The sequence below is a fragment of the Salmo salar genome, chromosome ssa09 (assembly GCF_905237065.1).
Source record: "Salmo salar chromosome ssa09, Ssal_v3.1, whole genome shotgun sequence".
In the NCBI taxonomy this organism is placed as follows: Eukaryota; Metazoa; Chordata; class Actinopteri; order Salmoniformes; family Salmonidae; genus Salmo; species Salmo salar.
The window spans coordinates 124,539,807-124,655,441 of NC_059450.1; the positions used below are offsets into that span (position 1 = coordinate 124,539,807).

At 42.1% G+C, this 115,635-nt stretch overlaps 3 protein-coding genes across 5 annotated transcripts; 2 read left to right on the forward strand and 1 right to left on the reverse strand.

Moving 5' to 3' along the window:
- Window positions 1-18,762: 18,762 nt before the first annotated feature.
- LOC106612539 (A disintegrin and metalloproteinase with thrombospondin motifs 15) lies at window positions 18,763-44,656 on the reverse strand. The gene is made up of 8 exons (XM_014213770.2): window positions 43,358-44,656; window positions 41,518-41,650; window positions 35,392-35,559; window positions 34,657-34,940; window positions 34,243-34,420; window positions 33,592-33,767; window positions 22,019-22,194; window positions 18,763-21,631 (listed from the first exon to the last, which is right to left on the reverse strand). The coding sequence occupies exons 1-8, from the start codon at window positions 44,333-44,335 to the stop codon at window positions 20,854-20,856; spliced, it is 2,871 nt and encodes a 956-aa protein (XP_014069245.2). The 5' UTR covers window positions 44,336-44,656; the 3' UTR covers window positions 18,763-20,853.
- A 1,405-nt stretch (window positions 44,657-46,061) lies between these two features.
- LOC106612541 (A disintegrin and metalloproteinase with thrombospondin motifs 8) lies at window positions 46,062-56,322 on the forward strand. Its single transcript, XM_014213774.2, has 9 exons — window positions 46,062-47,146; window positions 47,754-47,993; window positions 48,817-48,949; window positions 50,890-51,057; window positions 52,156-52,448; window positions 53,062-53,248; window positions 53,413-53,585; window positions 53,716-53,891; window positions 54,082-56,322. The coding sequence occupies exons 1-9, from the start codon at window positions 46,391-46,393 to the stop codon at window positions 54,812-54,814; spliced, it is 2,859 nt and encodes a 952-aa protein (XP_014069249.1). The 5' UTR covers window positions 46,062-46,390; the 3' UTR covers window positions 54,815-56,322.
- A 6,965-nt stretch (window positions 56,323-63,287) lies between these two features.
- On the forward strand, window positions 63,288-82,994 carry LOC106612543 (zinc finger and BTB domain-containing protein 44). 3 transcript variants are annotated; one of them, XM_014213776.2, is made up of 6 exons: window positions 63,288-63,561; window positions 66,233-67,278; window positions 68,077-68,161; window positions 73,061-73,212; window positions 78,655-78,955; window positions 79,901-82,994. In XM_014213776.2, the coding sequence occupies exons 1-6, from the start codon at window positions 63,458-63,460 to the stop codon at window positions 80,193-80,195; spliced, it is 1,983 nt and encodes a 660-aa protein (XP_014069251.2). In that variant the 5' UTR covers window positions 63,288-63,457; the 3' UTR covers window positions 80,196-82,994. The 3 variants fall into 3 exon arrangements, with proteins under 3 accessions (XP_014069251.2, XP_014069253.2, XP_014069252.2); XM_014213778.2 differs by having other exon boundaries at window positions 78,655-78,738; XM_014213777.2 differs by lacking the exon at window positions 63,288-63,561 and adding an exon at window positions 63,653-64,315.
- Window positions 82,995-115,635: the final 32,641 nt, after the last annotated feature.

Sequence of the window (115,635 nt, forward strand, 5' to 3'; positions counted from 1 at the left end):
AGCAAAATACTACTTGTATGTAGTGGTTTGTCTCTGATTTAAATACATTTGATGAAAGGCTGGATTAAATTGACAGTGATATATTACAGAATCCATTTGGAATGATGAGGGAGCTGGGAATCTGAGCCACCGCCATGACCCCACATACACATCGAATTCAAACTGTCTGCCTCCATGTTTATTTAGTGTGTAAACCTCTCTGCTGTTTTAATACATCAAGGATTGAATAATCTAGAATTACCGTCCTCACCATGCCCACTGTGGTCCAGGCCGCCACATAAACGTTGGTAGAGCATATTAACAACCATGTCAGTCGCAGCATTATGTTAGCACCAAGCTAAGGAAGCTTGTGCTAAGGAAGTTGTGCTAAGGACGCTTGAGCTCATTTACTATTGGCCAACTGATGAGGGGTTCTGTACACCTGAGAGGGGACAGTATATCTTCTGGAGAGGAACTTGACACCGCTTGTGGTATTTTGTATTAAGTACCTGTTGAAAGACAGGGATATACTGTACTGGACACGAGTCACTCCAAGATATTTAGCCACAGGCGATAGTTTTAGCTAATCTATCACTTGCTTTCTCTACCTTCTAATAAAACAGGTGACATGAAACTTTAATTTCACATTATTTGTCGAAAACACAAAATGAAAAATGGCCATTCTGTTTAAACCTACAGGCTTGAGCGGAATAAGGATATGCTCAGACGTAACACATTCATTGCAGCTTTGGTTCTTTGTCTTTGATCAGCCATTTGTAGCAAAGTGTGTAGGAGGGACCAGATGTTCTCTCTCTATCTGGTTCTACTGTCCAGCGAGAGAGAACATGCAGCTGATCTAAATCTGCAGGTTACCAAGAGTGAAGGACTCTCAAACAAAGGAAAGGCTATATGAAAATAACTTCAACTGTTTCCATTGAGCCAGGCATTTCTCAAGGTTTTACATGTTTGATGTTCCTAAAGAGTAGGTACATTTAGACAAAATGCTTTGAAAAAGTCGACATAGAAATGTTAATATTTCAAACCAAAAAGTCAATATTTGCCAGTGAACAGTATTGCAACACCAACGTCAGCAATATTGGGATTTGAAAGCTACAACCAATTCGTGACAAATTGAGATCAAAAGGACTAGGTATGTCATTGAACAGCATAGACATAATTGGCCCCTATCTTGGAAAATAATAGATAGCTAATTAATGCATGAATTCAAATATATCCCAATAGTCATCATTTTGTTATGATCTTTCTTTGGAGCCGTTCTTTACAAACCCTCAGTGTATAAGAAATGGTACAGTGTATGGCATGTGGATACTTTTAAGACTGACAATGATGGATGGGGTGTGTTGGCTGTATTCGAAGTCGGCTGTTATATAACATCGTTCTCTCATCATGTGAAATCCAATACCTTGTCAAACCTAAGATCAGGTCACCAGTATGACTGTATAGTGTTTCATATATTTTGAACTCAAGTCTTTTATCCAATGTCGTCACTTTGAAGACAAACAGATGAATAGCATGAGAACACCCATTATTTAAAACCGTTTTACTGCCCCTTGGGAATATGATTGACCACATATTTTCTCCAATGAAAACAATTTAGAAATATTTAAGAATACGTTGAAAGTGCAGCGCAGTACTATTATGTACATGGTGCATTACCATAACCTTGTACCGTAAAAAAAGGTACAAATGATGTAAAAATCCTTGCAATTCCTTAATCAGAAGTTTATATTTTGTTTTTGCATACAGTGATCAAATGCAGCATTATCACTTCACCATTACACCACAGAACTATATGAATGAACTGTATATTCATTCAGACACTTTGTATGTTTTACTGAGCCTACCTGGAGCTCCAGGTTGGTGGCATTTGCACTTTTGGGACCGTCGCACCAGACAAGCTGAATCAAGCACAACTAAAGTATATGAAATATTTCAAACACTATTTGGACCCAGGTTTGCAGAACACCATATGCGTCCAGTGTGATTCAGTGGACAGAGAGAACGGGGTGAACCAGTGGGCAGAGAGAACTGGGTGAACCAGTGGACAGAGAGAACGGGGTGAACCAGTGGGCAGAGAGAACGGGGTGTCCCAGTGGGCAGAGAGAACGGGGTGAACCAGTGGACAAAGAGAACGGGGTGAACCAGTGGACAGAGAGAACGGGGTGAACCAGTGGACAGAGAGAACGGGGTGAACCAGTGGGCAGAGAGAACGGAGTGAACCAGTGGACAGAGAGAACGGGGTGAACCAGTGGGCAGAGAACGGGGTGAACCAGTGGGCAGAGAGAACGGGGTGAACCAGTGGACAGAAAGAACGGGGTGAACCAGTGGGCAGAGACAGTTCACTGCACATCCCTCAGCCTACTTCATTAAGCCCCCACAGGCAGATACATTGTTAAAATCACTCCGAGGGTGAAAACAGCATTGAAGATGTCATTACTTTCATCCTAGCACAACAGAGTAGATGTCCTTCCAAATTGCTTCCATTCTGCCTGGCTGACTGTCTGTAAAACCATCCTTCCCCGAACAGAGCTTCCCTCTGAGTGGCCCAGTGAATGCGGAGGAGGGGAGAGAAATCACTCTACCATAAACTCATTAAGCAAACACAGCAAATTAAGATTAAACCCATGCTGTCTCCCTCTGCTGTGATTCACCGATAATAACCGAGCAGATCAACAGGCCTTGATAGGGCTGAAACATCTCTCTCTCTCTCCCTCCCCCTCCAGCAACCGGAGGAAGTTTGAGATACCTTGTGTGTACTCATTATTGAAAATAGGATGTGTGTGAGTGTCTGTGAGTGGAGTGTATTTTGTTTTTAAACGAGGACATGCTACAGCCAAGCATCACAGAGGGCATTTGAAATGATCAAAGTCCTTTGGCATGGCTGGTGGATTCCTGCCATTCATCGATTCCATCCCCTTAAGATAACAAAAGGCAGGCTTTGTTATGTGAGGGCAAGCAAGCGTTGAAATTGGGCAAAGTCTCGCAGGCAAGTGAAACTCTCATTGTTCACGTCTTCAGCATGGCCACATCAAATGGCAGTACTCACGTGATTGTGGACACCCTGAACTTTTGTAGCCAACTCCTATAACTGCCAGTTCATCTTATCAGAATACATGAATCTATATCAAGACTATATCAAGACCATCCTCAACATAAATCCCAAATGGCACTATCTAGTGCACTACTTTCCCCCCTTCTTTTCTACCATAGGGCCCTGGTCAAAAGTAATGCACTTTACTGTATAGGGAACAGGGTGCTATTTGGGATGCAACCAATGTCTTTCTAAGGTCCATGTACAAATCATGTTTATTTCAGAGCTAAATAAAAGGCATGGGAAGCGTCAGAGACATGTGAGACGACACTTATAAGTCACCTTATAATATGTTAATGGTGTGTGTCTTCGTACATAGCAGTGGTGACCAGTTCAAACTTGCATAAGAATACAGTAAAGTCTGTTGAATGAAAATTGGAATGAGCTTTTTTTTCTGTTTGTATAGGCCTATGTGTGCTCAGTGATGTAATTGTGTACATTGCTGTCTGATCCCTCTTTATAAAATCGTAATGTTCTGTCTGGTTTAAATCATATCAGTTTCAACAGTTTGGCATATCAAAGTTTTTCTTCTGTTTTGTTGTTTCTTTGATGTTGTAGAATTGAATGGATAGATACATGTCATGTGAATCATCAGCAAGTACCCCTTCTACTGACAGATTGGTTGGAACAATTAAGGGGAAATGTTGCATAACATAACCACAGACACTCACTGGAAAACCAGGTGAAAATATAGATATCTTGTTTCTTCTTCTTCATTCTAATTGGTTTGGAGGCGGACAGTGGAAACTGGGGAAATAAGTCACTTTCACACACAATGGCTCTGTTACAATTCATCTTGACTTCATTGTTACCCATTTGGAAAGAATGCCGACCGAAAATCTATTCGTCATGTCACTTGTAGGGTCGTGTGAGTGTAGTATGTAAAGATCCTTGCCAAAGCACTACCATCAACATATGTTCCTTGGTAGGTATTCAGCCTTTATGTGTCACGTCCTGACCAGTATAATGGTTATTTGTTATTGTAGTTTGGTCAGGACGTCGCAGAGGGTATTTGTTTTATGTGGTTCGGGGTGGTGGTTTATTTTAGTAGGGCGTTTGATTTATTATTTCCGGGTTTTGGTTTATGTTCTATGTTTTGTACTTCTATGTTCTTTCTGTGTTGGTATATTTCTATGTTTAGGTTAATGGGGGGTTGGACTCTCAATTGGAGGCAGGTGCTTTCTCGTTGCCTCTGATTGAGAGTCCTATATATGGGTAATTGTTTGGTTTAGTGTTTGTGGGAGATTGTTTCTTGTTTTGCTGTGTGTGCCTGACAAGACTGTTTCGTTGTTCGTTTTGTTTTTGGTGTTCTTGTTATTTAAATAAATATACAAGATGCGCATCCACATTCCTGCTGCGTTTTGGTCCTCCATTCCAGACGACAACCGTGACATTATGCAATCTCAAACATTTATTTTCTAACAATAGTATGTATATAGGCAAGTTATCGTTACTCATTGTGTATTTATTCCAACTGTTATCATTTTTTCTATATTTTTTATTTATTTTTCTCTCTGCATTGTTGGGAAGGGCCTGTAAGTAAGCATTTCACTGTTAGTCTACAACTGTTGTTTACGAAGCACGTGACAAATAACATTAGACAAATAACAATAGTCAATGACTATTGGTTTAGACTTCTAAGGTATTATACACATGCTGGTTGACTTTATGGAAGTAGCTGTCATCTTTCAACCAATCAGAGTAGGAGCATAAGAGATCCTTCAGATAGATAGTCACCGGGCAAAAATATGTTGAACTAACGTTTCAACTCAAATATCAACCACAAATTGACATTGGTTTTACGTTACATCATCTTTTTTATGTTACGTCAGGGTACAGTCCGATTATTTCAGATGACAAGGTCACCATGGAGATGAGAGAGCCAGTGACCTCACCACTTGTAGCCCACTGCTTTTCATTACACCCTGGTGCTGCTTTGCCTTCTAGGGTTCCCAACGCTGCAGTTTAGCCCTTATTTTGATGGGCACCATACATTTTCACCATAGCAACCTAAATCTACTTTAACCTTGGAAAATCCCTAATGATGTCCTCATTAACAGTTTTTTTCCCCCAGAGGAATAAGAAGGCAATGTGAGACTGTTCCTTCTCCCTAATGCTGAGCTGTAGGTCTCCTCTGTGGTAATGAAACTACTCAAGGGGAACTCACAGTAGTAGAGGAGTATTGTACTTATGAATGTGCATATCTAAATAGTGGAGTTGAACAGTTGCTTTTAAAATGGGGGTGTAAGTGTGTGTGTGTGGAGGGGGTGAGTGTGTGTGTGGAGGGGGTGAGTGTGAAAGAGCTAGACTGGTTTACTCATTCCTGCGATTGGAAAAACAACAAACCGGCAGCCCCACCACTTGTTTTGGTAAACAGCTGATGATTGGCTATACTGCATTTCATTCATTTAATAGTCCAAAAATGGATGTACCAAGCGAACAATGCCGTTTTAAGCAGAAAAGTTGTGGAATTTATTTTAGACAATACATTTTCAGAATAACAGCTAATCTCTAAACTTCAAAGGTCCGGCAGCTTTTCTTTTGGATACATGCCCTCCGATGCTGGCTCAACATACAATGCAGAAATGTTCAGCTCAGTTCAACTCAGGACAGGCTTTTCTGTGACGTGTATTTAGCCAGAGACAATGGTAAATGAGGGCTGTCATTTTGACTGCAGTGCCACAATTACGAGAGCAAAGCTGCTTTAGCTGTGCTGCACGATTTTCCTATTTTTTGGGAGAGTCTCAAGATTTCTGAGGACCGAATTTAGCCCAGCTGGGTGTTGTTTACGGGCCCTGTCATGAACACAGCAATATGCCTGCAAGTTGTGTTTCCTGCTTCTGTCATTGAGCTTTTCAAATAAAATGTCAGGCTTTGGTTTGCATGGGTAGCCAACATTATTAATTGGTATTATGTGCAATTACATTAAAGGAGAAGTTCACTTTATTTGAACAAAATCTCAATTTGTTATGTAAGTGGCATATTATAGAAGTGTTCAGACACTTTTTTTAAGATCTCACTTGTTTTTGAGAAACTTAGCCCACCAATGATAGACTTCCTCATGCTCGTTTAGCAGTTATAGGGGCAGAGATTAAACATGAACATAGGCTCCAAAAACACAATATGTCCTTTTGGAAACGACAACGCTCTCAGTATAGTGATGCAGGTCTTTAGATGGTGTACACATGAAATTGTGTCATTCCAAACTTTATTCGCAACACTATATTCCATTTTGTGGGACTCTAAAGATACGTCTCTGTGTAAGCCCAGGATACTTTTCCATGTGCGTATGAGCGGGCGACACCGAGAAAAACGGTACAAAATGGAATATAATGTTGCAGGTAATGTTTGGAATGGCAGAATGCTGTTGTTTCTAGTGGTACACCATCTGTTAGTTAATGAACTTCAAAGCAAGATCACTGCCGGGTGAGGTAGCACACAGTTCTACGCACTCAAGTGTGTCATCCAATGAGTTATTGACTCTCTGAATGTTTTAACCACAAAGTCTTTGATTCAACCAAAGTGGTCCTCCATTTTGGCAACACGTTGACCCAAGTCAAGATGTGGAGCTGATGACACAGACGCCAGTGAGATGAACTGCAGTTGTTAATGTCCCCTTTGAACACGGCACATTCTGTATCTGGCCCAGGGGCTTATGATATTAAAGTAAACAAATAAATACATCTCTCTCTCTCTCTCTCTCTCTCTCTCTCTCTCTCTCTCTCTCTCTCTAATTAAATTCAAAGGGCTTTATTGGCATGGGAAACATAATGTTTCCATTGCCAAAGCATGTGAAATAGATAATAAACAACAACAAAAAAGAACAGTAAACATTACACTCACAAAAGTTCCAAGCAATTTCAAATGTCATATTATGGCTTTATACAGTGCTGTAACGATGTGCAAATAGTTAAAGTCCAAAATAGAAAATAAATAAACATAAATATGGGTTGTATTTAGAATGGTGTTTGTTCTTCACTGGTTGCTCTTTTCTTGTGGCAACAGGTCACAAATCTTGCTGCTGTGATGGCACACTGGTATTTCACCAAATAGATATGGGAGTTTATCAAAATTGGATTTGTTTTCGAATTCTTTGTGGGTCTGTGTAATCTGAGGGAAATATGTGTCTAATATGGTCATACATTTGGCAGGAGGTTAGGAAGTGCAGCTCAGTTTCCACCTCTCTCTCTCTATCTCTCTAATGTTTCTCTCCAATTGAGTTCATGTAGTATTTTATCATGATTGTGGCAAATGGTCCATTCCAACATCCATTTGTCAAGTGTAACAACTTTTCTGGTGCCCCTGACCTTTTCAAAGCTAAAGCCTCCAATAACGGGGGTCGACAGTACAGAAACATATCACACTGTTAAGAGGTAATTCTTCAGAGCAGAGTTGTTTGTGTTTATTTTAGCCTGGGATTTCAACCGCTGTGTTTTTAGCTTATTGCCCTCGCTAGTCTCCTTACCCAAGCAGAATGACCAGTTTGAGTCCCACATGTCCGTGATTGAGGCATTACAGACACTTCCAAACAAATTAGCACCAACAGAAGATACATGTGTACTCAGAATGCACACAGCCATTTTTCAGACAGACACCCTTTCTATGGGGCTGTTTTTCATGCTCTGACTTTTCAACAGCACAATGGTCCCTCCCTACAAAACACTTCTGGGTAACAATGAGTCAAAAGCTAACTATTGGAATTTAAATGGTTTCTGGTGGACTGGTGGGCTGCCCTGAAGGTTTAGGTCGGTAGCTATAGTATGACTTGATCCAGCCTGCAGAACAGGTTTTCAGTAGTGAGGCCTAGTGCAAGGACAAGTTCACCCTATTACTATGTAACTACACATTAATAACTGTAGCAGCGACATAGTAGTTGCATAGGTGTTACTACGTAATTACATGGTAACAAGGTTGTGGCACTATCAGTTAATCTGAATCTTTGTCAAATCCATTAAAGGGAAGTCATACTGAAAAATATTATCCTGTCTCCTTATTTCTCCTGGTCAGCCTATTGTCTGCAAAGGTTGTTACATTGTAACTACATAGTAATTATAAAGGTTATAACCAAATGGGTTTCACTTTACATGAAGTTGCTTGCTCCTGGGTAGGTACATGATAACTACAAGTATATCCTATGTAACTACATTGTTCTTCCATTACACTTGATTCGGTATAGCGTTTGAGCCAGGTCATAACATAGAAATAAACAAATTGAAAATGACCGGTAGTTAATGACAGGGTGTGCCTTGTTGCAATTGTTCTTACCAGGTCCTAGCCTACTTATCAAGCCTGGTATTACATATGGATTCGATGGTAGTGGCACCTTGTAGTTACATGTAACAAGGTTAGATATTGGTTAGAGTTATTAACATGGTAATTCACAGGTGACTTTCAAACATGTAATTACAAAACATCAGTTACATAGTGGAACAAGAACATAATAGCATCAGTAATTACACATGTGGAATAACCTTCAGCAAGTGGATGTGTAATTACACATTCCTTGTTCAAATTGTGCAATAACTGATAGTGCTACAACCTTATTACCATGTAATTACATAGTAACACCTATGTAACTACTGTTGTTACTACAGTTATTACTGTGTAGTTACATAGTAATAGGAGCAAAAATATAAAGTGTTACCTAAAATATATCAAACCGTTTTTCCTACATCTATGAGCTGAAATGACCTCGCTTGAAACTTGATACATTCTTAGATTTGCTAATCTGTCTGTTGTACATGGACTTCTAAATGCATTTAATTCTGCAACGCTGGTCATATTGATTTTCAAGGTTATCTAAGTGGCCCAGCCATTGCAAAGACCAACTTAGTAAGGGCTCAATGGTTCCAAAGGACCGGAAAATATTTACCCTTTGAGGATGTTTGCTCCATCAGAAGAGAGTGAAGGGGCACACAGCCATCCACGTAGAGAAAAGGGGGAAATGAGTAGGGGAGTCTTTTCTGCTACTTGTTGTGTCCATGTGTCATCCATTGCACCGTTATGTCAAGCGCATAACGGGATTTCCGGACAGAAATTATCCTCACACATTGTGCGGTAGTACTGGGGGTAATACTCTTTCAGCTGAACTCAAAGCCAGAAAATAAATAATAAATAAAAACTAAACTGGTGGCATGTCTAGATGTCTTTCCTTTTTTAAAACCTGTGCAACAAGCACCAAAAACACATCCCAATACATCAAACTTACTTCAACAGGTTTCTGTGGAGGATGGAAAATGTCATTACTTTGTGATCCACTTGTTTTGTTTTGAGTTAAAAGCAAAGAAACAGTTTAAACAGAGCTCGGTGACTGTGGGTTGCTACTCACCATGTAATTCTGGATAGGGGACCTTTTATTAGTTAAACCTTTATTGAAATGGAAACAATTAGCTGATCACAGTGGCTCAACCTTGACATTTAAACACACATGAAGGAGCAAACTGGACAAGAGCCAGGAGAGATCTGAGACCAGTTTATTTTGTAAATGCGGTTATATACAGTATGTGTAAATATATTCTTCTTACAAGCTCAGTTTTAGTATTCCACAAAGTCAAACATCACAGAGCTGGCCAGTTTGGGTGATGGAAACGAGAGGGAAATGCTTAATAGGAATTTCTCTCTTAACAACTGAGATGATCCATGATCCACCTCTACGCAGACGACATCATTCTGTATACTTCTGGCCCTTCTTTGGACACTGTGTTAACAACCCTCCAGACGAGCTTCAATGCCATACAACTCTCCTTCCGTGGCCTCCAACTGCTCTTAAATACAAGTAAAACTAAATGCATGCTCTTCAACCGATCGCTGCCCGCTCCTGCCCGCCCGTCCAGCATCACTACTCTGGACGGCTCTGACTTAGAATACGTGGACAACTACAAATACCTAGGTGTCTGGTTAGATTGTAAACTCTCCTTCCAGACTCACATCAAACATCTCCAATCCAAAGTTAAATCTAGAATTGTCTTCCTATTTTGCAACAAAGCATCCTTCACTCATGCTGCCAAACATACCCTCATAAAACTGACCATCCTACCGATCCTCGACTTCGGCGATGTCATTTACAAAATAGCCTCCAATACCCTACTCAATAAACTGGATGCAGTCTATCACAGTGCCATCCGTTTTGTCACCAAAGCCCCATATACTACCCACCACTGCGACCTGTACGCTCTCGTTGGCTGGCCCTCGCTTCATACTCGTCGCCAAACCCACTGGTTCCAGGTCATCTACAAGACCCTGCTAGGTTAAGTCCCCCCTTATCTCAGCTCACTGGTCACCATAGCAGCACCCACCTGTAGCACGCGCTCCAGCAGGTATATCTCTCTGGTCACATGTCTATAAGCCGCAGGTGCCTACCGGTACATTGAAACAAATGAACTTTACACAGGCTTTAACGAAACCCGGCTTGTAACAAAAATAAATAGGCTTTAACGAAACACGGCTTGTAACAAAAATAAATAGGCTTTAACGAAACACGGCTTGTAACAAAAATTTTTAAATGAGCAGTAAGCTTTAGTTGTCTTTTTGCACTGAGTCAATTTCTCACGCTGCTGTTTCCAACGTCTTATCATCGACTCATTAAGACCAAGCTCCCGTGCAGCAGCTCTATTTCCTTTTCCAACAGCCAGATCAATCGCCTTCAATTTGAAAGCTGCATCATATGCATTTCTCCCTGTCTTTGCCATGATGAGGGTGACAAAATGACTACTGTAATCAGAATGACGGGAAGTTTGAGAGCGCTCGATTTAATCTAAACAGTAAAAAAAAGTTGTTTGACCTTAACCCGTTCGGCAATTTCATTGGTCTAATGAAAGCTTCATGCCGCCAGAAAACTGAGCACGTCACAGAATGTGTTTTTTTGGGGAGACAAAAAATTGAAAGCGGGGAAAATCCATATATTAGCCGCGTCATTGTTTAAGCCACGAGGTTCAAAGCGTGGGGAAAAAGTTGCGGCTTATAGTCCGGAAATTACGGTACCTCTTCCCCTATTGTATTTATTTATTTTGCTCCTTTGCACCCCATTATTTCTATTTCTACTTTGCACTTTCTTCTACTACAAATCTACCATTCCACTGTTTTACTTGCTATATTGTATTTACTTTGCCACCATGGCCTTTTTTGCCTTTACCTCCCTTATCTCACCTCATTTGCTCACATTGTATATAGACTTATTTTTCTACTGTATTATTGACTGTAAGTTTGTTTTACTCCATGTGTAACTCTGTGTTGTTGTATGTGTCGAACTGCTTTGCTTTATCTTGGCCAGGTCGCAATTGTAAATGAGAACTTGTTAAAAAATATAAATATAAAAAATAATATATTTGTGTATTTTTCACATGTACGGAATAGAAGACCTTTTGCAATTCTACAACCGGCCTTTTTATCCATTTTTCAGAAACAAACTGTGATGTGGTAGTAACAATTAAAGGGATAGTACAGCAATTTTACATATTCTAATATGGATTGCAGTCACTCCTTGTCCATAGACTGCATTCAATGTAAAGAAACACATTTCTAAATATGTCAAATCGCTTAACTATGACTTTAGAAGTAAGGTAGAGTAAGTATAACATTACATTTTAACATTTGAATGTCGGAGAAGGAGGTGTGGTGCACTGAAGAAGCACTCCAGGCCTGTTTGTCAGACTCTTTGTTTCTCCCTGGCTGTACCATCACTGCCCCCTCCACTCAAGCTGCTGTATACTGCCTTTCTAGCCCACTGCCTCAACTCCCTTTCCATCGACCGGAACCAACTACTAGAGAGACTTTTCAACCTCCATCTCCATCAAATACTTTTCTATTGCCATTGTCACGCCCTGATCTGTCACACCACACTGGATTATTGACCTCTGCTTGCCCTGACCCTGAGACTGCATGCCGTTCTGTACCTTTTGGACTCTGATCTGGATTACTGACCTCTGCCTGCCCTTCAACTGTCGTTTTGCCTGCCCCCTGTTCTAGTAATAAACTTTTGTTACTTCGACACTGTCTGCATTAGGGTCTTCCCTAAAACGTGATAGACATTTTGTTTTTTGAACAATAAATACGTCTCTGACTTTCTTGTGATATCCCTGTCACGTATTTAAAATGTATGTACTGTGTGTATGTGTATTTTTAACTGTTAAATAAAATCAATAAAATCAAAATTACAATCAAGTAATATCTGAGAGGTCGTGTTTAGGGTTTCTGCATTGCCAAGACTAGGGGGAGTTGTAAGGGGTGATATGTTAGCCAGGACCAGAAGTATACATTGTATAATTAAGCAATAAGGCCCGAGGCGGTGTGATATGTGGCCCACAGTATATACCATGGCTAAGGGTTGTTCTTACGCATGACGCATCACGGAGTGCCTGGATACTGCCCTTAGCCATGGTATATAGGCCATATACCACTAACCCCCGAGGTGCCTTATTGCTTTTATAAACCGGTTGCCAACACAGTAAGGCAACGAACTACACATCTAAATAGAAAATGTTGCTTTAATAAATAAATTCTTAATAATTACATTCCGCCAGAAAAAGTAGTCCGGACAAAAGTCTCATTGCTTGACTGGTTGCTATGCAACAACCACAGGCTATCTAGCAAGCTCACATTAAATGTATGGAAAAGCAACGCATTAGAGACACTTCTAGAGTGACTAACCCCTTCAAATTATTTATTCATGTTGATCTGAATGTTGCCATTTATTGTGCACAAATGAATTTTTTTTCTCCATGTTGTTGGCTTGCCCATGCCATGTTGTCGTTTGTTGTTGGCTTGTCCATGCCATGTTGTCGTTTGTTGTTGGCTTGCCCATGCCATGTTGTCGTTTGTTGTTGGCTTGTCCATGCCATGTTGTCGTTTGTTGTTGGCTTGCCCATGCCATGTTGTCGTTTGTTGTTGGCTTGCCCATGCCATGTTGTCGTTTGTTGGTTCTAAGCTGCTGGAAATGCAAGCCGTTCTTTTAGCTCGGGGAGCTGCTGCTGTGTTGTCAGAGAACAGTAGTCCACCGCTTCCAGATTTGGCCTCCTGTAACTTTGAAGAGAGGTTTTGAATGTGTGTCCTGTGACAGACAGTATTTCTCGCCTCTAGTCAAGCATCCGACAGTTTCTGGATCATGGTGGACCGGAGGCAGTGGTTTGTGTAAATCTGGGACGGGCCAGCTATTTTGCAGGATTTAGCCTTAGGCAACATTGTTGTGAGCGTGGTTACTCCCATCAGCTCTTCTGAAACATATAAGACAAAATAATGTTAACTAATAGTTTGTCCTAAAACACTACTGGTTATATTGTCAGGGTACATTAGAATGATTTAACTAGCTAGCTAACAGTTACATACCATATGTAACGTTATCCATTCACTGGTGGGCAGCTTTGTCGCGCCCCTCTTCCTCAACTTTTTAATTACGCCGACAGACACTTTGTTGCTCGTTGCGAATTCAGTGTCCTTCTGTATACTCCATGTCAGACTGAGAGGGGGGTCGTTGATATGTCGGTTCAAACCAGCTCTGAGTCCAGAGTAGCTGCTAATCCCATATTCTTCGCCATTCATGTTTCTCACTGAACAATAAAAGTCCCATAGAATGGTGTTCAGCTCCGTTTTTGTTTTATTCCCAAACTCACAGTGTATCCCTTTTTCTGCACACCAGTCAGTGAAGCAGGTAAGTGTCCACCTTGTTTGTTTCACAATGTTCTTTTCTTTTTGGTGTCATGTCCTGACCAGTAAAGGGGTTATTTGTTATTATAGTTTGGTCAGGACGCGGCAGGGAGTATTTGTTTTATATGGTTCGGGGTGTGTCTGTATGTAGAGGGGTGTTTGGTTTATGTATTCCGGGGTTTTTGTCATTGTTCTATGTTAGTGTATTTCTATGTTCTGTCTAGTCATTTCTATTTCTATGTGTAGGTAATTGGGGTTGGGGCCTTCAATTGGAGGCAGCTGTCTTTCGTTGCCTCTGATTGAAGGTCCTATAAATATGAATGTGTTTGTCATGGGATTTGTGGGAGGTTGTTCTTTGCATAGCTGTGTGTTGCATGCAAGACTGTTTTGTCGTCTGTTCATCGGTTTTCTTGTTTTGTTTATTAAAACCTGTTGAAGCACCCGTCCCGCATGCGGGATCAACATCCAGCGTAAAATCATTTCGCCATGTTCATAACCGAACAATAGAAAAATAAAAAACTTTTTTTTTTTTCAAATATAGGACTATTTTATATCGTTTTATAGATACACCTCTCCTGAATCGAACCACGTTGTCCGATTTCAAAAAGGCTTTACAGAAAAAGCAAAACATTAGATAATGTTAGAGGAGTATATCGTCAAAGTATTCACATAGCCATTTTCCGACCAACCACATGCATCACAAATAACCCAAAAACAGCTAAATGCAGCACTAATCTTCGACAATCTTCATCAGATGACACACCTAGGACATCATGTTACACAATACATGCATTCTTTTGTTCGATAAAGTTCATATTTATATATAAAAACAGCATTTTACATCGGCGCGTGACGTTGAGAAACTATTTTTGTTCAAATGCATCCGGTGAAACAGCGCTACAATTTACTAAATTACTATTCGAAAACATTTTTTAAATATAATATTGTCATTCTAAGAATTATAGATTAACATCTCGTGAAAGCACCCGCAATGCCAGATTTTAAAATAACTTTACTGGGTAATCACACTTTGCGATAAAAGGGGATGCGATACTCAGAAAAATAGGCTACCGTTACAGGTCAGCGCCATCTTGGAGCAATCGCATATCAAATCTACTCTTGTATACTATTGTAAATAATCCCTTACCTTTGATTATCTTCATCAGAAGGCACTTCAAGGAATCCCAGGTCCACAACAAATGTATTTTCGTTCGAAAAGGTTAATCATTTATGTCCCAATAGCTTCTTGTTGTTAGCGCGTTCTGAAGGCTGCACCAAATGTACCGTCGTGCGCGGGACTTCTCTCTCACCAAAATGCAAAAAATAAATATTTAAGTTCGTTCAAACATGTCAAACGTTGTATAACATAAATCTTTAGGGCCTTTTTCAACCAGAGCTCCAATAATATTCAAGGGGGACGGTTGCATTGTCTTTCAAAACGTTTCGAAAGGGGAAGGTAGCCAGGGGCGCCGGCGTCATAATGGTGATGGCCCTCCCCATGTGACCAAGATCAACAGCCTCTCATTCAGTCAGTTTTCACAGTATAAGACTCAAACCACTTTGTAAAGACTGGGGACATCTAGTGAAAGCAATAGGAAGTGCTCAATGAACCATAGCTCACGGTGTGATTTATAGGCAAAGTGCTGAAGTTGAGTCCGCAATTCAGAATTCCACATCCTGTTACGATCTGTCTCGGGGTTTTGACTGCCATATGAGTTCTGTTATACTCACAGACACCATTCAAACAGTTTTAGAAACTTTAGGGTGTTTTCTATCCACATATATTAATTATATGCATATCCTAGCTTCTGAGTTTGAGTAGGAGGCCGTTTAAAATGGGCACATATTTTTTTCAAAAATCGCTGTAGCGCCCCCTATCCTGGGCGTGCGTCAAGTTAAGTGTTCACATTAAAAGTTAAATATGAGCACTCAACCCACTACGCCTTGGTCCATTCACTACGACGACCGTTACAGAACCTCCCACCAAACACGGACCAAGCAGCGGGCCCAGGAGGAGGAAGGATCCTGGGCTAGGGAGAAAAGGGAGTGGAGGACATCGTGGACATGGGAGGAGATAATGGCAGGGGACAAGACCCTGCCATGGAGACAGGTGGAGACAGCAAGAGAGGAACGGAAAAAGTGGAACGAAGATCGGGACTGTTACAGGGGTACAAGGTTGGCATTTAAGCCTGAGAGGCAGCCCCAATATTTTTTTTTTGGGGGGCACACAGGTAGTTTGGCGGGGCCAGGATTGAGGCGCAAGCCAACTCCCCGTGCTTATTGGAGGCAGCCTATTACTGGTCGGGTCCCATGCATTGGAGTGATGCGCACGGCATCGAGGCCAAGTATTTACAGGCCGGTGTGCGCAGTGCCAGTGCCCCGCATTTGCCAGGGAGAAGCGGGCATCCAGCCAGTAAGGGTGGAGCCAGTACTGCGCTCGAGACCGGCAGTGCGCCTTCACGGTCCAGTGTATCTTGTTCCCGCTCCTCGCACTAGCCGTGAGGTGCGTGTCTCCAGTCTGGCACATCCGAAGCCAGCACCACGCACCAGGCTTCCAGTGCGACAGCGCAGTCCAGTACGTCCTGTTCCCGCTCCTCGCACTAGCCTTGAGGTGCGTGTCTCCAGTCTGATACCTCCAGTACCAGCCCCACGCACCAGGCTCCAGTGCGTCAGCCCAGTCCAGCTCGTCCTGTCCCTGCTCCTCATACTAGCCCTGTGGTGCGTGTCCTTAGTCTGGCGCGTCCTAAGCCAGCCCCACGCACCTGGCCTTCCGGCAACAGTGCCTCGTCCAGAACTTCCGGCAACAGTGCCTCGTCCAGAACTTCCGGCAACAGTGCCCCATCCAGATCTTCCGGCAACAGTGCCTCGTCCAGAGTGTCCGGCAACAGTGCCTCGTCCAGAGCCTCCGGCGACAGTTCCCCGTAGAGAGACAGCCCACTGTCCGGAACCAAGAGAGGCGGCCCACTGTCCGGAACCAAGAGAGACGGCCCACTGTCCGGAACCGAGTGAGTCGGCCTACAGTCCGGAACCGAGTGAGTCGGCCTACAGTCCGGAACCGAGTGAGTCGGCCTACAGTCCGGAACCGAGTGAGTCGGCCTACAGTCCGGAGCTCCCAGAGTCGGCCTACAGTCCGGAGCTCCCAGAGTCGGCCTACAGTCCGGAGCTCCCAGAGTCGGCCTACAGTCCGGAGTTCCCAGAGTTGCCCTACAGTCCGGAGCTCCCAGAGTCCAGTCCAGGGTCTACAGTGACAGGCTTCAGGCCGAGGTGGTCAGTGGGGGTGGACTGGTCAGGTAGGGGACTAAGGCCGAAGCCTAAGCCACGTCTACTGTAGGAGGTTTGGGGAGGGGTGGGGGTATAGCACGGGAGCCGTCGTGACGGCAGCCACCCTCCCTTCCCTCCCTTTAGTTTAAGGGGTTTATTTTTGTACGATTTATTTTTTGTTAGGTGCATCCGGGGTCTGCACCTTTGGGCGGGATACTGTCATGTCCTGACCAGTAAAGGGGTTATTTGTTATTATAGTTTGGTCAGGACGTGGCAGGGGGTATTTGTTTTATATGGTTCGGGTGTGTGTGTATGTAGAGGGGTGTTTGGTTTATGTATTCCGGGGTTTTTGTCATTGTTCTATGTTAGTGTATTTCTATGTTCTGTCTAGTCATTTCTATTTCTATGTGTAGGTAATTGGGGTTGGGGCCTTCAATTGGAGGCAGCTGTCTTTCGTTGCCTCTGATTGAAGGTCCTATAAGTAGGAATGTGTTTGTCATGGGATTTGTGGGAGGTTGTTCTTTGCATAGCTGTGTGTTGCCTGCAAGACTGTTTTGTCATCTGTTCATCGATTTTCTTGTTTTGTTTATTAAGTATTCACATTAAAAGTTAAATATGAGCACTCAACCCGCTGCGCCTTGGTCCATTCACTACGACGACCGTTACATTTGGTTTCTCTCAAGTTAATCTGAACGCTTCTTTTCTACATCGGCATGTCGAACTATTGTTGATGTAGCCATTTTATCGAGGTGAAAAGGCACAGTGATATCAAGGTGAAAAGCCTGAACACCATAGTCATGGTATACATTCTCACATACACACGGCTAAATGATGTTTTAGCCAATCAGCATACAGTACCCAAACTACCCGGTTGATAATGACAACCAAATGCATATGATAACATTTGTGAAAGTTACTCGGTCAGTGTTTTTGGGTAACGACAGTGTTCAGGACCTGTCGTCGGAAGTCTTCTCAAAATACCCAGCTGCCCCAATGCTCAGTGAGACTAAATTAATGTGGGAGACTGCCTAGCTCTCTCCAACAATAGGCGTGGATTACACGGCATGATGTAGTGGGTCTGTGAGTGTTGTTTCAGGGAAGCCAGAACACTTGAATCAGCAAATTCCACAGTGACTGAATGAGGTGGATGTGTTGGAGATAGGCTGTGGTCGTGAGCCTCTTTGACTGCATCATCACTTGGGGATCTAGACTGAAAAGCACAGCAGTTTGTGCCTCGTCATGTTTATCTTTGGCATTCTAAACAGTTAAGTTAAAGTGATAGTTCAGTGATTTTACATATTTAGATATGACTGCTTTCAAGGTAGGGAAACAAATATCTACATGTGTAAAATTACTTAACTAGCCCTTTAAGATTACTGAACTATCCCTTTAATATGACTGAACTATCCCTTTAAGATAGTGGTCATAGGAGTATGCGTTATTACAGTTAAAGAGCCAACAACTTCCACACATCTGTCAACGTTTTGGCAAATCTAAGAAAGTTTGCAGGCTGACATACAGTAGCTAGCCAGCAAATACATCACTACCACACAACATTGTTCAATGTTGACTCAAAGTTGCGGGCCTCAACATTCCATTGCTACTTTGTAACAACCATTGGACAACTTTTGTGTTGCGCTGCATGAAAATTGGTCATTGGTTGCTACTGCTCCCTACTGTATGTAATTCCCGGAAAGGGAGAGTGGGAGTCATCTGACTACTTGTCTCCACATCATTGACATAAAACACAAGTGATGAGAACACAAAGAACACAATATTCATGTGTTATTTATTTGTGCACAGATGAATGTATACATAGTATACAAATGCAGCTGATGAAAGAACAAGTCTTTTGCTGCACATAATGCAAAAAAAATGAAATAATTACAATTCCAAAGAATACAGGAACCATCTTTTAGATGGAAGATGTGGTTCCTCCGAACCAAGACTGTCAAAATAAACAACAGAGTTGTATCATGGGAGTGGATTCTATGCTAGGAAAGTACCTTTTCATTGGAATGTAGAGCAAAACAAAATGCCTTTTGTCACTTTCCTATGCATTGTAATAAAACAATTATTATGACATAATAATGTAACACAGGCTTTATTAGAAAAGTCAGTAGAGAGGACAAAGTTTCAGAAATTGCATTGCTGATGATGTGACATGGTCTTGTAAAGTTCCTATGATAATTTACCAGCATTGCATTGAAATAGCTGAACTGAACACACTGTAACTAATAGTATTTACTTGAAACTCAAATTCTCAAATGACCATCATGCAAAAGGGGACAAGGAAGAATATCAGCATCCACTCTACTGCAAGAGGTAAGAAAGCTATGCTATATCAAGTTCACGTAGTGAATCTGAGATTTGTCTCTTGCAGTACAAAGTCTTTCCTCATATTCAGTATCCAAGTATCTTTGGCGAAAACATGAATACAATCGGAGCTTTGTGAAATTTGCACTGTTCAAGACACAACATTAAGAGGAAAATTATGCATTGCACAATACAAGTACATTATTTCTTGAAACAAATCATTAGTACATACAGTGCGTTTGATTCTCTATGTCTATATATACATATATAGTTTCTTTCTCTTAAAATATTTAATTGTTTGGCCAAATTTGCACTGCTTTATTGCATCACTGGATTGATTAAAATCCGATTCATAATTGCTTTTATAATTGCCAATTGCTGATAATCTTTTCAAGTGTATAGGATATTTCATTAACAATTTTTAATTATCATATGAGAAATATTACTATCAACTGTTTAATCATGGAAACTGATAAAGGTATATTGTAGGGTTTTAACAAGACTTTAGCAAATTGTTCAGATTACAATTGTAATTTTTATTTTATTTTTTAAAATGATATTTAATTTATGTCAATGTACCTAATAGATTAACAATTAACAATATTAATAAAATTCCATTGTAAATACAAAAATATCATTTGAAACTAGTGCATGGACCAAACAGGTCTTATATTTTGCAGATACAGTACTGCATTTCACATTTCATTAAGATTATTACTGGAAAAATGGGGGTGGTGAATCACAGATGAAAGATGTTCACTGTTCCAGATTTCAATAAATCAAGATAGCAAACATACTGCTCCATAATCCAGTGGCTGATTTGAAGTTCATTGAGTCTCTTGTGTCAAATACAGTAAGTCTATAGACCTGTGTGCATGTGTGTTTTACTCTGTCTCACTAGAGGTAGAATGGCTGTGGCTGTGTCCAAAAATCATTCCTGCCTATTGCCCACTAAAAGAATAAACGATGTATTAACCTTACTACATACTGTTTAGAACACACTGTTTTGTTAAAAATATTTGCAGTAAGCAACAGATATCAACATACTAGGCTCCTCCCTCTTGAGAGGGTGTCATCTAATGGGTTGTTCCCTGCCTTTCGTTCATTTTGGTACAGCCCTTCCCCTTTTCTGATTAGCAGCTGTTGTCAAACTCACGTGGATCTAATAAACACGATAATCTTACTCAATAGTGTACAGCGAATTCATATTAGATTAAAAGCCAAAAGAAGTCCTGGCATTAAAAACACTCAATATTAGAAATTTCCCATACAATAAAACATTATATTTTCGCATACTCAAAAACCCTACTACTTAGGACACAAGTACGAGTATTCGGGCACTGCCAGTAACTCAAACTCAACTGAAATGGTCCCACAGTTTGTACCTCTACCACTTTCTTTCCCTTAGCTGTTTCAAATACCATTTTGTCATCACAACAATGCCATGCACTATGGGAGTTTGTCAGAACCCAATAGGACAGCGAATGGGTTTTCTTTTCAAGAGCATCACTGGAACAACACAAAGAATCAGCAGACATAGAACTTCTCTAACACGGCTGCACTGTGCAGAAATCTAGTTCCTGTGGCTTCTTCATGCCAGAGCAGTGCTGTCTGGGTAGGTGCATGCCAGTCTGAGTGGTGCAACGCAGCGGCCGCCGTTTGAAGCCCCTCCCACATGTCTTGGAGCACAAAGACCACTGGCCTATGTCCCACATGGGACAGGGGTCCCCACATACCCTGGTGGCACCCGGCCTCTGTAAGCTGTCACAGTCCGTGGCTGTTTTGCCCTCTGGGTCCGTACACTGAACCAGTCTACTCTGGAGCCCGTTCCCACAAGTCACGGTGCACTCTTCCCATGCCCCTGTCGACCAGATGTTCGGGGGCATGGACTTGTGCGACGACTCCTTCAGCTTCACCTTGTTGCTGTTCATCAGGACGCTGTTCTGCGAGTGGCTCCTCTCCATTTTCTTCAGGATGTTCTCCTCCTTGTGGTTCTCCCGGGCCAGGTAGAAGGAGTAGCGGACCCGGGGAGGGGTCATCTTCCCCACCGAGAGGACCTCTACGGTAAGTGCTTCCTGGAGAGGCCTGGTGGCCTGGAGGATCTCCACAGCACTAGTAGTGCCGCTGTAGCGCAGCAGGCTGCCCTTCACAATGATGTCCCGCTCCACCGCTGACACCACGTAGTTCCCGTTCAGAAGGTATTTGCCATGTCGGTTCTTCACCGCTAGGTAGTTGTCGTCGTTAACCAAGCCTCTGTAGCCACGCTGCCGGATGTCGATGTTGGACGCTCCCACAGGCAACATCACCACAAAGTTGTAGCCATGTCTGAAAAAATTATGGCGACATAAAGTATGGTGACATAAAGTATGATGGCATAAAATATGGTGACATAAAGTATGATGACATAAAGTATTATGACATAAAGTATGGTGACATAAAGTATGGTGACAAAGTATGATGACATAAAGTATAATGACATAAAGTATGGTGATAAAGTATGATGACATAAAGTATGGTAAAATAAAGTATGATGACATAAAGTATGGTGACATAAAGTATGGTGACATAAAGTATGATGACAAAGTATGATGACATAAAGTATAATGACATAAAGTATGGTGACAAAGCATGATGACATAAAGTATGGTGACATAAAGTATGGTACAATAAAGTAGTAGATTCTTGCATGCACTGTAAGTGCTGGTCACTTACATGGGTTTGGTGAACAATCCGGACACTTTCTTGCATCTTTGGTTGTCCCCTCCACACACACCACACTTGTCATACCTCTTATTGGAGCTGAGCTTGCCGTCACAGCCCGCCTTGATACATTTCCCTTGGACACACACTGCAGAGGTGTCAGGAGAACAGGGTGTTCCGTCAACCACCTGTAGGTGTGAATAGGGAAATATATTTGTGAGAGAAAAAGGAAGCGAGAGAAAGAGTGCATGTGTGCGTGTGTGTGTGTGTGTGTGTGTGTGTGTGTGTGTGTGTGTGTGTGTGTGTGTGTGTGTGTGTGTGTGTGTGTGTGTGTGTGTGTGTGTGTGTGTGTGTGTGTGTGTGTGTGTGTGTGTGTGTGTGTGTGTGTGTGTGTGTGTGTGTGTGTGAGAGAGAGCGTGTGAGTGTGAGCTTGACACTAACTTTTCCTTCGGAAAAGTAGGACACATTTTTTACTTGTCCGAAAGCTCAAGTCACTTGGTCTGTAACACAATGCGCCAAAAAGGTAACTGGAAATAGTGTAGTATGACGCAAGGAACCACTTTACAAAATGAAATGTATTATTATCATTATTATGCCTATTAGCATACAGAAAATCAGACAAAAATGAAGGCTACCCTCTGCCTTTTGGCTTCTTTGCAGATTCAAGACTGTCTCAAAATACAACACTGCCCCTTTAAAGGCCCAATGCAGCCATTTTATATCAATATCAAATCATTTCTGTGTAACAATTAAGGACCTTACTGTAATAGATTTCCATTAAAATGGGCAAAAGCTGCTTTTTAGCAATAAACAATATTTCAAGCAAGAATTTTGCTAGGACTATCTGGGAGTGGTCTGAATGGTGATGGGAAAACTGAAAACTAGCTGTTATTGGCAGAGAGTTTTAGAACTCTTTTTGTTACTTTTCTATTAACCAATGAATCGCATGGTGATGTCACCATGGAAAGCCGATACTCCCGCCAAAGAAAACCTGCTTATTAGAAGGTCCTGTGTAGAGTGTATTTTCAACCAGCAACTATCAGGAAATAACACTGATCCATTTTCCACACTTTTACAGTGCTAGTTTCATCAGCAGTTCTACAATATGATATAAAACACAGGAAAACAGAATTTTGACTGCACTGGCCTTTAAGTCTCTCCTTGAGGATGATTGCAACACTGGCCTACATTTACAACCAAATACTTTTTATGTCTTTATAAAATAATTTCCTCATTCAATGAATCAGGTGGCAAATGGCTAAATTAGGCTACTTCAAAGCAAGGTAACTAACTAAGACATGTTTATCTATAAACCTAAGGCAAAAACATTCAAGTTACAGGGGATATCTATTGACTGCATGGGAGATATTTGTTAATTCTAAGAATATATTTTAAAGTTGTCAGAATGACATGGCCAATGTTGAATAGATGGGAATCCCAGCATTCCAATGGTGTCAGTGTCACGTCCTGACCAGTTGTAACGCCCTGGCCATAGAGAGGGGTTTTTGTTCTTTATTTTGGTTAGGCCAGGGTGTTACATTGGGTGGGCGTTCTATGTTCATTTTCTATGTTGTCTGTTTCATTGATTTTGGCCATGTGGCTTCCAATCAGGCACAGCTGTTGTTGGTTGTTGCTGATTGGGAGTCACACATAAGTGCCTGTTTTTCCGTTGGGGTTTTGTGGGTAATTGTTTCTGTTTAGATCATTTCCGAACAGGACTGTTTTGCTGTCGGTTATCTTGTTTTTGTATAGTGTTCTTACGTTAATTAAATACAATCATGATGAACACTAACTCCGCTGCGCCTTGGCCTACTCTCTCTTCCGACAGCCGTTACACCAGTAAAGGGGTTATTTGTTATTTGAGTTTGGTCAGGACGTGGCAGGGGGTATTTGTTTTATATGGTTCGGGGTGGTTAGTTATGTAGAGGGGTGTTAGATTTATGTATTCTGGGGTTTTTGGTTATTGTTCTATGTTAGTGTATTTCTATGTTCTGTCTAGTCGTTTGTATTTCTATGTTTTGCTAATTGGTGTTGGGGCCTTCAGTTGGAGGCAGCTGTCTATGGTTGCCTCTGATTGAAGGTCCTATAATTAGGAGTATGTTTGTTTTGGGGTTTGTGGGAGATTGTTCTTTGTACTGCTGTGTGAGCCTACGAGGCTGTTTGTCATCCGTTTTTCGTGTTAAATAAAATGAGCATTCACATATCCGCTGCGCCTTGGTCCATCCATTACGACGACCGTGACAGTCAGATAACTTTTTTTCAGCTCCCAATACTCAGCGCTGTAGAGATGGTTTTACAGCCGGAGTATGAAGCATTGGTTTATTAAGTCACTCATTCATCAACTGCATGTCGGCCATTTGCAGTGTGCCAGTGGAAAGTTTTTAGGGACATCGGACAAGACAAAGACATAATACCTGCTAATAGCTAAATAGTTAACTATCAACATAACTAGCCAGGCTACACGATATGTGGTGAATTGGCTATCTAGTTAGACTACAGGCTATCATTATTTTATAGGCTAGTGTCACAGTATCCACAGAAGGTGGCGCCCCTCCTTGGTCGGGTGGCGCTCGGCGGTCGTCGTCGCCGGCCTACTAGCTGCCACCGATCCATGTTTCTGTGTCTTTTGGTTTTGTCTGTCTTTTCCGCACCTGTTTCTTGTCTGTCATTAGTGGGGGTGGTATTTAGTGTGTCTTTTCAGTTCAGGATTTTGTGCGGGATTGTTTTATGTCATTTCAGTATAGACGTTAGTGAGCACTGCTCCCTATTTTCTATTATTGACCGGGCTGCGCCCCGTGCGTAATTTGTTTTGGGAACATGTTTCCCTCTTTGATTATTGTGTGCGCCCTGTGCCTTTCGGCTTCTTGTGTTTTCCAGATTGTTATTAAACACTACGATCGACCGGACCTCTGTCTCCTGCAATTGACTCTGCCTCTCTACTGATCCTGGTAACTCGTGACAGAATCCCGCACCTCCGATGGAGTCAGCAGGAGCAGAAGCGCCGTCCGTGGCTGAGCAGGTGTCACAACACGCCAGCCTCCTCCACCGCATGGGCTCGGCCATGGACCAGGTGCTAGCCTGGTTGGAGAGCTGGGAGAGAGGTGCGACCCCAGCCGGACCAGCTCTGGTTCCTCATCCTGCGCCCCTACCAACACCCACTGAAGCGGGCTCAAGTGGTATCCGAATTACACCTCCCAGGGAATTCGATGGGACGGCCGCTGGGTGTAAGGGGTTTTTGCTCCAGTTAGAGCTGTATCTGGCGACCGTCTGGCCCCCTCCCGCTGACGAAGAGAAAGTGAGCGTCCTCGTCTCGTGTCTCACAGGTCGAGCCCTGGAGTGGGCCAACGCGGTCTGGGATGGCCCAGACTCGGCTCGGGGCGACTACCCAGAGTTCACCCGCCGCTTCCGGGCGGTATTCGATCATCCCCCGGAGGGCAGGGCGGCGGGTGAGCGGTTATTCCACTTGAGACAGGAGACGAGGAGCGCTCAGGATTTCGCCCTGGAATTCCGGACTCTCGCCGCTGGATCGGGGTGGAATGAGCAGGCCCTGATAGATCACTATAGGTGCAGTCTCCGTGAGGACGTCCGCCGGGAGCTGGTGTGTAGGGACAACACCACCACCCTAGACCAGCTGGTGGATTTGTCCATCAGACTGGACAACCTACTGGCTGCCCGGGGACGTTCCAGTCGGGGCCTGTTCGTTCCGCCTCCCAGCCCTCCTGCTCCACAGCCCATGGAGATAGGAGGAGCTGCTTCGAGGAGGACCGGAGGGGGGGGCACTCCTGCACCCACTGTGGGTGCAGAGGACACACTGTGGACCGGTGCTGGAGAGGTCCACCCGGGAGTTCGGATGGCAGGCAGAGCACTACATCGACCCCCCAGGTGAGTCAGCACCAGCCACACCCAGAGCCCCCTGTCGACCACATGTACACCTCAGTTTGTTTTCCTGATTTTTCCCCTTACTTCCAGTATAAGGCTCTAGTCGATTCAGGTGCAGCTGGGAGTTTTATGGACCGTGGGTTAGCAACGAAGTTAGGGATTCCCCTGGTTCAGCTGGACCACCCCTTCCCTGTGCACGCCCTAGATAGTCGACCGCTAGGGTCCGGCCAAGTAGGGGAGGTCACCATACCACTGGTTATGCTGACGTGGGGGGGGCCATGAGGAACGTATCAGCTTATCACTCATTGACTCCCCGGTGTTTTCGGTGGTACTGGGAATCCCCTGGCTAGCCACTCACAACCCTCAGATTTCGTGGAGGCAGAGGGCTCTTAAGGGGTGGCCGAGGGAGTGCTCAGGTAGGTGCTTAGGAGTTTCCATCGGTGCAACCACGGTGGAAAGTCCAGACCAAGTCTCCACCGTGTACATTCCCTCAGAATATGCCGATTTGGCTATCGCCTTCAGTAAGACAAAGGCGACTCAATTACCCCCCCCCCCCCCCCCCATCGACGAGGGGATTGTGCGATAAACCTCCAGGCCAACGCGGCTCTTCCTAGGAGTCACGTGTATCCTCTGTCTCAGGAGGAGACAGCGGCTATGGAGACATACGTCACTGAGTCCTTGAGACAGGGATACATTCGGCCATCCAAGTCACCCGTCTCCTCGAGCTTCTTTTTTGTGAAGAAGGAGGGAGGTCTGCGCACGTGCATTGACTATAGAGGTCTAAATTCTATCACAGTGGGTTTCAGTTACCCGCTACCTCTCATTGCTACGGCAGTGGAGTCATTTCACGGGGCACGCTTCTTCACAAAATTAGATCTCAGGAGCGCGTATAACCTGGTGCGTATCCGAGATGGAGACGAGTGGAAAACCGCATTTAGTACACATCGGGCCATTATGAGTACCTCGTCATGCCGTATGGGTTAAAAAATGCTCCCGCCGTCTTCCAATCCTTCGTGGACGAGGTCCTTAGGGACATGCTCGGGCAGGGTGTGGTGGTGTACATCGATGACATCCTGATCTACTCCGCCACACGCGCCGAGCATGTGGCTCTGGTGCGTAGGGTGCTTGGGCGGCTGCTGGAGCATAACCTATACGTCAAGGCTGAGAAATGTGAGTTCTCCAAACGAGCCGTCTCTTTTCTGGGATATTGCATTTCCACCTCGGGGGTGGTGATGGAATGTGACCACGTTACGGCTGTGCGTAATTGGCCAACCCCAACCACTGTGAAGGAGGTGCAGCGGTTCTTGGGGTTCGCCAATTATTACCGGAGGTTTATCCTGGGTTTTGGCCAGGTGGCGGCTCCCATTACCTCACTGATGAAGGGGGGTCCGGTGCGGCTACGGTGGTCGGCAGAGGCCGACAGAGCCTTCCATCGTCTGAAGGTTCTGTTTACCAACGCTCCTGTGCTGGCGCATCCGGACCCCTCTTTGCCATTCATAGTGGAGGTGGACGCGTCCGAGGCTGGGGTAGGAGCAGTGCTGTCGCAGCGTTCGGGCGCTCCTCCGAAGCTCTGCCCCTGTGCATTCTTTTCTAAGAAGCTGAGCCCGGCAGAGCGCAACTATGATGTGGGGGACCGGGAGCTGTTAGCCGTGGTCAAGGCTTTGACGGTGTGGAGACATTGGCTTGAGGGGGCACGTCACCCTTTTCTCATCTGGGCCGACCACCGTAACCTGGAGTATATCCGGGCAGCGAGGAGACTTAATCCTCGTCAAGCCAGGTGGGCCATGTTCTTTACGAGGTTTCAATTTACCTTCTCATACATTCCAGGTTCCCGGAACCGGAAGGCTGACGCACTGTCGCGTCTCTACGACACCGAGGAGCGGACCATTGATCCTACTCCCACACTCCCCGCCTCCTGTCTGGTGGCACCGGTGGTATGGGAGGTGGATGCGGACATCGAGCGGACGTGTCAGTGTAACAGTGTAGGTTCCGTCCCTCTCTTCGCCCCAACCTGGGCTCGAACCAGGGACCCTTGCACACATCAACAACTGACACCCCACGAAGCATCGTTACCCATCGCGCCACAAAAGCCGCGGCCCTTGCAACGCAAGGGGCAACCCTACTTCAAGTCTCAGAGCGGGTGACGTCACCGATTGAAACGCTATTAGCGCGCGTCACCGCTAACTAACTAGCCATTTCACATCGGTTACATCAGTCAGAACCCACTCCACCTCAATGTCCCGTGGGTCTTAAATACGTTCCACTTGGTGTTCGCGATCGCCTGATCCGATGGTCCCACACTCTACCCTCCTCAGGTCATCCTGGGGTGGAACGGACAGTGCGGGGCCTGAAGGGGAGGTACTGGTGGCCCACCTTGGCTGAAGATGTTCGTCATTATGTCTCTTCCTGTTCGGTGTGCGCCCAGTGCAAGGCTCCTAGGCACCTGCCTCGAGGGAAACTACAGCCCCTCCCCGTTCCACAACGACCTTGGTCTCGCCTCTCGGTGGATTTCCTCACGGATCTCCCGCCGTCTCAGGGGAACACCACGATCCTGGTCGTTGTGGATCGGTTCTCGAAGTCTTGCCGTCTGCTCTCTTTGCCCGGTCTTCCTACGGCCCTACAGACCACGGAGGCCCTATTCACCCAAGTCTTCCGGCACTATGGGGTACCCGAGGACATCGTATCTGATTGGGGTCACAAGTTCACATCCTGGGTGTGGAGGTCGTTTATGGAGAGGCTGGGGGTCTCGGTCAGCCTGACCTCGGGTTTCCACCCCGAGAGTAATGGGCAGGTAGAGCGCATTAACCAGGATGTGGGCAGGTTTCTGCGGTCGTATTGCCAGGACCGGCCAGGGGAGTGGGCGCGGTTCGTGCCATGGGCCGAGATGGCCCAGAACTCTCAGCGCCACTCCTCTACTAACCTGTCACCTTTTCAGGGTGTATTAGGTTATCAGCCGGTCCTGGTGCCATGGCAGCAGAGCCAGACGGAGGCTCCTGCGGTGGAGGAATGGGTGAAGCGCTCAAAAGAGACCGTGAATGCTGTCCAGGAGTGTCTAAAGAGGGCTGGAGAACGACACAAGGAGAGCGCTGACCGCCACCGCAGTGAGGCCCCCGTGTTTAACCCGGGGGACAGAGTCTGGCTCTCGACCCGGAACCTGCCCTGCCGGAAGCTGGGTCCGCGATTTGTGGGGCTGTTCAAAGTCCTGAGGAGAATAAACGAGGTGTGTTATAGGTTACAACTTCCTACATATTACCGCATTAACCCCTCGTTTCATGTGTCTCTCCTCAGGCCGGTGGTAGCTGGTCCGCTGCAGGACGCTGAGGTGCTGCAGGGCCCCCCCTGGACATCGGGGGGGCCCCGGCGTACACAGTCCAGGCCATCCTGGGCTCCCGACGTCGGGTAGGGGGCCTGCAGTACCTCGTGGACTGGGAGGGGTAAGGCCCGGAGGAGAGGTGCTGGGTTCCGGCGGTGGACGTTCTGGATCCAGCTATGCTGCAGGAATTCCACCGTCTCCGCCCGGATCGACCGGTGCCTCGCCGAGGCCGGCGTCAGGGGAGGGGTACTGTCACAGTATCCACAGAAGGTGGCGCCCCTCCTCGGTCGGTCGTCGTCGCCGGCCTACTAGCTGCCACCGATCCATGTTTCTGTGTCTTTTGGTTTTGTCTGTCTGTTCCGCACCTGTTTCTTGTCTGTCATTAGTGGGGGTGGTATTTAGTGTGTCTTTTCAGTTCAGGATTTCGTGCGGGATTGTTTTATGTCATTTCAGTATAGACGTTAGTGAGCACTGCTCCCTATTTTCTATTATTGACCGGGCTGCGCCCCGTGCGTCATTTGTTTTGGGAACATGTTTCCCTCTTTGATTATTGTGTGCGCCCTGTGCCTTTCGGCTTCTTGTGTTTTCCGGATTGTTATTAAACACTACGATCTACCGGACCTCTGTCTCCTGCAATTGACTCTGCCTCTCTACTGATCCTGGGAACTCGTGACAGCTAGGGTCTCTCACTGGCAGACATTTACATTTTTTTATTTAACTTTTATTTAACTAGGCAAGTCAGTTAAGAACAAATTCTTATTTACAATGACAGCCTACCCTGGCCAAACCCTAACCCGGACGACGCTGGGCCAATTGTGCATCGGCCTATGGGACTCCCAATCATGGCCAGTTGTGACACAGCCTCTAGCACTGAGAAGCAGTGGCTTAGACCACTGCACCACTCGGGAGCCCACATGCAGGTGATGCGCACACCATGCCTTTTCCAGGACTTCCATGACAGTACGAATTCTGTTTGCTGACCAAAAATATGTTATAACTGCAAATAACTCAAATATTATTAAGGAATATCAATATGTGCAGACGCGGTTACACTGCTCTGTTCTTTAATCACAAACCCTTGCAACCGGGAATTATTGAAAAATCGCTCCTGTCAATGCAATACAATACGCTCTGCAGAAATTGGGAGAACAGCAATACGTTGCATCCAGAGGACAGTGATCCAATTCTGATCCAATTCTGATTGGAGTAATTGTTAGATATTGTAATTGTTAGAGAGAGATTCCATTCTAAAAGACCACAAATGGATCCACACTTTTCTATCCAGCAACTATCTGGACCATCTAAGGACAGAACAGCAAACAAGCAAGTCTAAATATCAGAGTGCTCAAAGGGAAAGAGAGGTCTGGTATGTATTGCTATAAAAGCTTGTTTCAGTGCTTGGTTGGTTGGATGGTTGTGTAAATACTTGCCGACATACAACAGCTGTAAACGACACAGTCCATGCCAGCTGTCTCTCTTTCTCTCTCTCTCTCTCTCTCTCTCTCTCTCAATTAAATTCAGTTAAAAGGGCTTTATTGGCATGGAAAACATATGTTTACATTGCAAAAGCAAGTGAAATAGATAATAAACAAAAGTAATCAATCAAAAATTAACAGTAAACATTAAGTCACAAGTTTCAAAGGAATAGACACATTTCAAATGTCATATTATGGCTATGTACCGTGTTAAAATTATGTGCAAATAGTTCAAGTACAAAAGGGAAAATTAATAAAGATAAATATGGGTTGTATTTACAATGGTGTTTGTTCTTCACTGGTTGCCCTTTTCTTGTGGCAACAGGTCACACATTTTGTTGCTTGATGGCACACTGTGGTAAATCTTGATGGCACGCTGTGGTATTTCACCCAATATATATGAGATTTTATCAAAATTTGACTTGTTTTGGAATTCTTTGTGGGTCTGTGTAAACTGAGGGAAATAGGTGTCTCTAATATGGTCATACTGTACATTTGGTTAGAAAGTGAAACTCAGTTTCCACCTCATTTTGTGGGCAGTGTGCACATAGCCTGTTTTCTTTTGAGAGCCAGGTCTGTCTACGGCGGCCTCTCTCAATAGCAAGGCCATGCTCACTGAGTCTGTACATAGTCAAAGCTTTCCTTAATTTTGGGTCAGTCACAGTGTTCCGGTATTCTGCCACTGTGTACTCTCTGTTTAGGGCCAAATAGCATTCCAGTTTACTCAGTTTTTTGGTAAATTCTTTCAATTGTTTCAAGTAATTATCTTTTTGTTTTCTCATGATTTGGTTGGGTCTAATTGTGTTGCTGTTGCTGTCCTGAGGCTCTGTGGGGTCTGTTTGTGTTTGTGAACAGGACCAGCTTGCTTAAGGGACTCTTCTCTAGGTTAATCTCTCTGTAGGTCATGGCTTTGTTATGGAAAGTTTGGAAATCGCTTCCTTTTAGGTGGTTGTAGAATTTAACGTCTCTTTTCTGGATTTTGATAATTAGTGGGTATCGGCCTAATTCTGCTCTACATGCGTTCTTTGGTGTTTCACGTTGTACACAGAGGATGTTTTTGCAGAATTCTGCATGCAGAGTCTCAATTTGGTGTTTGTCCCATTTTGTGAATTCTTGGTTGGTGAGCGGACCCCAGACCTCACAACCATAAAGGGCAATGGGTTCTATAACTAATTCAAGTATTTTTTGCCAGATGGGATGTCGAATGTTATGTTCCTTTGATGGCGTAGAAGGCCTTTCTTGCCTTGTCTCGCAGATCGTTCACAGCTTTGTGTGTGTGTCTTTTGTTTGTGTACATGGATTTTATTACATTGTATGTTTTCCCAAAACCGCTTTCCATCAATTTGTATAGCAAACCCTCATGCCAAATTGAGTCAAAAGCTTTTTTTAAATCAACAAAGCGTGAGAAGACTTTGAATTTGTTTTGGTTTCTTTGTCAATTAGGGTGTGCAAGGTGAATACGTGGTCTGTCGTACGGTAATTTGGTAAAAAGACTTTGACATTTGCCATTACATTGTTTTCACTGTGGAAATGTACAAGTCTGCTGTTAATGATAATGCAGAGGATTTCCCCAAGATTGCTGTTAATGCATATCCCACAGTAGTTATTGGCATCAAATTTGTTTCCACTTTTGTGGATTGGGGTGATCAGTCCTTGGTTCCAAATATTGGGGAAGATGCCAGAGCTGTGGATGATGTTAAAGAGTTTAAGTATAGCCAATTGACATTTGTGGCCTGTATATTTTATCATTTCATTTGGGATACCATCAACACAACATGCCTTTTTGGGTTGGAGGGTTTGTATTTTGTCCAGTAGTTCATTTAATGTAATTGGAGAATCCAGTGGGTTCTGGTAGTCTTTAATATTTGATTTTAAGATTTTTAGATTTGATAAGGAAGCTGAAAGGTCCAATATACTGTTTAGGCTTTCTACTGCCAAGTTTACACCCTGCTTGGTTGGTTTGTTGGTTGTGTAAATACTTGCCGACATACAACAGCTGTAAACAACACAGTCTCCCTCTCCCTCTCTCTCTCTTTCTCTCTCTCTCTTTTGCCCGGGACTGGAACCTCTCTCACATTCTCGCTCTCACATCCTCTCACTTTCTCTCTTTCTCTCTCTCTCTCTCTCTCTCTCTCTCTCTCTCTCTCTCTCTCTCTCTCACACACATTCTCTCTCTCACATCCTCTCTTTATCTTTCTCTATCTCTCTCTCTCACATTCTCTCTGTCTCTCTCTCTCTTTGCCATGACTGGTACCTCTGCCCTCTCTCACTCTACACTTCCCTATATCAGAGAGATAGATACTGTAATCAAGTTTCTGACTGCCATTCTTCTTCACACTCTTCAGAGACAACATGACTTATGCCTTAGTTTGGTTACAATGGTTGTAGCCTACAACATTGCGTTTAACTCTTCATTAACAGTGCCACCTGTCATTAGATCACCAAATGTGAGACAGACAGTGTTTGTTGGGTAACACTTTACTTGACACCCAGCATCATAACGATGTCATAATATGTCATAACAGTGTATTTTATATTTTTTTATTTAAAATATGATGAAAAAACATGACTATAAAGAATTAATTCCAACAAAGGATTACAGAAACAAACTTTCAAATGAATGGAAACTTCTTGGCAGGGTAAAAAAAACACATTTGAATAAATGTGAGTTTTGACAGTCTCATGTAGGTGTCATAACCAGCCATAAAATAACACAATATATGTGACAACAGGTGTAAATATGTGTAATGACAGTGTTATGACCATATTATGACAGGTTATGACAAGTTAGGTCAGCTGTTATGACATATTATGACACTGGGTGTCAAGTAAAGTGTTACCGTTTGGAGAAGTGTATTTCTCCACACCCTTTCTCAACATTCTTCAGCAGGTTGCTACTGCAGTCTGCAGGTACTCACCTTTGGAGCAAGGACATAGAAGTAGCCTGTTCCATTGGCCCTGCAGATGAGCTTGCACTTGTCCTTGGGTGACACTCCAGAATATTTGGGGACCCACACCACAGACGCTGAGAGCCTATTGGTGTTGAGGCTGAATCCGTTGAACGCCTCGCACTGCTCCTCACGGAAGCTTTTGCCTATGGATTGTATGCTTATTAGTAACGTGGATCCATACGAGTACACATCTGTAAAAAAACATGTGGGTCATCCTTTAATGAAGCAACTTATAAAGGCTTTAGGAAATTCAAAAAGTCTTCATGAGCACTACATACATGCTTGACAATTTTTTCTACAATTAAATATTGTCAGATAGGTGCAGTGAAACGTGTTGATTACATCTGGTGCATTGCCAAATGTGACATTAACTTTTGCCACTGTTCATACAACATGACGTTTGCTTATGAATGATTTCTGAAGCTTCTGTATAAGCTTTATCATGTACTAATGGCTTTCTTTAACATTTCAAATTGTAATTTTAAAGTGGGACCTTCGTTTCACACGTATTTTTACATTAGCGTGTCAGCAAATCTTATTTCTTGTGGTAAGGAAGCAAAATGCATTTTTCGAAATAATATAATTAAGGATTATTTAAAACTTCACAATGAGTTCTACCTGATTCTGGGCATGCGTCCAAATAGCAGGAGCGATGCTTCACACGGAGTCCTTGGCAGTATTTCCCCCCATATTCTGGAACAGGGTTGTTACAGTCTCTTTTGGCCAGCTGAACTCCTCCCCCACAGGTTCTGGAACACGACCCATACACACCCCACGTCCCCCATCCACCGTCCACCTGTAGGAGAACTACACATTTAGAACCTGTACTCTAAATTACACGTAGAACCAATAGTAACATTTTAGTGTACATTCAGAAATATAGTTTACAGTACATATTATTACAAAGATATAGATGTTTTATTGTTGTTAGACTGTGAAATCATTGTATTCATTGTGAGATCCGTCTCTATCAACATCTATATCAATAGTACTAACTAAGCAGATCAGAACACTGACAGTGCGTGTGCTCACCTTGGTCTTATTGATATTGTTCTTGTCGGTGCACACCCCTCGGAAGCAGAGCTTACTGTTGCCACAGCTGGTGCCATCGGCCCAGGGGAAATGACGTGTCTGGCAGACCAGCTGGCCTCTGGCCTTGCCCGTGCACCACAGCTTGGAGCAGTGCTGCATGTAGGGACAGGGCTTGGAGCCCGTACCGAAGGCCAGCTCACACTGGCGGTGGAGGCTGTAGTTGGTGCCTGGGAGGCTCTCAGGCAGAGCCAGACGTTTTTGGGGCTGATCCAGAAGACAGTCCCCTTTCGAAGAAAAACAACCACAGAGTCAAGATATCAGCCGTGCAAAGCTTTTTGTAAACCATTACATTGTCATATTTTCCAGCCCAAATAAGTGCAAATACCTGTGCATAAAAAAACGAGTATTTTTTTTAAACATTAAACAAGCATTGGAGCTCGTTATATGTCACAGTCAGCTAATGCAGATGTTGAACAGGGACAGTATTTGACATGAGAGGCCCATGAACTCCAATGCTATTGCTTCTAATTGCATTGCCCCATTCAAGAACTCCAATAGTGAGAACTGTTTAGATTTGCTGCAAGGGTGAGAACAAAGTCTGATGTTTTTCAAAGGGGGGGGGGGGGGCATATATACATTTGTATGACAGCTATAATTTACACAGGCAGAACGCACATGCATGCACATTGTATGACAGCTCCAATTGACAGAGACCGAGCTGAGGGGCTGACTGACCGTGGCCTCTGTCCAGGAAGTCTGTAATGATGGCTGCACTGCACACAGACCAGGGGTTGGCACGGTCGATCTGGATCAGCGTGGGGGACATCATGTGGTTGTCCTTGAGCTTCCCAAACACCTCATTGCAGGCGTTCACATTGTCATGGGGCATGTTGAAGACATGGCCTGAAGGACAGAAGAAATAGCACAGGGAGGAAATATGACCAGGATGACTAGAAAATCTGAAAATACAGAACATTGGTTTGAGAGTACCAGGTTCATTTCATCATCATCTCATCATCATCATTGTCATTTTAATCAATGTCAATCATCATCAACAAATTCCAATAATGTACTAATTCACGTGTCAAGCTCATTCCATGGAGGGCCGAGTGTCTGCAGGTTTTCGCACCTCCTTTGTATTTAATTGAGGAATAAAGGTCACTAATTACAAAGGAACTCCCCTCACCTGGTTGTCTAGGTCTTAATTGAAAGGAAAAAACTAAAACCTGCAGACACCAGGCCCTCCATGGAATGAGTTTGACACCCATGTCCTAATTAGAGGATGATTTAAAAAAGAGGAAAAATCCCATTCTCTGCTCAACAAGCCATTGAGACCTTGCTACTGTCGAGTGGTGGTTTGGTTGCAGATATTTCCCCCTTTTATTAAGTTTGCAGTGTCCATTTGTTTTGCTCAGCCTGCAGTAGCTCACGGCGCTAGCCTGACCTGGTACCAGCTGCTTATGTTCGTAGTGAAGACCACTGACAGTGGAACATAATCCCAGATTCATTGGGACGAGGACAATGAGAGTCAAGGAGATTTACTAGTCTTCTTCACTGCATCTGTTCACGGCAGGACTGAAGTTGGATCGCCATACTTTTCTCTTCTAAATCATATAGCATACAATTATACTATATGTTGTAGGCCTATACAGTATGTTGTGAAATGTAATTTATTCACTTGAACTCCATCCCACTCCAAATATCAAACCAACCCCTTTTCACAATATGAAGTTTAATATTCACAGGCAGCGGAAGGAAAACAGTAAGATGGAACTGAGGACTTTGTTTCCAACAACAAGTCAGGTCATCTCATCCCACATGGAAATGACGACTTCACAAATGGATGTCAAATATGACAGTCCTTTCTTGAAGGAAATTGTATAATTAGTTCATAGAAGTGTGCACCTTAAACCACTCAATGGGGCCTCACATCTGCTAGTACTTCTCCATCTGTTTTCAGGCTTTACTCCCTTTTCACAGCTCCACATGGATGATTGAAAACACTTCATCGCAACTGTCACTTGTTGTCTCATTAATAATACTAGCCTTGACAAAAATGGATTCAGTGGTAATGAGACTGTTGGACAGAATGACACCCATTTCACTGGATCAAAGGAAGAAGGTGAGAAAAGTTCAAGTTTTCAATGGGGCCTGGTCTTTTTTCCCCCACCCATGTCTGACAGATTAGAATTGGCAATCAAATTATGCACGTGCATGTGGGGAATCAAGGACCCCCTAGGGCAGTTCACACATTGAGGGATTATGTATGCTCTTTGGTCCCATTTACATAATCTCATTTCTACGGAGGTTGATGAACTGTGCAGTACATCCACAACAACAGACTACAATTGAATTAGTTAACACCACATGACATCATCAACACCTATCATCTTTTGTGCAAGACGTGCATAATGCTTACATGTTCACTCTGGCAATAACATAATAACATACACGTCTACTTGGGCATTGACATATTATTTATTAGCTGTGAACATTGAAGACGACAAGGTGCCCAATGAAGAGCTCCGTTGCCTGTTTGTCAGATGTTTCTACCTCCCTGCCTGGCTGTTCCATCTATACTCCCTCCTTTCAAGATACAACTTTATGAACCTCCTGTCATCTTAAACTGTGGAAGACCATCACCCAAGTACTGACAGATCTCTACATTTGTTTTGTAAACGTTTTTGTTTGTTCTGTTTTTAATAGTGACTTTGATTCTACGTGTGATGAAAAGCACTATATAAAATAAATATATTATTATTATTATTTAGTCTTCACATGCTATCTAGAACCTATAAGGGTTCTTCGGCTGTCCCCATAGATCAAATCACCACGATGTCACAATAGCAAGCACATTTTATTCTGGTTTGTAAATGCAGAGTTCTGTGTATGGTTGGTTCTCTGCATGGCTCTGGTCTGTATTTACAAATAACTATCGTATAATGTAGATGACAGTATGGTAGGCGGCCGGCAAAATTGTCGCTATTTTCACAAATGGAACAGGGTCAAATGATCAGATCTTAATACTCTTTGGCATTAAAAATCTGAAAACAGGGGGGCAGGTATCCTAGCGCTTAGAGTGTTGGGCCAGTAACCAAAGGGTTGCTAGTTTGAATCCCCAAGCCGGCAAGGTGAAAAATCTGTTGATCTGCCCTTGAACAAGGCACTTAACCGGCGTCAATAATGGCTCATCCCTGACCATGACCCTGCTCTCTGAGTGTCTCAGGGGGAGTTGGAATGTACAAAAAACACACTTGTACAAGTTACCCTCTTGTACATGCAGTGAAACAGGACAAATATAAGCACCACTATTTGAGTATATGCAGGATTATAAGCAGTCATTGTACAGTGTTTTCCTTCTTTCTGAGATTTTAAACATGTTCTGATCTTAATAATAGTTGGTATATAGCTGGTCTGGACTTGAAATAAAAACAATATAAAAGAAATCCACACACTCTCTCTCACACACTCCTAGAGTATATTATACAGTGCAAGTCAATTGAGAGGGAGGCCTGCTACAGAATTCTCCCTCTTTCTCTCCCTCTCTCACAAGCACACCTGTATACACACATACCACAGACATACATACACACACGGGTGAGCATGGATGTCTCAAGGTAGGGTGGGGTAAGCAAAATGACTTATCTTTGTGCACTTTCTGACCACTTCTACAATGGGCAAACATGTATGGAAGGTGTCATTCAAATCAAAAAGAGTGCAGCCAAAAAGTGATTAAATTCATAATATGAATGACCCACACTTATTCCACAGCAAAAGGTCAAAAATAACAATTCTACAGTTCTCACCAATCAAAGAAACAAGTTAGGACATCAGACTAAACATAATTAGCTTCAAAGACCTGTATTTGAAAATCAATTCAGAATGGTTGGGCTTTCCCACCATGTGATGTTTGTGTGTGTGTGTGTGTGTGTGTGTGTGTGTGTGTGTGTGTGTGTGTGTGTGTGTGTGTGTGTGTGTGTGTGTGTGTGTGCAAGCGTGTGTCCACAGTGGTTCCTCCTTTAAAAGTTGTGTCATACTGCGGCACACCTTGTGTGCTGCTGCAGCATTCTGTGGCATGTAATTTAATTGTCAGCCATTTTTTCTGTTAATGCAAGTTAGTGATAGTTTGACCTCCAGAGGGCATCTTTGAGAAGCATAGTCTTCCATATTGGCATTACCAGAGATGGGGAGGGCACGCGGGAGACCGGGGTTCAATTCCCCCAATGGGGAGGAAGGAGTAGGCTGTCCTTGTAAATAACAATTTGTTCTTAACTGATTCCATATGTGTTATTTCATAGTTGTGACATCTACACTATTATTCTACAATGTAAACAATAGTAAAAATAAAGAAAGATCCTGGAATGAGTAGGTGTGTCCAAACTTTTGACTGGTACTTGCTTAATTAATTTGATTAATATTACGGTGTTTCTATTCCATGAAAAAATGAAAAACCCTCTGGGTAGGATGGAACGGAAAATATGGCTCTGTACAATGTGATGGTCGGCAGTACAGTACTGGGCTATTTAGCTAAAGAATCCCTGTGTCGTGCGGATGGGAGACTGTGGTATGTGTGTACATGTGAGAGAGGGAGAGAAAGAGGGAGAATGCTGTAACATACCTCACTCTCCATTGTCTTACATTGGATCTGCTTATACTGTATAATCTACTCTAGGAATGTGTGTGAGAGTGTGTGGATTTCTTTAGATATTGTTTATATACAGTACCGGTCAAAAGTTTGGACACACATACTCATTCATTGTTTTTTCTTTATTTTTAATATTTTCTACATTGAAGAATAATAGTGAAGACATCAAAACTATAAAATAACACATATGGAATCATGTAGTAACCAAAAAAAATGTTAAACAAATCAAAATATATTTTATATTTGAGATTCTTCAAAGTAGCCACCCGTTGCCTTGATGACAGCTTTGCACACTCTTGGCATCCTCTCAACCAGCTTCACCTGGAATGCTTTTCCAACAGTCTTGAAGGAGTTCCCACATATGCTGAGCACTTGTTGGCTGCTTTTCCTTCACTCTGCGGTCCAACTCATCCCAAACCCTCTCAATTGGGTTGAGGTTGGGGGATTGTGGAGGCCAGGTCATCTGATGCAGCCCTCCATCACTCTCCTTTTTGGTCAAATAGCCCTTACACAACCTGTAGGTGTGTTGGGTCATTGTCCTGTTGAAAAAGAAATGATAGTCCCACTAAATGCAAACCAGATGGGATGGTGTATCGCTGCAGAATGCTGTGGTAGCCATGCTGGTTAAGTGTGCCTTGAGTTCTAAATAAATCACAAACAGTGTCACCAGCAAAGCACTCCCACACCATCACACCTCCTCCATGCTTCACGGTGGGAACCAGACATGCAGCGATCATCCTTTCACCTACTCTGCATCTCACAAAATTTGGACTCATCAGACCAAAGGACAGATTTACAACAGTCTAATCTCCATTGCTCGTGTTTTTTGGCCCAAGCAAGTCTCTTCTTATTATTGGTGTCCTTTAGTATTGGTTTCTTTGCAGCAATTCGACCATGAAGGCCTGATTCACACAGTCTCCTCTGAACAGTTGATGTTGAGATGTGTCTGTTACTTGAACTCTGTGAAGCATTTATTTGGGCTGCAATTTCTGAGGCTGGTAACTCTAATGGACTTATCCTCTGCAGCAGAGGTAACTCTGGGTCTTCTTTTCCTGTGGCAGTCCTCATGAGAGCCAGTTTCATCATAACGCTTGATGGTTTTTGCGACTGCACTTGAAGAAACTTTCTAAAATTCTTGAAATTTTCCACATTGACTGACCTTCATGTCTTAAAGTAATGATGGACTGTCATTTCTCTTTGCTTATTTGAGCTGTTCTTGCCATAATATGGACTTGGTCTTTTACCAAATTGGGCTATCTTCTGTATTCCCCCCTACCTTGTCACAACACAACTGATTGGCTCAAACGCATTAAGGAAAGAAATTCCACAAATTAACTTTAAACAAGGCATACCTGCTAATTGAAATGCATTCCAGGTGACTACCTCATGAAGCTGGTTGAGAGAATGCCAAGAGTTTGCAACGTTGTCATCAAGGCAAAGGATGGCTACTGAAGAATCTCAAATACAAAATATATTTAGATTTGTTTTTTCACTTTTTTGGTTCCTACATGATTCCATGTGTGTTATTTATATACAAACCTTTCTAATATTGAGTTGCACCCCCTTTTGCCCTCAGAACAGCCACAATTCATCGGGGCATGGACTTTACAAGGCGTTGAAAACATTCCACAGGGATGCTGGCCCATGTTGACCCCAATACTTCCCACAATTGTGTCAAATTGGCTGGATGTTCTTTGGGTGGTGGACCATTCTTGATACACACGGGAAACTGTTGAGCATGAGAAACCCAGCATCGTTGCAGTTCTTGACTCAAACCGGTGCGACTGGCATCTACTACTATAGCCCATTCAATGCCACTTAAATCATTTGTTTTGCCCATTCACCTTCTGAATGGCACCCATACACAATCCATGACTCAGTGGACTCAAGGCATTAAAATCCTTCTGTAACCCTTTTCCTCTACACGGATTCAACTAGAGGAACCTGTAGAAGAACCATTTTTAGTTCAAGGTAAAACCCTTTTGGTTCTAGGTGGAACGCTTTTGGGATACATGTAGAACCCTTTCCACAAAGGGTTCTACATGGAACCCAAAAGGGTTCTCCCTGGAACCCAAAGGGGTTCTACCTGGAACCAAAAGGGCTCTCCTATGGGGACAGCCGGAGAACCCTTTTGGAACCCTTTTTTCTTAGAGTGTTCTGGTAGATCTGATCTGAATGATACCGATAATACACAAGTAAGAGTAATCTTCACTCACCCAGTTCATGAGCAGTGGTGAAGGCCGAAGGGAGACCGTCATCCTCGATGACAGAGCAGCTTCTCTTGGGATCACACATAGTGCCCACATCTGCCATGCCTAAGGTGTCACAGGTAGTGGCTCCACACAAGTCCTGTTGCAGAAGACAAATGAAATGTAATCATCTGGACAATGTGATGAGATGGGGAGATGTGTAGGTGTGTAATATAATTTGTCTTACGCGTATAAGTGTGTTGCTATTTCATTGCATATCCACCATCTTTTGGTAGATATTAAAGCAGAAAACACTAACAATCTGGTCCATTGTTCTGGTTGGGCCCATTTCTTTATCTCTCTCTCTCTCCCTGTCTCTCTCTGATGTGCAAAAAACTGGCCCAGTGAGCTAACCCTTTAATCCGCAAGATGCTTAGGGAATGTTACAGCTGTCAGAGAAGAACAATTCCACTGCCATGTGCCAAGGGGTCTGTCTGACAATGTCACTGATAAAAAAAGGTATTGTACTTAACCATTGTACAACACTTTCAAATACAAGTTTATTTGATTTGAGTCTGAGAATTCTTATCCAATACAACTGCATTGTTCATACAAGCACATTAACACCATGCCTCTAGCCTACAATATTCAATTCAATAACCCCCTCCCCAATAAAGTCAATAAACACTCTTTATCCCCACAGGGTAACTGTATAGGTCAAGGCATCTTCGCCATGTAAGTGGGATCATTTTACACCACTTTGATCACAGTTGGACAGAATCAGTCTCAGAATGAAATGTTATGCATGTTGCTACGCACGCAAAGAGAACCAATGCATCAGATTGCTTCCAGCCAAGCTAGGCTTAATGGAAAACAGACAGACTGGCTGAATCCAGGCTGAGAGGCAGGACTAAAGGCTCACAGCTGGAAGTGAGTGGATCATCACAGAGAAATTGATACTTCCCATTCCACCATATGAGTGTGTAAAATCCTAGCTCTGATCCAGGGTGTTAGTGCTAATACTGAGCCTTCTGTTAGCAAGCTGCTCTGAAGCCCTGGACCAGAGCTAGTGAAAATCCTGCCTGGCCTGTTCTACCTGTGGCATTTCTCAACTCAGGTTGGGATCATAGAGAAGGATAGAGGCCTCTAGTGACCAAAAGGCAGTTTTAGCATGGGCAGTGCCATTGAGGGCTTCCACCATGCTTCCGCCAATTTAAAGTAGTCAAAGTAGTGAGTGGGGATTCCTATGTGATTTAGCCTCAATTGGGCTGCCCATGCTTTCACAGATGCTATAATGGCACAGATATAAAGACGAGTCCTCTATCTATCTCTATGGTCGGGATGGAAAAATAGGTGACCGGCTATACCCACTGTCCTGAAAGATGTGAAACAATCTTTGTTCATATGGTTCAATCTTGTTCCATGAGCCTGTTTTTTGGCTCAGTGATCTTAATAGTGTGGACCTTTATGCTAAATCTTCTGCAACGTGATTCATGACAGAAAAAAGGAGGGGGACTTTTAAGATGTCAAGACAGATGTGATGCTTGTCCGCTGTGCAATTGCAAGCAATGTTTTCATTTTTGCGTTGAGTAAAAATTTGAATTGGAAGTGGAATTTTAGTTCATTTCCTTATTAATTGAAGAGGAATTGACCCCCAAACCCATCTTGTCTCAGCCTTATCAGGCTGCATGTAACACACAGGGATGTGTCTATAAAAGAACACTTAGTATTGTATTTGCAGATAATGTATTGGGTTACATAATGAGATAATTACTCCAAATGGAAATAACTGATGATTGCATGGAAGCTAATCTGCAAGCAAACATCAAAAAGAGTTGACACCAGGCTGCATTTTACCACTCCTTACCTGTTTGGTGAATAGGACTGCGGTGTCCCAATATTCAGGGTGCTTGTCATTGTACTTGTTTAAATGTTTCTGCCAAGAACAGAAACTGCGTAGAGTGAGGGCAGCATTGGTGGAAACCTTGGGTCCTTTCTCTGCTTCGTTGATCACCATGAAGCCCACTACCACTATGTTTATGGAGTTCATGATGCTAGGGTGCTTGTACAGCTTCGCAGCAACAGACATCAGGGTCAACAGGTAATGTTTCAAGTCATCCCCGTGAAATTTGGCCATAGACTCATCTGCCACGACAAGAACCTCCACAAACCTAGGGATGGAGGCAAACCTTTTTGATCTGCCCAGGCTCTTCAATACAGTTTCAGTAAGGTTGTCCATCTCCAGTCCTTTCATGTGTTTATATTTCTCAAAAGACCCTGAAATGCTTTGGGTCAAACCAGGTCCTACTCCACACCTGTTCGTGGTGGAATTGCCGCTGGAGTCCCTGTCGCGTCCCCGGCGGCGTATGACGTGGGTTCTTCTCTCAGTATTCACTGTATGTACACTTCCTGCCCTCTCGTTCGAAAGCTGATTGATGAAATATTCCATGCCCTGGTAAGAAAAGGCGCCTTGTAAGCCTTTGCAGAGGCTCAGCGCAGCATACGATTCCTGGTCTGCATTGACATCGCCAGAGTAGAAGCAGTGGCTCAGGTCTGTGGTTGCAGAGGAATTTGACGCTAAGGAGCCGCTGTGAGGAGGGATGTTGGGCGCAATAAATGTAGAATCCGGTAAAAGGTTGAGATAAAATTCTTGACTGAAAGACGTTATTTTAAAAACAACTAGTTGGTCATTCTTTCTCTCCTCCGTCGGTCGAATAGTATGTCTTTCTAAATGTTTATGGTCTAATCGAACAGGTACGCAAAAATCTATTTCGATGCAATAGTTCATTTTTGCATATAATAGGACATCCATAAAAATAAACAGAGAGCCAATAAACATAGTCATCTTTGCAATGCAAAAACTATTACTTATCGATAAATCCGCCACTGGCCTTGGAGGTACCAAGTCTGCATGTGATCCAGTGCGCTGTGTCACAGAGCCTCAGTTGAGCGTCCTCAAAGGATGAAAGACCAAACGATGTGATCGATTCCCATCTTGAACCAGACTATTGAGGCCAGCCTGCTCTTTGGACTTGGTGAGTTTGACTCTCAGTCTAGAGTCATGTTTATAAACATCGGGAACTGTCAACGGAAATGTAGGGAGGTCCTTGGAAAAGCTCATTGGACATGGTCTAACCCCTTGGTTTATGCTTTGAACCGCAGCCACTTGTAGCGCTCTAAATATCATTATCACATGTGGCACAAGCTGAACTGTCTCCTCCCACTATCGGAACCAAAAGTGCGTCTCTGACGCAATGGGTTGAACACTCATCGCCAACCACAAAGTAGCCTACTAAAGTAACCCTTTTGGTACAGTGCCAATTGTACAGTGTTAGTTATAGATTCAGGTGAAACTAATATGACTTAATCCGGCATAACTAATCGATTGATTAAGCTATAATCTTATACAAACGAATTATCGTACAAGGTAACTAGGCTTAATGACCTAACAGTTCAAACTCCATGCGTAATGCAAATACACCCAAGAAATATTGAGAAATAGCCTAATAATATTTCCAACAATGTCTAACCGGTTCTAGGCTATAGTTTAAAAAATAACAACACCTGTTGCGCCTGCAGTAGAGTGCGCATCTCTGGTCATTCCCGCGCGTAAAGGGCATCTAATTATTTTGTAATCCAATACTACCACCTTGTGGTTGAAATGTTTACTCAGAACCTTACCTAAAATAACCTACTTTTATATAGCGCTAACATGTGTCATTTTTTGCCAATGCCACTTCGAAGCTAATAAGACCCCCAAGTAATATCAGCGTTCATTGGTTACATTAATATGACATGTTTTGCTCTCTTGTGATGAAGGGCAAAAAGGACACGTGTTAGCGCTGTATAAAAAGTAGGTTAGTTTAGGTAAGGGTAGCCTAGAACGTTAGAACGTTGGACTAGTAACCGCAAGGTTGCAATATCGGAACCCCGAGCTGACAAGGTAAAAATCTGTCGTTCTGCCCCTGAACAAGGCAGTTAACCCAGTGTTCCTAGGCCGTCATTGAAAATAAGAATTTGTTCTTAACTGACTTGCCTAGTTAAGAAAGGTAAAACAAAAAATATTTAGATAAGGTACTGTGGAAGCTTTTCATCCACAAGGTGGTAGTATTGGATGACAAAATAATGAGATTCCCTTTACGCGGGGGAATGACCAGAGATGCGCAAGATAAGAGTCTTATCTCTTAAACATAATTCTCTAATGTGTTCCATGACATCTCTTTATCATTGATTTATTCGACTGATGAGGACCATGGTCGTGGTGGGTATGCTATAGCCTACTTATGGGAGTCGCTTGGGGGCCACTGCACTGGCAGTCACTCAAAGTTTAAAATAACTGACCGAGCCCTTATATTATAATATGGGTATCCAGGTTGCAGCGTCCTGTACTGTAGGTCTATGCCGAGTTAATGTTAGTTACAGGGTTGTCAAACTGCAGCTATTTCAGAAGGGGGGAGTGTCGGTCTCTTCTCATTGGATCCGTTTTATCCAAGAGTTTCTCATGAGGTACGAGTGGGAGGAGAATTTGAGGCAACGAGTGGTATACAAGAAAGTATAAATACCTCCGCTACTCCTAGTATTCAGTGGTGCTGCCGAGTGGTAGAACAGTATTTTAGCTCCGCTATAATAGCATGAAGATCACACAATTAAACTAAAAATATCAAACATTATCGACACAGACTGACTATACAGCAGTGGGTTTTTGTCACATTATACTGATGAAAAAATATTTTTGTTGTGAGGTCCCTAAGACAAAAAAATAGTTAAGTGACTCGAGATTTTCTACCGACTACAGACATTATCAATTGACGTGTACAGCTGCGTATGGGCTTGGTCCGGAATTTTGGTTGAAAGGTTGTTTTTGTTTTAAACATTTTTTGTGCAATTTCCATTGCAGAATATGTGTTCAAATAGGTGTTTCGTTTTACTAGTCCTGTGCGTAATCGACAAATCACTTTCTAAATTGTTTGATTCTGAGGAAATTGTACCTGTCAGGTTAAATGGAAGAAGCAGTGGTCGTTTTTGGAAACGAAGTGAAGAACAGCCGAGATTTAGACTCAGTGCCTTTGGCCGAGATTTCACTTTGAATTTAAGCCCGGATAACAGTTTCTTATCTACTACAATGACAATTCAACGCATCAAAGCAAACGATCTCCACACTTTACGCAGCGCCTCAGGTGCCCATGGCAGACAAACTTCTGAGACTGAACCGGACTTTCATAACTTGATAAACAAGACTGAGGAGACGGAAAGAGATTTGAGGAGCTGTTTTTACTCGGGGACTGTGGACTCCAACCAAGATTCTGTTGTTGCGGTCAGTCTCTGTTATGGCATCCTTGGATCGTTTGTTACAGACGGGGATGAGTATTTCATTGAGCCCAAAGTGCTCGGCTCAGGGAGAAGGGAGAGGTCCACTGAACAGTTACATTTTATCAAAAGGACGACACCCACAGAAGCACCACATGACACTCAAACTGTATTTGGTCAACTGAGTGAGAAGAGTCGTGTAAAAGCTGACAAGGACAGTTTTATTCATGGGGAAAAAGATCCTGAGAGACAATTACGAGGGAAACGCTTTGTATCAGCACCACGATTTATTGAGACGCTGGTGGTTGCAGACGCGTCCATGACACATTTCTATGGAGATGAGATAAAGGTAGGATATATTCGATTAATATAGCCTATGTTGACACATTTATTTTATTGCATTTAATCCAACCCCCAATGCGAAAACACCCACAGCCAAAATGTTTTATGGAAAAACTCATTTCTGTTTCAATTGAAAATAATTATAGCCTATATTTTGGGTGCAGAAACAATGTTTTTGATCTGTACTGTCATGCCAGACTATGCTCTCCACACTTGCTGATTAGCTGATCTGCATGACGTAAACTAAGTTGGAGTAATGAGATCATTTTAAAAGGAAGAGTGCATAGAGAGTAATGACGGGACTGGGAAACCTCTGATAAGGTCAGGCGGGAGAATTATGCTTTGGCAGTAATTTCGTTCCACATTCATTATGACTTAGCTACTAAATCATCACCATTAAACAATGTTGGGGTCATGCAAGTGATAAAGAGAATGAGCATTAGACATTTTTAAAGATACTTCCTATTTTTTTTTTAAACGGGGGGAAAACATATGTGTGTGTTTACTTCGTTATTTCACTCACTTAGTTTTTTCCCTCCAGTTTTAGCCTAAATCATCACCACCAGTGTTGCCTTGTAAACCTCCCTAATGCCGGTTGTCCTCCCTTGCTCCAGCATTATATCCTGACCTTGGTCTCTATGGCAGCCCAGCTTTACAAACATCCCAGTATCAAGAACTCTGTCCACATGGTGGTGGTGAAGATGGTGGTGGTGGAAGACGAGGAGGTTGGACCGTCACTCTCCAATAACGGGGGAGTCGCACTGCGCAATTTCTGTGCCTGGCAACAACAGTTCAACCCGGCCAGCCAGAGGCATCCTGAGCACTACGACACTGCTCTACTTTTCACCCGAGAGGTGAACACTGCCTGCCCCATATGTATACTGTCACACATTACATCAATGTCACAGGATCTCCATAACCCCTTATTCCATAACGATGTTACCATATGGTTTGGAGAGTTAATTAAATAATGTAAGCAAACAGTGATATATTTGATTATGTATCCTCTAATGAAATACAATTGGCTGAATCAGATCGGATGAGCTTCAAAACATATAGGGCAGAATGCTCTCCTATGAGCTATTTTTAGAATTGCTACAAATCAGCCTTGAGTGATGATGACATCCCTAAAACGGCCAGAGTATGGGTGTAATGTTGCTGCCCTGAATTTGACCTGCCGAAGAATGTGTGCCACATGCCTCTCCATAAGAGAAACCCCAAAACTTGAGACTTAAATTGGAAGTAGTTTGCACAAATGCTGCTCCAGTGAGCTATGCTTCTGCAAAACAAGGTGTACACATGCTGAGTTGAATTCAGCATGTCACTCTTGAGTCCAGATGTCCTTTGAATCATGTATGGTTATGTCTTGTGGTTTGGGTCATAGGCCCCAGGAAACATTTATCTCAGTCACAGAAAGCGAGCCTGACATGTGAAGGGAAAATGTTGAGGCATGTCATTGAAATATATATCTAATACCACACCATTCATTTCCCCACATCATAGATCTGCTTCTGTCTGCCAGGAATATTTATTTGCTTCATTTTATGGTGGAAACATTGACAAACAATTTTTTTTTGGCATTAGCTCTCAAGTGAAAAGAGAAAAAAAACAAGCAGGGACAAATAGAAATGCTGTCTAAAGATTCACTGTTTGAAACAGCTGCTGTCTGTCTTCCAGGATATTTGTGGACATCAGAGTTGTGACACCCTAGGGGTTGCTGATGTGGGAACTGCGTGCGATCCAAAAAGGAGTTGCTCTGTCATTGAGGACAATGGACTTCAAGCAGCTTTCACTGCTGCCCATGAACTTGGTATGACTTGTGCATTAAACAATTTTAACTTTCTCAAACTTCTATATTGACCATATATAAAGATACTATAGGTCTACATACATTTGTCCTCTTGTCAAAAAGGGTCTGCTAAATGTACAGAAATATTGTCCACAAATAACTTCATTTGGACAGGAAGGGGCACACCCATGAGCCGAAAGCTTATGCAAAAGTGTGTTAGCTTACAACTAATAACTGTGTGGTTTAATGAGATACGAACTTGATATGAACCATACAGTCAACCCCCAAGACTAAAGTAGATGTAAACTATTAGCAACTTTACTTCCATAGCATACCTTAAATAGTACACTGCTCAAAAAAATAAAGGGAACACTTAAACAACACAATGTAACTCCAAGTCAATCACACTTCTGTGAAATCAAACTGTCCACTTAGGAAGCAACACTGATTGACAATACATTTCACATGCTGTTGTGCAAATGGAATAGACAACAGGTGGAAATTATAGGCAATTAGCAAGACACCCCCAATAAAGGAGTGGTTCTGCAGGTGGGGACCACAGACCACTTCTCAGTTCCTATGCTTCCTGGCTGATGTTTTGGTCACTTTTGAATGCTGGCAGTGCTTTCACTCTAGTGGTAGCATGAGACGGAGTCTACAACCCACACAAGTGGCTCAGGTAGTGCAGCTCATCCAGGATGGCACATCAATGCGAGCTGTGGCAAGAAGGTTTGCTGTGTCTGTCAGCGTAGTGTCCAGAGCATGGAGGCGCTACCAGGAGACAGGCCAGTACATCAGGAGACGTGGAGGAGGCCGTAGGAGGGCAACAACCCAGCAGCAGGACCGCTACCTCCGCCTTTGTGCAAGGAGGAGCAGGAGGAGCACTGCCAGAGCCCTGCAAAATGACCTCCAGCAGGCCACAAATGTGCATGTGTCTGCTCAAACGGTCAGAAACAGACTCCCTGAGGGTGGTATGAGGGCCCGACGTCCACAGGTGGGGGTTGTGCTTACAGCCCAACACCGTGCAGGACGTTTGGCATTTGCCAGAGAACACCAAGATTGGCAAATTCGCCACTGGCGCCCTGTGCTCTTCACAGATGAAAGCAGGTTCACACTGAGCACGTGACAGACGTGACAGAGTCTGGAGACGCCCGTGGAGAACGTTCTGCTGCCTGCAACATCCTCCAGCATGACCGGTTTGGCGGTGGGTCAGTCATGGTGTGGGGTGGCATTTCTTTGGGGGCCGCACAGCCCTCCATGTGCTCGCCAGAGGTAGCCTGACTGCCATTAGGTACCGAGATGAGATCCTCAGACCCCTTGTGAGACCATATGCTGGTGCGGTTGGCCCTGGGTTCCTCCTAATGCAAGACAATGCTAGACCTCATGTGGCTGGAGTGTGTCAGCAGTTCCTGCAAGAGGAAGGCATTGATGCTATGGACTGGCCCGCCCGTTCCCCAGACCTGAATCCAATTGAGCACATCTGGGACATCATGTCTCGCTCCATCCACCAACGCCACGTTGCACCACAGACTGTCCAGGAGTTGGCGGATGCTTTCGTCCAGGTCTAGGAGGAGATCCCTCAGGAGACCATCCGCCACCTCATCAGGAGCATGCCCAGGCGTTGTAGGGAGGTCATACAGGCACGTGGAGGCCACACACACTACTGAGCCTCATTTTGACTTGTTTTAAGGACATTACATCAAAGTTGAATCAGCCTGTAGTGTGGTTTTCCACTTTAATTTTGAGTGTGACTCCAAATCCAGACCTCCATGGGTTGATAAATTGGATTTCCATTGATTATTTTTGTGTGATTTTGTTGTCAGCACATTCAACTATGTAAAGAAAAAAGTATTTAATAAAATTATTTCTTTCATTCAGATCTAGGATGTGTTGTTTAAGTGTTCCCTTTATTTTTTTGAGCAGTATATTAATTGAATTTGAATGGTATTGTTCTGCTTTAGGTCACGTGCTGAGTATGCCACACGACGACTCCAAGAATTGCGAGAGGATGTTTGGGAATCTGGGCGGCCATCACATGATGGCCCCTCTGTTCATTCACCTCAACAAGAATTTCCCCTGGTCCCCTTGCAGCGCTCTCTACATCACAGAGTTCTTTGACAACGGACACGGTATGTCATGCTGATAAACAACACTGACAACTCAGATGTAGGCAAAGAAAACATATTTGGTAACACTTTCTATGAGGAAAGTGTTAGTGTTTATTTTTATTAAAAGCTTTTAAATGATTTGATATTACAATAACGTTTTTACAACTATTGTACTTGTTTTATTCTACTGCATGTATATCACAACATATGAATACTGTGTGTTGAGGTCAGTAGGCTGGACCTGAATGAAATCACATAAATTTTTTGAAAACTCAGCAGTTGCTGGTAGATACATTTTTTAAAAAGCCTTCTAGGTCTGTTTTTACTAGAGCCTTCTAGTTTAAACCACTATGTTATGAGGGCCCAGTTTTTACTTCTGTATTTTCTTTTATAATATCTACCCTCTTAAAGAAATGATGGCCTCTGACAACGACAATAAATACTTCCAGGAGAAGTTACTTATTGTAAGCCATTCCAAAGGCTCATAATGCTTATAACAAGTTATAAAGCATTATACCTGCAGGCTTCACACGTGTTCACAATGTTAACTCCACCTGTAGTTTCTCACCGCAGTTTTGCTCTTATGCAAAAGACTCACAAAAATTTGCACTAATAAATCTCAAAATGGAGATAAATTGAAGACATCCTAAGGAAATTACAGATTGGCTGCCAGATTGTTTGTGGTTACTACTTATATCTGAAATTGGGTGTGAATGGCATTGTGTTTGTTATTTGAAGAGATTCATATTATTTTGTAACATTTAATCAAGACCTTTCTTTCCTCTGAGTCATACATACAGAGAAGGTTTCGGTTCTCACGAGCCAAAAGTAACATCTGTTACGAGCAAATAATATGTTCTTTATCAGTTAGTCAGTGATTCCAAAGAGAGTGTATGTGGCTAAGAATGTGGTCCGATCACCAGGTCAAGAACAACATCACACTAAAGCTCATTGAATATTTATCCAAATAAGAGATCATGGGTTTGAGAAGCTTCACCAACTGTCCAGAATGTGATTGTGTGAAGACTCCAACAAAGTCAGCTTCTGTCACTGTCAAGTCTCCACATTTTACAACCTGTTGATTTTTTGAAAACAGAACTCTCGTGTGTTCAATCACAGGCGACTGCCTCTTGGATCCACCGGAGAGCATCTTACCGTTACCCAGTGAACTCCCAGGCACCACATACAGCCTCAACCGCCAGTGTCAGCAGATGTTTGGGGAGGAGTTTGTGCACTGCCCCAACACCTCTGACAGTGATGTCTGCAGCCAGCTGTGGTGCCGGGAGGAGGGCAAGCCCCACTGCACCACCAATAATGGCAGCCTTCACTGGGCGGATGGCACCACGTGCGCCACCAACAGGAGCTGTCTGCACGGTGCATGCATGGCAGCCCACGAGGTCATGCAGCCAAAGGTAAGCCCTAGTTTTTCTCAGAAAAGGGGAGAAAAAGATCTATATTTGGTCTTGTAGTATTGCATTTTGACAAAAACTCTGTCTCAGAATGCCTTGTTAGTTACTATATGTGGATTAATTTCTCTGTGATAGAGTATTTCCTTCCTGCTTTGTAAGGAAGACCGTACTTTTGAGAGTACAAGCTCTGTAGCATGTGTCAATAAACTCGATTTATAAATTGACATGCTGGCAGTTAATATACTTTTTTCTCACCCACTAGTAAAAGCTTGTGAAAACACACCTACATGCACACACACACACACACACACACACACACACACACACACACACACACACACACACACACACACACACACACACACACACACACACACACACACACACACACACACACACACACACTTTAGTCTTGCCAAGTGCGCCACGGGTTCTGCAAGTGGTGACACATAGAACAGGAATGTGGGAGACAGCAGAAGCGTGCCACACTGACGGACAGATTTACCCAAGTCATGGCATGCCAAGAGACGCCTCAGCCTAGACTGTGGTTGGGTTGGACGGCTGATGTTATCATGGCCCTCAGTACTCACTCTGTTTCGTTTTGACTTTACCACAGGTGGTTGTGGATGGCGGCTGGGGTGCTTGGGGACCATGGCAACAGTGCTCTAGGACATGTGGAGGGGGTGTGGAGTTCTCCTACAGGGAGTGCACAGATCCCGTGCCCCAGAACAGCGGCAAGTACTGCGAGGGCCAGAGAGTCCAGTACCAGTCCTGCAACACCCAGATGTGTGAGGAAAATGATGGTGAGCCATATTTTGTCTAGGCATTTGCACTACAGAATTTCCCTTCATTTATATAGTGGTGAGCTATAGTGGTGTTTTTAACCTAGATTTTTCAATAAATGTCTCTGCTTTGATATTAGATTGATGGATAATTATTTTCCCTTTGTCATTTTCTCCAACCTTAGGGAAGAGTTTTAGAGAGGAGCAGTGTGAGAAGTACAACAGCTTCAACTATCTGGACATTCTGGGGAACATGAAGCAATGGATTCCAAAGTACGCTGGTGTGTCGCCCCGGGACAGATGTAAACTCTTCTGCCGGGCCAAAGGCAGCAGTGAATTCAAAGTCTTTGAAGCCAAGGTACGTTCACTAAAAATCATCTGTAGAATGTTGGCCACTGTAAATACATATTTTACAGCTTGCCTTCACTGTTTGGTGGATCACAGTGTTAAGTAAATTAAGACCTTAAGTTTGAATGTGTGGTCCATAGGTTGTCGACGGCACGACATGTGGTCCTGACACTACGTCTGTCTGTGTACAAGGCCAATGTGTCAAGGCGGGCTGTGACCAAGAGATCGGTTCAAACAAGAGGCTTGACAAGTGTGGCTTGTGTGGTGGGAATGGCCTCAGTTGCAGGAAGATCACTGGTTCATACAACAAAGCCACGTGAGTACACCTAAATATTCCAATTGCAATTATGGTAACAAGCATTTATGACCCTAATGTCTTAGCTATTATCGTCTTATAATGATCCAGACTAAATAACAGTCATATTTAGAAAGCATTATTGGTTGATTGTCTTTTGTGCTGCTGATGTGATTACAGCTGTAATGAGACATTTGCTTTTTTCTTTCAGTTATGGATATAGCGACATTGTGACCATTCCTGTCGGGGCTACCAATATTGACATCAAACAGCGCAGCCATAGAAACATCACACACGATGGAAACTACCTGGCGATCAAGCGAGAGAGCGGTGGCTACATATTGAATGGTAACTTCTCTGTGTCCACAGTGGAGCAGGATATTCCTGTTCTCGGGGCTGTGCTGAAGTACAGTGGCTCGTCCACCACCTTGGAGAGAATCCAGAGCTTCAGACAATTGAGGGAGGCTGTCACAATCCAGTTGCTGGCCACTGCTGGGGAGGCATTTCCACCCAAGGTCAAATACACATTCTTTATCCCCAAAGATGTGTCTTTCACTAAATCCAAAGAGAAAAAGGCTTCGTTGCATATGATCCAGGCTTTCGGTGTGCCCCAGTGGCATTTGGGCAAATGGTCAGAGTGCTCCAAGAGTTGCAGCTCCGGGTGGTCCCGACGGAACGTTGAATGCAGAGACAACGCTGGTTTCCATTCCAATACTTGCGATAAGGACCTGAAACCCACAGATATAAGACCCTGTGCTGATCTGCCATGCCCCATTTGGCAAATGGGGCCTTGGTCGTCCTGTTCACGAACTTGTGGCCAGGGGGAACGCCGACGCAGTGTTGTCTGTATAGACTACACCGGCAAGACTGTCGAGTCGGAGAAGTGTGACGCTAACAAGCAACCTGCGCCAGTGTCGGGAGAGTGTGTTTACCAAGAGTGCTAGCGAGGAGACATGAAGACAGAGATAACTTTGGGAGGGGTATTGTAGTGGATTCTTAACCACCCCGACCCGACCGTGCTTTAGAGAAAAGCAGGGAAACCCTAGTTTGGAAATGAAGAGTGCACTAACTAACCCGGACAAGTCATAGGACACTGGCCTGTGACTTGATGTTTTACAACCACTAGAGAAGTTTGAACCAATAGAGATCTAGCTACCTCAGGATGTACATGTGTTGTTTTGTTAAAATAGACAAAGGTACTGTGTGCAAAATATTATTCTCTCCTAAAAGCAATTACTTTGCATAAAACCTACTGACAAACACCATTGCGGTTAAATATACCTCAATTTTCCAGCATATAACCCAGAACTATACAGTCAGAGACTCAGAGCCAATAAATGAACTGGGCTAATAAAGTTGGTCTAAAGGCATACTATTCGTACCATAACATGTGACATTATCATTGCAAGACAACGACTTACAGTGCGTATTATATTTGAGTAAAAAGGGTTTGTGTAAAACATTTGATTAGGTGGACAAGATGGAAAACTTTGTAAAATACCTTGCTTGTGGTTTGCTCTTTTGTTTAATTTCCTTGGGAAAAATAAGTATTTTTCTAAATGTGAGATTGTGTTTACTGCCTGTAAAAAATGTGTCAAACTCTATCTGCTATCTTATTATTGATTAATGATTTGTGGGACTGATATGCTTAAAGATGAATATGTAAGTTCACCCATAATCATTCAAATGATACAGGGGATTAGGTCTGCCATTGACTAATCTCTCGTGGGCAGACTACGTAACATAATCTGATGCAATTACGCAACATTTTAGTTTTTAGTTTTGGGTTTTTGAGATTAGACATTGACAGACATTAAATTGAAGAATATACTTTGTAACAAAAAAGCAACCAGCATAATTAATAGTAAGAATGAACCAGACATTTTAGTGTTCCTAAAAAAAATAACAGAGTTTGAGTGTACACTTTCTTTGTGTAAAATTTAGTTTAGCAGACCATGGTCAGGAATCTGATCTGAGGAAAATCAGTGTAACAGGGGATTTTTTTCTCTGTTCTGTACATTTTATGTAGTGTTTTAAAGGAATTATATGGCTACAGAGAATTGTAAGTACAGCCAAATTCAATATAAACACATGATGTGTGAAATGGTATATTATGGTGCATCAAAAATACTTTGTATAAAGAACAAGTCCTTTGTTTGTAATAATTTCATAGTTGATTTAAAAAATATATATTATTCATAATGGGAAGAGTACTCTATTGTTTGTCAGATGTCTGTATATGTTTGATTTCTCATTCCAGTTTGTATGTCATAAAACAAAAAAGGCAAAATATGATATACCTTCAGTGAAGGACCATACTATATTATTATTGTAGCTTCCTTTTAAAGCTATTTAAAACATGAAATTATAACATTTTCAAATGCTGCTGTCTTTGAGATTTATTTCTACAATAAAATGGAAAAATACATCACATTTTACTATATGCAGTAAACATTGAGTTGTATCTTTTGTTACCCGTTTTGTAAAGTTAAAGACCCACTTTAGCTATGTTTGGCCTACAACGGGTCTGCTTCTCCTTCCACTGCAGTCTTCTGGTTTAAACACAGAGAACAAAAATACAAATATGTGCACACTACACACATTGTTCAATCTTCCTATTAGATGGACATACACATCAGACAATGGAAGTGTGTTTTAAATTATCCTTGGTCCATAATTTCTGTTCTTCTGGTTAGCATTTATGGGCTTATTGTATTACATGCAAATAGTTGATCAGTTAGCTTTTAGAGGTACCGTAGCCTATATGAAAGGAGCTTTTTGACAGCATGATCCTCATCCAAACAAAAGAATTCAGAGGCTATCTTCAGTATCATCCAATTGAATGGTCCAGAACTGTGTGTGCAGACTCTTGACCACAGTATAACAATAACATATTCAGAGATGAACCTGCAGCTGTGCCTGCAGAAATTATAGCTAATTTCTTTGGATACATGACAAATCAAATTCATATTTTTTTCCCATTGTCATTTCCAAACAAAGTCTTTTGGGGCACAGCTCATGGATTCTGCTCATGCATTCTTAGGGCAATTCAACTCGATGCCAGTAGGCTTCCCGCTGGGCACACACTGGTTGAATCAATGTTGTTTCCACGTCATTTCAATGAAATTACATTGAACCAACATGAAATAGATGTTGAATTGACGTTTGTGCCCAGTGGGTTGGCTACATAATATGATAGGCTAAGAAAACGAGTGTTACTAGTGGCATAGACTACAAAACAACCTCGTCAACGGGTTTGGACCTCTTGGTGTTACGGTTAAGGTGTTAGACTGACAGAGATCCGTGTTCAAGTCCCAGTTGGACTATGTGTTATGGGCCTTACACGCAGGGAGCTGCAAACCCTGGCGAAGCCCCCTACAGTTTATGAAAAATCTTGAAAACTCTGGCGGCAACACGGGCGGCGATCGGCAAGTTAAAATATGTGTGGCAGAGAAAAATTACCCAAACAAAGAGGTGTATTGGGTTCTCACTCAAATAGATGTCGCATAAAGCTTACTTCATTATTCAATTATTTTAATTATTTTCACTTCACCAGGGATTCAGTGTGCAGGTATAATTGTATTTTTATTTCATTTTAAAGTTTTGCAGCTCGTGGATTTCTGTGCTCAAGACCACAGAAGAAGACAAATCCAGAAGTAGTTGGTTGTTGTTACCTAGATAACGTTTGACAATCCCGTATGTAATCATCTTCCATCCTTCATCATGCAGTCTTTCATAGCCCTTGTGCTGTATGTTTAACTATCCTTTATGTTTTATGAACACGTTTTATGCTGTTATTTAGCTGTTTATATAACTTTTTACTACATCAAAAAGTATTTGATCCCCTGCTGATATTGAACGTTTGCCCACTGACAAAGAAATGATCAGTCTATAATTTTAATGGTAGGTTTATTTGAACAGTGAGAGACAGAATAACAACAAAAAAATCCAGAAAAATGCATGTCAAAAATGTTATAAATTGATTTGCATTTTAATGAGGGAAATAAGTATTTGACCCCCTCTCAATCAGAAAAAAATTCTGGCTCCCAGGTGTCTTTTATACAGGTAACGAGCTGAGATTAGGAGCACATTCTTAAAGGGAGTGCTCCTAATCTCAGCTTGTTACCTGTATAAAAGACACCTGTCCACAGAAGCAATCAATCAATCAGATTCCAAACTCTCCACCATGGCCAAGACCAAAGAGCTCTCCAAGGATGTCAGGGACAAGATTGTAGACCTACACAAGGCTGGAATGGGCTACAAGACCATCGCCAAGCAGCTTGGTGAGAAGGTGACAACAGTTAGTGCGATTATTCGCAAATGGAAGAAACACAAAAGAACTGTCAATCTCCGCTGTGGAGCTTTGCAGCTCCTTCAGGGTTATCTTTGGTCTCTTTGTTGCCTCTCTGATTAATGCCCTTCTTGCCTGGTCTGTGAGTTTTGGTGGGCGGCCCTCTCTTGGCAGGTTTGTTGTGGTGCCATATTCTTTCCATTTTTTAATAATGGATTTAATGGTGCTCTGTGGGATGTTCAAAGCTTTAGATTTTTTTTTATAACTCAACCCTGATCTGTACTTCTCCACAACTTTGTCCCTGACCTGTTTGGAGAGCTCCTTGGTCTTCATGGTGCCACTTGCTTGGTGGTGCCCCTTGCTTAGTGATGTTGAAAACTCGGGGGGCCTTTCAGAACAGATGTGTATATATACTGAGATCATGTGACAGATCATGTGACACTTAGATTGCACACAGGTGGACTTTATTTAACTAATTATGTGACTTCTGAAGGTAATTGGTTGCACCAGATCTTATTTAGGAGCTTCATAGCAAAGGGGGTGAATACACATGCACGAACCACTTTTCAGTTTTTGAATGTTTTGTAAGTAGTAGTAATTTTTTTCATTTCACTTCACCAATTTGGACTATTTTGTGTATGTCCATTACATGAAATCGAAATAAAAATCTATTTAAATTACAGGTTGTAAATGCAACAAAATAGGAAGAATGCCAAGGGGGTGAATACTTTTGCATGGCACTGTAATATTTTTTATAATTGTATAAACTGCCTTAGTTTTGCTGGACCACAGGAAGAGTAGCTGCTACCTTGGCAGCAGCTAATGGGGATCCATAATAAATACAAATACAAATACAAAGGGATTAATAAAAATGTATAAACATGTAATTAATTTGATAAAATATACAAATGTAAATTAAGTTTATAAGCATATTATTTATGGTTTGATTATGTAACTAAAGTTAGAAACTTGAGGAAATAACATGTACACTAGTCTTGTGGTGACACAGTAGTAAAATAAGACGTCAATAGTACATTTTTATTAGGCAAAAAGTAATAAATGTGTCATTTTTCAATATTAATACAAAAGGGCTTACAGTGGATTCGGAAAGCATTCAGATCCCTTGACTTTTCCACATTTTGTTCCTTTACAGCTTTACTCCAAAATGTATAAAATATTTTTTTCCCTCGTCAATCTACACACAATACCCCATAATGACAAAGCAAAAACAGGTTTTTAGAAATCGAGCAAATGTATAAAGAAAAACAAACTGAAATATCACATTTACGTAAGTATTCAGACCCTTTACTCAGTACTTTGTTGAAGCACCTTTGGCAGCGATTACAGCCTCGAGTCTTCCTGGGCATGACGCTACAAGCTTGGCACACCTGTATTTGGGAAGTTTCTCCCATTCTTCTCTGTAGATCCTCTCAAGCTCTGTCAGGTTAGATGGGAAGCGTTGCTGGACAGCTATTTTCACGTCTCTCCAGAGATGTTCGATCGGGTTCAAGTCAGGGTTCTGGCTGGGCCACTCAAGGACATTCAGAGACTTGTCCTGAAGCCACTATTGCATTGTCTTGGATGTGTGCTTAGGGTCGTTGTCCTGTTGGAAGGTGAACCTTCACCCCAGTCTGAGGTCCTGAACGCTCTGGAGCAGGTTTTCATCAAGGATCTCTCTGTACTTTGCTCTGTTCATCTTTCCCTCGATCCTGAGTAGCCTCCGAGTCCCTGCCGCTGAAAAACATTCCCACATGATGATGCTGCCACCACCATGCTTCACCGTAGGGATGGTATCTGGTTTCCTCCAGACGTGACGCTCGGAATTCAGGCCAAATAGTTGAATCTTGGTTTCATCAAACCAGGGAATCTTGTTTCTCAAGGTCTGAGAGTCCTTAGGTGCCTTTTGGCAAACTCCAAGCAGACTGTTATGTGACTTTTTCTGAGGAGTGGCTTCCGCCTGGCCTCTCTACCATAAAGGCCTGATTGGTGGAGTGCTGCAGAGATGGTTGTCCTTCTGGAAGGTTCTCCCATCTCCACAGAGGAACTCTGGAGCTCTGTCAGAGTGACCATCGGGTTCTTGGTCACCTCCCTGACCAAGGTCCTTCTCCCTCGATTGCTCAGTTTGGCCCGGCGGCCAGCTCTAGAAAGAGTCTTGGTGGTTCCAAACTTCTTCCATTTAAGAATGATGGAGGCTACTGTTCTTGGGGACCTTCAAGGCTGAGGAATTGTTTTGCTCTGACATGCACTGTAAATTGTGGGACCTTATATAGACAGGTGTGTGCCTTTCCAAATCATGTCCTTAGAATAAGGCTGTAACGTAACAAAATGTGGAAAAAGTCAAGGGGTCTGAATACTTTCCAAATACACTGTAGTAGGAAATGAAAAAGGATCAGAAGCAGTTCAGTGGTGATCCGCAGTGGCACAACACTGCACACACAGATAGCAATAGTAATTCAATCGGGATTGAGTAGGAATACAGCAGTAATGTGTAGGCATTGTGTAGTAATTCAATAGAGAATGTGGGTTACACAGTGGTCATTAAGGAATAATTTTGTAGTGATTTGAGTAGGAAATATGTAGTGTTCATCAGTAGTGAAACGTCACAATTTGTCACTCATTACTACTTAAATTACAGGTGTCAAGATTATGGGCATGTGGTAGCAGTGTGTAGGAGGGAGGTTCCTAGGTGTGAGAAGTGTGCATAAGGGCATGAGACAAAGGAATGTGTAGCATTGGGGAAAGTAGGGGTATGTGTTAATTGTAAGGGTGCCCATGGGGCTGGGGATCAGAAATGTCCTGTGGAGAGAGGCAGGTTGAGATTTCCAGGTTTAGAGTAGTGCAGAAGTTGTCAAATGCTGAGGCAGTGAAGAAAGTAGAGGAAGATGGGTCACGGGGGAGGGATCCTGAGAGGAGTGTTGTGAGTAGTAGATATGTACCTGTACAGAGTGCTAGGTGAACAAGTGATATATGTTTCAGTAAGATTGGATTTTATAGCATTTATGGTTATCAACTGTACTGCAGAGATGGAACGTAAGTCGCAGAAAATTGAGGTTGTGGTGGCAGCTGCAGAGAGGTATTTGGGTGTGCGAGACTTGACATCAGAAGAGTTACAGGGTATGTTAAGTTGTGGTGTCCCATCCTTTCAGGTTGTTGGCCTGAGGTAGTACTAAATAGATTTAAATAGTGGTGTAGGGTGGTGTTATTTTTAATTGTGAGTGTAGTGTTAGATGGTAGGGTATTTGTTAATTTAAAAAAATACATATATTTTTTTTTCAAGCAAAGTAAAAGGGAGTTGTACTCCAGTCCAGTAGTTGGCGGTAATGCAACATTTATTGGCTGCCGATGCCGACCTCTGTTAAACATCATCGAATAAGAAGAATGTATTTCAGGAGGCAGCACACAGGAAGTGAAGCAGTAGTACACCACAGGGGAGAGTGATTAGTCCTCTGTTGTTCTCAATCATGATCAATGATGCTTACTCTCCGGTACAGCCGGCTATTGGAAAGTCGTTATTTGCAGATGATGGGGCCTTATGGAGGAGGGGAGGCAATGTGCTATACATAGTCAGGAAGGTACAGGAAGCAATTGATGAGGTAGAGCAGTGGGCATTAATGTGGAGATTCAGGTTCTCTGTAGAGAAAACTCAGACAGTGTTCTTTACCAGGAGGAAGGTGGGAGAGGAGGTATGCTTGAGGTTATATGGGAGAAACTTGGAGAGGGTGGGGGCCTTCAGGTTCCTCGGGGTGTACTTTGACACTAGATTGACCTGGGCAGAACACATTGAGAGAGTGGTGGGAAAGTGTAAGAAGGTACTAAATGTGATGCGCTGTCTGACGGGGAAGGAGTGGGGGGCTGGGCGTTCCTCATTGAGGACCATGTATTTTGCATTGATCTGATCTGTAATAGACTATGGAAGTATACTGTATGGTGTGGCAGCCTGGACATCATTGGAAAGACTAGATGTCATACAGGGTCAAGGATTCAGAATATGTAGTGGGGCCTTTCGGACATCTCCCAGAGGCTGCACTACAGGTGGAGATGGGGGATATGCCATTACAGATTAGGAGACAGCAGCTGGCAATTAATTATTGGGTCAACCTACAGGGACATGGGGTGTCTCATCCTGCAAAAAGGGATTTTACAGGCATGTTGGGAACATGAGCAAAGACAGAACACAAGCATTGGGTGAGTGGGTAATACCCAGGTGAAGGAGACGGGACTGTATGGAAGGGAGTTTAGTCCAATGGTAGCTATTCCTGTAAATCCAGCATGGCTACTCCCGCCTCCAGTAGTTGATCTATAAGTGTTGGAGAGACTACAGAAAGATATGGAGGGTCTTGATCCATCTGATTTGTTTAATAGACGTCTGAACACTGTTTAACAGGATTTTGTGGCCATTTACACAGATGGTTCAAAAGATCCAAGGACAGGATGTACTGGGTCAACATTTGTAGTTCAGGAATGTGGGGTGGAAGTCAGGAAGCATATTACAGATAATCTGGCTGTATAAATGGCAGAGCTGATGGCCATACTGTTGGCTTTGCAGTGGGGGGAGGAAGTCAAGCCAGACAGAGTAGTTATTTGCTCTGATTCATGTGCAGTGTTAATGAGTCTCCAGTCATTTAGGTCACGTAGCAGACAAGACCTGCTTTATGAGGTGCTACAAACCCATGGCAGGATTAGACAGATGGGTATACAGATAAGATTTACTTGGGTCTCAGCCCATGTGGGGGTGGAGGGGAATGAGGCATTTGATGTAGTGGCTAAACAAGCACTTAGAAGTGGGGATGTTGATGTTGTAGTTTCAATGAGCAAGGCAGAGGCAAAAAGCCTGACATGGACAGTGATGGTACAGAGATGGCAGGAGCAGTGGAATAGAGATACTAAGGGTAGGCATTTATTTCAAGTACAGAGGAAAGTCGGGGAGGGGAGGGCAGGAAGGGACAGGCTCTTTTTTACAAGATTAAGGCTATTTTTACAAGATTAAGGGTGGGACACAGCCTGTTGAATAAAACCTTAAATGTGATAGGAAAGCATCCAACAGGAAAGTGTGATTATTTCCAGGAAACAGAGACTGCGGAGCATATATTGCTAGCGTGGGCAGTATCAGAGGGAAAGAGAGATGCCGAGATTTAGTATGAGGGAGAAGGGGATACAGGAAATTAGTTTAAATAGTATTTTGAGTAGCACGTCATTAGATATAGTCTCAAATATATTTTTTAAGATAAACGGGTCTGGACGGTAGGATTTAGTTTCTCCGTCTCTGGCCCACACTCCAGTACAGTAGGTGGCGGTCATGCACCATAACGTTGGATGCCAACCGCAAATAAACCCCACCGAAGAAGAAGTCTTGACTGGCATGGTGGAGCACTGGTTGTCGAGTGCATGTTGCAACATTTGGTGAGACCACATGGCTACTGAGGCTTGTGAGAGGAACTGTTTAAAGAAAATGGACACTTGCCATCTAGGGTGCATCACGTCTTGTGTCTCATTTTTGGTCTATTGATAAATGTTTTACTTGTATTGGTTTCAAAAGTGTTCATGAGCGCTACTGGAACTGAAATGAGGAAAAGTGCATTCTGAACTGATTTTAACCATGCCTTATATTTATTAAATGTTGGGAAATTGCCTGTGCTTTGTTGGTACTTCACCCTGCCTGCTCAACCCAGCTCGAAAATAACCTGCCATTTTTCCACCCTGTGATTACAACCATATTTAGCTACATAAATTGCTTTCGAGAGCCGTCAGACATGATCTTTACCAAATCAGATGTTGCCTACTGTAATTGGAGTTGCGCGTTGCATTATGGGACACGAATAAAGTGCAAAAAGGATTTGCACAGAGGCTAGCTAAAATAATCTCAACGAAACGCTAAAAAAAAACAATTTTGTAAACCTTTAAAAAACAACTTGTGCTATCGACAGCTCCAAGTATTAATGAAAATCTCAAATGTATCCGTCTTTGGCCAACGAATGCTTCCCAAGGAATTCCAAAGAACGGGCTAAATAGGCAAGGATAACAACCAGACAGCTTGCAAGTTAGGCTGCTGCACGCCCAGCTGTGGTGTGTTTACATTGGCCTCTTTTGACTCCACAACCCGAGGCCGATCAAGTCGAACAACAGACGGAATCACACACTGTTCTATCGACTGAAGGTATATTTTGTTGCATAGTCAGTAACTAGATCGCAGAACACTGCTAGCTAGCTATAAGGTGCGGAAGCTTGGTGTGTATTTGTAGTTTACTAGCCAGTCAAGTAAACGTTACATCAGATGGCTAGTTTACGTAACTAGCTAGCTGGTGGCTTGTACAAGCCTCTGTAATTGTTCATAGCCAGCGAACTAGTTATTTGTTTTGACTTTTTACAAAGCTTTCTTTTGTTGGCTAACTAGCTTGTAGTTAGCTAGTCAACTAGCTAGATCGCAACTTGTTGTTGCTTGCAGTATGCAAAGCACTGTTAATGTGTACAAGTGAAAATGCTAGCTAGGTTCAGTTGAGCCTACGCCCCCTTCGTCTGTAAACATAATGCCTGTCCCAATTTTGGAGGAGCTCTATTGGCTATTTGTGTCGCACCTGATTTGATTAGTAAGAACTAACAACTTCATTGCAGCAGCTAACGTAAGCTATTTTCGTCCGTATGATGATGAAATCCCAACAACGTTAGTGGAGGCTGTTCAAGTAGGGATAACCTTCTAGAAATAATGTTTTATTTCATAATGCAGGCTTTTAGGCCTAGCTACTCGTCAATAGGTTTTTAGTTTGCGACTTCGATTTGGTGTTTCTACATTGAATTATCTAGGCCTATTTATGGACCCTTCACCTATATAAACTTAGGGCTAGTTCTTGAAAGTTCAAGCCTGGCAATGCTTGAGTCGGCTTTTGGATTAGGTTAGCCAAAACTTAGAATCAAGAGAATATGATTTTGAAAGGTAACAACAACCCACACTCCTCCACTGCAGCTAAAATCAGTGGCATAAGCCTAATTTGCGTTGCCTCTATTGGGCCAACAGCCTGAGAGTATTTCCCCTTTTTTTTCTTAGTGAGAACGGCAAGCTCTCCCAAAGAGAGCCCCTTCAGGAGAGTGTTTTGTTTGATGGAAAATCTCATGCCTCAGAGCAGCCACATGTCTGAGGGGCAGCTGCACTTGTAGTGTGGACTCCACATGAATTTGGATTTCACCATGATGCATCTGCTTTGATTGTTGTTACATAACTTGCCATTTATCCTCCATGCTGTCTACCTCTCTCTTCCACCCTCTCACTGCCCTGCTCTCTTTCACCCTCTCACTGCCTGCTCTCTTTCGTAGTAACTTCTTGGAAGAAACCAAACAGGACCTTTAGGTTAATTTGATATGCTTTTACACAATTACATCATTTGTTTGAACAATTTGGCTGTAGGGTTTCATTGGAATGTAGGATAATGTAAGCAGCACTTCAGTTGTCCTCAACCATCAACAATACAAAAACTTGTAGCAGAAATAAAATGCAGATTGTTTGGTGTTAGGTTAAGTTTGTTTTGAGATTTGTTTATCTTCTTTCTAAACCATAGCAAGAGCTGTAAATACATTGTCTCTGAACATCCACATTTATTTTCTGCTAGTAGCACATTTGTACGTTAGATTTTTGGGGGATGAAATCAATCTGAGTTTCAGTGGGTTTCCAAATGTCAAGAGGGATGTTTCTCTTGGCTCGGCACTCCTTCATCGCCATTTGTTTCTGCATTTCTTCCGCCACCCTGTTAAGACCATGTCGTGAGGCCAAATTAAAGTCACCCCAGACAATACAGACTCTCTGTTAACACTTAATTTGTTAAATTGTAATTCTGTGTGATTACGTAGGCTTAACTGAGCTCCTCTAATCCTATCATCTGACAGAGTAGATTTACTATAGTATGTGGTATTTTCTTTTTTAATACCATGACTGGGTTTATATTTAGGTTGTTTTTGTTTGTTTGTTTGGTATAGCCATTGTTTAACATCCATACAAATAATGAAATACAAACATTACATTGACTTTATAGCAAAGGCCCAATGTAGGCCAACATTGAAGGCTAATTTTCTATTCTTCCTGTAGGTACACTAAGACAAAGATGGGGGTCAAAACCTTTACCCACAGTTCCCCCACACACAGTCAAGAGATGCTGGAAAAACTAAACACTCTGCGCAACGAGGGCCACCTCTGCGACGTCACCATCCGGGTACAGGACAAGTTGTTTCTGGCGCACAAGGTGGTGCTGGCCTGCTGCAGTGAGTTCTTCCGCTCCAAACTAGTAGGCAAGCCTGATGAAGAGGATAAGTTTGTGTTGGATTTGCACCACGTCACGGTGAGCGGCTTCACCCCTCTGCTGGAGTACGCCTACACCTCCACCCTCTCCATCAGCACGGAGAACATCATCGACGTTTTAGCCGCCGCCAGTTACATGCAGATGTTCGCTGTGGCGAGCACGTGCTCAGAATTCATGAAGTCCAGCATCCTCTGGAGTGCCGGGAGCATGGGGCAGGAGAAACCGCAGGAGTCGGCTCTCGGCGAGAGTGCTTCCTCCCACTGCGCCTTGACCCCATTGGACAGCAGCCTGTCGCCTGTATCGTCTGACTGCAGCGTGATGGAGAGGAACATCCCTGTGTGTCGCGAGTCGCGCCGCAAACGTAAGAGCTTTATCATGATGTCCCCAGAGAGCCCACTCAAATGCACCTCGCAGATCACCTCGCCGCAGATGCCCAACCCATCGCCCTCCTCCTTCTCTGAGACCACCACCCAACCAGTGGACTCTTCCCTGGCCTTCCCGTGGACGTTCCCCTTCGGTATCGACCGGAGGTTCCACCCGGATAAGCAGCCCAAGCTTCCCGAGAGCCCATGCCGTCTGGACCAGGCAGGGCCCTCGGAGGTGAGCCGCCGTCTGAGTGACTTCCTGGCCTGCGAAAGCTCCATTAAGGTGCCGCTGGCGGGCCCTGAGGAGGACGTGCGTGTGAAGGTGGAGCGGCTGAGTGACGAGGAGGTCCAGGAGACGTCGTCGCAGCCCGTCAGCGCTTCCCAGAGTTCCCTGAGTGACCAGCAGACAGTACCCTGCAGCGAACAGGTCCAGGAGGACCTGCTCATCAGCCCACAGTCCTCCTCCATAGGTATGGGTCTCTCAAACTGACAACACTTAGATGGTTTCAGACCTCAACAGTAGTCTTATGTCAAGGTGAGATTGCATCCCACGCCTACGGTTGTGGATTTTTAGCTAAATGCTTCATCCCCAAATTAATGGAAGAGCTAGGCCTAACCGCATAGTCTGGTGTGCATATCTTTTCCATTCGTTTTGAATTGCGGCATGTAGCTGGGTCTACATAATGGATGACCTAGGATGTGGACTTATCTCAATACAAGACCACCAACTTTTTTTCCTCTTTACACTTTTTGGGAGTGTAATTTACCACAATTTAAAGGGCTAATTTGCAGTTGCTACATACCTTTTTTTAGAAATTAATTATATTTAGCCCTACCCTATTGATTCTTGGAGGATATAACTTAAAGTCATCATGAACTTTTTTCAACTATCGTACCCAATCAGAACCCAAAATATAATCTTGTTTTACTCAAAGTAACAAAGTAGGCTTAAATATAAACAAACACTGGATAGCCTCAAAACATTTTTTAAATTATAATTTTGATGTTATGAATGGTCAATCCTTGGATCGATAGCTCTGTCTGAATTTGAGTGGCTACATTTCTCTAGCCCCATTCCTCAACTGTTTTCCCAAACAGTGGTGGGAAGGACACTCAATTGCTTCAACTGCGGATTGCCACTTTAAAGCTATTAATTCTTTGCATTAGATCTGTGTATGGGTTCGATCCCGAACCATGTCTTATGGAAATCAGACAGAGAAAGAGCTAGTAACTGGGGGGAATTATATTTCTTCTTTGTTTTGGCATAGGTTCGATAGATGAGGGAGTCACAGAAGGGTTGCCCTCAATGCAAAGTACATCCAATGCTGGAGGTCATGCTGAGGATGATGAAAGGTAACAATATGATTGGTTGAAGCCTTAGTAGAACAGATGGTACGGAAGAAGTAGATGGATATATACAGTTGAAGTCGGAAGTTTACATACACTTAGGTTGGTGTCATTAAAACTCGTCTTTCAACCACTCCACAAATTTCTTGTCGACAAACTATAGTTTTGGCAAGTCAGTTAGGACATCTACTTTTTGCATGACACAAGTAATTGTTCCAGCAATTGTTTACAGACAAATTATTTCACTTATAATTCACTGTATGCCAATTCCAGTGGGTCAGAAGTTTACATACACTAAGTTGACTGTGCCTTTAAACAGCTTGGAAAATTCCAGAAAATGATGTCCTGGCTTTAGAAGCTTCTGATGGGCTAATTGACATCATTTGAGTCAATTGGAGGTGTACCTGTGGATGTATTTCAAGGCCTACCTTCAAACTCAGTGCCTCTTTGCTTGACATCATGGGAAAATCTAAAGAAATCAGCCAAGACCTCAGAAAACAAATTGTTGACCTCTACAAGTCTGGTTCATCCTTGGGAGCAATTTCCAAACGCCTGACGGTACCACGTTCATCTGTACAAACAATAGTATGCAGGTTTAAACTACATGGGACCACACAGCCGTCATAGCGCTCAGGAAGGAGACGCGTTCTGTCTTCTAGAGATTAACGTACTTTGGTGCGAAAAGTGCAAATCAATCCCAGAACAACAGCAAAGGACCTTGTGAAGATGCTGGAGGAAACAGGTACAAAAGTATCTATATCCACAGTAAAACGAGTCGTATATCGACATAACCTGAAAGGCCACTCGGCAAGGAAGAATCCACTGCTCCAAAACCATCATAAAAAAGCCAGACTACGGTTTGCAACTGCACATGGGGACAAAGATTGTACCTTTTGGAGAAATGTCCTCTAGTCTGATGAAACAAAAATAGAACTGTTTGGCCATAATGACCATCGTTATGTTTGGAGGAAAAAGGGGGAGGCTTGCAAGCCGAAGAACACCATCCCAACCGTGAAGCACGGGGGTGGCAGCATCATGTTGTGGGGGTGCTTTGCTGAAGGAGGGACTGGTGCTCTTCACAAAATAGATGGCATCATGAGGTAGGAAAATTTTGTGGATATATTGAAGCAACATCTCAAGACATCAGTCAGGAAGTTAAAGCTTGGTTGCAAATGGGTCTTCCAAATGGACAATGACCCCAAGCATACTTCCAGAGGACAACAAAGCCAAGGTATTGGAGTGGCCATCACAAAGCCCTGACCTCAATCCTATAGGACATTTGTGGGCAGAACTGAAAAAGTGTGTGTGAGCAAGGAGGCCTACAAACCTGACTCAGTTACACTATCTCTGTCAGGAGGAATGGGCCAAAATTCACCCAACTTATTGTGGGAAGGTTGTGGAAGGCTACCTGAAACACTTGACCCAAGTTAAACAATTTTAATGGCAATGCTACCAAATACTAATTGAGTGTATGTACAGTGCCTTGCGAAAGTATTCGGCCCCCTTGAACTTTTCGACCTTTTGCCACATTTCAGGCTTCAAACATAAAGATATAAAACTGTAATTTTTTGTGAAGAATAAACAACAAGTGGGACACAATCATGAAGTGGAATGAAATTTATTGGATATTTCAAACTTTTTTAACAAATAAAAAACTTAAATTGGGCGTGCAAAATTATTCAGCCCCCTTAAGTTAATACTTTGTAGCGCCACCTTTTGCTGCGATTACAGCTGTAAGTCGCTTGGGGTATGTCTCTATCAGTTTTGCACATCGAGAGACTGAAATTTTTGCCCATTCCTCCTTGCAAAACAGCTCGAGCTCAGTGAGGTTGGATGGAGAGTGTTTGTGAACAGCAGTTTTCAGTTCTTTCCACAGATTCTCGATTGGATTCAGGTCTGGACTTTGACTTGGCCATTCTAACACCTGGATATGTTTATTTGTGAACCATTCCATTGTAGATTTTGCTTTATGTTTTGGTTCATTGTCTTGTTGGAAGACAAATCTCCGTCCCAGTCTCAGGTCTTTTGCAGACTCCATCAGGTTTTCTTCCAGAATGGTCCAGTATTTGGCTCCATCCATCTTCCCATCAATTTTAACCATCTTCCCTGCCCCTGCTGAAGAAAAGCAGGCCCAAACCATGATGCTGCCACCACCATGTTTGACAGTGGGGATGGTGTGTTCAGGGTGATGGGCTGTGTTGCTTTTACGCCAAACATAACATTTTGCATTGTTGCCAAAAAGTTCGATTTTGGTTTCATCTGACCAGAGCACCTTCTTCCACATGTTTGGTGTGTCTCCCAGGTGGCTAGTGGCAAACTTTAAACGACACTTTTTATGGATATCTTTAAGAAATGGCTTTCTTCTTGCCACTCTTCCATAAAGGCCAGATTTGTGCAGTATACGACTGATTGTTGTCCTATGGACAGAGTCTCCCACCTCAGCTGTAGATCTCTGCAGTTCATCCAGAGTGATCATGGGCCTCTTGGCTGCATCTCTGATCAGTCTTCTCCTTGTATGAGCTGAAAGTTTAGAGGGACGGCCGGGTCTTCGTAGATTTGCAGTGGTCTGATACTCCTTCCATTTCAATATTATCGCTTGCACAGTGCTCCTTGGGATGTTTAAAGCTTGGGAAATCTTTTTGTATCCAAATCCGGCTTTAAACTTCTCCACAACAGTATCTCGGACCTGCCTGGTGTGTTCCTTGTTCTTCATGATGCTCTCTGCGCTTTAAACGGACCTCTGAGACTATCACAGAGCAGGTGCATTGATACGGAGACTTGATTACACACAGGTGGATTCTATTTATCATCATTAGTCATTTAGGTCAACATTGGATCATTCAGAGATCCTCACTGAACTTCTGGAGAGAGTTTGCTGCACTGAAAGTAAAGGGGCTGAATAATTTTGCACGGCCAATTTTTCAGTTTTTTATTTGTTCAAAAAGTTTGAAATATCCAATAAATTTCGTTCCACTTCATAATTGTGTCCCACTTGTTGTTGATTCTTCACAAAAAAATTACAGTTTTATATCTTTATGTTTGAAGCCTGAAATGTGGCAAAAGGTCAAAGTTCAAGGGGGCCGAATACTTTCGCAAGGCACTGTAAACTTCTGACCCACTGGGAATGTGATGAAAGAAATAAAAGCTGAAATAAATCACTCTAATATTATTCTGACATTTCACATTTCACAAACTTCTGACTTCAACTGTATACACAGTACCACTCGTAAGTTTGGACACACCTACTTATTCCAGGGTTTTTCTTTATTTTGATTTTTTTTCTACATTGTAGAATAATAGTGAAGACATCAGAGCTATGAAATAACACACATGGAGTCATGAAGTAACCAAAAAAGTGTTAAACAAATCAACATGTATTTTATATTTGAGATTCTTCAAAGTACTTACCCTTTGCCTTGATGACAGCTTTGCACACTCTTGGCATTATCTCAACCAGCTTCATGAGGTAGTAACCTGGAATGCATTCCAATTAACAGGTGTGCCTTGTTAAAAGTACATTTTCTGAAATGTCTTTCCTTAATTCTTTTGAGCCAATCTGTTGTGTTGTGACAAGGTAGGGGTGGTATACAGAAGATAGCCCAATTTGGTAAAAGACCAAGTCCATATTATGGCAAGAACAGCTCAAATAAGAAAAGAGAAATGACAGTCCATCATTACTTTAAGACATGAAGGTCCGTCAATACAGAAAATGTCAAGAACTTTCAAAGTTTCTTCAAGTGCAGTCACAAAAACCATCAAGCGCTATGATGAAACTGGCTGTCATGAGGACCGCCACAGGAAAGGAAGACCCAGAGTTACCTCTGCTGCAGAGAGGTAGTTCATTAGATACCAGCCTCAGAAATTGCAGCCCAAATAAATGCTTCACGGAGTTCAAGTAACAGACATATCTCAACATCAACTGTTCAGAGGAGACTGCATGAATCAGGCCTTCATTGTCGAATTGCTGCAAAGAAACCACTACTAAAGGACACCAATAATAAGAGGAGACTTGCTTGGGCCAAGAAACTTGAGCAATGGACATTAGACCGGTGGAAATCTGTCCTTTTGGTCTGATGAGTCAAATTTGAGATTTTTGGTTCCAGATGCAGAGTAGGTAAACGGATAATCTCTATATGTGTGGCTCCCACCGTGAAGCATGGAGGAGGAGATGTGGGAGTGCTTTGCTGGTGACACTGTCAGTTTATTTAGAGTTTAAGGCATACTTCACCAGCATGGCTACCACAGCATTCTGCGGCAATACGCCATCCCATCTGGTTTGCGTTTAGTGGGACTATGACCCAAAACACACCTCCGGGCTGTGTAAGGGCTATTTGACCAAGAAGGAGAGGGATGGAGTGCTGCATCAGATGACCTGGCCTCCACAATCACCCGACCTCAACCTAATTGAGATGGTTTGGAATGAGTTGGACCGCAGAGTGAAGGAAAAGCAGCCAACAAGTGCTCAGCATATGTGGAAACTCCTTCAAGACTGTTGGAAAAGCGTTCCATGTGAAGCTGGTTGAGAGAATGCCAAGAGTGTGCAAAGCTGACATTAAGGCAAAGGGTGGCTACTTTGAAGAATATAAAATATATTAGTATTTATTTAACACTTAATTAACATTTTTGGTTACTACATTATTTCATACTTTTGGTGTCTTAGCTATTATTTATTCTACAATGTAGAAAATAGTTCACAAAAATTGAAAAACCCTTGAATGAGTACGTTCTTCCAAACTTTTGACTGATTGTGTGTGTGTGTGTGTGTGTTCCATTTTGCCTTTTCAGCTGGTATGGAATCCTTGGGTCTTGATGTTTTTATGATGAAGGTTTTGATCTGGCACCACAAGCTTTACCAAATGTGTGCGTACCTCACTTAAGCACCACATCCTCTTTATTGTTTCTCAGATTAGAAAGCCTCCAGTACCCTTACCACTTATACATAAGCCCTTCCATCCGCCCTGGCACTAACGGGCCTGACAGACCTTTCCAGTGCCCCACGTGTGGCGTCCGATTCACCCGCATACAGAACTTGAAGCAACATATGCTCATCCACTCTGGTAGGTATTTCCGCACATCCACTATGCAGTTGGAGAAGGCTGTGTAGACTAACTACTGATCTGCGACCTGTTATGTCCTATCTGTTATGTCATAGGTACCCATCTGGAAAGTAGCTCATGTGACTTGTACTGTATTTACATTGCCCCCTACAGTAGTTCCATGCGTCCTCTATCCACCCGATGATAGGAGCCGGAGATCAATGGTATGAATGGCTATTTAATAGTTTGACTCATGGCACACTGTGGAGAAGGATGAAGGGCATTCCAGGGAACATTGATTTTGGAAACACTTGAGGCTTAGTGTTTCCCGCCTCGGTTGACATCGGAAAAACACACTCATCAAGCGCACACATGTCCAAACTCATGCTTGACAACAGTGGAACATTATAACAGGAAATGTCAACCAAATATCGACACTAATTTCAACTTGACTCTTAAACTTCACAAACAAGCAGTGCTACATTCAATGAGATCGAGTGTTGTTGTTTCAACGTTTCCAGCCCTTGATACAACAAGTTAGATTTTTGGAGTGTAATGTCCCATTTAATGTCTCCTATAAGCTTGAAGCATGAAGTTGTCCAAAAGTAATCAGGCTGCATGTGAACAGTCCCATTTGTGCAGCCATGCACAGTTACAGCATGTGGAAAGTAACTAACTATAGGCTGCAGGCAAGGACTCCATATTGTGTCCCAACAAATAATGGGATAATTGTCTCTGGTACTCCAAACATCAGACACACACTGCTCACATTCATCAAGAAGACCATCAGGGTTCTATCCCCCAGCCAACACACACATCTACTAGACCCAATTATGAAATATATAGTGGATTATTCCATCAAAGCAAGAGGGGGGGGGGGGGTGCTCTCTACTCTGCAGCCCTGTAGCTGTGTCCAGAGGTTTTTCACTACTGTAGCTCCTATGGGTTGTTATTTTAAACTGGCCAGTCAAGTATACCGTAGAGTAGGGCTGACTATCTGGTTGAAAATACCTCATGGGGCTCAAGTATTTTTCTTCAGGGTCTTTTAAGCTCGATCCATAGTGTTGTATGCAGTTAAAAGTAATGCAGTTCACGTCTGCTTAAATGAACCTTCTCTGGCTCTGCACAATAGGCTTCATTGGAAATTCTCGTAAACGTACGCCTCAAAGTGTCGTTGATGTATTTTTATATTTCTCATTGAAAAAAGTCAGGCTTAATCTTAGCTGTGGCATGTTTACGAGGGCCATAAATAACTGAGTCAACGGAAGCTCTTTTTGTTGTATTCCATGGCCACTGAGTTCTATGGAAATAATGACTCGTGTGCCAACTCAATCTCCCTTCATATTGTTCCTCTGGTCCGTTCGGCACAGAAATGGTTGTTGCGGCCCGTGTGTCAATGAACCATGCGTGACATTGGAGACTGGATGCCTTTGTCACAGAACACAGACAGCTGATGTTCTGAAAGAGCTGCAAAATTTGGATCCCTACAAATCAGCTGGGCTAGGCAATCTGGACCCTCTCTTTCTAAAATGATCTGCCGAAATTGTTGCCACCCCTATTACTAGCCTGTTCAACCTCTCTTTCGTATCGTCTGAGATCCCCAAAGATTGGAAAGCTGCCGCGGTCATCCCCCCTCTTCAAAGGGGGAGACACTCTAGACCCAATCTGTTATAGACCTATATCCATCCTGCCCTGCCTTTCTAAAATCTTTGAAAGCCAAGTTAACAAACAGATCACCGACCATTTCAAATCCCACCGTACCTTCTCCACTATGCAATCTGGTTTCCGAGCTGGTCATGGATGCACCTCAGCCACGCTCAAGGTCCTAAACGATATCATAACCGCCATCAATAAAAGACAGTACTATGCAGCCGTCTTCATCGACCTGGCCAAGGCTTTCGACTCTGTCAATCACCGCATTCTTATCAGCAGACTCAATAGCCTTGGTTTCTCAAATGACTGCCGTGCCTGGTTCACCAACTACTTCTCTGATAGAGTTCAGTGTGTCAAATCGGAGGGCCTGTTGTCCGGACCCCTGGCAGTCTCTATGGGTGTGCCACAGGGTTCAATTCTTGGGCCGACTCTTTTCTCTGTATATATCAATGATGTCGCTCTTGCTGCTGGTGATTCTCTGATCCACCTCTACGCAGACGACACCATTCTGTATACATCTGGCCCTTCTTTGGACACTGTGTTAACAAACCTCCAAACGAGCTTCAATGGGGGCGGCAGGTAGCCTAGTGGTTAGAGCGTTGAACTTGTAACCGAAAGGTTGCAAGATCGAATCCCTGAGCTGACAAGATAAAATCTCTCGTTCTGCCCCTGAACAAGGCAGTTAAAACCTCTTACATCTAGATGTTCCGCTAGCGGAACACGGGTCCAATATCCAATGATAGGGCGTGGCGCGAATTACAAATTCCTCAAAAATCCCAAAACTTCCATTTTTCAAACATATGACTATTTTACACCATTTTAAAGACAAGACTCTCCTTTATCTAACCACATTGTCCGATTTCAAAAAGGCTTTCAAAAAGGCTTTACAGCGAAAGCAAAACATTAGATTACGTCAGGAGAGTAGCCAGCCAGAAATAATCACACACCCATTTTTCAAGCTAGCATATAATGTCACAAAAACCAAAACCACAGCTAAATGCAGCACTAACCTTTGATCTTCATCAGATGACTCTAGGACATTATGTTATACAATACATGCATGTTTTGTTCAATCAAGTTCATATTTATATCAAAAACCAGCTTTTTACATTCGCATGTGACGTTCAGAACTAGCATACCCACCGAACACTTCCGGTGAATCTACTAAATTACTCACGATAAACGTTCACAAAAAACATAACAATTATTTTAAGAATTATAGATACAGAACTCCTTTATGCAATCGCGGTGTCCGATTTTAAAATAGCTTTTCGGTGAAAGCACATTTTGCAATATTCTGAGTAGATAGCTAGCCTGTGATGTCCGGGCTATTTTGACACCCACCAAGTTTGGCACTCACCAATCTCAGATTTACTATGAGAAAATTTTTATTACCTTTGCTGTTCTTTGTCAGAATGCACTCCCAGGACTTCTACTTCCACACCAATGTTGTTTTTGTTCCAAATAATCCATAGTTATATCCAAATAGTGGCGTTTTGTTCTTGCGTTCAAGACACTATCCGAAGGGTGACGCGCCGGCGCGTATCGTGACACAAAATTTCAAAATATTCCATTACCGTACTTCGAAGCATGTCAAACGCTGTTTAAAATCAATTTTTATGCGATTTTTCTCGTAAAATAGCGATAATATTCCGACCGGGAGTCGTCTTTTTCTTTCAAAGACTGAAAATGTAAAATGGACTCTTCACGTGCACGCGCGCACCCGTTTCATTGTTCTCAGATCGACCACTATCCAAATGCGCTACTGTTTTTCAGCCAGGGACTGCAGAGTCATCATTCCCCGTTCTGGCACCTTCTGAAAGCCTATGGGAGCCTTAGAAAATGTCACGTTACAGCAGAGATCCTCTATTTTCCATAAAGAGGCTATAGAAGGCACTTCCTATATGCAATCTTCTCAGGTTTTGGCCTGCCATATGAGTTCTGTTATACTCACAGACACCATTCAAACAGTTTTAGAAACTTTAGGGTGTTTTCTATCCAAATCAATCAATTATATGCATATTCTAGTTTCTGGGCAGGAGTAATAACCAGATTAAATCGGGTACGTTTTTTTTATCCGGCAGTGAAAATACTGCCCCCTAGCCTAAACAGGTTAACCCACTGTTCCTAGGCCGTCATTGAAAATAAGAATTTCTTCTTAACTGACTTGCCGGACCTCTGGCAGTCTCTATGGGGGTACCATAGGGTTCAATTCTCGGGCCGACTCTTTTCTCTGTATATATCAACAATGTCGCTCTTGCTGCGGGTGATTCCCTGATCCACCTCTACGCAGACCACACCATTCTGTATACATCTGGCCCTTCTTTGGACACTGTGTTAACTAACCTCCAAACGAGCTTCAATGCCATACGACGCTCCTTCTGTGGCCTCCAACTGCTCTTAAGCGCGAGCAAAACCAAATGCATGCTTTTCAACCGTTCGCTGCCCGAACCTGCCCGCCCGACTAGCATCACTACTCTGGATGGTTCTGACCTAGAATACGTGGACAATTACAAATACCTAGGTGTCTGGCTAGATTGTAAACTCTCCTTCCAGACTCATATCAAACATCTCCAATCCAAAATCAAATCTACAATCGGCTTTCTATTTCGCAACAATGCATCCTTCACTCACGCCACCCTAGTAAAACTGACTATCCTACCGATCCTCGACTTTGGCGACGTCATCTACAAAATATCTTCCAATATTCTACTCAGCAAATTGAATGCAGTCTATCACAGTGCCATGCGTTTTGTTACCAAAGCGCCGTATACCACCCACCACTGCGACCTGTATGCTCTAGTCGGCTGGCCCTCGCTACATATTCGTCGCCAGACCCACTGGCTCCAGGTCATCTATAAGTCTATGCTAGGTAAAGCTCCGCCTTATCTCAGCTCACTGGTCACGAAAACAACACCCACCCGTAGCACGCGCTCCAGCAGGTCTATCTCACTGGTCATCCCCAAAGCCAACACCTCCTTTGGCTGCCTTTGCTTCCGGTTTTCTGCGGTCAGTGACTGGAACGAATTGCAAAAATCGCTGAAGCTGGAGACTTACATTTCCCTCACTAACTTTAAACATCAGCTATCTGAGCAGCTAACCGATCGCTGCAGCTGTACATAGTCCATCTGTAAATAGCCCACCCAATCTACCTACCTCATCCCCATATTGTTTTTATTTACTTTGCTGCTCTTTTGCACACCAGTATCACTACTTACACACCATCATCTTCTCATCATCTGCTCATCTATCACTCCAGTGTTTATCTGCTAAATTGTAATTACTTTGCTACTATGGCCTATTTATTGCCTTACCACCTCATGCCATTTACACACACTGTATATAGACTTTCTTTTTTTCTATTGTGTTATTGACTATACGCTTGTTTATTCCATGTGTAACTGTGTTGTTTCTGTCGCACTGCTTTGCTTTATCTTGGCCAGGTCGCAGTTGTAAATGAGAACTTGTTCTCAACTGGCCTACTTGGTTAAATAAAGGTGAAATTAAAATAAATAAAAACCAGTTTGTTTAGTGTGCGCGCATACTATATTGTAGGTCATGCAATGATGATTTCTACCCGTTTCTGTAGCTATTATGCTGACAAATTTTATAGACCTATTTTTAACTCACATTTTACTTTTTTGTGATAAATTTTTTAACACCGACATCTGTTTTTAGTTTTGTGATAGTTTTAACATTAACAGTTCTAAAAATCAATGTCATAATGCAGAATTCATAGTTAATCTATTGTAGTGATTCTAATGTGCAACACAAGTAATCTTTCTCTTTTGTTCATCCCTTTCTCAACAGGCATTAAGCCCTTCCAGTGTGATCGCTGTGGGAAAAAGTTCACACGGGCCTACTCCCTGAAGATGCACCGGCTGAAGCACGAAGGTAAACGCTGTTTCCGGTGCCAGATTTGTAGTGCCACATTCACGTCCTTCGGCGAATACAAGCACCACATGAGGGTGTCCCGCCACATAATCCGCAAGCCCCGGATTTACGAGTGCAAAACGTGCGGCGCCATGTTTACCAACTCTGGCAATTTAATTGTACACCTGCGGAGTCTGAACCATGAGGCATCTGAACTAGCAAACTACTTCCAGAGCAGGTGAGGAGTCCCGGGGTGTCGTCCCTTCATTTACTCAGCTTAACGTAGCACAGGAAATAAGCAAAAAATACAAATAAATCTCCCATAGTGGCCGTGTTCAGGGAGAAATACTATTTCAAGCTATTCGGAATTGGTTCATTACACAGGCCCAACTAACTGTTGCACACTAAGCATACCGTAAAACTTACAGTACAACACATCTCAGTCATGCTGAATGTGGTTCAAAGCAGTCTTTGGCCACTTTCCTCATCCCTATTTAGTGGGATATATAATGTAGAATAGACTATTACATTAGTTACTATTGTGTATTTTGTTGTCTAATTTATTAATTGAACCATTCCATGCAGTTATCTTAGTTGCTAGCCTTTGAGAAACATACAGTATCAAATGATGCGTGTTAGGGGCTTTAAATCCTTTCGTCTTGTTTGCAACAATTTGGATAAATTACATAACCTATTTCTGTCAGAATGCATTTTCCATTTTCCATATAGGAATTTCACTCCGTTTTAATGGCTTTCATTTAAATGTATTGCTCATAGAACTTAAAGTACTTCTACATAAAGCAGACATGGACTCATATATTCTAGACTTTTCCACTTCTTAATCAACTCAAGCCCTCACAGGTTTTTTAGGGCTCAAATGGGCCACTGACTTTTTAAAATGTTATAGTATAGTATGTCTACGCCTGAGATCATAACACTGTATGGAAAATTCTTTGGCGATCCAGTTTAATTCTCAAAAAACAGATCACAGGCCTCACACAGCCCTCACATAAAAGATCTGTCACCGTATTATCTTTCAAGAAAATGGGCCGATTTCCATCCGTTTTTCAAATTGCTTTAAACTTACACCATATTTACTGTGTAGTCTACTTTATATAGGAGGTTTAGAGACACCTTTTATCAACAGCCTTTTCTCGTCTGTTATGTCTCTACGTGGTCCCAGTGATTTCCTCATGCCCGACTACCTGAGCCAAGTGCAGGAGGAGGAGACTCTGGGGCAGTACGAGCTGGTGGAGCACGGCTTCGAAGGCAACAACTCGTCTGTCCAGATGGCGGTCATCTCCCAGGTCTCCTCCACCCAGAATTGCGAGAGCAGCACCTTCCCCCTGGACCCCTTATCCCTGAAGGACGAAAAGGTGTCGGAGGAGCCAAAGACAAACGGCAGTAGCAGCTCCCCGGATGGCTCTGAGGAGGAGAACGCCCATATCAAAGAGCTGGCTTCCATTTCGATTGAGTGACCGTCACCTAATTGTCCACCACGCCCCCCCCCTTCCAATCCAAAGCCCTGACTTTGGAAAGTGCCTGAGATTGCCCCTCTTAACATTCACCTCTAGAATTGGAGGTTTTAACTTTACTAACAGTGACAAGTAGTTTCTTTCCTTACTTATTGGATTATTGTTTTTATATAATGAAAGTTCATATGATAGACGCCGTCTTACTTCTTGAGTGCCGTCGCTTTGGGCAAGCTTAGTGTTACTAAATATTGTTTGATAATCGAATGCTACGTTGGATTTTGTCGTGATCTATGTTAGAGGTGTGTATGCATTCCTTTGTGAGTAGGAGCACAGTACATTTTAAACTTTTTCACACAAAAAAAGTTTGAACATGAAATTGCATCGTAGAGCTCTTTGTCTCTCACTTTCGTTATGAAATGAACTGTAGCTACTACACTTGACTTGTATTGGGTGTTAATGTAGGTATCTACTGGTGGCTTAGACCCGCAAAGGCATGGCAGCATAGCATTTTATTTCATACGCGAAGTCAGTCGTTAAATCATCAAGAAAGACGCAGTGCAGTGGCTGCCCATTTCCGATATCTGGAACAGCTAGGCTAAGTTCAAATGTGAAGTTGAAGTGGAGTAAATTTGTCAGACCTATTTCATTAATACTTGTCCCTAACATTTCTTGTGTGGTGGAAGTCTCTATACTGAAGTATTTGTAATATGTCAGCTGTGTCACTATAACTACAATTTGTTAAATGTCAAAAACAATTGTCACTACCGTGACGTAGAAGTAATATATCACCGTAAGTGACGTATTACTAATATGTCAGCTTTGGTGACATAACTACTATACTTTAATGTCACTATTTTGACATATTATAATGAAACCATGTTGCATTTGGTGGAGAATGTGTTGGTAAATTTACACTGACTGTTTACTTAGGACATGACATTTCAGAAGCTAGTGTCTTGACTGTGGGTGACATTCTTCGGACTAACGTTGTACTAATCAAGTGGTCAGCACATTAGAATTTGTAGCTGGGTGCCTTGCTTTTACTGTGAGTTGAGTTGTGTAATTCAATGTATATGGAGCCAGGAGAGGTCTTCAATGACATGGCAAACATGACATTGCTTTGTATCATGAAGTGTGATCGATGGGTATTTTAGTCTTCATGGTGTTCTAGGTTCACCTTGCAATTTTCCAGTTTCAAGTACAGGTTAACTTTTTCAACAGAAATCTTGCCCTAGCTTAGACACCTGTTACTATATATTGCTTAGACACCTGTTACATTGAGCTATCACTAGTCAGTTGCATATCACCATGCTTTTATAATAAGGTGGTGATTCTCCATTGATTGAAATGCTACTGGTATTTATTTTTTCGTTGTGTTCCATGCCATTAAGTGTAGTCCTTATCAATTCACTTAATCTTGGTAGTTCTGCAAAAAAACGAAAGGACTTTTGCAAGCCAATGAAATGCAAATTAGATTAGAAACTCCATTAACATTAGTTGGTATTGAATTCTTGACATCTCAACCAGTAATTTCTGGAATTTGAGATTGGTGTAGTAGGTCCTAAAATTGTTACCAGGAAAATAAGAATTTGATGACATTTAACATGTGGAATCTGTTAGCTTAGGTTCAGAGAAGTAACATCATAGTTTGTTTTACTATCATGGAATGGGTGCTCAGAGATTTGTTTTATGATTATGTATCGTGCCATCCAATCAACCGTTCCTAAAAGATGTGGCATTTAGCCTAACTACCCCATGTCTGGGTAACAATCAAGCTCTCCTATTGCACCAAATGTTCCCAATCCCTTTGGGGTTGACCTATCTACCATTTGAATCTATCGTTGCTGTTGACATTATAAAGTAATGAGCTAATCATGCTTGGTTTCTCCATGCTATTGAAATATTGTGCACAGGAAATGTCATTTTCGCTCCGATAGACACTATCATACTGTGCGTTGGAGAAAGTATAGCCTTATATTGGCCCTTGCATAGATTCAACCTGCACAATTTAAAATCTTGAGACATTCTTTTTTTTCTTACGTTTGAGCATTTTAGCGCTTAAGTAAGCTTGTGTTTTGCCTGTGTTTGTTTCTGTGTGTATTCATATACCTTTTTAATAAAGAAATGCTGCTGTTTTGTTAACTTAAAGTGCCCAAATATTTTTAGTCAACCTAATGTGTGCAATAAATGGACAAGCTGTTTATATTTTGTCTGAATAATGAAAGAAAAGAATGTACTGTTTTTGTGTTGTTGTGTACTTACAATGTGACAAATTAACTGAAGAAAAATAAGTGAGAATCCACTCAATCTGTGAAAATCGTGAACAAAGCTTAAATTTTGATATTTTAAAATTTTGTATTTTTACATTTCTCCTAGGATTGTGAAATGCGCATTCATTTAAAAGTCCTGTGAATCTGAGAATGTGCATTCTTCTGTTTTCTATTCATTAAGGTCTTGTTGAGGCGTTAGACCTCAGCACATATCAGCTTTTTGTTCTTGATTTTACTCCATCTAAAGTTTTTACAGATATTAGCATGTCTTTTCTTTGTTCCCCAGATGTAGCTTCTCTTTTGTGCAATGTTTAAAACATGTATTGATTACATATGCCTTTTTAACGTATACATTATATATATATATACATTTCCTGGTTCATATTGTTTGATGAAAATATGAAAAAACGGTAGCTCTTAGTTATACATGATATATTTTTGTGACTTTTTTTGTATTATGTTTGCTGTTTTATGAATATACCATCTTTTGGATATTCTTGTTTAAATGTGAATAAAACAAAATGGTTAAGGAGTGTGGCCTTTTTTGTGTTCACTTTGTCCGCAAACACGTGTGTGTGTTTTCTTTATGATGTAGATTCATTTCCAACTTAGTTTGGATGATTGAACAATATGTATTTGACTTTCATTTAATGGTTTTAAACATCCCCATAATGCAATTCGCACATGGTGCAAGAGCAAAAATGTTTGTGGTTTCATAAGCAAGTATTTACTTAGACAGTGTTGAATGTTTTTAACTTTTCCAGATCATTTCCAAGATGAACTGATGAAACCACTTTCTACTGCTATACAGTTAATGGATGTTCCCAATTCTGATCTGATGTGTTTTTTTCCTAGTTATGTTGTGAAGAGGGGTGTTTTGTACAGTACAAAAAAACTACTCAAATGTAAATGAAAACTTGCATAGATTCCCACCCCCTTGCCCAAGTTATTTATTTTTGCGGACATGAAAGGACAACGTATCTGGTATACATCACCTACACAGTCTTCTGACTGGAGCACATGCCTATAAATGATTTTTCTTAGCTATATGCCAAAACAATAAAACCCACCAACCTCAAAAACACAATTCTGAATCATTATGCTTTCACACTTGCCTAATGATGGTGTTTGTTTTTCCTGCTCATAACCCTGTTGACTACTGCCTATTGCTATGAAAAGCACTGTAGACAACAGATTAAGTTAATGAAATATACTTATTCTTGATTATTCTCATTAATTGCCATGTACATTTTTTGTTTTTCATGGCATTAATCTATTATATACTTAAAGTCTAAGACAATTCTAAGATGCATTATGTGGTTGGTTAAGGAAAGTGAGAAAAAAAAACATGCATTGTTTTAATTAATAGGGTTTTGCATGTGTTGTAAAATAACTACACGGCCCTCAGATCCAGACTTCTCCCTACAGTTATGTCCAAATATCTGTAATTACTGATGCATGTTTTGATTAAAATGTGGAAAACAACGATACAAAAGATAACCTTCTGTGAAAGTGTGTTTACTTTAAATAGTGAAAGCCCACAGAGTGAGGTCTGGACCATTAATGGAGATTTATGATATATGTGAGATGATCCCAGCCACCTGCGTATAATTCAGTGTCTCTTTGTTTGTGACTACAAATTGGTCTTCAAATATAGAGGAATTAGGCCAGCATCAGTGAAGCTTATGTTGTCAAAGTCATTACCTTGGATGGATTACCTTATAAACTAGATCTAAGTATTACAGCTTTTATTACCTTTTAGACTCAAGGAAAGGAAAACTCTGGATCATCGGAGATCCAATATAACATTTATCACAAATAATGTCCTTATTAGAAACATATTTCTCTTGTAAAAAAATAAATACACAAAATAAGCCTTTCGTGAACTAACACTCGCACTTGACTCTTTCTCACCTCAAAAGAAAAACATGACTTATTTTTCGAAATACCAACTTGAGCCTAAGCTTTTTCACAAGACCTTCTATGCGGGGTTGAAAGGTGAGACAATCATTTATTAAGAAACCCAGGTTCTTGTAATTGATACCCTTTCTATCGGTTTGACTTCCCCCCCCCCCCCCTTACTAGCTCTGACTTTGCTGATAGCTACTGTATTGAAGAAAAATGTACTTACTATGACAGTGATATGTGGTTGTCCCACCTAGCTATCTTAAGATGAATGCACTAACTGTAAATTGCTCTGGATAAGATGTAAATGTAATGAACTCAGAATAAACAACAGATTATATTAAAACGTTCTGAAAAAAACTGACCTATGGGTTAATCCACATACCCTGTTGTGAACAAAAAGCCCACAGAAGTGTGGGCATATAAAGGTGAATGACTTAGTGAAACCCATAGTATTTTCTCCTGCTGTGGGCCTCATTAAAATGTTATATAAGACTGGGCTGTCACTTTGTTACTTGTAAAGTTTTACTAGAGAGCCAGGAATGTGTTTGCAGATGCATTTATGACTTGTTTACATGCTTTACTTATCTGTAGACATGCAATCCCCGAGGGGATTCGAAGGGATAGCGCCAAACTGCTTTGCCACGAAAACAACATACAGTGTCGAACACAGCTGTCATGCATCTCCAATCAATTCTAATGTCTAATCCATCAATTTCACTATGACTTGGATAATTGTATCCGATGCGAATTTAGAGCCTCAGAATCTTGACAGGGATTTCAATGCTGCATATGAGGATGTTCAGATATTGTTAGCGCTTCATAATAACCTTCATGAACAAACATTTATAATTATTTATATTGGCTTATTCATGAAAGTTGTCATTTGAAATACAAAAGAGGCATTTCACGGTTGCATTGTCCCCCCCTGGTTCAATGATTTGGTGACCACAATGCCAGCTTTATCAAATGTGCTTGGATAGTATAAAGTGAGACCAAGGCATGATTCCTGATGTGGTCACCCACAAAACTTTCCCTCGGTCCTTTTGATAATCCTGCTGACCTCTATGTGGGTGAGCCCAGAATGATGTGTTGTGAGACAATGATTTGACTCAACTTCAACCTTCTCTCAATTTAAATAACAAAATCAACCCTAGTCTCATTGGGGTTTTCTTACAATAAAAGACAACTATTTTGTGGACCTTTCTCTTTTTTAATGAAACATATTGTTAATACCATTTCAGAATCATAAGCTACTCAGCAATGCAACTCTCTCTGCTTAGTCTCAACTCTGACCTCATGTCATAGTTAATATGCCTATAAGCTTATTTTCTAGTCTATCTAGTCTAGTCTGTCTAGTAGTTTGTCCAACCAAAAATGTAAATACCTTGATAATAACTGCAACTGAAATAAACAAGAGATCATTTCAAAACAATGTGTTTCATCTCAAAAGCATTGCCCGAGTCATTTAATCTGACAGTACTAAACATTGGGTATTAAGTGGATACATGCACTTAAGCCTGTTTCCAGCAATTTTTGGACGCCCTCATAATTTAATTTGCTATTTAATTCTTTCCACTATGGCTCCGAATTTAATCCTCTCCCCTTTTGGAAAACCTTCCCTTCAGCCAGACATGGAAAATAGAGCCTTTATTCCAGTTAGGATTCCATTGCATACACGTGACCCCCAGAGATAGGAGGAAGAAGCAGGGGTAAACATGTGAGTGGAATGTGTATTAGTCGGATAATAATTAACAAGTGACGACATCTCACAGCTCGATACATCGTTTCCACAGACACATATTATTTTATTTTTTTCAGCCTGTTTTAAATATTACTGATAAATCTACTTATTGTGCAAAAACATATGTCATCAACACCTGCTGTGACCTACCAAATTAGGGCAATAGGTCTCTTTAATGTTATACCTTTCATCGAACCATATCTTGGCTCCAGGGGTTACATATGCATTCAATGAGAAGAGCGATGAGTTCTTTCACAGTGGCTCACCGCTGGACCTTCAAAGCAGTCAACACCGTGGTGGAAGTGAAGCGTTTGTCTGAACTCACCATCATGCCTGCTGTGTCATTGGCCCTCTGCCAGGAGTGCCAGACATTTTTTCTTTTACATTGTGATAGAGATTTGTCTTTGAACAATCATTTGTAAAATGTTATGCTTCGTCGTAATGGGCCAACGTCACTCCCGCCGAAGCACCTAAGCTGAGGTCCATTGTTATAAATGATTCATTTCAGTTGTTTAGCATGTACTGGTGGGGTATCATTCTTTTGAGGATTTCCCTGCTCATATTGTATGATTAACCTGTGTTTAGAAAATGTAATCTTTATATTACATTTGCATTGAATACACAACTAAACTTACATAGCACACCGTTATGTTGGGAATGAATTCACTACACCGGTGTGGCACCTACCTGGGGCATCTGGGTAATGCTTGGCAGGCATTGGCAACCATTTTATAGTTTTGGACTTCAATAATAATTTGGTAAACCTGGGTGCTGCACCTTTTTTGTTCTTCAGCTGCTAAGCCATATGTTTGGGTTGTGCACCCATATTCTACCTTTCAGACATATTGGGAATAGGGTGATGTTCCTTCATATGACATGTTTTATGTGGCTGGCCAATACAACTCTTAAATACACCTTTATAACCTTGAAGATTTACGTTCCTGATGTGGTATGGATTGTTTTGTTTGAAGACTAATATTGACCTTACAAATCCATCTGTTATTGTCTGGCTAGCACAGTCTGGACTTCCAGAGACAACCCCAAGTTCAACACAGGGTCACATCAAATCAAAATCAAATGTATTTATATAGCCCTTCTTACATCAGCTGATATATCAAAGTGCTGTACAGAAACCCAGTCTAAAACCCCAAACAGCAAGCAATGCAGGTGTAGAAGCACGGTGGCTAGGAAAAACTCCCTAGAAAGGCTAAAACCTAGGAAGAAACCTAGAGAGGAACCAGGCTATGAGGGGGGGCCAGTCCTCTTCTGGCTGTGCCGGGTGGAGATTATAACAGAACATGGCCAAGATGTTCAAATGTTCATAAATGACCAGCATGGTCAAATAATAGTAATCACAGTGAACAGGTCAGGGTTCCATAGAGGCAGAACAGTTGAAACTGGAGCAGCAGCGCAGCCAGGTGGACTGGGGACAACAAGGAGTCATCATGCCAGGTAGTCCTGAGGCATGGTCCTAGGGCTCAGGTCCTCCGAGAGAGAGAGAGAGAGAGAGAAAGAAAGAAAGAAAGAAAGAAAGAAAGAAAGAAAGAAAGAAAGAAAGAAAGAAAGAAAGAGAGAATTAGAGAGAGCATACTTAAATTCACACAGGACACCGGATAAGACAGGAGAAATACTCCAGATATAACAGACTGACCCTAGCCCCCCGACACATAAACTACTGCAGCATAAATACTGGAGGCTGAGACAGGAGGGGTCAGGAGACACTGTGGCCCCATCCGATGATACCCCCGGACAGGGCCAAACAGGCAGGATATAACCCCAAAAGCATGGATACATTTTTCTGCATAATTTTTGACAGAAAATTTCGGATTTTTGCAATGTTACGTAAATGGAAAAAAGCTGTCCTTGAAACAGTCTTGATATGTTCGTCAAAAGAGAGATCAGGGTAACGCCGAGGTCCTTCACAGTTTTATTTAAGACAACTGTACAACCATCAATATTAATTTTCAGATTCAACAGAAGATCTCTTTGTTTCTTGGGACCTAGAACAAGCATCTCTGTTTTGTCCGAATTTAAAAGTAGAACGTTTGCAGCCATCCACTTCCTTATGTCTGAAACACAGGCTTCCAGTGAGGGCAATTTTGGGGCTTCACCATGTTTCATTGAAATGTACAGCTGTGTGTCATCCGCATAGCAGTGAAAGTTAACATTATGTTTTCGAAAGACATCCCCAAGAGGTAAAATATATAGTGAAAACAGTAGTGGTCCTAAAACGGAACCTTGAGGAACACCAGAATTTACTGTTGATTTGTCAGAGGACAAACCATTCACAGAGACAAACTGATATCTTTCCGACAGATAAGATCTAAACCAGGCCAGAACTTGTCCGTGTAGACCAATTTGGGTTTCCAATCTCTCCAAAAGAATGTGGTGATCGATGGTATCAAAAGTAGCACTAAGGTCTAGGAGCACGAGGACAGATGCAGAGCCTCGGTCTGACGCCATTGAAAGGTCATTTACCACCTTCACATGTGCAGTGGCCTGGTTCAGTGCTATGATGGGGTCTAAAACCAGACTGAAGCATTTCGTATACATTGTTTGTCTTCGGGAAGGCAGTGAGTTGATGTGCAACAGCCTTTTCAGTTTGTTTTGAGAGGAATGGGAGATTCGATATAGGCCGATAGTTTTTTATATTTTCTGGGTTAAGGTTTGGCTTTTTCAAGAGAGGCTTTATTACTGCCACTTTTAGTGAGTTTGGTACACATCCGGTGGATAGAGAGCCGTTTATTATGTTCAACATAGGAGGGCCAAGCACAGGAAGCAGCTTTTTCAGTAGTTTAGTTGGAATAGGGTCCAGTATGCAGCTTGAACGTTTAGAGGCCATGATTATTTTCATCATTGTGTCAAGAGATATAGTACTAAAACACTTGAGTGTCGCCCTTGATCCTAGGTCCTGGCAGAGTTGTGCAGACTCAGGACAACTGAGCTTTGGAGGAATACGCAGATTTAAAGAGGAGTCCGTAATTTGCTTTCTAATGATCATGACCTTTTCCTCAAAGAAGTTCATGAATTTATTACTGCTGAAGTGAAAGCCATCCTCTCTTGGGGAATGCTGCTTTTTAGTTAGCTTTGCGACAGTATCAAAAAGACATTTCGGATTGTTCTTATTTTCCTCAATTAAGTTGGAAAAATAGGATGATCGAGCAGCAGTGAGGGCTCTTCGATACTGCACGGTACTGTCTTTCCAAGCTAGTCGTAAGACTTCCAGTTTGGTGTGGCGCCATTTCAGTTCCAATTTTCTGGAAGCTTGCTTCAGAGCTCGGGTATTTTCTGTATACCAGGGAGCTAGTTTCTTATGACAAATGTTTTTAGTTTTTAGGGGTGCAACTGCATCTAGGGTATTGCGCAAGGTTAAATTGAGTTCCTCAGTTAGGTGGTTAACTGATTTTTGTCCTCTGACGTCCTTGGGTAGGCAGAGGGAGTCTGGAAGTGTAACGGGTGTCGTAAGACCAAGGCGCAGCGGGTTGAGTGCTCATATTTAACTTTTATTTGAGACACGTAACAAAACAAGAAAACGAACTAACGACAAACAGTCTTGCAGGCTACACACAGCAATGCAAAAACAACTTCCCACAAACGACAGGTGAAAAAGGGCTACCTAAGTATGACTCCCAATCAGCAACAACGATGTACAGCTGTTCCTGATTGAGAGCCATACCAGGCCAACACAAAGAAATATACAACAGCGAAAAACCATAGAAATACAAAACATAGAACAAAACCCCAACAACACAAAACAAACACACCCCTGCCACGCCCTGACCAAACTACAATGACAAATAACCCCTTATACTGGTCAGGACGTGACAGGAAGGGCATCAAGGAATCTTTGGGTTGTCTGAGAATTTATAGCACGACTTTTGATGCTCCTTGGTTGGGGTCTGAGCAGATTATTTGTTGCGATTGCAAACGTAATAAAATGATGGTTCAGGATTATGAGGAAAAACATTAAGATCCACAACATTTATTCCATGGGACAAAACTAGGTCCAGAGTATGACTGTGGCAGTGAGTAGGTCTGGAGACATGTTTCACAAAACCCACTGAGTCGATGATGGCTCCGAAAGCCTTTTGGAGTGGGTCTGTGGACTTTTCCATGTGAATATTAAAGTCACCAAAAATTAGAATATTATCAGCTATGACTACAAGGTCTGATAGGAATTCAGGGAACTCCGTGAGGAACGCTGTATATGGCCCAGGAGGCCTGTAAACAGTAGCTATAAAAAGTGATTGAGTAGGCTGCATAAATTTCATGACTAGAAGCTCAAAAGACGAAAACGTCGTTTTTTCTTTTTTGTAAATTGAAATTTGCTATCGTAAATGTTAACAACACCTCCGCCTTTGAGGGATGCGCGGGGGATATGGTCACTAGTGTAACCAGGAGGTAAGGCCTCATTTAACACAGTAAATTCATCAGGCTTAAGCCATGTTTCAGTCAGGCCAATCACATCAAGATTATGATCAGTGATTAGTTCATTGACTATAACTGCCTTGGAAGTGAGGGATCTAACATTAAGTAGCCCTATTTTGAGATGTGAGGTATCCCGATCTCTTTCAATAATGGCAGGAATGGAGGAGGTATTTATTCTAGTGAGATTGCTAAGGCGAACACCGCCATGTTTAGTTTTGCCCAACCTAGGTCGAGGCACAGACACGGTCTCAATGGGGATAGCTGAGCTGACTACACTGACTGTGCTAGTGGCAGACTCCACTAAGCTGGCAGGCTGGCTAACATACAGTACATTTCAAATGAGAATATAAGGTATTATTACACTTACAAAAAAGAAGGGCTCCAAAAGGGTTCTTCAGCTGTCCCCATAGGAGAACACTTTTTGGTTTCAGGTAGATGTCACGTTGTATAAATGATTGGAGACAGGTACAGCAATACGTAATAGGGGGTTTTAATACTCCACCCAAATTACACAACATGCCATGAAAATGCACGTGGATGAAGCCCAAAACAAACACGTATAGAAAATACACAGGGATGTAACACAAACAAAAGAGCGAGGTTAAACCTCTATTAAATACACGGGGCGAGACACGTAATAACAATGCACAAAACACGCTGCACGAAAGCCGAAACAACAACACAGGTACTCACAGAACCAATGAACATGGTAACAATAACCGACAAGACACTGGTGAACAGAGGGCACATACAGTTGAAGTCGAAAGTTTACATACACTTAGGTTGGAGTCATTAAAACTAGTTTTTCAACCACTCCACAAATTTCTTGTTAACAAACTATAGTTTTGGCAAGTCGGTTAGGACATCTACTTTGAGCATGACACAAGTAATTTTTCCGAAAATTGTTTACAGACAGATTATTTCACTTATAATTCACTGTATCACAATTCCAGTGGGTCAGACGTTTACATACACTAAGTTGACTGTGCCTTTAAACAGCTTGGAAAATTCCAGAAAATGATGTCATGGCCTTAGAAGCTTCTGATAGGCTAATTGACATAATTTGAGTCAATTGGAGGTGTACCTGTGGATGTTTTTCAAGGCCTACCTTCAAACTCAGTGCCTCTTTGCTTAACATCATGGGAAAATCAAAAGAAATCAGCCAAGACCTCAGAAAAAAATTTGTAGACCTCCACAAGTCTGGTTCATCTTTGGGAGCAATTTCCAAACGCTTGAAGGTACCATGTTCATCTGTACAAACTATAGTACGCAAGTATAAACACCATGGGACCACGCAGCCGTCATACCGCTCAGGAAGGAGACGCGTTCTGTCTCCTAGAGATGAACGTACTTTGGTGCGAAAAGTGCAAATCAATCCCAGAACAACAGCAAAGGACCTTGTGAAGATGCTGGAGGAAACACGTACCAAAGTATCTATATCCACAGTAAAACGAGTCCTATATCGACATAACCTGAAAGGCCACTCAGCAAGGAAGAATCCACTGCTCCAAAACCACCATAAAAAAGCCAGACTATGGTTTGTAACTGCACATGGGGACAAAGATTGTACTTTTTGGGGAAATGTCCTCTGGTCTGATGAAACAAAAATAGAACTGTTAGGCCATGATGACCATCGTTATGTTTGGAGGAAAAAGGGAGAGGCTTGCAAGCCGACGAACACCATCCCAACCGTGAAGCACAGGGGTGGCAGCATCATGTTGTGTGGGTGCTTTGCTGCAGGAGGGACTGGTGCACTTCACAAAATAGATGGTATCATGAGGTAGGAACATTATGTGGATATGTTGAAGCAACATCTCAAGACATCAGTCAGGAAGTTAAAGCTTGGTCGCAAATGGGTCTTCCAAATGGACAATGACCCCAAGCATACTTCCAAAGTTGTGGCAAAATGGCATAAGGACAACAAAGTCAAGGCATTGGAGTGGCCATTACAAAGTTCTGACCTCAATCCTATTGAAGATTTGTGGGCAGAACTGAAAAAGCATGTGCAAGCAAGGAGTCCTACAAATCTGATTCAGTTACACCAGCTCTGTCAGGAGGGATGGGCCAAAATTCACCCAACTTATTGTGGGACGCTTGTGGAAGGCTACCCGAAACATTTGGCCCAAGTTAAACAATTTAATGGTAATGCTACCAAATACTAATTGAGTATATGTAAACTTCTGACCCCCTGGGAATGTGATGAAAGAAATAAAAGCAGAAATAAATCATTCTCTCTACTATTATTCTGACATTTCACATTCTTAATATATAGTGGTGATCTTAACTGACCTAAGACAAGGAATTTTTACTTGGATTAAATGTCAGGAATTGTGAAAAACTGAGTTTAAATGTATTTGGTATGTAGACTTCCGACTTCAACTGTATATACAATTACTAGTCAGGGAAAATGGGAACCAGGAGTGCGTAATTAGACAGTTCAGTGAAGCCTAGAAGGCCGGTGATGTAGAGCTCCGGAACTGGTGCACGGAATGAGCAGCAGTACCGGGGGAATCCGTGAGAGTAGAACCCTTTTGGGTTGAATGTAGAACCCTCTGTGGAAAGGGTTCTACATGGAACCCAAAATAGTTTTACCTTGAACCAAAAGGGTTCTACCTGGAACCAATAAAGGTTAGTCAAAGGGTTTTCCTATGGGAACAAGCCGAAGAACCCTTTTAGGTGCTAAATAACAATTTTTTTCTAAGAGTGTACTCTATTGATACTTTGTAGTTACTGTATATGTTAACAGTACATATGGACAAAGCTGTTGATATGAGTGTGACTGTAAAAGAGCTTTGCTCTCTCCAAGTAGCCTCTTCTGTCTCTCCCCAGCTGGCTGGGGTCTCCATATGGATTCTTCCAAATCACTGCCTTATATGGTTTCATATCGCTGCACTCCAGGGTTTTTATAGTCACATTGTCTGATGAACCACTTGTTCATTTAAGGTTGTGATTATGAGTCCAAAAGGGCTCTGCAATTGAGCCCTGTAATGTACGTTAGTTATGGGACTATATATTGTTATTGTGACTATAGGGAGAGTGACTCTGTCTGTACAAAATGTTAAATGTTCTTGTTATATAACTGGACCTAGGTCAAGTGTCTGTGTCTGGCTTGTGTTTGTTGGCTTTGATTAACCAAAAATGTTTTACTTTGACAGACTGTGTTCTACTGTAGAATCACAGAAACAGATCCAGTGCTTATGACTGACCTGGGAGTGATATGCACCAGCTAGTAAAATAAGATCCATTCACTAAGGTTATTGTATGGTTAGGGTTATGCTGACTGTGGTAAAATAATGATGTTTCAGACATGTGGTTTGGAGAAGAAAAACAGTCCAATGGTTCACAACAGAAGGCAAAGCTTGCACATGACACGTCTTGCACATCACAGTCTCAGATTGCATTGCGTCAATAAAAATTCACTAGGACGGGGAGACTGCCATACTGGAGGTGGTGGAAATGAGCACTTATAGAAAACACAGACATATTCTATGCTATTTACAGTCAACAAAACATGTATCAGAAAGGCAAACGTTTTTGAGATACACTTTTGTATATAGAATATGTGGACACCCCTTCAAATTAGTGGATTCTGTTATTTCAACCACACCCTTGCTGACAGTTGTATGCTATCGAGCACACAGCCATGCAATCTCCATAGTCAAACATTGGCAGTAGAATGGCCTTACTGAAGAGCTCAGTGACTTTCAACGTGGCGCCTTCATACTGTAGGGTGCCACCTTTTCAACAAGTCAGTTCGTCAGATGTCTGCCGTGCTAGAGCTGCCCCGTTCAACTGTAAGTGCTGTTATTGTCAAGTGGAAACATCTAGGTGCAACAGCAGCTCAGCCACGAAGTGGTAGGACACACAAGCTCACAGAACAGGACCGCCGAGTGCTGAAACGTGTAGCGCGTAAAAATAGTCTGTCCTTAGTTGCAACATTCACTACCGAGTTCCAAACTGCCTCTGGAGCAATGTCAGCACAACAACTGTTAGTAGGGAGCTTCATGAAATGGGTTTCTATGGCGGAGCAGACGCATACAAGCCTAAGATCACCATGCGCAATGCCAAGCATCAGCTATAGTTGTGTAAAGCTCGCCACCATTGGACTCTGGAGCAGTGGAAACGCGTTCTCTGGAGTGATGACTGACGCTTCAGAGGATACCAAACTTCATATTCATGCCTATAAACTTGTTCCTGATCTTGAAACTCATAAAATGTAATTTTTTAGCAAAGCTTACAATGTGGAAACAGCATCAAGTCTGAGAGAGAAGCTGTCTAGGAGGGTCTGGTTGAGAAGTGCATATAAAATCTGCAGATTGAAAGCATGAAAAAAGTGGCAATAGCCTGGATGGATAAATATTTCATGTGAACCAGCTCGATATGCCCATCTTGAAATCTCATTGTTATGGAAGATACCTCCTAAAAATATACAGTGGACTGGTTTACCAGACAAAAAGTGGAAAGTAAGTGCTCAAAGGGCAAGCAGAAAAGTGAAAGGGAGGTAAGCCTTTTATCAGTGAAATATATCCACATTAACATTTATAAAGCTTCTAAAATTAATGGAATACTCTGATTTAATTGTAAAAGTGTGAATATAATATTGATGTCATGAATAACAAACGTCATCTCAGCCTCCAGATAAGACATTGAAATTCAAATATCAACACCAACTCTACTATTTTCTACCAGGGGTCTTGTTTTATTTATTTATTTTATTTCACCTTTATTTAACCAGGTTGGCCAGTTGAGAACAAGTTCTCATTTACAACTGCGACCTGGCCAAGATAAAGCAAAGCAGTGCGGAAAAAACAACAACACAGAGTTACACATGGGATAAACACACGTACAGTCAATAACACAATATAAAATATGTGCAGATGTACTTGTACAGTACATCTGAAAGAATGGTAAAAGATGATAATAAAGTACAGTGCATTTGGAAAGTATTCGGACCCCTTCCCCTTTTCCACATTTTGTTACGTTACAGCCTTATTCTAAAATGTATTTATAAAATAATCATTCTCATTAATCTACACACAATAACCCATAATGACAAAGCGAAAACAGGTTTTCAGACATTTTTGCAAATGCATAAAAAATAAAAAACAGAAATACCTTATTTATATAAGTATTCAGACCCTTTGCTATGAGACTTGAAATTGAGTTCAGGTGCATCCTGTTTCCATTGATCATCCTTGAGATGTTTCTACAACTTGATTGGAGTCCACCTGTGGTAAATTCAATTGATTGGACATGATTTGGAAAGGCACACACCTGTCTATATAAGGTCCCACAGTTGACAGTGCATGTCAGAGCAAAAACCAAGTCATGAGGTCGAAGGAATTGTCTTTTGAGCTCCGAGACAGGATTGTGTCGAGGCACAGATCTGTGGAAAGGTACCAAAAAATATCTGCAGCATTGAAGGTCCCCAAGAACACAGTGGCCTCCATCATTCTTAAATCAAAGAAGTTTAGAACCATCAAGACTCTTCCTAAAGCTGGCCGCCCGCCAAACTTGAGCAATCGGGGCAGAAGGGCCTTGGTCAGGGAGGTGACCAAGAACCTGATGATCACTCTAACAGAGCTCCAGAGTTCCTCTGTGAAGATGGGAGAAACTTTCAGAAGGACAACCATCTCTGCAGAACTCCACCAATCAGGCCTTCATGGTAGGGTGGCCAGACGGAAGCCAGACGGACTGGGAGACTAGTCAGGATCAAGGAAAAGATGAACAGAGCAAAGTACAGAGAGATCCTTGACGAACACCTGCTCCATAGCGCTCAGGACCTCAGACTGGAGCGAAGGTTCACCTTCCAGCAGGACAATGACCCTAAGCACACAGCCAAGACAACGCAGGACTGGCTTCGGGACAAGTCTCTGAATGTCCTTGAGTGACCCAGCCAGAGCCCTGATTTGAACCCGATCGGACATCTCTGGAGAGACTTGGAAATAGCTGTAAAGCAAAGCTCCCCATCCAACCTGAAATAGCTTGAGAGGATCTGTAGAAAAGAATGGGAGAAACTCCCCAAATACAGGTGTGCCAAGCTTGTAGAGTCATACCCAAGAAGACTTAAGGCTGTAATTGCTGCCAAACGTGCTTCAACAAAGTACTGAGTAAAGGGTCTGAATACTTCTGTAAATGTGGTATTTCAGCTCTTTATTTTTAATCAAAAAACCTGTTTTTTCTTTTTCATTATTCATAACTTTTTAATCCATTTTAGAATAAGGCTGTAATGTAACAAAATGTGGAAAAAGTCAAGGGATCTGAATACTTTCTGAATGCACTGTAACTAAAGATAATAAGGAGTTCACCAAGACTACCTCAGCCCTGTTTGCCACCTATGAGTCTGAAAATAGGTCCTCTGAATATACTGTGTGTAAAAACAACAAAACAACTTTAGCTCTCTGATTGGTTGTAAAGATGGACTCATTATGGATTATATACCAACAACACTAGTAATAAAACCGGTTAGCAAAGTGTCAGTGTATTTCTATTGACGTCATCAAATAGATGCCTGTTTGCTCGGATTCCATGTGAACAGTATCTTGAATGCTACGCTAATGAAAGGCTAGTCCCATTAAACCAGCAGGAGTCCTGTTATTCAGTAGCAGTAATGGGAGCCCCCAACCTCTGAATGATGATACTTCACATTAAAGAACAGAGCTGACATTTATATAGAGCTGTTTTAAAGCCAGACTCCCTAGCCCAGCTATCCCATTAGTACTAATGCATTGTATCAGACAAATGTGCAATCCCCTCGGCTTCTGCCGGGAGTCAGGGTATATAAGGCTGCAGGAGATACATCGGGATGTTGTGTGTCATGTGTTTCTGCGTCATAGTGATCAAACAGATGCTTTTCATCCAAACCAGACATTAGAGCTTTTTTAGACTTCAGTTGAGTCAGCGTCTCAACACAGGTTCCTGAACAGAGTTTCCTGGATGTTTATGTGGACATCATGTTAATGATTGAGTATAAATTGTAGTGCATATGCTTTATGGGAAATTAATGGGTATATGGCACATGCAGGACTAGTGTAAATAGGAGCAGTGTCTGAGAAATAGGCTTGGCGCTCAATCGTGGCACTGTGAGCCTCAACACAGCCAATTGTCTGTTTCTTGTCCAGTGAAACTCTTTCTGAGAGGCAAGTCCTAGTTTCTAAGAGCTCCCACTTAACAACCTGTCAGAGATGGACTGAGAAACCAACACAGAAAATACCAAGGGCCCTATTCAATCAAAACCGCTAATCAGATTTGACGGTTTATGTAAAAAGCTAATTAGTTAACAAAATAAACGTAACCACATATTATGGCTAACTTATAATGAAAAAATTCTTCAGATATTGTATATCACAGAAAATGTTGGAAGCATTTTGATTGAATCGGCACTTACTCAAAAAATAGGGTCTGACCATGTTTCACCACCTGTCATCTTATTGAGTTATACTGTCAGGGGGAGACTGATGATATACCACCTGTCATCTTATTGAGTTATACTGTCAGGGGGAGACTGATGATATACCACCTGTGACAGAAGTTGAGACCAGTTTACAGTGAGATCTAATACCACTTGTGTGGCAAGCTTCATAGAAATCTGCCAGTGAATCTGTCATTTTAAGCATTTTATCCAGTTAAGCAGTAGTTGTTCTTCTGAGCAGTTTGTATTCTCTTTCTCACAATGGAGTGTGCTGCCTGAAACAAGTCACGCTCCTCTCCAGTGGGTGTTGTCATTATCTTTGTAAACAGCATCTAGTTTATAAGGAAGATCATAAAAAGCTCTTACCGGAGCTGTTATGAATCTGTAGGGTTCAACTTCTAGAATACTCATCCACTTCATGGAAGTGATTCCTCATACCTCAAGGACTCACAGAGAGTTCCAAAACCTGCTGTTGCTGTCTCGCTTGGCCAAGTGAGACATTTGACACATGGATATCATATGAATGCCATTGACAGCCATTTTATTGCAGTACTGTTAAGATGAAGCGGAATACAAGTTATGATGGATAAGTACCCATTATACTGTGCATACGCACATTTCCTGTATAGGTATTGAAGTGAAGGACTTCTCTGATACAGTTTAATCAGCATTTGCCATGCAATCTTGCTATTCAATAAGCAAGAGGTAAAATGTAGAAATGTGTTTAATTGTTAAAACAGGTAAAGGAAAATGGTAAATGTACATTGAGAGTCTTATACCATGATACATCCTTTGGTCCTTTGAAACCTTTCACTGCTGGAATATCATCTTCCCATTTAATCTCTGCCATTACAGCATCCTGGTAACTTTTAACCAATGAGCACTGTTAAGGTTACTGACACGGTTGTCACTCATGCGTTCCTCATGACTAAACTGATTAACCCCCTGGTGGGTAACAGAAAAGCTAATTCCATTGAATGATTATGCATAGTTTAAATATCAAATGTAAAGTTTCCCCTGTTATTGTTGTGTTGTTCATTTCAATTGAACCCTGATCAAACATGGTCAATTAAATCATGTGATAGCACTTAGGCCACTTCCAGTTAGCCAGTTTCCATGCTATAATGAATCCTCACATTGATCAAGTACATATGGTAGTAATAGCAGAGGGAAGGAGTTAGCATTTATTTGCCAGACCAGAGGACATTTCCAGTGAAAGAAGACATCCGATAAAAGCATGATTCACCTCTCAACCATTCCCAAATATTTCCAAGAATGTGTTATATTTGTAACACTATTGGGATCAAGTTCTTGGCTCCATCTTTGACTGTACTAGCCTTACTCATATTGTCATTCCGTTGTTGATCACCGTTGCTAGGGACACTATCCACACAATTTGATTTTGACGTCAGCCAGTGGAATTGTGTCATATTAGAACCTAATCTTCAAAGGTGAAGAGGATTCAATTTTCATTATGGGTCACCGAGAGGTCTTTGCTATTAATCTGCATGAGACTTTGTTGCAAATTGATTACCTGTTACTAACTTTTCCCTCAAACGATTTGACATAGTTTCCACTTACAGATAGTTTCTGGAGTAAGTAAGTGATCTTCTGTGGTTATGGTGTTTAAATGGATTCCATGGAAATGTATCTGCTGGGTTAAATGTCAAGTTAACAGACATGAAGCAGCTAGACAATGTCAAGGGGAATAGATATGAGGTAAGAATATTGAAGGTAGTCTCTCATTCTCGATGCCATTTTGTGCTCTCTGGTATGAGCGGTCTGACATTCTTTGAATTGCTTTTTACAGAGCCATTCTGCAACTTTAAAAAAATGTTTACCCATTCCTTAGTTTTTACACAGTGCAGGAGCTTGTAGTACTTTTGATCGGAATCTACACTGATGGCTTATTATGACCTGCTCAGGTAAATTCAGGAAATGAAGAAGTCAAACTGGCGTAGTGAGATTCACTTAAGTGTGTCTGTAAATGGCCAAGTCAGGATTGGGTACAGTATTTTTTTGCCAATAATTTCAGAATGTGTGTTACTCATCCAGTAAAGAAAACACTACATTTCTGAAATATTCTGGATGACTCGATTTGTGAAATTAATATCACAGTTATGTTATAAAGCAGGCTGACATAAAAAAGTAGTGGAACTTCAAGACCTATTTTCCATTATTTCACGGCAGACTCTTTCCATTGCATTTTTGGGAAGTAATGGAAAACTCAACCTGACACCAGTGACAGTAAAAAGAAATAGGACACCTGTGATACTTTCCAGTAGTCTTCATGTCAGCAAGCATATTATCACGACTCAGGATAAGACCCAGATGCAGACAGTTTGAATAACAGACGTTTATTATAAACCAGGGGGCAGGCAAACAACAGGTCAAGGCAGGCAGAGGTCGGTAGTCCAGGGCAGAGTCTGTAAGGTACAGAGTGGCAGGCAGGATCAGGGTCAGGGCAGGCAGATGTCAGTAATCCAGGGCAGTGTCAAAAGGTACAGAACCGAAGGCAAGCTCAGGGCAGGCAGAATGATCAAAACCGGGAAAACTAGAAAACGCACTCAAGAAAACAGGAGAACGAAAAACATCCTGGTAGTCTTGACGAGACAAGACGAACTGGCAACAGACAAACAGAGAACACAGGTATAAATGCACAGGGGATAATGGGGAAGAGCACAAAGATAGGTGAAACAGATCAGGGTGTGGCCTATTTGTCTCTGCAGCAGGCGCCCTCAGCTGCATATACTTTACACGAGTCATGGGGTGCTCTTTTCATCTTGGCAGACCATTGAAATGTACAGTACCTCTGCCAAGTATGTGCACAATGCAGATACAATACCAGAACTGACGGTGGAAGGAACCCTCTTGTACTGTTTCCTTCCATAGCTACTGTCTCTATTAGACCTATACAATTCCTGCTCAGCAAAATATTGTGTTGAATTATTATGGTGCACCACAATTAATTAAGTAGCATAATACTGTTTGAATGCTAGATTGTTTTTATTGAATTAAAGGGATAATCCAACCCCAGAAAAAAATATGTTAAATTGGTGAAATCCTACGTTTTATCAGTGGGTAAAATACACATTTTCCCCATGATGAAACTTCTAAGTGGTCCGTCTGTGAAATCAGGAAATTGTGTAGGCTCAGTTGGTAGAGCATGGTGTTTGCAACGCCAGGGTTGTGAGTTCAATTCCCATGGGGGACCAGTACGGGGGAAAAAATGTATGAAATGTATGCATTCACTACTGTAAGTCGCTCTGGATAAGAGTGTCTGCTAAATGACTCAAATGTATGTCAAATGTGTAGGGACGCGCCATAGTTTTCGTCACTGGAGATAGCAGATAACACACTATCTAATTTCATAATGCTTTTCAAACAATTACCTGCGCTCCAGATCGCCAAATCCGCCAAATGATGGTATGAGCATACTTGTCTAAAACACATCCATTCGTTTATATTGTCATGACAAAGTATGTATTTAGATGTGCTCAATCTAGTTTACCAAATTATTCAACTTAGTTTCTCCTTCAAGTACCATCTTGTAATGCGCCCTGTGTGTCTGTGGGAAACATGGGAAAGGGCTGTTGTTGCCATAGCAACGTATTCTGCACTCACTCTGGACAGAGACAAACTGCCAGTTGAACTCGGTGAAATAGTTTGTTTAGGCGATTTTACAGCTAGCTTGCTACTTCACATGCTGATATTGACTTTGGTATTATCGTGTGTAGCTACGTTTGCTAGCTAGCTAGCCAGCTCAGAGAGAGAGAGAGAAGAGAGAGAGAGAGCATTGCATTGTTGGTTTTATAGTTGAGCTCCAACAGATTTCCACAACGATGTTCACCTGTTGCTTCCAACCTTGTTATGATGACAAAATGAAACATTTGTTCACAAAAAATATTGTTTTCGCATTTTAGTGTTATTTAACACTGTTACTCCTAGGAATTAGTGGTTTGGGGTGGATTATCCCTTTAAATGTACAACCTTTTTTTTGAAGATGAAAAACAGAAATCCTGAAGGAAATACAACTTTTTTGCCTTTTTTGTTTGGTCAACATTTAGATTAAATATGTTTGCATCAATGGAATCTTGAGTCATGTTACAGATGTAGGAGCCTTTTAAAAAGTCTTCTAAAGTTTAATTTCCACGTTAACATTTCAGACTTGATTTTCCCTTATGAAAAATCTATCAACTCCTACAAAAATGTCTGTTAATTATAATTCACATTTCCTGTTGCTGCAGGATTATTTTCCTGCTGTAGCAAACTGACTGAATGCCCATCAAGTCCCAAAAGCCCCAAGAGTTTGTTTGGAATTTTATGAAATTGGCAAATTTCTCTCTGGGTTTTAACTTATGTTCAAGATGGATGTTTTTTTTCTTCACTTTAACCACACGCATTCTGCTTACTGATGTATTGGAGACATTTTCAAGGGGTTTAAGAAAGTATTTACAAGAAGATTTACTGTTCTTGTAATGAATGCAATTAAAGTTTATGTTCCCTGAAAGCAGTGTGGAACTTGTTTTTCAAAACTAGTTGATATCAGCCCCATTTCTTTTTTTGAACAAACAGCACTTTTATTTTCCTAAGTAGCGACCGCAATGTCCAACACCTTCTTATAGTGATGTAGATGGAGCTGATGGAAAAAGATAGTTGGATTCTATCTGCCAGATTAGCAATAAACAATCAAACCTCAACACGTTTTATGTTTGATTTTACGGTAACACATACAGTAGGAATACCATCTTCATAATGCGTCAGATTGACATTTGCAACACCTTATGAGCTATGTGTAAAAAACAATTCATTATGAATAGGGTAATCATAGAAAGGATTCAACCTAAGAAAATGTTAACAATAAAAGGTGAACAGATATTTCCCATTCAAGACTGAGGCCTGGTGTTTTTATTCATCAAACAGCTATATGGAAATACATTGTGCTTATAGAGCGATGCATCATTGTTATGGATATTCCATGATCCAATAATAATAATTCACCACTAAGTAGCAGACTGACATTTCTGTCTCAACAGATGTAACTCATAAATTATATGAGACCTGATAATCCATATCATGCAAGACGGGCTCAATCTCCACTTGGCAGAAAGTCACCAACATAGTTGTATTGTGTATAACTCAAGACAGTATGAATTATGGAGAGTATGGCAAATGTGCAAGTGTTTGTGAATGATGGTTGAATACAAGTCAAGATGACATGTAAAGTGCTTTCCCTTTGGTATTTCCTAAATTTATCAGACTTCAGATATTGCTTTCTCTGGATGATTTTTTTTTCTTCAACTAATGATAACCTAAGTATTCAGCACACTTCCACTTCTAAGCAAAGAGACATAACACATCCAGTATTACTTTATAAAGGGCAATAAATGCTTATAACTAATAATAAAGCCTTATACCGATAAAGTGTTACCCAAAATTGTTTGTTATACCTCAGTATCTGCCAAAACACGAATTCCACCCAGTTGTATGTTGAGACAGGGTAACATGTTACATCAATTCTGTTTACCTCACATCTGCTTTATTTAATCACAGACTGTTGTTTCTCCCAAAGCACGACATAGCAATGTAGTTATTATGAAAGTTATACTGAAAAAACTGCACATTTTAGAGTGGCCTTTTATTGTCCCCAGGACAAGGTGCACCTGTGTAATGATCATGCTGTTTAATAAGCTTCTTGAAATGCCACACCTGTCAGGTGGATTATCTTGGCAAATGAGAACTGCTCACTAACAGGGATGTAAACAAACTTGTGTGCAAAATTTGAGAGAAATAAGCTTTTTGTGCGTATGGAACATTTGTGGGATCTTTTATTTCAGCTAATGAAACATCGGACCAACACTTTACATGTTGCATTTATAGTTTTGTTCAGTATATTAAACTGAGAGATTTACAACTATTTGCAAGTGTAGTATGACTCCTTTTTAGGAACTGCTCATGATATACATTTTACTGGGAGCAAATGCAAATGCCTGATTATGGTGTTTCTAAAGATTTATGGTGTTTCTAAAGTTTTATAATGACATGATGTTTAGAATGAGTATGTTGTTGCTGTTCTCTATGCAGTAAAACAGCTAGAGTTCCTCTCTATAAAGGACATCAGTAAAAGACCTCTTGCTCGAGGGTACCGGGGCACCAATGGTTATTGTAATGTGCTCTGGTAACATACCTGGGTTCAAATAGTATTTCAAACCCTTCAAATGCTTTGAGTGTTGACTTGAGACTGCCTGTAGTGCCGAATGGTCAGGGTTTGCACTGTAGTAATAAATTAGTTACATTGCACCAGGCAAGCTCAATCCAGCACAGCTAAAGGATTTTGAAGAAAACAAATCCTATTTGAACCCAGGTGTGTCAGGTAATAGAGTGCAGAGAGGGCCAGGGGTGACAGGGGATGGCTCTGCTACATGTTAGGGTGGTTTCTGCTCTGCTGTGGTGGGAGGCGGCTGGAATCTTCCTTGCAAGAATGTGGGTCCCTCTCCAAAGAAGCTGACGTCAGACGTGGCCTTGCACAAATAAAGAAGCCAGGATGATCTGACATGTTGTTTTGTATCATTTGATCATTTGTAAGATTGTAAACCCTATCTCTTTCATGTTTTTGGCCTTTTGAAAATAATAGAATGCATACTAGACACACAAGAATGCGGTAACACTGAAAATTATGAAGAAAATAAATCATGTTTTACATGCAATCACTTGAAAATAGTGTGGACTTGGTGGACTGCTCACTGGTAAACTTTAAGTCTAATGCCAAGAAATCACTTTTATTTTTTGTGATTTGGCCTGTTTTGGCCAGTGTAGGCTCTCATTGTAAATAATAATTTGTTCTTAACTGACTTGCCTAGTTAAATAAAGGTTACATTTTGGTCTATGCATAGTTATACATTGTCCATTGCCCTCTAGTGGGGTATTTACCATTATTACATGGCATAACAATCATACATGAACCATCCATACTTGGGTGGTTCATCCCATTAATACCATCCCATTGTTTATTTATTTTAATTAGAGCACTTCTTTTCATGAATGAAGTCAATTCACTCTTAATGCTGAATAAATACTTTGGTTCTATATTGCAAAAGCTGTTCCATAGCAGCTCTGTTCTAAGGTCTGTAGGGAAGGAAAGTAGTGAATAGGTGTGAAGAGACGTACTGTATAGCCAGTGATGTCATCCGTGGCTGGGCTCCTCCCAGGCTGGTGTTGTTAGAGTAAACAGCAGTGGCCATTTAGCCCAGTGCAGCGACAACACCTGTTCAGGGCGGTTACAAGTATAGTCTAGGTCTAGACAGGTGTGTCAACCGAAACCTACACAGCTGTGTCTCAGCAGACAAGGTCGTTGTTATTTTTCTTTCAATCAGTCTTGTCACGGTGCATCAAGGAAACATAGATTGACTGGCCCACCTGTAAGAACCTACTCATACAGCACATTTGAGTTGTTATTGGTGAGTATCTTAACGATGCAAAAGGCATGACATTGCACAGTATTTCGACTTATTTTGAGGTTATGAGGTCAGTGTTGGAAAGTGTAAACATACAGCAGCGAGTGGAGTGGAGATAAACATAATACAGTACTTGAGAAAATGCAGTGTTGGTGGGAGGGCAATGAGTGATGCACAATGGGCTGTATGTACTATGAGGAGAACTGTGCAATGCTGTACTGAGACTGGGTCAACTCTATTGATCCAGTCTCAGTGGACAGAAAATGCTTTCTCACACCGCAAAGTGTTCTTCACTTACATAAGTCAGAGCGGCAAGAAACATCTGGAAATCAACTACTTCAAGATGGGGACGGTGCCAGTAGTTTGAGAAGCAGCTGCTTCTCTGTGAACAGGCAGGCCTCACAAATATCCCCAAACACATTGTTCTGTGCAATTCAAAACCCTTCAAACGCCAACCAAATCCAATCAAATAGATATACAACAGAGATGACAGAAAGAAGAATGTATTGATCTGTTACGTGGGATCTGCCCACCATGCTGGATATGTCATGTGCAAAAGATCTGTCTTTGTTTCTGGATGTCCTGATTTCAACTCAGGTTGAGGATTCTAAGAAGGAATGTATTTTGTAGCCTGGCAGAGCAGAATGAAACTGTTTACCATTGCAAAAACAAGCTCACGCGTGTGTGGCCATTCCAATAATCAATCATTTGAGGGGAAGAATACCAGAACCTTTCTTGTGACAGATCACACATGGTCATTACTGTACTATATTAAAACGTATTCATGATTAAATTAAGATTTATAAATCCCGGTAAGGGAATAGCTACTAAATCAGTTTAATGGAAATTCTGAAAGTAGTAAAGCTACAAATGCTATGCTTAATACAGTCAGAGGTACAGTGGAGTGGAATGTTTTTTATGTTATTTTCAAGGGCATCACACTGCCTATTTTATTGGCTAATTGGCTCATTGGCTAAGTTGGAGACAGACAAAAGGCGAGCATTTATAATGTAACCAAACAAAAGCCAGACAGGCCTACATGGACTCCAGATTAAATGTTTCATTCAATCAGTCTTGTCACGATGCATCAAGGAAACATAGATTGACTGGCCCACCTGTAAGAACCTACTCATACAGCAGATTTGAGTTGTTATTGGTGAGTATCTTAACGATGCAAAAGGCATGACATTGCACAGTATTTCGACTTATTTTGAGGTTATGAGGTCAGTGTTGGAAAGTGTAAACATACAGCAGCGAGTGGAGTGGAGATAAACATAATACAGTACTTGAGAAAATGCAGTGTTGGTGGGAGGGCAATGAGTGATGCACAATGGGCTGTATGTACTATGAGGAGAACTGTGCAATGCTGTACTGAGACTGGGTCAACTCTATTGATTTTTTTTACATTTCAGTTGGTCTTCAAAGCTATTTTATGGACAGAGAAGAATAGAGACAAAGAAAGCAGGAGAATAAACTGATAGCAAATGCCCAAGAACCATCGGTCCTTTTCCCACCACTTATTATTATGAGGAAACAACCGTTTCTGGAGGATATGTCTTGCCTGTTCAAAGCCCATCAACCAGCGTCCACTGGGTGGCCAGAATGGATTAGTTCACCCATAGGCCTTTCACGCAATTATCCATCTTGAATCATCACAATTGTGAATGAATGCATGAAGACTTCAAAGGGCCTTTCGTGGAATAATACAATAAAGTTACTGGAGAAATAGAAGTGAGGACTCCTGAAATAAAGTTAGAGCACATTAACTGGCCTAAAAGATAACTAGGTTTTGTATTACAGTGAATCTTGTTGATTATAATTACTTCTTACTAACGTATCATGTTTAAAGTTACACTTTAAGTTATCATGCCTCCCTAAGCTCTAAGCTTGACTGACGTGGGCAACTCAAGCTATTACCTCAACTTGACCAAATAGGCTTTTACCCCCTCTGTGAACTGAAGGCAAGTTCATGCCTGATTTTGTCATGATCATGACTTTGAGGGGGGATTTGTGCTAAGCGCATGTAGACACCCCACACTAATCCACTAATTAGACCAGCCCTGGAGGAGCCTGGGTAGAATGGCCTTGAAGGACCAGGGCCAGGGGTGGCTGGAGAGACTGCTGGCTGCTGTGGGTGGCTGACATTCCCACAGTGTGGGCCAAGCTGGCTGGTGTTGGTGTTCCCACGTTAAGCCTGTCTGTCACATTGACAGCTGATGTGAAAAGGAGACTGGGGCCACAGGGCTTACTATTGGATCATTTTCTTTGTCAGGAATCAGGTGGGGCTGTTCCGTCTTTTGGATACTGGGGGTTGGGGTAATGGCCTAGAGACAATTCTTAAGAAGAACATGAAAACCAGATGCAAAATAAATGTATCTTTAGCTTTTCTTCCATGTAATGCACATTGTATTTGGAGTGATTATTAACTTGCTGTTTTAATTAATAACAACAATTACAAATTACATTTTTCAGTGGTAAGAAAAGCCCCCAGCACCTCTCTGATTCAGAGGGGTTGGGTTAAATGCAGAAGACACATTTCAGTTTAATGCATTCAGTTGTACAACTGACTAGGTATCACCTTTCCCATATCACAACAATTTATTTACTTTTAGCTAACAGGTTCATTTGGTAGCCTGAGTTGACGTCTATAGGGCCTGAGTGAATGAGTTCTGAGCTGAGGGAGATGGCCCCATAGCCCAGTTAATATAGGGAGCAGAGGGGACGCTGGGGGATGTGACCTCTGGTTACCCATAGTTCCTCTCTCTAATTACCAGTGTCGACAGCCTTCATTCACTGTTGCCACGTATATAAGAACGGCCTCATCAAAGGCCTTCTATGTCCCTGACTGACACCCCTGATTGAAGGTTCCTATACCGCCTCTCCTGGAACTCGTTGTGGCCCTGTGACACTACAGCCGCAGGTCATACAAAGACAAAGACAGAGAGAGATCCCTGCTAAATGGGATTAATAAAGTGGCTAGATTCTTATCTCTGCAGAGGAATAAAGGAGAGCTTGTTTATAAAGTCCTGAGGAGCTGTACTGGGTTCCCTTGCCTTCATTTGTTTCTGTGTCCTTTGCCAAGAGTTGGCTACTGAGTCTGTGTAATGTTATCACATACTGCTCAGAGGACACTAGGACTTAATTCAAATGGCTACTATCCCATTCTTCATTGTTTCCTTTAGTGTGTGTGTGTGTGTGTGGTGTGTGTGTGTGTGTGTGTGTGTGTGTGTGTGTGTGTGTGTGTGTGTGTGTGTGTGTGTGTGTGTGTGTGTGTGTGTGTGTGTGTGTGTGTGTGTGTGTGTGTGTGTGTGTGTGTGTGGTTGTAAGTGTGGTGTGTTTTTGGGGGGGAGGGGGGGTTCTTTCCACCAATCACAGAGATCTCACTTGAACTGGAAGAATAGAATAGGGAAAGTGGACATGGAAGGAAATGTGTGCCCAATTTTCTCATTTGTTCAAGACATTGGGAGCTTTCTACTCGTACTATCACCTTATTGTCTAGGAGGTGCTCAGTTTCCATGGTGCTCCATCCTGCCAGCATCTTAATAACCCAAGGAGAAGTGTCTACTGCCAAGACAATCAATTTTTCTCTTCTACAATTAAACAAACCATTAAACAACCCAACCGTTTTGTCATCTATTGACAGATAAAAGCTATGAGTGGCACTATACCTGCCACTGAAAGCTTTTACCTATCAGTTACATTCACAGAAGTCAATCCATTTACGTGTTCAGCTGTTACATTGACCAGGCTAGATTTACACTAATAATGATTGTTGTCATTTCATATGTGTAACATTTTAGTAAAATTGTGCTACATAAACAAAAATGGTAGTTACTCTCTGTAAGGTAGTATCCATTATTACATGTAACAGTATGATTGTTATGTACTTATATTACCTGTATTCATTTATTCTCTCTTTGTCCTGTATTTGTCTAAAAATCACCTGCATGTATTTATGACTTTCTACTGCAATGAAAATGAATTGCCCCAGGGTGACAAAGCTCCTCTACTCCAATGATATCTTGCAATATATTTGAATTGCTGCTCATGCAACACATCACATGGATAAACATTTAGACTTCCCCATTCAGCATAATACCTCATACAGAACTCCTCAAGAATCTAAAGTATTCACTCAAGTGTGACCGAACAATATAACTCAGAATATAAAAAAATACGTTATTCGGCTGAGAGTTATTTGAGAAATACCAAGCTTTACAAGGTTGAATTTACGAGAAGAATCCTTATCTGTACATGATACACTCAGGAACCACAGACTATAATTCCAATACAGAGCTCCGCAGATGACATAATACTTAGCCTGCTGGAAAATTCCACTACATGATGCCAAAAGAATGTCCTGTGATAAGAGATGTGTTATTCTTAATGGCGACTGAGAAAATAATTACTGTTTATAATTTCATTTTAAAGTCAAATGTGATTTTTATGATTTTTCATGTATTTCACTCATGAACAATGACGTGTGAACAATGACAAACACAACCATTGAAGATCAAAGTATTCAGTTGAAGATATAGGCCTATCATTAATTCACATTTACACACCTCTCTCCCGAGTTAGCCCTAATCCTAACACATTATAAATGTTATGGGCAAACATTCCAAGGCACCTGCTTTGAGTTTGGCCTTGGAGCATTAGCCAATGGAGACAAGCAAAAAGTCTGGCAGAGAAAGAGAGAGTCTGGGCTGTTCAGAGAGTCAGACTCAGGATCCATCCAAATGGCACCCTATTCGTTGTGCTGTATAGTGCACTACTTTTGACCAGAATCCAGGCTCTATATATGGAATAGGGTGCCATTTGAGAGGCAGCCTCAGTCAAATCAAACTTTATTTGTCACGTGCCGAATACAACAAGTGTAGACCTTACCGTGAAATGCTTACTTACAAGCCCTTAACCAACAGTGCTGTCCAAGAAGAGTTAATAAAAATGTTTACCAAATAAACAAATAAAAACGAATAAAAAGTAACACAATAACATAACAATAACGAGGCTATGTACAGGGGGTACCAGTGCCGAGTCAGTGTGCGGGGTACAAGTCAGTTCAGAGTCTGACAATGAACTTGGGCCGAGGTATCTCCAAGTCCTTGCATCCAGGCCTTAAGTAACAGTGGAGTTGGGGGAGTATGTCAAGCTTTTTGCCAGAGGAGCATTTCTCCCTCTCTACAAGCTGAGGAGAGGAGAGAGCGGAATGTGGACAGACTGTTCTCTGTTGACAAGAGGGGGAACAGGGAAAACATGGAGGATCAGAGCCACGGCATGGGATAATGAATGATTCACCAGCATCATAAATGGAGCTGTCATTGAAGATGTAGGGAAAACATGATCCTCTCTCTTTCTCTCTCCCTCTTTCTTTGTTTTCTGTCTCTTACAATCTCTTCTCCCTTTCTCTCTCTAATTACTTCTTCCTTTCTCTCTTTCTCTTTACAGATGAAATATTCCCATTTTACACAATTTGCCATATGAAAGATTTGTTTTACACAAGCTTGTACACACAGTCAGCACAATAAAGACTTCTCAATTTCTCAATATTACAAATCACTTGCTTTACACCATGTTTTAGTAATCTCATCATTTTTATCTTATCATTTGCGCGAATTGAATTTGTAGATAAAGTTGCTGAGTAGACTTTTACTGCCCTCTGGTGTATCAAAAATAACCTATTACCAGCCGTCATATCTTATGCAATGTTTGTACTGCATTAGAAATGTAGCAATTTATGGATGTCTATCACATAAATACAGACCCAATCTATCTGATTTTAAGATTATATTGCAGAAATCAGAGGAGGCTGGTGGGAGGAGCTATAGGAGGACGGACTCATTGTAATGGCTGGAATGGAATACATTCAAACAAATCAAATCAAAAATATAGAAACCACATGTTTGACTCTGTTGCATTTATTCCATTCCAACCATTACAATGAGCCTGTCCTCCTATAGCTCATCGCACCAGCCTCCTCTGGCAGAAGTCCACTTTGAGGAGCTGTACCTTTCCAGGTGTAATGTCCAAAGGTTTCCACTGGAGGTCAGATTTGACAATCTTTTCAAAGTGAGTGGGTACGCAGTCATACAAACTTTAGTAGACAGCATACAACACTGTGACTTAAGAGATGTTGTACGTCTTTATATGCTCACATAGGTGAAAATAGGATATGTAAAAAAAATGATAATACGATTTGTACTCAGAGCAAGTAATAAAACAATATTGGTTGCTTTGGCTACTTCATATTGCAGGTGCTTGTTGAGTGTGTAAAAAAAAAAAAATAAGGACAGGAAGGAGACGCTGGGTTTGCATTACCTTGGGTTTGCTTTACTGTAATACCTCAGAGCCCAGTAGAATGAGAGTCAGCCAATAGTAATTCCAGGCAGCTCTTCCACATCCCTTCCTGTTGCCTATTAGGTGTCGGGTGTTCAAGGAAGAGCCGTGCGCTAGGCCACCGGCTTATCTCTCTGGTAGCAATGAGTCACTGATAACACCACACAACTGTCAACTAGCATAACATCATCCCACCACAGCAAGACCAGCTGAGCTAACACAGTTTCACCATAGCCATGTGATGTTACATAGTATTATCTCCTTACAGACAGACTGGGTAACGAGACTGTTCAATACCTATCTATCACCCAGAGTGTTTTTTCCTGGTAAAGTCACATGGTCTGAAAAAAACACCAGGCCCAAACCATAGCCATTTAGCCTATCATCACTTTAGTCCAACAGTGTAACAGACCCTCACATATATAACAGGTATCTAGGCTTACAGTAATTAAGCAATACGCTAATTGTGATGTAATGCTTTACTGAAATACACTGCTCAAAAAAATAAAGGGAACACTTAAACAACACAATGTAACTCCAAGTCAATCACACTTCTGTGAAATCAAACTGTCCACTTAGGAAGCAACACTGATTGACAATAAATTTCACATGCTGTTATGCAAATGGAATAGACAACAGGTGGAAATTATAGGCAATTAGCAAGACACCCCCAATAAAGGAGTGGTTCTGCAGGTGGGGACCGCAGACCACTTCTCAGTTCCTATGCTTCCTGGCTGATGTTTTGGTCACTTTTGAATGCTGGCGGTGCTTTCACTCTAGTGGTAGCATGAGGCGGAGTCTATAACCCACACAAGTGGCTCAGGTAGTGCAGCTCATCCAGGATGGCACATCAATGCGAGCTGTGGCAAGAAGGTTTGCTGTGTCTGTCAGCGTAGTGTCCAGAGCATGGAGGCGCTACCAGGAGACAGGCCAGTACATCAGGAGACGTGGAGGAGGCCGTAGGAGGGCAACAACCCAGCAGCAGGACCGCTACCTCCGCCTTTGTGCAAGGAGGAGCAGGAGGAGCACTGCCAGAGCTCTGCAAAATGACCTCCAGCAGGCCACAAATGTGCATGTGTCTGCTCAAACGGTCAGAAACAGACTCCATGAGGGTGGTATGAGGGTCCGACGTCCACAGGTGGGGGTTGTGCTTACAGCCCAACACCGTGCAGGACGTTTGGCATTTGCCAGAGAACACCAAGAGTGGCAAATTTGCCACTCCTTTATTGGGGGTGCTCTTCACAGATGAAAGCAGGTTCACACAGAGCATGTGACAGACGTGACAGCGTCTGGAGACGCCGTGGAGAACGTTCTGCTGCAACATCCTCCAGCATGACCGGTTTGGCGGTGGGTCAGTCATGGTGTGGGGTGGCATTTCTTTGGGGGGCCGCACAGCCCTCCATGTGCTTGCCAGAGGTAGCCTGACTGCCATTAGGTACCGAGATGAGATCCTCAGACCCCTTGTGAGACCATATGCTGGTGCGGTTGGCCCTGGGTTCCTCCTAATGCAAGACAATGCTAGACCTCATGTGGCTGGAGTGTGTCAGCAGTTCCTGCAAGAGGAAGGCATTGATGCTATGGACTGGCCCACCCGTTCCCCAGACCTGAATCCAATTGAGCACATCTGGGACATCATGTCTCGCTCCATGCACCACAGACTGTCCAGGAGTTGGCGGATGCTTTAGTCCAGGTCTGGGAGGAGATCCCTCAGGAGACCATCCGCCACCTCATCAGGAGCATGCCCAGGCGTTGTAGGGAGGTCATACAGGCATGTGGAGGCCACACACACTACTGAGCCTCATTTTGACTTGTTTTAAGGACATTACATCAAAGTTGGATCAGCCTGTAGTGTGGTTTTCCACTTTAATTTTGAGTGTGACTCCAAATCCAGACCTCCATGGGTTGATAAATTGGATTTCCATTGATTATTTTTGTGTGATTTTGTTGTCAGCACATTCAACTATGTAAAGAAAAAAGTATTTAATAAGATTATTTCTTTCATTCAGAACTAGGATGTGTTGTTTAAGTGTTCCCTTTATTTTTTTGAGCAGTATACTTCATCTTCATTATTAGGACTTCTGCATCCATTTAGAGAGAGAATGTCCACAATATGCTTTTTCACATTCCCTATAAGAATATAGCACTACTGGGTGATCTGAAAAGTCATAGTCAATCGATCAATAATATAATAATACTTTTAGCAAAAATTTTTATTTTCAATTTACAATCTGTAGGAACAATGAGAATAGAAAGGTTCAGAACTTTTGTGAAGCATCACAGCACAGTTGAAAAATATATGGCAAATATAAATTCAATATGGATGGTGTTAAGAGATAGATGGGAGGGGTTGAATGGAGCTGAAGGTTGGGACTAATAACAACAAGATAACTAATGGAAAACATACTGTGCCCGTAAAATGTATAAAGGTTAAGAACTTTTTTGAAAGAGCACAGTTTGAAATCTATGGCAAATAGAAATCAAACCAGATGGACATCATAAATATATGGGAGAGGTTGAGGTTAGAGGAAGGACAAGAGTTAAAAACAAACAAAATAGACTGTGTCCATAAAATGAATATAGTATGTATGCTGGAAATACAGGCCTAAGCGTTGTTGTTCACTAGTTTGCTCCAATTGGGGAAGGGGTGGTAGGGTTGGAGGGTAATAAAGGAAATATATAAAATAAAAATATGTATGTATATGTATTTATATATGTGTAACAGTGTAGGTTCCGTCCCTCTCTTCACCCCAACGACCCTTGCACACATCAACAACTGACACCCACGAAGCATCGTTACCCATCGCGCCACACAAGTCGCGGCCCTTGCAACGCAAGGGGCAACCCTACTTCATGTCTCAGAGCGAGTGAGTCACTGATTGAAACGCTATTAGCGCTCACCACCGCTAACTAACTAGCCATTTCACATCGGTTACATATGTATGTATGTATGTATGTATGTATGTATGTATGTATGTATGTATGTATGTATGTATGTATGTATGTATTTACATGTGTATGTATGTATGTGTGTATGTATCTATATGTATAGATATATATATATATATTTGCAAGAAGAAAAAAAAATAATAATAATAATGTCCCATTTTCCAGCTAGAAGGTCTCTATTCTGTGAATTATGGTAGCCATATGAGTGTGAAGGGTGGGGTAATTGGCCTGTTTGAATTAATTGTTTGTCTTCTCTGATTGGTTGCAGTTGTGACTACAGGCAAAGATGATCTATTATATTGACAAGATAGCCGAGTGACCGCTCGAACAATGGAAATACATGTCCTCAAAGATTGCAGCCGAGATCAGGTGGGACCATTCTAGCCGATGAGGGGGCAGATATGTGTGTGTGTGTGTGTGTGTGTGTGTGTGTGTGTGTGTGTGTGTGTTAACAACAGGAACAACTAAGTAGTTTTTTCTCAAAGTTGCCAGGATGACTTGTGAGTTCACTTATATCACTACATTTGTAACAGCCTAAACATTGCGAAACTTCTACTCTATCAAATAAGCCTCACATTGTTTTTAAAACCTTTATTTAACTAGGCAAGTCAGTTAAGAACAAATTCTTATTTACAATGACGGCTTAGGAACAGTAGGTTAACTGCCTTGTTCAGAGGCAGAACGACAGATTTTTACCTTGGGGATTCAATCTTGCAACCTTTCGGTTACTAGTCCAGAATAAATGGGCAGAATAAATCCTCTAGCTTCGCCTCTTCCTCTCTGCTATAGGGAATGCGCCTCCATCTGTTTCTTTCCAGATGGTGTTTCCTTTTCTAGCCAGACAGAGGGAAAGACAGGGATGGAGCTGCTGCTTTCCTACACCACACCTAGCAGTCAAATTCACGGTTGACAAATCCTTTATCCAGTCTCTATGTTGTGCCAAAGTATA

Excerpts from the sequence above, each read along its gene's own strand:
- LOC106612539 (XM_014213770.2), bottom strand. The coding sequence starts at position 44,335 with ATGACTATGTTTATTGGCTCTCTGTTTATTTTTATGGATGTCCTATTA. Across the intron at positions 41,651-43,357 it reads CAGTCCTATTCACCAAACAG|GACTTGTGTGGAGCCACTAC; the intron begins GTAAGGAGTGGT and ends CTTCTGCAACAG. Across the intron at positions 21,632-22,018 it reads GGATTGTTCACCAAACCCAT|ACATGGCTACAACTTTGTGG; the intron begins GTAAGTGACCAG and ends TAATTTTTTCAG.
- LOC106612541 (XM_014213774.2), top strand. The coding sequence starts at position 46,391 with ATGTGTTCAAATAGGTGTTTCGTTTTACTAGTCCTGTGCGTAATCGAC. Across the intron at positions 47,994-48,816 it reads CTCTACTTTTCACCCGAGAG|GATATTTGTGGACATCAGAG; the intron begins GTGAACACTGCC and ends TCTGTCTTCCAG. Across the intron at positions 53,892-54,081 it reads GGTTCATACAACAAAGCCAC|TTATGGATATAGCGACATTG; the intron begins GTGAGTACACCT and ends TTTTTCTTTCAG.
- LOC106612543 (XM_014213776.2), top strand. The coding sequence starts at position 63,458 with ATGCACCATAACGTTGGATGCCAACCGCAAATAAACCCCACCGAAGAA. Across the intron at positions 67,279-68,076 it reads CCCACAGTCCTCCTCCATAG|GTTCGATAGATGAGGGAGTC; the intron begins GTATGGGTCTCT and ends GTTTTGGCATAG. Across the intron at positions 73,213-78,654 it reads ACATATGCTCATCCACTCTG|GCATTAAGCCCTTCCAGTGT; the intron begins GTAGGTATTTCC and ends CTTTCTCAACAG.